General features: G+C 39.5%; 8 protein-coding genes across 10 annotated transcripts; 4 read left to right on the top strand and 4 right to left on the bottom strand.

Annotated features, from left to right (window-relative positions):
- Window positions 1-24,885: 24,885 nt before the first annotated feature.
- On the bottom strand, window positions 24,886-30,231 carry ier5 (immediate early response 5). Its single transcript, XM_083559435.1, has one exon. It carries the CDS (start codon window positions 26,235-26,237, stop codon window positions 25,521-25,523), a length of 717 nt encoding a protein of 238 aa, XP_083415561.1. The 5' UTR covers window positions 26,238-30,231; the 3' UTR covers window positions 24,886-25,520.
- A 1,129-nt stretch (window positions 30,232-31,360) lies between these two features.
- Window positions 31,361-44,008, top strand: stx6 (syntaxin 6). 2 transcript variants are annotated; one of them, XM_083559423.1, is made up of 9 exons: window positions 31,361-31,622; window positions 31,725-31,991; window positions 35,155-35,324; window positions 35,996-36,090; window positions 36,957-37,019; window positions 37,121-37,249; window positions 38,029-38,135; window positions 38,956-39,050; window positions 40,184-44,008. In XM_083559423.1, exons 2-9 carry the CDS (start codon window positions 31,957-31,959, stop codon window positions 40,258-40,260), a joined length of 771 nt encoding a protein of 256 aa, XP_083415549.1. In that variant the 5' UTR covers window positions 31,361-31,622; window positions 31,725-31,956; the 3' UTR covers window positions 40,261-44,008. The 2 variants fall into 2 exon arrangements, with proteins under 2 accessions (XP_083415549.1, XP_083415548.1); XM_083559422.1 differs by having other exon boundaries at window positions 31,361-31,991.
- Window positions 44,009-47,782: 3,774 nt separating this feature from the next.
- Window positions 47,783-83,001, bottom strand: kiaa1614 (KIAA1614 ortholog). The gene is made up of 10 exons (XM_083559069.1): window positions 82,480-83,001; window positions 79,362-80,261; window positions 75,388-75,451; window positions 74,577-74,714; window positions 61,623-62,737; window positions 58,362-58,479; window positions 57,273-57,495; window positions 56,316-56,440; window positions 52,352-52,524; window positions 47,783-50,986 (listed from the first exon to the last, which is right to left on the bottom strand). The coding sequence occupies exons 2-10, from the start codon at window positions 80,224-80,226 to the stop codon at window positions 50,793-50,795; spliced, it is 3,015 nt and encodes a 1,004-aa protein (XP_083415195.1). The 5' UTR covers window positions 80,227-80,261; window positions 82,480-83,001; the 3' UTR covers window positions 47,783-50,792.
- Window positions 83,002-89,001: 6,000 nt separating this feature from the next.
- On the top strand, window positions 89,002-97,564 carry LOC310735986 (poly(A) polymerase alpha-like). The gene is made up of 14 exons (XM_083559332.1): window positions 89,002-89,142; window positions 89,540-89,710; window positions 90,004-90,070; window positions 90,233-90,314; window positions 90,435-90,544; window positions 91,226-91,279; window positions 91,366-91,477; window positions 91,564-91,653; window positions 93,224-93,362; window positions 93,727-93,799; window positions 93,906-94,026; window positions 94,546-94,630; window positions 97,384-97,437; window positions 97,536-97,564. Coding segments are annotated over exons 1-14 (1,167 nt in total). The 5' UTR covers window positions 89,002-89,134; the 3' UTR covers window positions 97,537-97,564.
- Window positions 97,565-98,192: 628 nt separating this feature from the next.
- LOC310736025 (uncharacterized protein) lies at window positions 98,193-102,577 on the top strand. The gene is made up of 8 exons (XM_083559410.1): window positions 98,193-98,369; window positions 98,905-99,014; window positions 99,693-99,787; window positions 100,110-100,183; window positions 100,886-101,065; window positions 101,247-101,338; window positions 101,625-101,716; window positions 102,372-102,577. Exons 1-8 carry the CDS (start codon window positions 98,225-98,227, stop codon window positions 102,439-102,441), a joined length of 858 nt encoding a protein of 285 aa, XP_083415536.1. The 5' UTR covers window positions 98,193-98,224; the 3' UTR covers window positions 102,442-102,577.
- A 2,997-nt stretch (window positions 102,578-105,574) lies between these two features.
- Window positions 105,575-112,132, top strand: plekhb2 (pleckstrin homology domain containing, family B (evectins) member 2). Its single transcript, XM_083559448.1, has 8 exons — window positions 105,575-105,671; window positions 105,951-106,008; window positions 106,865-107,017; window positions 107,113-107,215; window positions 107,463-107,502; window positions 107,694-107,780; window positions 107,955-108,033; window positions 109,674-112,132. The coding sequence occupies exons 2-8, from the start codon at window positions 105,972-105,974 to the stop codon at window positions 109,808-109,810; spliced, it is 636 nt and encodes a 211-aa protein (XP_083415574.1). The 5' UTR covers window positions 105,575-105,671; window positions 105,951-105,971; the 3' UTR covers window positions 109,811-112,132.
- A 3,584-nt stretch (window positions 112,133-115,716) lies between these two features.
- LOC310735962 (vacuolar protein sorting-associated protein 4B-like) lies at window positions 115,717-128,518 on the bottom strand. The gene is made up of 11 exons (XM_083559287.1): window positions 128,272-128,518; window positions 126,468-126,579; window positions 125,054-125,198; window positions 124,903-124,961; window positions 124,656-124,775; window positions 122,919-123,075; window positions 122,616-122,764; window positions 122,440-122,521; window positions 120,259-120,478; window positions 117,458-117,595; window positions 115,717-116,284 (listed from the first exon to the last, which is right to left on the bottom strand). The coding sequence occupies exons 1-11, from the start codon at window positions 128,290-128,292 to the stop codon at window positions 116,183-116,185; spliced, it is 1,305 nt and encodes a 434-aa protein (XP_083415413.1). The 5' UTR covers window positions 128,293-128,518; the 3' UTR covers window positions 115,717-116,182.
- Window positions 128,519-133,477: 4,959 nt separating this feature from the next.
- ankrd29 (ankyrin repeat domain 29) lies at window positions 133,478-142,610 on the bottom strand. Of its 2 annotated transcripts, XM_083557864.1 has the most exons (10): window positions 142,326-142,610; window positions 140,705-140,815; window positions 140,478-140,576; window positions 139,349-139,447; window positions 138,490-138,588; window positions 137,363-137,461; window positions 137,153-137,251; window positions 135,283-135,378; window positions 134,698-134,796; window positions 133,478-134,100 (listed from the first exon to the last, which is right to left on the bottom strand). In XM_083557864.1, exons 1-10 carry the CDS (start codon window positions 142,335-142,337, stop codon window positions 134,017-134,019), a joined length of 897 nt encoding a protein of 298 aa, XP_083413990.1. In that variant the 5' UTR covers window positions 142,338-142,610; the 3' UTR covers window positions 133,478-134,016. The 2 variants fall into 2 exon arrangements, with proteins under 2 accessions (XP_083413990.1, XP_083413989.1); XM_083557863.1 differs by having other exon boundaries at window positions 137,153-137,461.
- Between the last annotated feature and the right edge of the window lie 1,569 nt (window positions 142,611-144,179).

Genomic DNA, 144,179 nt, shown 5'->3' with positions numbered 1-144,179 from the left:
AGGATGGAGATGGAAATGTGATGACTAGTGAGGAGAGTGTGTTGAGAAAATGAAGAGAGTATTTTGAGCAGCTGATGAACGAGGAAAATGAGAGAGAGAGAAGATTGGATGATGTGGAGATGGTAAGGCAGGAAGTGGATAGGATTAGTAAGGGGGAAGTGAGAGCAGCAATTAAGAGGATGAAGAGTGGAAAGTCGGTTGGACCAAATGGTATAAGCATTGAGATGTTTAGGAGAGATGCAGTGGAGTTTTTAACAAGATTGTTTAACAGGATTTTGGAAGGTAAGAGGATGCCTGTGGAATGAAGAAGGAGTGTGCTGGTATCGATCTTCAAGAACAAGGTTTCATCAGCTGGTTCATCATCTACACATCCTCGGTGCAGACCTGCAGTAACTACTCAGTCACACCATGAAGTTATGCGAAAGAGTAGTGGAAGCCAGGCTGAGAGAAGAGGTGATCATCTATGAGCAACAGTATGGTTTCATGCAGAGAAAGAGCACCACAGACGCAATATTTGCTTTGAAAATGTTGATGGAGAAGTATAGACAAAGTCAGAAGGAGTTGCATTGTGTATTTGTGGATTTAGAGAAAGCATACGACAGGGTGGAGAGAGGAGTTGTGGTATTGTATGAGGAAGTCTGGTGTGTAGGAGACGTATGTGAGGGTGGTGCAGGACATGTATGAGGACAATGTGACAGCAGTGAAGTGTGCAGTAAGAACGACAGACTGGTTCAAGGTGGAGGTTGGACTGCATCAAGGATCGGCCCTGAGCCCTTTCCTGTTTGCAGTGGTGATAGACAGGTTGCAGGACAAGGTCAGACAGGAGTCTTCATGGACCATGATGTTTGCAGATGATATTGTGATTTGTGGTGAGAGTAGTGAGCAGGTTGAGAAGATCCTGGAGAGGTGGAGGTATGCACTGAAGAGAAGGGGAATGAAAATCAGTAGAAGTAAGACAGAGTACATGTGTGTGAATGAGAGGGAGGGCAATGTGGGCCGGAGTGATTTGTAATAAAAGAGTATCTGTTAGAGTGAAAGGAAAAGTTTATAGGACTGTGGTGAGACCTGAGATGTTGTATGGTAAAGAGACAGTGGCATTGAGTAAAAGACAGGAGGTGAAGCTGGAGGTAGCAGAGCTGAAGTTGTTGAGGTTTTCACTGGGAGTGACGACGATGGACAGAATTGAGTTTATTAGAGGGACAGCGCATGTAGGATGTTTTGGAGACAAGGTGAGGACGGTGTGATTGAGATGGTTTGGACATGTGCAGAGGAGGGACATGGGGTATATCGGTAGGAGAATGCTGAGAATGGAGCCACCAGGAAGGAGGAAAAGAGGAAGGACAAGGAGGAGGTTTATGGATGTGGTTTGTGAGGGAGGTTTATGAGGGAAGACATGCCGGTATTTGGTTTAAAAGAGGCAGATGTAGAGGACAGGGGGGTATGGAGACAGATGATTCGCTGTGGCGACCCCTAAGAAGAGAAGAACAAAATGTATAATGTAGAGTGCAATTAAAAGGATTTCATTTAGCCAGTAGATGGCAGTAAAGCCTAATAATTAGACTTTTCCCTGAACGAGCTTTTAATCATTAATTCTACAAAGTAAACCATGGCTGATAACTCATAATAAATATATCAAATAATATTTGCCCATGTTCAGCCTGACGTGTAGCTAAAGTTGTAAAAGAAAATATAAACTAATTGGATATATAAAGTGCATGGAAATCTATCTATATCTATCTATCTATCTATCTATCTATCTATCTATCTATCTATCTATCTATCTATCTATCTATCTATCTATCTATCTATCTGTCTGTCTGTCTGTCTGTCTGTCTGTCTGTCTGTCTGTCTGTCTGTCTGTCTGCCTGCCTGCCTGCCTGCCTGTCTTTCTGTCTGTCTGCCTGCCTGCCTGTCTGTCTGTCTGTCTGTCTGTCTGTCTGTCTGTCTGTCTGTCTGTCTGTCTGTCTGTCTGTCTGTTTTCCTACTTACCTACTTACAGTATCTAGACTAGTTAGTTCGTTTTTTCCAGACAGATTTTTATAGCTCTTGTCCACTGGATGGCAGCATGCACATATCAGTTCTGCTCTGCCTGAGTTTACATTTACAAACGCATCAGTGCTTCTAAGAACAAAAATGTTTCCCAGTTTTGGGAATATGTTTGTCCTGATCCCAGTCACACTGTCAAATCAGAGCCAGGAACCATTTATAAGCTCTCAGAGATCCTGAGCATGACTCCTGGTATTCCCCACAATCTCTGTCCGTATAAGGTCATGCTGTTTGTCTTTATTGGGCTGTGGAAGAGAGGTGGGGGACTGTGGAGAGTTTCTGGAAGGTAATTTTTAAAGGGAAGAAATTCTTTCCACTCAAACCAGGTCAGCCAACCCCTCCGCTCACCCACCCACTCGCTCAGTGTTCATTACAGTCGCTCTCCAACCACTCGATCAAAAGCAACTAGGTCCATATGTCAGACTGCTCATTACACTCACGGTATGCTTCCCTGTGTATTGGGAGTGCAGAAGAATCAAAACCAGAACAAGCTTCAGAAGGGGGGAGTGTAGGAAAGCTTCACATTTGATCCGATCCTGTAACTGAGCTACTTCAACAAAACACTCATTGGAATAAATTTGTAGTGTTGTTTGTCCAGGTTGTGTTTTAATGCAATGTCAACAAACTGAGACATGTGGGCACAACACATACACTGTCCTTCATAAATACACGGTGTGTAGTACAGTAGCCACAGGGAGTGGGTTGGTTTTCAGCGTGGCTGTGAGAGGAGAAACAGAATGAGGTCATGTGTCCTAAATAAACAGCAGCAAATGGGGTCAATGTAAAGCTGTTCTTTTAAAAATTAGGCTTCTTACTATTAGAGGGCATCTAGTTGATGTGCTGTGACCAGTCGTTTACATTTACGGCATTTGTCAGCCTCATACAGAGCGACTTGCAGTTATCTCGTTTATACAGCTGAGCAGTTGAGGATTGGGGGCCTTTCTCAGGGGCCCAACCGTGGGAGCTAGGTGGTGCTTGGTTTTGAACTCACAACCTTCTGATCAGAAGTCCGATGTCTTAACCACTAAGCTACCCCTTCCCCCAGTGCAGTTCTGTCTGTCTGTCTGTTTGTTTGTTTGTTTGTTTGTTTGTTTGTTTGTTTCACACAACCTTCAGATTAGAAGTGCCATGTCTTAACCAATGATCTACCACATCCCCCAGTCCAGTTCTGGGTTCAAGGCCCACTCTTCAGCAGTGGATACTCATGTCGATTTAGAAGAAACAGGCCTCTGTGTTTTTCGTAAGTCAGTTTTTCCAACTCAGAACTCGTGAAACATGACGTCTGATCTAACACATTGCGGTGCTGTCGGTGGACATTAGGGTGGGTGTGAATGAAAAGGTCAACCGGCAAAACAGTTCATGTGTACTGAAGTGAGCGCTGGAACGAATGCCAGGTCGTGTATTGGGTTAGGTTGCCACCTTACAGGACTGCACTGTACCCAGGGTTGCTGTTTGTGTGGAGTTTTTAATGTTCAATCAGAGTTTTCTTGCAAAAACATACCAGGTGTGAACGTATGCCTGAATGTCCTCACTGTATGTTTGGTCAGTTTCAGATCTGAATACACCATAGCCAGCTACAAATGGATCCATTCTGCAGTTGCACGTGCACAAGCTAGTGGTTTTGTCTGAAAGAACAGGATGAACATTATTAATGCTCAGGTAAGGTGCAGGTTTTCTTTCCTTTTCACTTTGATTCAAGTCAAGTTTATTTCTATAGCGCGTTTCACAACAGACATTGTCTCAAAACAGCTTTACAGAAATCAACAGTTAAAGTGAACAATGTTTATTTATCCCTGATGAGCAGCCATGGCGACTGTGGTAAAGGAAAAACTCCCTAAGATGTTATGAGGAAGAAACCTTGAGAGGAACCAGACTCAGAAGGGGAACCCATCCTCATTTGGTGTGATCATAAATCTTTAAACAATACAGAACAAAACTAGGAGCTACTGAGCAACTCATAAAATAGCTCAACATTTGCGATCATCACAGATCCAACACCAGCTTCTCCATGCCAGAGCCTTTAAACACTCAAGGAGGTCCAGTGTCAAAACTCCACACATGAAGTGGGATCCAATTGGCACTGGTACGTCCCTAGATGCTTTGGGATGTTTGTGGGGTCGGCATTTACTTCTTTAAAGGTCCACAATCTTCACGAGGTGGGATGTGACTGGGGCTGGAGCAACCTCAGGATGCCTCGGGATGGGAAGAAAAAGAGAAGCAGTGGAGAGGAATTAGCGTAGCTGCTGTTCATGATATTAACAGCACAAGATGATAATGTGCATGTGATCAGATTTACTGGAGCACAAGTTAATGACATGTGTGATGTGTAGGCTTTACGCAAAAGTTTTTAATCTGCACTTAAACTGGAAGAGTGTGTCTGAGCCACAAACACTGTCAGGAAGATTATTCCAAAGTTTAAGAGCTAAATGTGAAAATGCTCAAACCGGAGGCATATAATTGTATAGGACGTCTTTGGATGCGGTGCAATAAAATATTGCGTTCACTTGTTCACCAAACCTGTTCCACCATTGCAATGCTCCAGTTCACAAAGCCAGCTCCATGAAGATTTAGCTTACATAGTTTGGAGAGGAAGATCTTAAGTGACCTGCTATAGAGCTCTGATCTCAACCCTACTGAACACCTTTGGAATAAACTGAAATGGTGACTGCACCCCAGGCTTCATCACCTCACCTACATCAATACCTGACTTTACTAACACCCTTGCAGCTGATGAACACAAATGTCCACAAGCACACTCCAAAATCTGGTGGGACATCTTCTATACATTTGCAATATAGTGTAGTTTAGTGGTTAATCCATTGGACTTTGTATGAGAAGATTGTGAGTTCAAATCCAAGCCCAAATAGGCTGTCACTCCTGAGCCCCTGAGCAAGGCCCTTAACCCCAGAGCGTCTCAGTTGTATGAATGGGATAAATGTAAATCACTCTGCATAAGGGTGTCTGCCAAACACCATAAATGTAAATATGCAATTGAACATTTTCAGCATTTGGTAGATGGATTAATCCACAGCTATTTTAATACAACAGAGTTAAGGGCCTTGCTCAAGGGCCCAGCAGTGGCTGCTCGACACTTCTCAAACCTTACAAAGCAGTTTGGTTTTATTCATTTATGTATCTTGATTTTCTAAATAGGCATGAACTGGGTAACTATGGTGGAACATGATGTACATTTATGATGGACAGTGATAATGTTCATGCCTGTCTGAATCATATGATTTGCTACACGTTTACAGCCGGCTGCATAAAAATGCTATTCTGGGACGTGTGAGCTGGTTCCAGTAGGTGGGAATGTCAATGAGTGTCTGCATGCTGACGCGTCGGCAAGTGCATTTGCCAGAACGAGGGATGAGATAAAAAGCCGTGGAGGAGTGTGTGGCAGACAGATGTGCTCTCTCTCTCTCTCTCTCTCTCTCTCTCTTTCTCATCTCATCTCTTCAGGTTAGAAGAGTGAGTCATCCTCGTGTTGGCAGGCTGCTCAGTCGCCTCTATAAATACTCAGCCCACGCTATATTTGGTGTAAAGGGGGCGCTGTAGCTCAGCTTTGCCTTTCTTGTCGTGGGCACGTACAAACCTCTCACCTCTGTGTGTTGCTGTCTGAATCATCGGCCTGGTCACAGGCGGCTTATTCACAGCCTCTGCTGTGCCTTGTGGGAAAAAGATCTCTCAAAGGAATGTGATGGATACAGAAAGAGCTGGACCGGCTCCATGCGCACGGGTGGAGTGTGTCTATCACATGGCTTCATATTCAGTTGTGTTTTTGTCTGTGTGTGTCTGTGTATCTGTGTAAATGTATACGGGTGTGCAAATGTGTTCTCATGCACCTCAGGTGTTGAACCTTGACCCCGTCGGCTCCAGGACGTGTCGAGACGAGTGCTGGGGCTGTGTAGGGGGGAGGGGCGACTTCATGTCAGACAAAACTGTCTGAGGTGAGACGGGTCTGAAGAAGTGCTGTTTTGACAAGCGTGTAGTCACCCCGCCGGAGGGCACGTTTCTGTACACGTACTCACTTTCACCCACCCCCAACATACATATTAAGGAGATGTGTTTTTACCTGCCACACATGCTAATGCAGACCACGTTAGATGCCATCATTAGAATGTGAGGAAACGGGAACAAAACCCAAAAAAAAGGCAATCAAGCAACAATAAATATGAATTAGTGTCATTTAAATGTTATTTCCCCCCCCAGTAATTGTAAACCATTAAATATCATTTGCATAAATAATACAATTTAAACAGGGATTATTAAGGAACATTAGAGAATTATTTTGGACTTCATTGAAAATTGGATTTTGGATTCCAGATTTTGGACTTCAGAAGATTTTTATTTTTTTTTATTTTTTATTTTTAAATTTTTTTTCTTTTTTTTTTGGACTTCATGGAAAATTTGGATTTTGGACTTCATTGAAAATATTGGAATCTATAAAATACATGATTATTCCAGTTAGAAAAGGTGTCATGTGGTCCTGCCAACTCACATAACTACTCTAACTATGTATTTAGTGGTTTTTGGTAAGTATATTGGTTTTGTGAATAATAATTAGATTTAGGGACAAATAAAATGTTCTATCTATCTATCTATCTATCTATCTATCTATCTATCTATCTATCTATCTATCTATCTATCTATCTATCTATGTCGTATTGGCATAACGAACATATCTGATTCAAAACGAAATTGGTTTACAACGAAAACATTTCATGAAACATCAGGAATACGATAAATTTGCTTTAAAACATACAACATGATTTACCCAATTTTATAAACATTATTACTAGGATTACGTGTGACAGTTTTGGGGTAATATTCTCTCAATAAGCTGTAAAAAAAAAAAAAAAAAAAAAAAAGAAGTGTCATCTCCAGTATGGAGGCAGTTGTCAGTGAGAGTGTGAGCCAGCCATAGGTGAAAACAGATTATGTACCGTATGTGTTTTATCCTGTTCTTTTAATCGCTGGCTGGCTTTGAACAATGGGGCAGCTTGCCGGCAGGAGGTCGGACCCCTTTGCCCCCGGGGTGTGAGTTGGAGAGGGGGGGTTAGCAGTTGGGGGCATTAAAAAGTGGGGGAGGTGTGGGAGGAGGGGAGGCCATGCTGTTTGTGTATTGTGATGGGGGGATGGGAGGTTGCCACAGCTCCTCAAGCAGGAATGTGTTTACCTCACACACACACACACACACACACACACACACACACATACATACACAAACCCTCCCCCATTTGCTGACCGCCCTCACAGTTCCCAGGATGGCTTCTGATGTAAGGTTAGCTTTTCTTAAATGGACCTCTTGTCTTGGGCCTTTTGTTGCTCTCTCATCAACACTTGACTCATCAAAAAGTTTCCCGCCGTAGAGTGTTAACGTTTAGTGGCCTATTTACATCTGCCATTCATCACTCCTGATCGTAAGCTTCTAAGAACATTCATGTGTGTTTGATCGGTCCTTGTTTTATGCCTTGACGCATATACCGATAAGTTTCTGTTTCCCCCTGCAACTTGTATGCGGCCTCCTGGGTGAAATTAACGCATTAAATCTTTCCTCTTTTCCCTCAGAGAGAAAACGAGGGCCTGATAGAGGGAGTTTAATGTGAGGGGGATAATATCCTATAAGCCTTAGGGGTGTGATGGGTCCTTTGAGGTCATTGAAACAATAATACACACACACATGCAGCCTGTAGCTCACAGTGTAATTACACTGTTTGGGTTGTTAATGCCACTTTCCTCACAAACAAATGCAAACAAACTTACAGCGATCATCTCGTTTGTCTTGTTCGTCACAGTTTACCCCATAGTGCTAACCTTCCCCTCAGGACAAAGCTGGTTTTTTACCTTCTCACCCAAAAAAATTACTTTTAATAACTAGTTTTCTCACTGTAGCGTTATTCTCTATAAATATTCTATGTTCTATAGATATTTATATTCTATAAACAAAAATTGTATCACTACAATGAAGTCTCAATGTCTATAACTGAGATATTCATTAAAATGATAAAAGGATTCCTCTGCTTTAATTTGTTATACACTTTTTAGATTTCAATACATTTCACATTTATTTGAAGAGCGCTTTTAACAACGGACATTGGCTCAAAGTAGCTTTACAGGTGAGCCATTTGACTTTCTGGAGAAACATCTAGTGTATCTCTTTGTGTACTTCATCCACCACTGGTTCAGTCACTTAAACGCAGAACTTTTCATAGCTCTTCTCAACTCTTCAAGGCTCTTCTCTGTTCTGGCACCAAGGTGGTGGAATGAGCTTCCCCTAGATGTCCGTACAGCGGAGTCCCTGATTATCTTCAAGCGATGACTGAAGACCTCCTCTTCCTGAAAACACTTAAATTAGCACTTTTTAAGTTTGTAGAATTGTAGGGTTATATTTATATTAAGTTTGTAATCTGGCGTACCAGTGTAGATTTATTCATTACTTGAGATTTAAAGCACTTTTGTACGTGGCTCTGGATAAGGGCGTCTGCTAAATGCCGCAAATGTAAATGTAAATGTAAACCTCAAGTAGTTTCGGAGAGAAGAAAGGGACAGGAACACTGATCACTGAAACCTCAGTAGCATTTGTAAAATTTCTTTCTTTCACTGGATTGTTGTTGATGGTTCAAAAGCCCCCCGGGGTCTTTCCACGGGTGAAAATATCTACAAAGGAAAAATATGGCACGAAGTGGCTAATCATAATTATCTAGCTAAATATAGCCTGGTGCTATTAAAAATAGGACTAAAAATAGGACTAAACAGGGTTTATTGTAAATTATGATCATTATCTTTCTAAATCCATATCACAAATGTACTATGTGAATACAAATAATCAGTTCGATAATGAAAAAAAAAAAAGTGAAGCGCTGGGGATTTTCTGTTTCTCCCTCATGACACGTAATGACCGCTAGTGTTTTTTTTTGTGCTTGTGCATTTACAGTGAAAGGGGAAGAGGGATAAAAATGGTTTCACTACGATTTGCTGAGAGAAACCAGTGTTGATTTAGACAACATCTAAATGTGAAGGTGTGAGATGTCATGCCGGGTGTGGGTTCTTACCGGACGAGTTGAACCGCATGAGTGAGATTTGTGGCTCTTCGCTCACCATGCGTCACTCCTGCCAAACCTGTTAAACGCCTGAATCTCCAGTGCGACACTGTTAGGATTTTTTTTTTTCTGCCTTGACAACAAACCCAATACTTCCTTATCAGAATGTTAAATGCAAACAAGCACTTCCTTATCACACTGCTTTGTCACTGTTACAGTGGCAAAAACTAACCTGTACAGAGAGTAAACAGAGAGTAAACAGACTTTGACCTATTACATAGCCGATTTATTGTCATCATTTTCATCTATCATCATGCTGTCTGTTGACTTTAGTGTAAATGAGAGGATTAATAAGATACTTCCATTGATTGAGTGATTCAATATAATTATGGAGGTGGTAGCTGTGGGTTATGGATTGAAAGGTTGGGGGTTCAAGCACTGATATTACTAAGCTGACATTCTTGGGGCCCTTGGGCGGCCCTTAACCCTCTATGCTCTCTTTGCTCTGACCATAGCTTCCTAGCATTGCTTGGATATGCAAAGAAATAACACCCCTGGATTGTTCTTTGGTAGTGTGTGAGTGTGTGTCCTGATTTGCTAGATAGCTTAGGAAGACATCATGGTTATGACCTGGCCAGGACATTTATTTGGTCTTTATTTCCAAATAATAAGATTTTTTTTTGCTTCTTGTTTTGAGTGTGTTAGATTTTAGTGAAGCGATTCAGCCCCCCTACACACATATATACATACACCGATCAGGCATCACATTATGAGCGGTGAAGTGAATAACACGGATTATCTTTTCATCATAGCAACTATATGTTTGTGGTATTTATTAGGCAGTAAGTGAACATTTTGTCCTCAAAATTTGTTGTGTTACCCAGTTGTGTTTTTTGTTTGTGTGTGTATTTGTTGTGTTGTGTGAACCAGTCGTCTAGCCGTTTTTCCTGCTTCTAACACAACATTTTGTCCTCAAAATTTGTTGTGTTAGAAGCAGGAAAAACGGCTAGACGACTGGGTCACCTAAGCGTCTCCTAAACTGCAGTTCTTGTGTGCTCCAAGGAAGGAACAGTGGGCAGCCGAGGCTCATTTATGCACGTAGGAGAGAAGGCTGGTCTGAGTAGTCCAATCCTGTAGCTCAAATTGCTGAAGGAGTTCATGCTGGTAATGCTCAACAGGTTCCGACTGTTTTAGCAGCAAAAGGGGGACCAACACAATATTAGGCAGGTGGTCGTAAAGTTATGCCTGATATATGTATATATTTATGAATTTATTTATATATATTTATACATATATAAATAAGCATACATGTGATGTACAATTTTGACTTTTCAAATGCCCCTGCTTTTTCTAATAATGCTTGGCTTTTTATTGCTATTGTGCTGCATACGTGAATAGTAACCGTCATACAAAACTTGCAGTGACACACATACACACACACACACACACACACACACACACACACACACACACACACACACACAAACACACACACACACAAACACGCACAGACAGATACGAGCATCAACATACTCAGCTGTTCATGACATTCAGAATTACAATACCTCTGACACACCTACCTACACACAAACAAACACACATACACACATATATTCTAGGTGTCTGGTTATATAATTCCAGCTGTAGTTAATACAGGACTCGGCGGCAACAGTTTGCTTTTGATCTCCACCAGTCAGATGGATACAGAGGCGGAAGGGCGAGTGACAGAATGAACACTAATTATAGAGAAAGGTTGAGTTAAAGCAGGAGGGCATTAAAGGAAGGGGAGAGAAGAGAGACGTCGGTGGAGGCTGAGACAGAGAAGGATAAAGAAGGGGGAAGAAGGGATCAAAAAACATGACAGTGTAATCAGGAAGAGAAAGAACAGAGTATGTGGGTTAAAAAGAAAAAAAAGGGGGAGAAAGGCTGTGTGGGTGTGTGGAGGGTGAACATGCCTGATGTGGAAAGGATCTGAGTTCTGTGTGTGTGTGTGTGTGTGTGTGTGTGTGTGTGTGTGTGTGTGTGTGTGTGTGTGTGTGTGTGTGTAATGTTCTCAGGAAGTGAGGGATTACTGTTATAGCAGCAACACAAAGGCAAAGAGAAGAAGAAGAAAAGTTCTGTTGTGTTGCTGTCTCCTTCTATCGTTCTATCTCTCTCTCTGTTTTTCCAAATGCTGACACAGAGTCATCCTTCTGTTATCACTCTGATGGTTACACAGAGTTTATATGGTATCACTACCATGTCTGTGTCAGAATGTCGTCAGACTGTGATTGATGGCTCAAAAGCTACGTGTCTTTCCATGGGTGAGGACGGCTAGAAAGAAAAAATGCAAAGTGGTTAAGCATAATTATCTAGCTAAATATAGCTTGGCACAGTTACAAACAATTGTTGACTAATAACAGATAAAATAGATTGAATAGGCGGTATTATGAGGGGTGTTGAAGTTGGAGTAAATCAGTTAGCAGTATTAATCTTTACAGACTTATAGCTTCATTAAAAATGCTTAAATTGTAACTAGCTGGCTAGCATCATATATAGAAGGGGTGTCCCTTGTAGCTTAACATACAGTGGGAAAATCGCTAAGCAGCTTGGTATAAGAGTATAAACATAAAAAACTGCAAAATAAGCTGGTGTTACCACAGAAAAGGCTATCAGTGCAGTAGCTAAACATTAGCTAAACAGCTAGATAACTACAAAGGTAACGTTTAGCTACTCAGTGTCCAGAGATTAGCTTGGAGGAAGGCTACCAAAACACTTTCACACTCGAATGGGGTATTGTTGGTGAAAAGAACTTCACTAATAATGTCTGTGCTTTGCATCCATCAATTAAAACAGTGTTCCAATGTTATGTACTTTTAAATCCCACATAACAGCAGCTAATGAAATCGATCGTATTTTGAAATTTGGAGACGGCGGTATGGATGGAGATTTATTTTTTCTCCACATTTTACATTTCTGAATCCAGCCATCTTCTTTTTCCTAAGTAATGCGTCTGCTTTTGTTCACATCATCACAAATACTGATATTTTTCTGGGAATTTGGAGATTGAGCCCTGAGTGCTGAATCAAAACGGCAGTCTAACAAATAGGCTGACCTTGTTAAATCTTCTTAGAAGTCTGATCTCATTACCTTGATCATATCACATTATCACACGTCTCCCTTTCATTAATGCCGAATTCCCCTGAAAAAGTCATCTTGTAAAAGGAAACTAGGCCCTCATGCACATCTGTGCTGTGTATCGGTATTCAACTTTCGCATTGGAGCTTTTTCTATGATGTTTGATTTATACCCCCCTTTACCATATGCCTTTGTGGGGGAAAAACATCTATATGAGAACCTAAAATCCCATCCATACACAGGCATTTAGAGGACACACAAGAGCAGGATCATTCCACCCTTACCTTTCCGCTATCTCACACACACATACACACACTATGACACAACCACAAACGAGCACACTTCAGCCACCCTCATTCCCGTCACCTCATCTGTCTACACGCGCACAAACGCCAACACAAACAATCCCATACGTGCGCTTCGGTGAGATTTGTTGCTGATGTCAAACAAGGCTGCACTCCCTCCCCCTCCCCCACAGATTCACTGAAGTCACGCTGGGAGAGCATCTGTTACCCTCCACCACCACATCCACCCCTCAGCAAGCTCCTGTGTCCCTCTGATCTCCCCCTCTCTTCTGCTCTGGCCTTTGTTTCCTCTCTTGGCTAAGCACCCCCCCAAACCACACACACTCGCACCTACACACACACACACACACACACACACACACACACACACACACACACACACACACACACACACACACACACAAGCTGCATAATTCACTGCTCAGTACCCTCCTTTGCCAATTTGTCACACATGTACAGTCTACTGTCTAGCCGGCTTCTGGATGCCGTCCATTTGCTGTGATGGCTCCATCAGACGCTGTTGAGAATTTCATGAGCCGTTGTATATTTTGGGTGAACATTGGTGCATTCTGAGATCAGTTTTCATGGACATCTTCTTTCCAAGACGCAGTGGGTGGTCCAGGGAGCTACTAATTGTGAGCAGGTTTATGGAGCGTCCACGTCGGATTCTTGCCTGGTAGATCTCTTTAACAGGATGATGCACAGGGGAGGTGGAAGCTTAGTGGTTAATGCATTAGACTTTAACTCCAAAGGTTGTGAGTTCAAATCCCGACCGCACCAAGCTGGGCCCCTGTGCGAGGTCCTTAATCGCAAAGCTGCTCTATTGCATGAACGAGATAAATGTAACAACCAGTCTAATCCTTATCTTTTCACACTGGAATATGCAGTTTGAGTGCTAAAATCGGATATTATTTGTCTTATTTGTGCTGCACTGCAAGCTCCTGCTAACAAACCAATAAATATACATACAGTTCATCAGATAGTGATGTCAACAGCATTCCAGGAAGGGTCTCCTTTAATGCAGTGTGTGGTTCTTCAAGCGTTGCTAAATAACGGAGAGGTGGTTTTAAGCATTAGAATCTGGATCGGAAGGTCACAAGTTTAAATCACAGCAACAACAAGCTGACACTTCTGGTCCTTTGTGCAAGGCCCCTCAACCCTCAACTGCTCGATTGTAAGTCGTTCTGGATAAGGGCATCTGCCAAATGACATAAATAACAGAGTGTCCTTAAATACTAATGATAAGTAGATAAGTTTACAAAACATGCAACCTCGACCCTGAGTTCTTTCCTTCTATCGGTCCATGCATCCAAATTAGCGTCCAAGTTAATTCAGTTTAAATCAATGCTAAAGAGGAGGCCTTGATCCTATCATTTGTACTAAATCCTTCACATCTTCTTAAATCGTCTGTTTTGCCTTGGAATATCATCTAATGAGTCAGAAGCCAAACCACCATCCATGGCCAGAATTCTAATAAACCATAATTGTAGCCAATTGTGAGCATCTGTTAACTTATACAGTACAGGGATTAGCATAATCCCTCTATTATGCTGCATTTGAATTTATGCATTGGTTAGCACTACATGTGCAAGAGGAAGCATGTGTTATTAGAAATCACCCTTTCTGATTGATATTTGTTGTGAGATACATTCAGCTAGCAGGTGGGAATGAACTCGGTCTATTTTGGAAAATAATTGCACCCCAAAGAATAAAGGCAGCTGGTGAATGGGCTAAATGAGTGGTATTACCCTCAGGAAGTTGGACAGAGATCATCACAATGACGTCTGACACATTGGGAAACCCAAACGTTTAAACGGTTAAACCAAGGCCCGTGTTAGCATTAGCATATGTTTTCTTACAAACAGTCCATAAAGTACAGACGAGCACAGATAGACGTGTGAACATTATGTAAGAGCCTCTGTATGTTTGTGTGTTGTTTAACGGAGGTTTGGTCTGGGCAGGTGGTGCAGTTTTGGGTTTATTCTGGCAATGAAGTAAAAAGTAGAAGTATGAGATTAGATTTTTTTGGCAAACAAAGAAAATGACAAAACAATGGCAATAAAGACAGACAGACAGACAGACAGACAGACAGACAGACAGACAGACAGACAGATAGATAGATAGATAGATAGATAGATAGATAGATAGATAGATAGATAGATAGATAGATAGATAGATAAATAGATGTGTATGTACAGCAAATAAATATAACGTCTACAGCAGTGAATTATATACAGACAATGGTTTGAAGTTCATTAGAATGTTTTATTAAACATTCATCTATTTTTACATTTATAGTACTTTTTAACCAAAAAAATTAACTATTATAAGCCTTACAGCCACTTATGTAGCACAAAAACACTTTAATGTCCCGTCACAATAAAATATCTGTGAATATACAGTATGTCCAGAATTTAAAATTCAGCACTGAAGAAGCTAAATATGATATTGTACGCACACTGTTAATATATTTTTTTGCTAATAATATAAAGCTGTGTTTCAAGTGAAGTGTGAGCTAGTGCTTTAGTGAGAATTGCTAATCATGCTTAGTGTTTTATAGATTTTTTGTTTTTTTCAGATGTTGCACAAACTCTTCGACTCAGCTTTTGTTGTATTTGTAGCTAAAGGAAAGTTACCCGAAAGGATTATTGTGGCAGTGAAAACTAGAAGTAAAAAAAGTAAGTTCAACCATATGTAGAGTTGTGAAATGCTAAATACACACCACACATGCTTTTTCCTAAAATACATGCAGGTTCCTTTTGGTTCTATGCAACAAACAAGGTAAAAATACAATAATTGGACAGTAAATGAGTGAAACAAACTCCTATGGATGAGTTTGGCATGTTTGTCTCTAACAGCATACTTGTGTAAGACAGAGAACAGGAAAAAAAGATGTTCAGACTGCCTCAACCGCACAGTCATACCTGAAGGGGGAAGCTTAAAGTTTTAGGGTTGTTTCGGAGCAGAGAAGGTTGGAGACTTATTCTGGAAAGTGAAAAGAATCCTGAACCAACATGGCAACCAATCTATACTTCACCATTACTCTATGCAATTCCGTCTAGACTGCGGCTCATTAGAACTGACCCCTGATTGTAATACTGCGTACAACCCCCTTTTGCCATCCAGAGTCCTTGGTCCTCTCTTATGCACTCTTGTCTTCAGCTCACTCCACAGGTTTTCAACTGGGTTGAGGTCTGGTGACTAAGATGGCCATGGGAGTGGCTTGATTTTGTGTCTGCTGAACCATTTTTGTGTAGATTTGGCCATGTTTTGGGTCATTATCCTGCTGAAAGACTCAATGATGATCCATCTTTAGCTTTCTGACAGAGGCCATTAGGTTTTGATTTTGATTGTCCTGGTAATTTAAAGAGTGCATGATGCCAGGCACCCTGACAAGGTTCCCAGGGCCTTTAAAGAGAAACAGGCCCACAGCATCACAGATCCTCCACCATACTTCACAGTGGGCATGAGGTGCTTTTTCGCATACTTGTCTTTTGTTTTATGCCGGACTCACTTAGAGTGTTTGTTGCCAAAAAGCTCTATCTCAGTCTCATCTGACCAAAGCACACTGTCCCAGTCGAAATCCCAGTGCCGCTTAGCAAACTTCAGACGTCTACGTTTGTAATTGTAGGTGAGAAAAGGCTTTTTCCTTGCATACCTTCCAAACAGCTTGTTGGCATGTAAATAGTGTCTGATGGTTGGTATGGAGACTTTGTGGCCCCAAGATGCCACTCTTTGTTGCAGTTCTTTTACAGTGAGCTTTGAAAATTTTTTTTTTTTACTTTGGTCCTCGTCCAGCTTTGTTTGTCACTGTTCCAGTTGTTTTAAACTTGTTAATGATTCCACTGACTGTAGATATGGGCAAGTTTAGATGAGTGACTATTTTCTTGTAGCCATTGCATGACTTATGAAGGTCAACACACATCTGCACAATGGGGTTTTCTCTGGTCTTTCCCATGTTGAAGAATGGATAAGAGAAATAGGCCTCTGTGTCACATCATATTGATACCACAGGGAAACAGGAAGTCATCAATTATTAATTAAATGTTCCTAGATACTCTGATCAACTTTAAAAACTACAGTGATAAAAAAAGGCTTTGATTACATTTATTTTATATTTTATAGTTAGGCATGCCAATAATTGTGGAACAGGTGATTTTTATAAAAACACACATTTTTAAGTCATGTATTTTTTTATTCACTTCAGTTAAAAGTTCGATTTGTCCACAATTTTCAGTGTGAGATTATGATTCTTCAATAAAAAGAATTATTTACTAGAAGCCTACAAACACATCTTAAACAGGGGTGCCAATAAATGTGTGTGTATGTGAATGAATTAAATAAACATTATGTAAACTGGTGAACTGTGATTTAAACTCAAATAAAATTCCCTCTCTCTCTTTTTTTGTTTTTTTTATAACTTATTACTTACTTTATATAACTACCTTAAATTCCCCTAATTCTATTTAATAAATGGTCATAAACATGTTTCATTTTCAAACATTTATTGTTGGTTTAATGCAGTACTTCATTTACATCAACTGTTTAAAACCTTAGTGCCAACAAGTAACAGAGATCAACAAGGAACCAAAATTAAACATTAAACATAATTTAACAAAATTGTAACATTGCAATATTAAACATTATTTTTAAAATTTTCACAGGTAATATTGTGAGATCATTGCATGGTACAGTAATCAATTTGCACTTTCTCCTGATCTGGAATCTGCATTTTAATAATTTTCCCAAACTGATGTAAAAAAGTGGGGAGTGGTGGCTCCAGCGGTTAAGGTGCTGGCTTGCCGATCGGAAGGTCTGGGGTTCAAGCCCCAGTATCGCCAAGCTGCCACTCTTGGGCCCTTGAGCAAGGCCCTTAACCCTCTATGCTCCGGGGGTCCCTTACGAGGGAAATTTCAAGGTCCGTGACGTGGGGCCGCCTTCCCGTGGGCTCACCACCTGCAGGAGGGACCGTAAGGGACGGTGCTGTGAGGATTGGGCAGCAGTCGAAGGCGGGGGCCCGATTAGACTGCTGCCCCCGCGACCCGAATTATGGATAAGCGGGAGAAAATGAATGAATGAATGAATGATGTAAAAAATGTTGAAATAATGTCACTTATAAAACATATCTAAAAGTGAAAAACAAGAGACATAAACCCTTTACAGAGAAATTACACAAGTAAAGTTGTTAAATAAAAATAAAAAAATTAAGGGAAAAAAAACATACCATAATTTAGTGATTGTTCCAAAGTCAAAAAGTCAAAAATGTGTAATGACGTAACATCGATTTAGTCTCTGAAATAGAAAAAAATAGATCATAGATGTTTTTTCAAATAAAGTTACAACTCTGAACATAAAAATGCATGTTTCACTTCATGTATACAATTTGTTTTAACATAAAATCAAACCTTTAATTGTAGATAACTTTCATATACAGTTGACCTTAAAAATGCTTAAAAAGGCGGTTGTATAGCTTACAATCATTCAAGATACAAATATTCGCTAACATTTGTTTCAATGAGGAATCCTATAAACTTTTACACGTTTACATTTAGCGAGCGTTCACATTCATGCTTGTTTAAGAGTTAGCATATTAGCAAAAGGAAAATGTAAATCGAGATGACAACGGCGTTTAAAAAACATAAACATGTAATCTGTAAAACAGGATGCATGTAGTGATCATCTTAAAATGATCAAAGTTACTCTGAATATTTATTTATTAAAATTTGTTCATATAGATGGCAGGAAATAGTTAATTAGCCCATAACTGCAGTCATGGCAAAACTAAGATATTTATTAAATGAAGAGCGATTAAATAATGAAAATAGTTGATGTTTAAGCGTAGATTACTTATAAATTAAAAAAATAACTTACCTTGTAAAATCTCCACATCTTTTTATCGAAACCTTCCTTGTCACGGAGTCACAATTGCAGGACGTATTATACCCTGACTTGCCACCATCTATTTTATTTTTTTGAATTATTATTATTTTTTTTTTTTGTGAACAGAAAATCAGGTATAGTGTATGTCATTTGATCAGGTTGGTTTCATTCCATTCAAGAGTAACTTGGACCATTTATAGTTCTAGCATTTTAACTACATCTTATTTGAATTGTTTGCTTTGATTCAAAGAAGAGCCTGAATAATTTCATTTCCCTGCATTTACCTTTATGCATTTGGTAGATCCACATCAACATCAGAGATTCAGAGATCAGCACAAGTCCGTGCTCTGAAAAAAGACTCTCTAGGAGTGTATCAATGTTGAATAGTCCTATGAGCAAATTCTACATTAACATCTATATGATACTATTTTCACATAGTAACTAATTCCATAAGTCAACATCAGGTTGTTTGTATCCTACATATGTATATAAACACAAGATAGTAAGTGAAAAAAGAAAAACGTTTTCCACATAGGTACATATACAGTACTTTATTACGTATGTCTCAAGCAACCAATAAAACTACAACTGCAACTACAAACTGGCTTGGTTTACTGAACGATTTGGCGTAATGACTAGCGTTCAATCATTAAACCTTGCCATGTGCGCTAACATACTACCCAAAGTTGACATTGCATCTCTATAGCAACACTTTTAGGTGAATTGTTCTAGGAAAAACTGAATCTTTTATGAATCTTTTTCCTAGAACAATTCACCTAAAAGTGTTGCTATAGTGATGCAATGTCAACTTTGGGTTGTAGGTTAGCGCACATGGCAAGGTTTAATGATTGAACGCTAGTCATTACGTCAAATCGTTCAGTAAACCAAGCCAAGACCTGTGGATTCCTTCTTCATGGAAAAATGAATGGAAAAGTATGGGGTTTCGTTTAGAAGAGTTTCGAATTCTCTTCTGTCGTGTTTATTGTTGTGGCAGCTGCTGTACGTTACTAGGCTATTTATGCAGTGCAGTGCAAGGCGTGTTATGTCTCCTAGTAACATGGCAGCGGCAAAACACTCGGCTCTCCTGTGTCAGACCTGCAATTTCTGACTGTATACAGCGCAGAGACAGAGGACAATAAAAAAACGTCTAAACAATAGTTACATTTTGGAGTGAATAGGTCCTGTTTCCTTAAATATATTGTATTACATAAATCCTCAGTGATTCCAAAGGCTCAGTGGCCGGAAATCCAGTCTCTTTGATAAACAGTGATGACAGCTCATGCTCCAAAGGTTGGCTGTGTCATCAGGGTGGATTTCTTTTTTTCTCGTTCGCGTGAGACAGCATGAGCGCATTCATAATAACAGTCAACATTATTCCGGCGCAAACATTCTGTCTAATGTTGTACTTTTAGACTCTGAAGTGGACTTTGAACCAGTTTGGAGAAGTTAAAGATCTGAGGAAAAGCAAAATTTTTGTCCGGTGTGATCATTGGTACTTCCTTTTTTTCCTTTTAAGTACAGTTTGGGGGTTTTCTAAGCTACTTTATATTTATTGCTTGAGGCATTAGGAGTGTTTTTATTTTGCAACACCATGCACTCTTACACTTTATGTACATTACTGATCTCATATGCTCTGTATATTGTAGTCTTTTTTTAATCAGTATTGTCTATATAGTCTCCTACAGTCTGTATTGTCTTGTATAGACTGTCTTTAAGCTAAATGTGTAGTGTTGTTATTTATGTCTGTGATTTTGAGAGTCACCAATAGCTGGAACCAAATTCCTTGTCAACACACTTGGCTAATAAACCCGATTCTGATTTTCTAGTAAGAAACTTTGTCTTTGTTTGTATTTGTCAGTTTGATTAAAAATTGAACAAGAACTTTTCTTCCATTTACGAAAACCTGAGAATTTATTGGAATATTGTGACCACCTGGATGGCATCAATGGCGTGTGTGTGTGTGTGTGTGTGTGTGTGTGTGTGTGTGTGTGTGTGTCTGAGGGAAAGCGGAAGACAGCGAGGTAGCAAACCGGCTGACCCCTCCTCTGGAATGTAATGCTACTTTTCCCAGCAGCTCAGCGTGTAGCCGCTTCCTTGTGGAGCGGCGTTTAGTTCTGTTTTAACAGAATATGAGAAAAGTGCAGCGGCTATTTGTTCCTCAAGGACCATCTGTCTCGTCCATTGGCTCTGAGCCAAACTCTCGCTAAGCATGTCTGGGCTTGAACGAGCGTACACGCACTTCCATTCTCGCTCGTCAGCTTTGAAACCATTGTAGTTGCTAATGGCAGGTTTTAATGGTGTGAATGCATGAGTCATGGGATCTGCTCCCACCTTTTAGCCTGAAGGAGATTTTTTTCTCACACGTCACACAGTTTGTAAAGTCTGTGCGTGAATATGTGTTGGATTCCGCCACAAGTTCTTCGAGCGATCCGCTGTCATGTGGCCTGTTCCCCTGTTCCACCACCACCCACCCATCCCTTCCCCCCCTATACATGCTCCTGTTTCAGGAACCCTGCTACTGATCCCACGCTGGCATTTTTCCCAGGATACCCCTCCACCCTGACACCCATCCCCTTTTCTGCTCCGGATCCCTCCACCTTCCTCTTTCCCTCTGCCCTCCCCCACCCATCTCTTCCTCCTGTCCTCTGCCAGTTCCCAAGACAAACAAAGAGTTCAGTTTGTCTGCGCTCCAGCGGAGGTCACATGGAATGAATGGAGGGGCCAAAGCAAGGGCTCGCTCTCCTTCTCTTTCTCTCAGCCTTACTCTTTTTCTTTAAAGAATCACTCTACTGTTGTCTTTGTTATTCTGTGTGTGTGTGTGTGTGTGTGTGTGTGTGTGTGTGTGTGTGTGTGTGTGTGTGTGTGTGTGTGTGTGTGTGTGTGTGTGTGTGTGTTGGGTGGAGGATGGGTGTGGTTAGGTATAGTGTGTATAGCTCCAGTGACTACCTGTAGGTTTTAGTATTTGTAGTATTCGTGCCCTCTATAGGTGAGGTTCTCCTGGCATCACGTCTTTCACTTCTCTTCAGATACATTTAACTGATCACATGTTGGATGCTGGTTTCCTGGTTTGACTTTATAGATTACACCTTGGCTGATGCGTGTTTCAAATCAGCTGGGGGAATTAGGACAGAGGAGGTCAGGAAAATCAGACAGAGGAGGTCAGGTTATGTACATGGTGTATCACCAATTAATAAAGCAATGAGTTTGAGTCAGGCAACAGAAAAGCATTTCCCTATCATTGTTAGATTGTAAGTTTGAATCTTGATCATTCAGTAGCCATTGGTGTTTTGGGAGTAGTGTGGTTGAGAGCAGAACTAACCATGCCCTATAGGTGGCAGGAGAATTGGGAGATGGCTAAATTAGGGAAAAAATTAACAAAAAAGGTTTTCACACACCACCCAGTTGCTACGTTCCCTCAACTCGTTTTCCAGAGCTGCCCATATCCTCCCACTTCTCTCTCAACCCAGCACTTACCCTAATACACACTGCACCATGTTTCCTCCATCCTCTACCAATGTTCAAATGATCCCTCCATCTTCTACCACTCTTCCACTGATCCTTCCATTCACTACCACTTCACCATGTTCCCCACATCCTCTATCATTGCACCATGTTTCATCCACTCACTACCACTGCACCATGTTCACTCCATCCTCTACCACTGTTTCATGCTCCTGTCATCTTTTACCACTGTTCCCTCCATTCTCTACCTCTCTTCCACTTATTCTTCCATCTTCTACCACTGCACTATGCTGACTTCATTCTCTACTATTGCAACACACTACCTTTACCTTCGATTATTGCTCCACTGACCCGTCTACAGTGCTCCATGCTCCTATCATCTACCACTTTTTCACTGATCCATCCATCCACTACCATTGTGCCATGCTCTCTCCATCCTCTACCACTGATGCCTACCTCCTTTTTCCACTGCTCCACTCATTAATATCTCCATCCTCTACCACTGCAATACTCCCTCATTCCCGACAATGCACCATGCTGACTACATGCTCTACCACTGTTCTGCTAAACCCCATATCCTCTACCACTGCACCACGCTTCCTCCATCCTCTACCACTGTTCCACTTATCCCTCCATTCCCTAACACTGCTCCATTTATCTCTTAGGATACATGAAAGGGTGGAACTTCCATTTGATGTCTACACCAGATCTTGACTCTCTATTGCTCTTCAAACAATGTCTAAAGACCTAACTTTTCCATCAATACTTTAATTAGCATGTTTCCTTCAGAATTGTAGACTGATGGGATTCTTACTCTGTGTCCAGAATCTATTTACTAATTAGGATTTTAAAACATTTTTAAGGAGATCTTCCATAAAGCTGATGTAAGCAGATACTGACCCCATTAAATAATGTTAACACTTTATTCATGTCTTTACATTAGTGTTCAGTCTGTTTATTAAAACCAAACATCTCACTGTTGACCGTTGGCCTAAAATACACTGTGTGTGTTTGTCTGATATGTGAACTCTAATTCTCTTCTCTGCTTCGTAGATAACTTCATTTAATTAAAGACGGGTAATTGATTGATGAGCCAAGTGATTCATTTACTCAATTCACGGAGCAGCTTGAAGATATCTATCTTGTTGAATAAGTAGAAACAAGTGGAGTTGTTTCTTTACTTCTCTTTTTTATTTCGCTGTCACAAAACAAAAGCTCTGTTAGAGCAGATCATGTCTCTACATGTTTACAGGCGGGTGTTTGCTTTGGACCACTCCCAGTTCCTCTTGCGGAAGGAGGGCGCAACTGGTGACCACATTAAATCACACACACACAAACACACACACACACACACACATGAGCTCCTGGTGAGTGTGTGATTAATCATTCATAGCACTGAAAATGAGCTTGATGCATCTGAAATGGTTTCATCTCCAAAACCGAGTGACTCATTATCTATCTATCTATCTATCTATCTATCTATCTATCTATCTATCTATCTATCTATCTATCTATCTATCTATCTATCTATCTATCTGTCTGACTCTTTATCGATAGACAGAGAGGCAGGCAGGCAGGCAGGCAGGCAGGCAGATAGATTAGATAGATAGATAGATAGATAGATAGATAGATAGATAGATAGATAGATAGATAGATAGATAGATAGATAGATAGATAGATAGATAGATAGATAGATAGATAGATAGATAGATAGATAGATAGATAGATAGATAGATAGATAGATAGATAGATAGATAGAATTTACTTATATTGTGAAATTTACTCCAACATTTCTCTACTTTCACCCAACATTCCAGACACACATGTGCTCCTGCTGTGGATATCGCCAGGAAACACTTTTGCAATCCCCCCTTTTTTTTTTCCCCCTCTCTTCCTTCCAGGAATGAGGAATGCAGGAGTAAAAAGAGAACGAGGAGGAGGGGAAGAATCTGGTGAAGGAGAAGGACAGCTGCATGTGTTTAGCTTGGCTCAGGCACGTACTCACAAGCATCTTCTTTCTAGTGTTCTAGAGTGGACATTAAGCAAATCACAGCAACTACATCACAAATAAACAATAACATCTTAAAAAGGACAACATGCCAGGGACATTTTGTTCAAACTGACATCATGGCTGCTTCAAGCTTAGCGGTCTTAGCGGTCTTAGTGCTAATAAATAAATTTAACAGTGTCTGATCAGTTTAGAAGTTCCCATGGAGGCATGACGCAGTCGTTCCTGCATGAGCTCAGCCTCGGAAAGTGCAGCGCTGATGGCTTGTGGTTAGCTGACATGGGGTTTGACTGACCCATATTTATTTTTTTCAGTCACAACAGCAGCAACTTTATCAAGCTTCTGGGTTTTTTCCTTTGAGGACACACCCATATGGGTCATTACAGTGGTTGTATTTCCTTGAGAAATTAATGTGCAATTCTAGTTATATATAAAATTATCTATATTTAGACTTGTATACATTTATCATTAAGCCATCAGTCACAGGCTATTGCAGGAGTAGCAGCTCGTAAATCTTACTAGTGTTGTATATAAATTCCTTGATCACACACACACACACACACAGAATTGCCTAGTGTTTTAGAGCACACTAAACAGACAGTTAAGATAAGCCTTGGAGCCAAGATGGATACTATATCCTGCATGCCGTGCATTCTTCAGCGAACAAACGGCTTACTTTCCGAGCGGTAGAAGAGGTTTCAGTTTCTGAACAGCAGAAGTCTGGATCTTATCTCACCACTGTCTTCCTCTTATGGTTATTTCTGCTCGTTTTAGAGGAAGTGGAGGAGTTCAAGTGCATTTAAGGTTGTCTTTATTGGCTGGAAGTTACACTTTACTACATTTCACCCTATGTAAGATCTGAGCTTCCTGAAGACACGAAGTGGAAGTTTAAAAAAAATAAAAAAAATAAAAAAGGCCAAATTAAAAACCTGGTCATTATTAATATCAGATCTAAAAATAAAAAAAAAGATCTTATGGGTTAATGAGTCAGATGTGCAAATAGAAATGAAAGAGAAAAAAAAGGAGATGGTTTCACTTTTTTTAATACGTGACCTTCACGTAAGTGTCAGAACAAGTAAATACCAAAAATACAGATTCATAATGCAACATTGCAAAACAATATTTACATGAACATTACAAAATTTACAAGTCTTCATAAAACAAAGACATCATGGGGAGGAGACAGAACATCTGGATATCATGTGATCAACATTCGACATTTTTTGTACAAATCGAATCAGCATAAAAACACATCACACATGATCAATACTCTCCTGATCGTTCTGATCTGATTGCTGGTTAAATTCAGCTGAGCCCACAAATGTCTGGTGGGGGGGGGGGGAGAAAATAAGTTCCGTTCACTGACGTCACATCCCTTGACGTCATTAATCTGTAGTAGCACCAACATGTTAAAGTTTATAGCACGCGCTTCGATCCAAACCGCTCCCCTTTAGAGGACATACTCCAGGTCCCATCAGAAACCAGGAAGTGGATTTGGAACTGGGCCGCGGTGGAAACGCTGCAGTTCGGCCTCGTAGCCGCGGTGCGGGAGGGGAAGTCCCGACCCCCCCAAGCACGTGTTTTCGAGCTTTTTTTTTCGAAAAAAAGCCCCACGTGCGAGTGAACACGTCGACCAGAAACCAAAAAAAAGAAAAGTCAGTCTCAAAACGCGACGATCGCTGTGCTCCATGGGTTGAGGTTCTTAAGCATTTGGTCGCAGCAGATTTGCCCCGAGTCCCCCGTGTCCTCCTCCTGAGTGTCCTCTTTCGGGTTCTCTTTACTTAATAGTCCGGAGAAACTCGAGCCGAAAATGTTGATGAGGTTCGACACGTTGCTCGTGTCCATCTCCTCGGTTTCCTCCGGATCTAAAGTCTTTTTAGTCCGTTTCTGAGGAGATTCCGTGGACGTCGTGGTGGTGGTGGTGGTGGAGGATTTCTCAGCGCTTCGTTTCCTGGTTGAACAAGCGGCTGGTTTTTGCTCTGAAATCCCTTCCGGTTCTGAAGCAGTGTCCGAGGACGCCAGTTGGGTCTTTTCAGAATCAGTGTCAGTAACCACACCGGGTTCGGACGAGTCTCCTGTGACGTTTGAGTCCTGCTGGGAATCGGTTCGCGTTTGACACTCGTTCGGTTCACCCTCAACGGCCGCCGTTAGCGTCTCCTTCCCCTCCACGACTTCCCACTCCCTGGCGTCTCCTCCATGCTGGGAACTGAGACACATTCCACTGTAATAGTCGCTAAGGTAAACCTGTCGGGCGCTTCGGAGGACCAGGGACACCAGGAGGTTCTTGTGTAGCTTGATGCCTCCACGCTGTACTCGGGAGTTGTAAATTTTCCCCAACGAGATGCTCATGATCCGGTGTGCCTCCACTTTGTACTCCATAATCGGTTCGAATCGGTTCGTGAGGGTTAAAAAAAATATTTCCACGATAAGTTCCGCTTTAATCTGAAGGGATTTTCCGATTTTTATTTGAACATGATCCAAAAAAAAATATATTGTTCTTCCTCTTTAAGGTGGTTTTCTGTTCACAATCGGGTTTTAAGATCGTATCGCTTTAAAAACAAACACATAAATAAAACCGTGTTGTTCTTTCAGGTTGTCATTTACCTCAGCGCGCTCCGTCTCCGAACACAACTGAACGGCAGCCTAAAGAGGAATGAGACCGCGTCTATTTTTAGGCGCCTTTTATACTCGGACGTGGCAGCGGCCCTCAGCCAATCACGTCACGACTTTTGCGAGCGCGAGCGTTCGGATTTCCGCCCCGCCGTCCGACAAAGGCCAATCGGAGCGCGATATGCAAATGAAATCGATTTGAATACGAGCGTCGGAAAGAAAAAAAAAAAAGATTAAAAGGGACAGTAATGTTTTTTTCCGCCTGTGTTATTTTTTATTAACATTTCATTATAGTACAATAGAAAAAAGCTAAAATTGTAGAATCAAGACGTACTTGATAGATTCATACTTGCCTAATGACTCGTCTAACGGCAAGTATTAAGCCGGAAGGGACCGGATCAGTTTCTAGGTTTTAAAAAATAATAACAAACAGAATTTAGAGACAGTGACGTCACAAGTCTTATAGTAGTTTTTTACTATGATGATTATTATGTTAGAAATGGCTGGAGGGTTGTTTTGGGTTGATCGAACAGAAAATAGTCTCTGGCCCTTTAAAATGTTCTAGACTGATGTAATGGTGAGTGCGTACGTGTGTGTGTGTGTGTGTGTGTGTGTGGTTTACAGCGCAGTCACGTGATCGCTATTGTGAATTGTGACCGTGGAAATGTGAATGGGGCCGTTAGTAGTATAGGGGGATGGGAGACATGCGGCCTTGTGTTTTTGAAAGACCGTTAGCTCAGTGTGACATTCCCCAAACAAATAAAGGCCAAAAACAAGACTCTGGGACTCTTTGCCTAAGTTGTGACGTATAAGGTTTATTTTCACTCGGGATCAGATATGAGTTGGAAGTGCATACGTCATGGCTTTCAAATCAGACCCCACAAGTATAAAGTTTCCTTTATGTCTCCACATGGCTGTGGATCAAAATGTCCCACATGTGGTGCACATATATAAATAGAGTCATTCGTCCATGTCTCTAAGTATGATCCAATGTCTCGAGAATGTGAATGCATACACCAGGCCATCACAGACACAATACAACCCAGACTCACACTCATTCACACTTATTTACACCTATGGGAATTTAGAGTCTCATTCCACCTACCACTATTTTTTGGGACGGTGGGAGAAAACCTGTAATAAACAGAGGCGGAACGAATAGATTTTATTACCATTTCAAACATACAGTTGGTAGACAGTGAAATAAAAATAAAAAATCAATGTTCCTCATATAACTTAATGGTGGGCCCCTAATAGACATTTTAATTCAGTTGAGTTTTATTTGTATATAAATCTCATAAAGAGGTTATAAAATGTATACTTTAGTGCCGATACATTTTTTCTAATGACTAAACCAGTGGCAATGATGGCAAGTAAAAACTTCCTGAGATGGTATGAGGAAGAAGCCTTGAGGGGAACCAGACTCAAAAGTGTCTGGGTGCCATCCTCATCTGGGTGGCACCTAATGTCCCTTCATTATAGTTCCATCATCTGGATGCCATTGTAGCAGACTGATTTTATGAATTACAGCCCATTTCAGATATTCGTAAATTGCTCTGGATTAGGGAGTCCGCCAAATTGCAGACATAAAACGTAAATATGAAAACAAACAAAAACAACAACAACATGGGATGTGATCTTTATATCAATATTAACATTTCTGTGCTGATATCTGTTTTCTTTTCCAGGATTACCTCTTGCCCAAATATAGGGCACGGTTTGATGAGGCTGAACTGGACGAATGCTGTTATCTTATGGTGGCACAACAGTGTCTTAACACTCAATGTTGTTTTCTTTCATTTCTCGTTTCTCTGTAGATACACAACTAGGAACGTAGGTTGTCAGCATTGCTGTAACTGCATTAGAAGCCTCTGAGCAGTACTAATTATAAACAGGCATTTTGGTGCGGTGTGAAGAAGACAACAATTTCTTTGTGCATTTATGCCAACGTTTTTTTTTTTTATGCCAAGCGAGTATTACATGATGTTGCATCATGCATTTGAAAATTATCCAGTCTAGAAGGTTCTTTGGGAATAACCTCTGTGTACTGCTTACCATCTGCATTCATTGTTAATGCCAACTGCCACAGCACAGACAGACAGACAGACAGACAGACAGACAGACAGACAGACAGACAGGCAGGCAGGCAGGCAAGCAGACAGATCAGCAGACGGACAGATAGGTAGACAGACAGACAGACAGACAGATAGGCAGACACAGACAGTTAGGCAGGCAGGCAGGCAGACAGACAGATCGGCGGACGGACAGATAGGTAGACAGACAGACAGACAGATATTCATCGTGTGTAAGAATGTGAAAATGGGCAGAAACTACTGGTGCAATGAGAATAAAGATCTAAATGTAAAATTTTAACTTTGGATTGTGTGCAAGATACGTGTAAGGAACGATAAATGTAGAAAAATATAACATATAGATGTGTACAATATGAAATATGTACATTGTATGTACAGATATACAGATAATTAAGGATATGTTGTGAATTAACCGTTATTTATGGCTATAATACACAACAGAGTTACATTTTTCTTCTGGATGAACGGATAGAGGTTTTGTCAGGCTGAATAGAAAGAGTCTTTTCCTTGGTACATATACATTACAGTACAATGAAATTCTTTCATCCCATATCCCAGCTTGTTAGGAAGCTTGGGTCAGAGTGCAGGATCAGCCATGGCACAGCATTCTAGGAGCAGAGAGGATTGAAATCCTTGCTCAGGAACCCAAACGTGGCAGTGCTGGAGCTTCAGTTCCTAACTTTCCAATCAGGAAGGGCCCAGATCCCTGACTACTGAGCTATGACTTAGACAAATAGATATTTAAGATAGGCAATAATATTCAAAACAGTAATCAGTAAAACGCTGCTAGCTAGTGGGGTAGGTATGGCAATTAATGAGCGAGCAATATAAATAATTGAATGATTTTAAGCCCTGCAGTTAATAATGCACTAGGCCCGACATGATGACAGCGACTGTTAGTAATGGACTTAGATGTCTCATTTCATGACCTGTTTCAAAAGATCTTTCTGAAGAAGCTGTTCAAGTGGTTTTCAAGCAAATTAGTAATAATACTATCATACTATTGATTCACTATTACTAGATACAGGCCAAATATACAAAAAAAGAGACAACCACCAATACAGTAACTTAAAAAAACGCAAGTGCAACATTGAAAACAATATGTGTAGGAAAAATACTACACATTTACAATATAATGAAATGTACAATGGCCTCTATCTTGCCACACTCACGGGTTCTAAGCAGTTCTTACACCAGTGTGACATAATTAACGAATTAAATAACACCTCATACTAATACTCATCGTCCATCATAAACTTGGAATTTACTGAGTAAACTCTTTTCAGCCCAGTAATGTTGCATGGAATGGAGGTGAAACTGTGATTCATTTCCTTTTTTTTTTTATACATGTCTTGATTTGTTTTAAATTCAGAAAACACTGATAGCACTTTATCCCTCTACAGACATGTCAGAACGTGTTCTAAACCCTTCCAGCACACTTTTTTTGTTCGATGTTCACTTTTCTTAAATAGCAATTACCTGTGTCAAGAAAACAAGAAGCAGGAAATATAATGTTGAACTGTGCTATTTAGGATGTTGGTGAATTCTGTCTTTCAAAATAAAAAAGGCACAAAATATGTATTTAGAAAGTGTTTCATTCCAACTTTCAGGTGTTCCAGACTCATGCAAATCTTCATCGAATGGGTTGGTGGAATATCATATTAATATAATATTAATAGTTAATTCCATTAAAAACACTCCCCCCCCAAAAAACAAACAAACAAACAAACAAACAACAACAAAAAAACAACATAGTAGCTAGGTAGGGACAGACCACTAGACATTGTATTCGATATGTTTATATTTTATTTTATTACAGTTTGATTTTTCAAATACTGGTTTATGGTCTTAGTCTGACAATAGAATATCCACTAGGTGTTTTCTCAAATGTCATTCAATTTTCCAGTTTTCAAAACCTCAGCAAAAACCCGTCAGACAGACAGACAGTTAGACAGATAGGAAGTCAAACAGTGAGACAGACAGTCAATTGGTCAGACAGACAAATTATGAGACAGACAGACAGAAAGACAGTCAATCAGAGAGTTAGACAAGCAAACTGTGATACAGACAAACTGTAAGACAGACAGACAGACAGACAGACAGACAGACAGACAAAAAGGCAAACAGTAAGACAGATAGACAGTAAGACAACCAGACAAACAGTAAGAAATTCAGACAAACTGTGAGACAGATGGACAGTGAGACAACCAGACAAACAGTGGGACAGATAGACAGTGAGACAACCAGACAAACAGTGAGACAACCAGACAAACTGTGAGACAGATAGACAGTGAGACAACCAGACAAACAGTGAGGCAATCAGACAAACTGTGAGACAGATAGACAGTGAGACAACCAGACAAACAGTAAGACAATCAGACAAACAGTAAGACAAATAGACAGTGAGACAATCAGACAAACAGTAAGACAGATAGACAGTGAGACAACCAGACAAACAGTGAGACAATCAGACAAACAGTAAGACAGATAGACAGTGAGACAACCAAACAGTGAGACAATCAGACAAACAGTAAGACAACCAGACAAACAGTGAGACAATTAGACAAACTGTGAGACAGATAGACAGTGAGACAACCAGACAAACAGTGAGACAATCAGACAGTGAGACAACCAGACAAACTGAGACAATCAGACAAACAGTAAGACAGATAGACAGTGAGACAACCAGACAAACAGTGAGCCAGACAAACAGTAAGACAGATAGACAGTGAGACAACCAGACAAACAGTGAGACAATAAGACAAACAGTGAGACAATCAGACAAACAGATAGACAGTGAGACAACCAGACAAAACAGTGAGACAATCAGACAAAAAGTAAGACAGATAGACAGTGAGACAACCAGACAAACAGTGAGACAATCAGACAAACAGTAAGACAGATAGACAGTGAGACAACCAGAGAAACAGTGAGGCAGATGGACAAACGGTCAATCAGTCAAACAAAGAGTCAGTCAGACAAACAGACGGGCAGATATTTTCTCACTAGAATGTATTATGTAAGACATGACACTACTTGTGAAAGCAGAAAAACAGACAAAGTAAGATTACATCGATTAATACATATATACATTGTATTTTTTTAATAAGTTTAAAAGCAGAATATTTTATTATCATTATGTGGATTTTTACTTTGACCACAGACCATCAACAAAACATTTTCCAAAGAAAGAAAGACCAAAGTATGACCTCTGACTCGGATGTAGATCGTGTGCGCGTAATGGCGTTGCAGTCGACTGGCTTCCTGTTTCTCATGTAAACAGCTCTCCCACATCCAAGCTCCTGTTGATGGTCCTGAGAGCACCCAGGAGCACCTCAGCCGGGTTCCAGGGCAGGTCTTTCTCCGCATGAAGGGCTTCTGATGTGATCAGCGCGATGTCGATGGAAGACCCGTTTTTTGTTGTGAAAGGGTGAGTGTTTCCTCCAGCCGAAAAACAACAACAATGGCGTTAGCGAGCTAGGAGCAGCATATAAGTACCGACCTAATCACCGAAACATGAACCTACCAAATTCTGAACTCACATCAGCTACATGTTCTGGTTTTATAGATCAATTTTCCGATTATTTCACCGTGTACTAAAGACAAGAAATCGAAACCATTGCAAAAACAAAACCCCGAAGCTAGGCGCTTAGCCACACAGACATGCAGCTGTCTGTCTGTCAGTCAGTCAGTCAGTCAGTCATGATCCATCTCTGTGGTTTTCGGGCATCAGACACAGGAGTCGATTCATCTCGAACCTCTGTTTTTGGTTCATTTAGTGGTTAGTGGCCGACTGTTCATCTTACACACCTTACTGATGAATTGATGTCACCATTCCACATTTTCAGTACTGATAGTGTATCCTGACCATCAGCAGAAATATGATACTCATGAGCCCAGAATGAAACATGACCGGATAATCAGGCAGGCAGGCAGGCAGACAGACAGGCTGTGAGACAGACAGACAGACAGGCAGGCAGACAGACGGACAGGCAGACAAACAAACAAACAGACAGACAGACAGACATTTTCAGTACTGATACTGTATCCTGATGCTGGTATATACTGTTAAAAGAAAATAATCTGACAAAGTCACACACAGATACTGATACAGAAAACCAAACAATAATATAAACAGGATTAAGACAGAAAAACAAAGACTTTTTGTGTTGATACAGTACTGATACTGTATTCCGATACCGGTGTTTGATGCTTATAAATGAAACATGACAGGGACATGCAATTATAGGAAAATAATAAATGATTGTGTGGTGTCCTTTGGGCCCGATGCATTTCTTAGAGTACGGTTACCAACCTAACGTTGGTTATTTTTCTACAGCATCATGCCTTGGCAGTAGGTTCACCTCTTATATGATTATCCAGAGCAGTGGGTTTCAGCTACCCTTCACCAGACCAGTCATTTATTTTGGGAGTGGGTTTACCGCTTATACCAGGGGTGGGCAATTAATGTTTACAAGGGGCCACATGAGAAACCTGAATTGTGTCAGAGGGCCACACCAACGATAATATTTTAGGGATGCACCGAAATGAAAATTCAATTCAAAAGGCTATGAAATCCATATTTTTTTTTGTGTTATGCCTTTTGCCTTGGCACCATCACTGGAAAACTTTCCTGCTTTTTTAAAAACGTCCTCTACAGACGGATTACGCATGCTCGGATTGACTTTACTTTTCTGCGCCGCGTTCTTCTCATATTTAGAATGGCAATAGGGATGTTTGGATTTCAGGTTATAAATTAAACACGACTTGGAGAAACTCTTTGCAGATACATCCCCTCTTAAAATTTTAGCATTGCATGTTGGATCTTATCCAGATAACCGTGTGCTGGCTGCGCTTTTTTATTGCGTCATTACAATTGTGTTTCTGCAGTGTTGTTTCGGTGATTTAGGTATTGCGGCCGAAATTTTTCGGTGCATCCCTGTAATTTATGATTGGCCTCACGCGGGCCCGAGAGGGACGTACAAAGGGCCAGATGTGGCCCGCGGGCCATAATTTGCCCAGGTCTGGCTTATACCCTTTTAGCATCTAGGGTAAAGGGGGGAATGACATGTTGTATTCGGGTTTAAACAGCAGGCTAGCGGTGTACACCACGTACACTGAGGAGAGGAAGATACAAAAGAGAAGTTCACTCATTACTTAAACTACCATTTCCATTTATCGCTTTCATTATAGCAGCTATAAACACTGTTGTTGCAGCTTGGTGGTGCTGGGAATTGAACCTATGACCTTTCGATCGAGAGTCCAATGCCTTAACCACTGTAAATACTGTAACAGTAATAAGACTAAAAATTGCATCGTACTTAGAAACAAGAAAACACAAACTCCTCCTCTTGACTCTGATTATGTAATGGAAAGCTTAGGGGTACATAATGCTAGAATTGGAGCCTCCTTAATTAAATGTTCAAATGAACACTTACTTATTTGAGACTTTTTTCTGGTTCAGTGGTACAAATATAATACATTTACTCATATGCCAAGAAAGAAATATGACCATGATGTTCAGGGAAATTAATCAGACAGAGAGACAGACATCCAGTCAGATTGCTGCTTAGGAAGCTCTTAAAATAAGAGTCACAGTTTGTAAAATCCTACCACCAGACCTCAAACCAATAATAATAAAAAAATAAAATGGCAGACAGACTGGGACCAGTGCACAGATAGTGAGTTATATCAAATCAACCCAACTATAAACCAAAGAATTTCACAAATTCCATTATGAATCCAGAAACAAACACATTACAAGATGTGTTATTGGACACTCCAGACTCACACACACACACACACACACACACACACACACACACACACACACACACACACACACACACACACCTCTCCTACCAGATGGAGAAGAACCTCAATATGTCATCACTTCAAAAGAAACATGATCATAAAAAGATTCAAGCTTTTACAATTTGCACTGAAACGACAAACACATTTAGATTAATGGACTGAAATACACCTAAAAACACAGAAAATATGTATGTATGAATCTTTTAAAACGAATCACCAAAGAAAATACTAAAACACTTACAGAACTCCATATAACTACTAATTTTCCATAGTGTAAAATGCCATAATGTCTCATTATACCCACCTTGATCCTGCCATGGAAACGGCCATCGATGCAGGCATGGCATTCAAAAACAAAAAACAGACAAACAGTCAGACAGGCAGATAGACAAACATTCAGAAAGTCCTTACATCCATATAGGAGCCAGTCCCTCCATTTAGACCTCTCTGACAACTCATTTTCCAAAGAACATCAGATCTTATGGTCCATATTTATATACAATATTTCCTATACAAGTTAAAGCTAGTCTATAGTATTGGATCAAAAGCTATATAAAAATAAATATATATATATATATATATATATATATATATATATATATATATATATATATACACACATACATACAATAATCCCTTGTTTATCGCGGTATTATATACTATATATCTATACCTATATATACCTATATATATTATATATATATATAAAATACATTATAAAAAACATATAAATACATTCCTTGTGTCCGTTGTACTGAATAATGTTCACTCTGCTTCAGGGAGGTGCAGAAGGCTGTAAACACCGCCCAGGGTCTGTATCAGAGATGGACCGAGCTGTTGCAGGATCCTGGCAGTGCCACTAAAGAGGAGATTGACTGGACCACCAATGAGTTGAGGAACAGCTTGCGGTCTATTGAGTGGGATCTGGAGGACTTGGATGAGACCATTAATATCCTTACATGTTTTTGTTTGTTTGTTTATGTTTGTGTATATTATTAACGCTGCATTTACACCGTATTTTTTATTTTATTTTTTTCCCCCCCAGAGACACGTTCATGTTTCGTTTTTTGTTTCTATACAGCAAACGTCTATTCTCATTCGAAAATCTTTCCTTGCCATGGGAAACGGCTTTACACGCTCTCGGCATGTGGACAGTTCGTTTCTCCAAACATTTAGCTGAAATACTTTGCGTTCCTTACGTTAAAAACTTGCCAAATGTGTACTTTATTGGTTGGAGATTTCTTTCTTGTGATCCAGTTCATCCCAGAGCAGATCAACATGATTTAGGTGCGGTGACTGGGCAGGCCGTTCAATGATAGGTATCTCTCCAGACGACTGTTTGCTCACTAAATAACGCAGTATTCAGAGGACGCTTTCGGCTCATCGCCCTGTTGTACGGTGAAGTCGGTTCCAATAAGCCGCAGTCCAGACAGAATCGCATGGTGTTGAAGTACGGAGTGGGAGTCGTGTCGGGTTAGGATTTCTTTTACCATTTAAACTGCATGTATAGAATAAGTTAAAGTAGTAACAGGACCTTGCATATGAACATTGGGAACATGCATGTGTCTGTCACAAACCTTTTTCCATCTTAACACATGACCTTAACAGTGAGTTTTTCACGTATCGTGGAAGCAAATCCACGGAAGTTCAATCTTGATTCCATGGAGCTGAACAAGCGGAAAGCTTTCATCACCAACACAAGGCAGAATGTCAAGGCAAGTGAACATAAAAATGGACAGTGTGATGTTCTTTAAAATGCATCATTATATATTCATGCAGTCCACACTGATGATACTCCATTAGAGGTTCAGTCTCAGTAGAGATTTTGCATTACTTTTTATGCAGTTCATACAATCTATTACCATTTATTATAGTGATGTTAATCCATATTTTTTTTACCTTGTGTAGTTTGTGATAAAAACAATTAGGTTTGCGCTCGAGCAAACTAACGTCACCATTCGAGTATCTGCTCGAAGAAATTTTTATGAAATACACAAATGGGACAGATGATTTTTTTTCCAGAATGAGGGACATGGAATCAGGTTTTTGGAATCAAAGTATATTTAAGTGCAAAGTTGTCATAACTGTCAATATCTTTTATGGAGAATAACGTCATCAGGAACGATGTCATCAAGAAAATGACGTCATAGCCATGTTAGACTCCTGACTTCCATTCATTCATTTTTATTTATATTTATTTATTTATTTATTTAATCTTTTAGTTAATGCAGAAGTGGTAGATTAGTGGTTAAGCCCGTGGAGTTCTAATCAGAACGTCATGAGTTCAAATTCTAGCACTACCTAGCATTCACTACACGCACACACACACACACACACACACACACACACACACACACACACACACACACACACACACACACACACATTAGTTAGCTATGTTCTCATTTTTTTTATCTTTCTGCAGTTTTATTCAATTGTGTAATTAAGATATTTAATTTAAATTAAATATTTACAATTATTCATATTTCTTCCTCTCCTAAAAGGTTTTTTGTTTCCACCCTGTTGGGTATAACGTGCCTGAATTTTCACCCTAGTAAATGTCATGATTGATATTTCTCAGGAGATGAAAGACCAAATGGCAAGTCCAATGGCCATGTCGCTCTCAGACAAGAAAAACCGACAGGTTTGTACTGTATTCTGTTCATCATGGTAAACATTATACGGCTTCTTTGCTCTTCATTATTACAACCGTATCGGTGTTGATGTCTGTTTTTTTTGTGTTAGACTCTAATGGGAGACGGGGGGTCTCGTGGACCAATCTGGCAACCAGGAGGAGATAAATACATTCGACTGGACCGAGAACTGCATTCTGCCAACTCTCAGTTTATTGAAGAGCAACAAACCCAACAACAGGTAATAATAAAGGCCACAGTCGGGTAAGACGTAGGTGCTCTGGGAAGCCATGCAGATTATAATTTGAATGCATGAGGATGTGAATTGGTGGACTGTAGTCCAGATGTTGACCCAGAATAGGATTTCATCTGACAGAATTTCATCTACAGTTTTGAAAATCAGCCTGTTTGAGACGAATCAAATGCAATTATGAGAAATACACTATACGGGCAAAAGTGTGTGGACACCTGGCCATGAGAAATCTTTTTGACCATTCCATTCCACATTTCGTTCCCCATTTGCTGTTATAATAACCTCTGCTCTTCTAGGAAGATGTTCCCTTAGATTAGATTTGAGGTCAGGACTCTAGAGCAGAAGATCTTCCAGTCCAACCCATTTAAAGTATATCTCCATAAAGCTGGCTTTGTGCACATCTGCATTGTCATGTTGAAACAGTTTAAATTAGGAGAAATTAATGCTGCTGCATCTAAAGACAACATAAAGTTGGAAAAGTCGGGTGTCCTAATACTTTTGCTCAATATAATGTATATCGCTAGATGCAGCTGTACAGAAAACTGGATACACAGCTGGATACTTTAGCACAGAAAAGGGGAACTGGTGACATGAAACTACTTCAGATTATACGATCATGAGTTTACGGAGACAGATCAAGATCACCAGTCAGACCTGCTACTTACATATCCGTGTCTGTATGTTTCTGAACGCACACAAATTTGATTTCAATACTACAATTCACTATTTGCTTTATTTCATCATGATTTTTTTGCCTGTTTGTGTAGTTGATGGCGGAGCAGCAGGACGAGCAGTTGGAGCTGGTGTCAGGGACCATTGGCGTATTGAAGAACATGTCTGAACGGATTGGACAGGAGCTGGACGAGCAGGCAGTGTAAGCCATACACCTCATCTCTGTTCACACTTAGTACAAAAATCAATCCTTTTACATTGTAGGATTTTTTGGGGGGCTTTGTGGTCACCATGCATTTGAGATAATTTGCATGATAAAGTCGTCTTTGGTTAAAATATCAACAGCATGTTATCAAGCAAAACTCAGGCCAAAAAAAAAAGGCAGAGGGACAAAAGTTTGTGGACACCTGACCATAAGATGATTGGGAGGCCTGGGGTACAGTGTGTTCATATTTATTGTTCAGTGAGGTCTAAGCTCTAGAGCAGGAGATCTTCCACTCCAACCCACTTAAAGTATATCTTCATGGAGCTGGCTTTGTGTGAAGGAGCATAGTCCTGCTGAAACAGGTTTGGGTCTCCTAGCACTTTAAGCACTTTGATTTACACTCGCATGCATTGATCATCTTCTACAGTAACACCACTCACGGATTATCTCATGGGCGTGGCTTGACATTTTCTAAAACATTTAATGAGACATCGTGCATTATATTATAGAACTTGTTAAAAAAAAAATTTTATATATAATGTGTAAATTATTATTATTATTTTTTTTACAGCGATATATATGTATATTTCACATTTTTAGTTTCTTTGGTGTTTTACTTGTCACTGGTGTTAAAATTACTGATCCGTGTTCCAGATTCATACAGGAAACGTAGCAGCTCGTGCGTTTTCGCAGATTTTAGTTTTTTTTACCAGGAATCTGAAACCGTTTAAACATTGTTGTATTGTGATTTCATCTTTGGAAAAAAAAAAACATTTCTACATGGAGTAAAAAATATCTCTCTGGCCAAATTTTGCAGAATGCTGGATGATTTTTCTCATGAGATGGACAGCACCCAGTCCAGGTTAGATAACGTGATGAAGAAGCTAGCGAAGGTTTCACACATGACTAGCGGTGAGTAAACCGAAAAAACCTTTCGGGCCTCTTCACAGCATGTTCACATGCTCGTAAAAAACAACAGCCGTAGCTGACCGTGATGCATGGGCGGGCCGACAGAAACTGGAGAGAATTCAGCCATGCGTTCACTTCCTGTTCAGAACCACCCCACACTTCCTGAGGTCAGTAAGGTTACAGACTTTAGCGGAAGGAAAGCCAGGGCTTGGTTTATGATAGCACCCCTTAAAAGGGTTTTACGTGAAGAGAACAGGAAGTGTGACCTTGAGGAGTCTCAAAGGAAGCTCAAGAACAAATGGGGAAATATTTCACTATTCGGGAGTCTCATGATGTCAGGAAAAAGTGGCCAAAAAAACAAATGTTGAAATTCTATATGAATATGCGCATATTCATATAGCAGTTTATTATTAACATTTGTGAACATCAGCAGTTTACATTTTTAAAACTTTTTTTTTAATAAAACGCCTGCTCGGTCAAATAATATATACACTAATCAATTTTTTTATTAAATAGAATAAATCCAGTGAATGTAATGCACTTTGTATTAGATTAATTAAATTGATTAATCAATTAAATAAATGGAATAATTAAAATAAATAATTAGAAGATAAATAGAAAGACTCTGCCAGTTATCGCAAATGCTTGATCGCAGTTGTTGCAGGTTTACACACACACACACACACACACACACACACACACACACACACACACACACACACACACACTATATGAACAAAAGTAGTTGGACACCTGGTTAAGTTTTGGTATGTACTTTCTAAACATCCCATTCCACATTAGTCCCCATTTGCTGTTATAATATCCTCCCATCTTCTGGGAAGACGTTCCACTCGATTCTGAAATGATTTATGGAGATTATGGTGTTCGTAAAGTAAGGAAATCTTCCTCTACAACCCATGTAAAGCACATCATCATGGATCTGGCTTGTGCACAGGAAAAACCCATGCTTGTGTGCGTCTAACTTTGTGCTACCAGTTTGGTGAAGGATCACATATGGATTAAAGGTTCAGGTGTCCAATAATAATACTTGTCACCGCAATTTTTAGGGTTAAATATTGAGAAATAACAGTCTGGATTGTTCTGACTGTTGTGTTAACTCTTTTCCTCCCTCCCAGACCGGCGACAGTGGTGCGCGATCGGCATTTTGTTGGCCGTCCTGTTCGTCGTGATCCTCCTCCTCATTCTTCTGTGAACAGCACTCCATTTCCCGACCACTACAACTTTCCTCATTCCAACCGAAAGGTCCGACTGAAAACCTACGCTGCTCCAAGGAAAGGAAATCGTTTTCTCCCGAACTCGTTCAGTCGTCCTCTTTACCCGCTGAGTATTGCGCTTGTCTTCTTCTACCACTCCATACCTGCAACCTGTGTGGTACTTTATCTCGATTCTCTGTATCTGTTTTTGTTTTTGTTTTTTGAAGCTCATGGGGCTTCCATTTGTATAGTCCCCATTGCTGAAATGGGGGGAGAAGTCAAAAAAGCTTCGATATTAGCATCCCGAGTCAGGGTAAACCTCATCCGTGCTAACTTTATGCCTCGTTTATGCTTCAAAATGATTTATTGAAGTAATAATAGGCTTCCTCAACCTGACAATTCTAGGGCTCCTATTAAATCTTTTGCTTCCTGTCTGGTTTATCATGTACACCTGCTGTATAGGTGCTGCGAATGTTCAACCACAAAAAAATACCATCAACACCGACCCCTTGCTATTGATAGACAGATGAAAATTCGGGCTGAAGAATCAAGTGTCCATGTCTACATTCAGCTAATGATGTACTACAGAGCGGATATGTCTGATAAAACGGCTAGCAAACGTAGGTACATGTACTGTAGATAGATACCTAGCAATTTTTTTTTTTTATTCCTAGTAATTATTGATAACTACTGAAGTTAAATACACTGGGGTTTCCTGATTTGAAACCGTTTTTTTTTGTTTTTTATTAATTTTTATTTTTTTTTCCCGAAGCGGGTATTTGATAGCACTAATAATACTAATCACTCAACTCTAGAACTTTCCAGATGCTCCCAATTTCTCAAGGTTACTAGTAGAGATTTAATTTCTAGCTCGATGACTGTTTCAACTGTAACCTATTCACGACATATTTAGTTTGCTTGTTGTTACTAGTACAGATCCTGACAGGTAGCAGTGGTCCTGCTAAAGACACAAAGAACAATCGGGGCGGCGGAGATGCCGTCATCTTGATCTAAAAACACACCTGCTACACGTCTGCCTCTGAAGACTTTTTAATGTTTCATGGATTGTGCTTCAACTGGGAGCTTCCTTGCAGGAAGGAGGAATGTCTCCCATCTTTAAAAGGGAACGATCGAGGCAATTTTAAGACGATTCAGGAGCTGTATTCAGACCTGAAGAACAAGTGTCAACACTACTTCATTTCCGTCACTTTGTACATCTCATGTCAAATGTCCAGGGAAGAAAAAAAAAAGTCTGTGGATAAAACCATATGAAATGTTACAGATTTGAAAAGCGAATTTCACTTCTAGACGCTGTACCGCGTACCCAGTCAATACAGGGAATTTCTAAGGAGACATACGTTGCTGTTCCTACTACATATTAATGACTATAATAAAATACACTGACATTTGTGCCCTTTTTTTCCCCCCGCTGCATCTACCAAACACTTGACACCAGAAGCAAGGGTTCCAGTTATCGAATGGGCGCACCCATCCTTTTTACCACTAGGATATCATTCCTAAAACCATCTTCACTGTGAGATTCCAGTTCTTTCTCCAGTACCCAGTAGAACGTAATTTCTCTCCAGCTTTCAAGTCGATCCTATAGTATGGTGTGGAATAGAATTTGAGGAGACAGGCATTTTTAAGGTATGTCCGTAGATATCAATCGTAACGCAATCAACGTAATCCTGATCGAGTTCTCGGTACCCGGCGTGGAGGATTTCACGACCTCCAGCCAATCAGGGAGAACGCTACGGACGAAGTACGGGATATTAGGTAGTGCTGATTTCAGATCAGGTTGATCTTTTGAGGTCAAGCGAATCTTTCAATCCTGTCGATTTCAGGTGGATGATCCCGATGAGAATACAAACAGTAAGATGTTTTGAAACATTTGACGATTCCTGATTTAAATTCGACTAATGGTGATTTGCATAAAACAATTTGAACGATTTAAACGCCTGTATACTGTTGATCCCTTGATTGCTTAGGGTATTAATGCCGATTAAGCGGTTCTGTAAAGTGATCACAGTCCACAAGAATAGTTGCTTAATTCAGATGGAGCACCTGCACGTCTATATGATGGTAGGTGTTAAGGCGTGCTACTTAGGCCCGTTTCTTTTTTTTTTTTTTTTGGCACAAGTGGCCATTTGCATTTTCAGCAGGTAACCATAGCGATTACATTGAACTCAATTACATTCAACTGGATACAGAACCCAATGTTCCACCAACTAATAGTTGGGCCAGGTCTCTTGGAAAAAACACCTATTGTTCTGTATTTTGAGGTTGATTGCATATGATCATTGCCGTGTCTAATGACCCCACTAAAAGGTTCTTAAGACTCCCTAATGAGGACATACACTGTATGGACAAAAGTGTTTCTAATGGTTCCAATAGATTTTAGTGTGTGCTTGTGGAGATTCATAAACCACAAAGGTGTTTGTAAAGTCAGGTACTGATGTAGATGAGGTGAGGAGGCCTGGGGTGCAGTCAGTATTCTAATTCAACATGTTCAATACGATATCCAACTTTATAGCAGGAGATCTTTCAGCCCAACCAATGAGAAGCGGATCTTCATGGACCGGTTTAAGTGGTGCCCCAATACTTTTTCCATATAGTGTATGTTTACACTGCTTTGTATGGCCTGAATAGATTGACTACTTTGCTAGATTTTATCAACCATATCAACCAAACTGCCTCTGTAAAGTGCAGAACACTACATGGCCAGTGCCTTAGTATCTCATACAGGATAGAGGATGGTTTTTTTTTTGCTTTTGCTGAGGATTATATCCCATTTCAGCAGGATAGTCTTACGTAAGATTCTTCTCTTTATTCTCATTTACTGAGAAATCTCAGCAAAAGTTATACGGTTCGGTTTTTGTTTCACACTGTACGTAAACAGAACAGAACCCCAGTTGAGAATGTACGCCTGAAAGTGAAATTTCTTTTTCCTAAAAATACAGAACGCTAAATTCGAGTAAAAATCCCACACCGAGAAGGAGGACACACACACACACCAGGGTTTCATTCAAACAGACTGCATTTTTTTAAATGATAAGAAGTCTAAAACCTTGAATTCTAAGGAGGTTTGGTTCGCTCATTAAGTTTTCTTCACCATAATGTTTACCTGTCACAAAGGATTTCTAACGGAACCCATTTAGGACGCTTCAAACGCTAATCCGTAAATTTTTTAACTTAGTATATTATAGAGAAATCGCTGCTGCTGCGTCAGCATACAAGAATTCAGTATTGTCAAGAAAAAAAAATCTCTGCAGTCCATTTTCATATTGGTTTTCCCATCGGTGTTAACAGTTTATGCACATTTATTTGATCGTTTTTTTTTGTTGCTTTTTTTTAATTGTTGACATTTCTTTTTTTTTTTTTTTTTTCTTGGTCGGAAAATCGTGACGCAATTTATTCCCGTAGCCCCAAACTGAAAATGCCTGATGACTTTGTATCCATTAAGAGCGATTATACTGCTGTTGTACAGTTGTATCACTAAAACAAATCCACCCCACTGTAAAGTAAATGTTGCACAATCGCGTCACCGTGGACTGGTGGCATCGATGGCGAGAATACGGTAGCGAATGGGCTTTTAATGATTCTGATCGTATGATGTTTGTTTGCTGTGTGAGAATGAATTTTGTTGTTTTCCTTTCACCATCCACTTCCCCTAGAAATATTTGTCCCACAATTCCTGTGTGCATCTGAGTCCCCTTATGAATTTAATAAATGCAGAACGCTGCTGAACATCAATGGCTTTGACTGGTTTGTTACTGTTGATAATAATCCGGCTAATGTCTTACATATTTCATTGCATTAATTTTTTTGACCATTTTTTTGGAAAGTGCTTTCACAAAGCTCTGTTTACAAGAAAGTACTTTAAATATCTACATTTACACACTTCAAAATAGTCCCCTTGCACAGCAATACAGCGCTCCCAGTGTTCCTGCCACTTCTGGAACGTGTCCTGGAACAAGCTGGATCTCCGCATCTTCATTCTTCATCTTCGGAAACAGGACAAAGTCTGCAGAAGCCAAATCTGGAAAGTCGGGTGGTTGCGGAAGTGAGCTCGTGCGCAAATTGCCGAACGGTATCGACATTTTCTGAGGTTGAGCTCGTTGAAGGTCTTCCTGATCTCTCGCCGTCTGCCAGTGATGTTCTTCCGTTTAAAACACCTCAAATTTCACGTTTGCTCTTTGTTCTAACATGGTCAGAATAGAACTAGTTAGCACTATTAGTCTAGAAACTTTTTGACACCACCTCATATATCAGTTAGAAAGAATCCAGTTCAAGTAAACAGTCAAACTTTTGAGTATGAAAACAAATGAACGTACCCAAGAGTCCATCAGGGAACAGTTTATTATAAATATTCTACGCACCCAAATGAGGTAGAAATCCGGTTCCTCTCAATGTTTCTTTTTTTATCTCACCAACATCACCTCTGGCTTCTTCATTTGGTTTAAACTTAGGAACAAATTTCTGATAATAAAATTTGTATTCATTTACATTGAACCCTTATCCATAGCGAATTACACTTCAATTCAATTCTCATTCATACAACTGAGCAGTTGAGGGTTAAGGGACTTATTCAAGGGCCCAGTGTAGGATTTGAACTCACACCCTTCTGATCGCATCCTTTTTACGGTAGACATTAGCATCCATTATGCGTTTACTATCTAGCATATTATTGTGGATTTAAGTAGCTTGTCTGGATGTTGATTATCTTTGAGGTAAATCTGTGACTTTGGCAAGATGCCAGAAATTATTATAAAGGACGATCATAAGATTCACGCATGCAGTCTTGTCTTCAGACAGGTGGCTCGGTCCCACCCCCACTTCGGATGCTCTGGCTGGGAACGGGGTCGTCGTTCCCACCTGAGCCTTCGACAACTGGAATATTTTACATGAAGTAATTATTTTATTTGTTACACTTTATATTTAGTGTTAATATATTACATGATTTTGAAATGATTTCTATTTGCTCCATAATGTTGGTCCTGCAGGCCTGTCCTGCATTCAGTCCAATTTTGCTAGCATTTGCAATCAGATGAGGACAAGTCATCATATGTAGCTGGAGGGGTGTTAATTATGGTGTGTGTACGTGCGTGTACGTACGTGCGTATGTTTGTGTGTGTGTGTGTGTGTGTGTGTGTGTGTGTGTGTGTGTTTGTTGGGGGGCAGCAGGTGCAGGATGCAGGTCCTCCATTCAGCTCCTTTATCCGGGGGTAAGTGGAGGGGACAGCTGAGCCCCAACTGCCCCATGGGGAGGTGGGGGATGGGGTGTGGGAGACAGTCCTCAGACAGCTTGGCTCATTAGCATTGCAATACAGACTCTGAGAACACAAACACACACACGTGCACACAGCATCAAAGCGTTTCTTTGAGAATAGATCCAGATAACTGTGCGCCATAGTGTTAGACTGAATTGGTCCATAATTTCCAGAAACATATCGTCTGCTTTATTGTAAATGGATTCCGTGATCTACAGTCACTGGGGATGTGATGCACGTGATTGGAGAAATGTGGGACATTAAAATCCACAAAGCAGTAGATCATCAGAACATGTTCAAACTGCTGGGCCAGATGTTTTTGTGACCCACACCACAGTTTGATTGTGTTTAATCAGGTGTTTGTGACATCCTGATCTTTCCTGATCAAAATGATCGGTTCATACGTGTGAGCACTTCATCCTGGTGTATCCAAGGGAACGCGGGGTTCGAGGTGGGAACCTAACCTGCGTCCTGGATGGGATGCCAAATAGAAGAATTCAGAAAACCCAAAGAAACCCGGGTGAACAATCTCAGGATGAAAACGTTTTTTCCTAATGATATTGCATTTTAAATAATTTTGCAACTACATAGACCAGTCATCTAATGATCGGATGAGCAGAAGAACTTGACAAGCCTCACGCATCATTCAAATCGCATGTATTAAAGCATTTCATTACTTTTCTTGCAATTAATAAGAAGATTAGATTTGTCTCCTCCCCTTTTGATCTGATCCGTGAATAAAAAACCGTCATCCGAACTGCAAATTTTGTGATCCGTTGCACCACTACCAATTACAGATTCTTTTCATTTGAAGGTTCTTTTCATTTTTTACATAACATTTATGGCATTTGGTAGACACGCCTATCCAGAGCAACTTACAGCTGATTAATTGAGGGTTAATGGCTTTGCTCAAGGACCCAGCAGTTCTAGCTTGGTGGTGCTGGGATTTGAACTCATGACCTTCCAATCCAACCTTAACCACTAATCAACCTCCTTTTGCTCCTTTGTTGGGAGGCTGGCCATGATACAGCACCCCTGGAGGTTAAGGGCCTTGCTTAAGGGCCCAAGAGCGGCAGCTTGGCAACACTTGGGCTTGAACCCTCGACCTTCTGATCAGTAGCCCAGAGCCTTAATCGTTAAGCTACCACTTCCCCACTTATCTGACTTGAGCAATACAGGAAATGTTTTTGATGAAGTTTTTATATTAGTGAAGCAAACTACCAAGAAGTTCTTCCCTACAGCGAGCTTTTATCTCTGAAAGATTTACAGATTAATGCCACAGCACTGTTTCATTTATCCAGTCCTGACATTTTTGTGGGTTAATGTTCTATAGCATCAGCTCTGAGAGTAATCATAAACACAATATGAACAACAGTTATTTTGTGAATATCTCATTCCACATTTAGTCCCCGTTTGCTGTTATCATAACCTCTACTCTTGTAGATGTTCCACTAGATTCTGCAATGTGCTTGAGGAGATTTGTGGAGATTCGTTCAGCCATGAAGGTGTTAGCAAAGTCAGGCAGTGATGTAGGTGAGGCGAGGAGGCCTGGGGTGCAGTCAGCGTTCACATTTGTTCATGTTCAGGAGGGTTGAGGTCAAAGCTCTAAAGCAGGAGATCTTCCACTCCAAACCATGTAAAGTATATCTTCATGGAGCTGGTTTTGTGCACATCGTCATGCTGGAACAGGTTTCAGTCTCCTAGTTTAAGAGAACAATTTCTAAGAACAGTCATATGGCTGGAAATGTCTCAGTGTTTTTGTTCATGTAGTGTATGTATTCTGTCATGGCTTTAGTCTCAATTGTTTCTTTTCTGATTGAAACTGAGGATGATGCCACATCATGATCACGTTTTGTAGCAAAAATCACAAAATCCCGTGTTTTCGCAGCGCTCTCGGTTAGCAAACCCATTCACCAAATTCCTGACTTGGATTTAGTAGCGTGGACTGCGGAAGCAAGGCGTCCTGGGATAAAAAAGGAATTTATATGCGACGCCTTTGTGCGCAGCTGTATCGATGAGCCCCATCATTACTTAACCTCTCGGGAGAGGCGGGAATATTGATTTCTCAGCCCTCCCCCATACCTGCTGTCCAAATCGGGACACAGTCGACGGATTTGACCATTTTGCAATTTAAGAACGCTTCCTGTGGATTATACGCCACACGACGAATATTAACATTTCCTGCTGTTAAAACCTGTAACGGAGCATAACCCGAAAGATGCCGAGTCCGCAAATGACTTTAAACACGTCAATTTCGCAGTTCATTTTAATTTTGTAAAACGGTAAATATAAATACAGACAAGAAAACACAATGAAATGAAAGGCAGCCACTGATTTCTGGTGCATGTTTAATAATACTGTTGCCACAATGCAAAATGGAGCCTGGAGCAAAAATTACAGCACTGTTTCAGCTACCAGTTTTTATATTGCGTTCAAAACCTTTCAAAAAACCACAGATACAATACTTTTTTGGTATTTAATTACGCATTACTGTAAGCCTTATGTGTATTGTGTATATTAGGAACGAAGGAAAAAATGAACAACTAGCAACCGCATACTTAAGGTACATTGTTTTCTTTGTATTTTGCGAAACCTTGTGTATATTAGTCGCCTGATTTTTACTAGGCAGAATCAAAATAAACTTTCCAGGATCTATTCAATGAAATCTACAGTGTCTGAGGGTCCATGCTGAAATTTTGAGTCCGGATCAGTCTCAGTGAGCTAGCAAGTACATGCTAAGTGGAATCAGATAGTGCTTGGATAGTGATGTTCAACCCCTTGGCTTCAAAAGCGTTTTTTTTTTTTTTTTTCACAGCGAATTCGCTCTGTTTGAGTGCAAGAACTTTATTTGGCTTTAAGGTACAACAAAATTAACTGCAGAAAATATTTCGAGTAGGAACAAATAGGAATGGGATAAAAAATTAGCCAAGTGCACACCTCTTAACTACATGCAAACTGAACTCAGCGGGTGTTTGGACCCATTAAAGCAAACAAAATAGAAAAAAAACTTCCAAGACTCACTGTTTATTGCCCAAATTATTATTTTTCCACCACCTACAGCAGCAAACAGTGAAATGTAGATGACTAGTGCATGCATTATGGTGAGTTCAGTATGATCTCGGGGGTTTTTTTTGGTCTGAAAATTATTATAGAAAATATCATAGCAAATACCCTGTATAGACTGAAAGAATATACACTATATCCACGTAGTGTTCTCCACTCTTCTGGGAAGATGTTTCACTAGATTTTTGAGTGTGGTTGTAAAGCTTCATGTTCATTCAGCCACCCATACGAGGTGGTATTCAAAGGTTCTGAGACTAGCTTTGTTTGCAAGAAAGTAGTCCCCTTGCCAGAGACGGGAAGTAATGGAGTACAAATACTTAAATACTGTACATTTTTCTGGCATCAGTAATTCAAATTTTTAAACCAGACTCGTTACTTTAGTTTTAATCTATTTGGTGACATGATCGATATTTTTTCAGTCCCTCAACCTATTTCTGTTAATTGCTCAACTTTTTGAATCTAATACTGGTGTATTTTATGGCCATCACACACCACAGACGTAAGCTAGCCTACGAAGCTAAATTTGAGGCAACAAGAATTATAGAATTATATATATAAGGTGGATGAGACAGAGGGAGTCAGTGATGTAAACATGACAGAGAACAGAGACATTCCTGATCACCTGATCATCATCATCTTTTCTCTGCTTGGGTTCTATATGGTGGATGTTTAGCCTGGATACATTCATTAGTGAACAACATTTGAAGATTTTTTAGTTAGAACTTCAAGAGTATTTTAAAACATGAGTATCTGTACTTCTACTTGAGTAAAGGATGTTGAAGCTTGTCATGACATGAGTGGGTGCAAATATGAGATCATGTTTCTGGCAAAAAAACTCCCGTGTGAGGAAAGCTCGGTAAGAGAGTGGGCATGTAATCAGGCTAGCAGACTTGGTAACGCATGTGGTAAGAATTAATCCCGTTGCACACCTCCCTTTAGGACGATATCTTTTGGCACACTGACTTATTGAGGTCAGTGCTCCCCGTGATTGTGCGTGCAAAACTAGTCTCGAAAGTTTTTGATACCACCTCCTATTTCGGCCTTTGTTGAATTTTCAAAAGTTAGAAGCACACACTTGTACACAAGAGCTTCATTGTGCTTAATGGTGTGGAGTGAAAGAACTCAAGGGTCCGGCACAGAGCTCTGACCTCCTCAATCCTACAAAACTCCTTTTGGATGAACTGGAACATTGATTGAACCCAAAAACCTCCTCACCAACATCAGTACCTAATTTAACACCGTTGTGGCTGAATGAATCTCCACAAATCTCCACACAATCTAGAGGAACATCTTCCCAGAAGAGTGGATGTTATTATAACAGCAAATAGGAATGAAATGTGGAATGTTGTGGTAAAAAGTTTAAGAAAGGGTGGATGAATAATCATAATGTTCTGCAACCACACTCCAAATTCTAGTGGAACATCTTCCCAGAAGAGTTGAGGCTTCTATAAGAGCAATGTAGCTGAATTGAGGAGGCCTGGGGTGCAGACATTGTTCCAGTTAATTCCAAAGGTGTTTATTAGGGTTGAGGTCAGAGCTCTATATCAGGAGATCTTCCACTCCTCCCACTCCATGTAAAGCATTTCTTCATGGTGCACAGAGGCATTGCCATGCCGGAATAGGTTTAGGTTTCCTAGTTCAAGTGTAGGGATCAAAGACCCCCTATTATGAACCTTCAACTTGGTTTTTGAGGAAGAACCAAACCTGGCTAGAAAGGATAAGTGTCCCAAAACCTCAAAAATTCATTTCAGTTGGTAGAGCCATATAAAAAAAATCAGATTTGAGCAGTGTAAACTTTGCTGAAATGGTTTGTTTTTGAGAGGAAGATTGGGAACAGTTGAATTTTATGTTAAAGTGCCTCCACAAATCCAAAATCTGTGTGAAATCCACTAAGATAAAAAAAAAAAAAAGGCAGTCTTTGAGCTGTGCACTAATATTTTAGGCAACTGTTTTGTGCACTTTTTTTAGAATGCAGTCAGAAAAGAGGAACATGGCTTTAGATGTGTTTTAGTACTGCGGGGAAAAAAAACCCTTTTTCTCATTTCTCATAAGACCGCAAGCCACGATCTGGTCCTGGAATTCACTCGAGTGTGACGTCAGCGATAAAACTCTGCCTACTAATAAAAGAACAGGCAAAACCTCAGTGTTTATGATCAGAAAATCAGAACCCACACCACATCCTGCCTTCCTCCGCAGTGTTAGCGTTTAGGCGATCGGTGTCGCAGCAAACGGATGGACGCTGTATCGTTCTGGATCATCAGTTGGGTGACCAAGTCCAAACTCAACCCTGCTACCTTCTCCCCATTCACTTCCAGGATCTCATCACCCACTCCCAGAAGTCCAGCATACAGCTTCTGAGTACTGGTGTCTCCCATGGCCTCTACATAAACACCTATAGCAACACACACACACACAAAACATTTCAAAGGAAAGTATACAACAGTTGATATGGTACAAATTCATCCTAATACAGTCCTCTGAGAAGTTCCAGAGAGCTGGTATAGTCCTAAGAAGCAACTGAGGTGGTGTGGAAATCTTATGGCGCTGAGGACGAGAGTTCAATAAAAAGGGTTTTGGTAGAAGGTTGTGGACACCTCACCATAAGATTGGTGTTTCTTGGGCATTCTATTTTATATTGAGTTTCCATTTGATCTTTTGGAAAGATGTTCCACTAGATTTTGGAGATTTGCAGAGATTCATTCAGCCTCAAAGCTCTTAGTAAGTCAGCGTTCCAGTTCATCCCAAAGGTGCTCAAAAGGTTGAGATCAGAACTCTATATCAGGCCACTCAAGATTTTCCACTCTAACCCTTTCTGATTTAACTGTTTTTTAAATTCAATCAGTTCTTTTTATTTAACTGATTTTCTTAGTCTAATTATAGTCTGATTTCTCCTGATTGTTCTCACTTTTCTAAAAACTTTCTTTCGGCTTCTCCCATTAGGGGTCGCCACAGCGGATCATCCGCATGTTTGATTTGGCACATGTTTTTACGCTGGATGCCCTTCCTAATGCAACCCTCCCCATTTATCCGGGCTTGGGACCGGCACTAAGAGTGGCTGGGGTTGTTTCCCTGACCAGAGATCGAACCCGGGCCGCAGTGGTGAGAGCGCTGCATCCTAACCACTAGACCACCAGGGAACCACATTGTTCTCACTTTTCTGATTAGACTCATTTTGTTCCCTGATTAGATGGATGTTCATATATGTTTGGATATATGTAGGTGGAGATTTGTTTGGGAGGTAGTAGCTTAGTGGTTAAGGCATTTTACTTTGTATTCGAAGGGTGTGAGTTCACACCCTCTCCTGAGCCCCTGAGCAAGGCCCTCAACCCAATAGCTGCTCAGTTTTATGACTAAAAGCTCTGGATAAGGCCTTCTGCCAAATGTCATAAATGTAAATAGATTAAAAGGTTTAACAGACTTTAATAAGTTCCCCTTATCCTCTTGATTCACTAATCTGGTACTCCATACATCTGATTTGACTAATTCTCATGATTAAACTATTTCTCCTATAGCAGGACACTCAGGATCTTCCACTCCAAGCCATGTAAACCATATATTCATGGAGCTTGGCTTGCTAATAATGACATTATCATGTTTGAACAGATTTGGAGCTCCTAGTTCAAGTAAAAGGAAAATGTTATGCTACCACATCCAAAAACAGGTTCTTTTGTCCACATAGTGTATGACCAGATAATCAGATAATCAGGCAGCATAAGCTGTTTTTCCCAAGATATTATTTGAGACCTTTAGGTGTTACCTGAGTCTGGTCTTCCTTTCCCACGGGAGATTAGGAAGCCGAAGGGTCTGTCTGGAGGTCGGTTCAGCTCTAACAGTATTGTCCCATCAGGAAACGCCTGAGCGACTCTACCCACTGAACGCATAGAACTGGGGCTGCCTACGTCCTCTACGCTCAGTGCACGCTGCAAACCCCTACACACACGTACACACACAAACACACACACAATTCAATATGTGACCTACATGGATGAGACGTTGTGTTATAAATCACATCTAAAAAAAGAGCACATTGCTGTATCTGGACGATCTGGAATGTGGCCTTTGTGCCTGTCAGGTTTAAAAATAGAATGCAGGAAGCTCGTAACAGAATTAAATCAGGTAGAACTGGGAGACTAAACACGGAGCCTGAATCTGTAACGGAATAACCCACACCTCCTCAGATTTCTGTCTGTTTATTTTCACCCGCCTCCTCTCTCCAGGCTTCTGTCCACCCATCCATCCATTCCTCTTCCTCTTGAGTCTGAGCTGTTTATAGCGTCCACCTCTCTGAATGACTCAGGGAAAGTGATGTAACCCACAGCCCCACTCCTGTAACTCTTTACAGGGATTTTTGTTCTGTCCTCCTTTACTGACCATCACACTTTCACCAATTGTGAGTTCTTTTCTGAAACCTGAAGACAAAAGGCTGTAACACGGACACCCATGTTTGGTGAGAGCAACCTGGCAAAGACCACATCTGCATCACCAGTTTCCGTCTGTTGCACCTTCTGCCAGCCTTGGCAGGTCACGTTCCATCCGTCTTCTCTCCTCAACCGTCTGTCACGGCTCTTCAATATTATAATCACATTCATAGAGAAAAACCTAATCAGTTTGCCATTGCTTTCAAAAACACGGCTTTATTTTATTTTGGAAAAACTGAGGTTGCTAATGAAGATCATAACCTCCTGGAAAGTGGATGGAAACCTGCTTTACCAACATGTAGCACTACTACATGGCTGTAGCAAAACCGAGCTGTTCAGCATCTAAATAAGTGCAGAGCAGCTCGGTTTTGCTACAGTCGGTTTTGCTTGACTAGCAACTTAGCTACTCTATTATGGTGCGACTCCTCGATGTAACGCTAGCGAGCTCATTCCAACAATTCTTCAAATTTCCCTAAAATAAACCTGGGGTTATTAATATTATTCTATTATTATATTTATTACTGAGTTTGAACTGCTTGACTTTTTAGATCACTTTAGCAAAAAAAGATCCTCGTGACAATTCCAGATGTTAGCGACTGCCCTGAACTTAATACGGCTCTTGAACTCACACCACAGCTGATACTTTTAATAAATGTATAAGAAACGCAGGTTTTCTCAACTCAACATGTTGTAATAAGTCTGATTGAGTATCTCTTGTTGTTTCAAATGACCGATCAATGATCACGAATGATAAATAGCCAATCAGCATTGTTCCCTGAAACTAATGACTTCTCAATAACCAATCACAGCTCACCTTGTGGTATCGATGGTGCGTAATATAAAAGCAAGCTATTTTGTCTGTAACCGTTTATTCTATTATTATTTTTATGAAAGCTTTCAGCTTTACACACAAACGTTCTGCTAAAATACTTTAAACTTGCCAAAGATTTTCTTCACTAGTTGGCGATTTCTTTCTTTCTTTCTTTCTTTCTTTCTTTCTTTCTTTCTTTCTTTCTTTCTTTCTTTCTTTCTTTCTTTTCTAAATTCTATCCTCTTTTGTTTCATTCTTCACTTCATTCTTAATTACATTTGTTCTTTCTTTCTTTCTTTCTTTCTTTCTTTCTTTCTTTCTTTCTTTCTTTCTTTCTTTCTTTCTTTCTTATTTGTATTTAATTTATTATTATTTTTTTCTTTCTTTTCTTGCTGTTTTTATTCTGTTTATTTTATGTATTCTTTCTTTCTTTCTTTCTTTCTTTCTTTCTTTCTTTCTTTCTTTCTTTCTTTCTTTCTCTCTTTCTTTCTTTCTTTCTTTCTTTCTTTCTTTCTTTCTTTTTTCTTTCTTTCTGTCATTCTTTTCTAAATTCTATCCTCTTTTGTTTCATTCTTCACTTCATTCTTCATTACATTTGTTCGTTTGTTCGTTCGTTCCTTCGTTCCTTCCTTCTTTTCTTTCTTTCTTTCTTTCTTTCTTTCTTTCTTTCTTTCTTTCTTTCTTTCTTTCTTTCTTTCTTTCTTTCTTTCTTTCTTTCTTTCGATGCAGTTCATCCCAGAGCAGTTTAATAGAATATCGGTGTGGTGACTGGGGAGACCATTTCATGATTGATATCACTCCAGACGTCTGTTTGCTCTCTACATAACGCTCACAGAGTTTGGGCGTACGCTTCGGCTCATCGTCTCGTTGTATGGTAAAATCAAGTTTCAAGTCAAAGCAGCTTTACAGAATTAAACAGTGAAGGTGAACGATGTGTATTTATCCCTGTGTATTTATCCCTGTGTATGTATCCCTGTGGCAAGGAAAAACTCCCTTAGATGTTATGAGGAAGAAACCTTGAGAGGAACCGGACTCAAAAGGGGAACCCATCCTCATTTGGGTGACATCAAGAGTGTGATTATAGTCTTTAAACAATAAAGAACACTGGAGAGTAAAAACATGAGCACTGGAGTATAAGATTATAATTAATGATCTTTCTACAGACTTATACAGTCATTTGTGGTAAAACCAGGAGCTACTGAGCAACTCATAAAATAGCTCAACATTTGTGATCATCACAGATCCAACACCAGCTTCTCCATGCCAGAGCCTTTAAACACTCGAAAAGGTCCAATGTCCAAACTCCAAATGGTGCTGGTACGTCTCTAGATGGTTCGGGATGTTTGTGGGGTTAGCATCTACTTCTGTAAAAGTCCACAATCTTCATAAGGTGGGACGTGACAGTATGGTAAAGTCAGTTCTAATGAGCCGCAGTTCTACTGAGCCGCAGTCCAGACGGAACTGCATAGTGTAATGGTGAAGTATGGATTGGTTGCCATGTTGGTTCAGGATTCCTTTCACTTTCTGGAATAAGTCTCCAACCTTCTCTGCTTCAAAACAACCCTAAAACCTTGGGCTTCCACCTCTATGTTTGACTGTAGGGGTGAAGTTGTCTGCTAACATCTTCTCTCCTGTTCTCCATCTTACACAAGTTTCTTCTAGAGCCAAAAATGTCTCAATGTCTCACATTCATCCGAATTCTTGTGTGTTGCATAGAAATTGCATGCATGTGTCTCAAAATCCACCTTTTGATTGGGACTAAATTATAATTTAACATTTGCTATTTCGATCAAGCAATTTTCTTCTCACATTTTGAAACAATGAATATCCTAAACAGACTATGACGTCACGGGTCTATTTATACACGAGTGTTTAGACTGTAGTTATGGCTGCTCCCTGTGTTTGTGTGTGTGTGTGTGTGTGTGTGTGTGTGTGTGTGTGTGGGAGTGTGTGTGTGTTTCGAGTAGTAGTAGACTATATACTTGGAAGATCTGAGACACAGCCAGGGTGTTAAATTTCACTCCCTGCTCAGTTTATCTGGCAGCCTCAGACACTTCTATATTTAACTCTGTGTGTGTAACACACACACACACACACACACACACACACACACACACACACACACACACACACTGATGCAACCACTCCTGGTGTCTCAGTCAGTCAGATAAAAGTATGCACACACACCAGCTGCTCGGCAGGATACACACACTGCCAACATGCCATGCTTCACACTCACTTCATTCACAACATTGCAGCATTATAAACAGAGCCACTGGCTGATAGCAGGCGGAGCTTTCACACCTTTACTGCATGGACATGGACATGGTCTGAGGAGGACCAGCATGTGTGGAATGCTTTTAACACTCCGGAGTGAGCCAGAGAAATAACGTCATGGGCGTGAACTAGATATGCACTACACTCATCAGACTCTGTGTGTGTGTGTGTGTGTGTGTGTGTGTGTGTGTGTGTGTGTGTGTTCAAGTGTGCACCTGGAGAGGGCGGGGCTACAGAGCAGTTCCCCTGGTGCATATACAGTGGAGCGCTCCAGCTTCTTCTTAGAAGAATGGAGATTCTGGACTGAGGAGGATTTCCTCAGATGAGAGAAGGGAGACCCCTGGTGGCCAAAAACGGAACAGGTATTATTATTATTATTATTATTATTATTATTATTATTATTATTATTATTATTATTATTATTATTATTATTATTATAGTGTATATTTTTTTCACATTGTTTTACATTATCACAAAATGTTTGTTATTAACCATATATAATACAGTGGAATACCTTAAGGAATAATAATAATAATAATAATAATAATAATAATAATAATAATAATGATAATAATAATAATAATAATAATAATAATAATAATAATAATAATAATGATAATAATAGAAATACATTATATTAAATGGTGGCCAAACTTTTGAACAGTTATTATTATTTTTATAATTATCATTATCATTATTATTATTATTATTATTATTATTATTATTATTATTATTATTATTATTACAACAAAGTTTACTTTATAAAACATATTAGATATTAATATGATATACTATTATGTATAATATGAACATAAAAACACTATTACATTATATTACACAAAAAGTTTATTCATCTTCATATTATTATTACTATTATTATTAATAGTATTAGACATTTTAAAAACTATATGATATGATCATAAAATGTTTATTGTATAAATCCTATTATCTAATACAATACAATACACTACCACTGCTGTATATGAACAGAATACATTATATTATATAAATAGTTTTTTATCTTTGTATTATTATTAGCTGTCAATTCATTTAAAGGCCTTTCTCACTCTATTATCCATAAAAAAATAAAATAAAAAAAAATGAATCACAGCCCCCTTGGACTGTTTGCATGTAAATAATGTGTTGAGAAGAGTTGTGTAAAGAGGACAAACCAAACGTAGGTTCTGGAGCGAAGGTGCTTTCTTTAGTGCCTGCGAGGATCCTGGGGTATCTGAGGATTTCGTTCTGGGTTTGAGTGGTGGGCCGAGATGTTCCATGCTGCTGGAGTGACTCTTACCAAGCCGTCCTGCTGAACTCAGACCCACGGCTGAAAAGAAGCGGCGCAGGGCGTGCTGAGCTTTACTCTCCCTTTGCCCAGCTTCTGGGGTCATGGTTCTGAGACAAATCACAAACAATCAGTCTGAATGGTCAGAGGTCTTTTTAAAAAAAAGATATTTCGATTTAGATATCCAAATAAAGCAGTAAAAGCAGAATGAATCTACAACCAGAACTACAATAAATGTTCACCAACATCTCAAATCTATGTAATAAGCATATTTAATAATCGTTGTTTCTCTCTCCCTGTCGTTCTCTTCTTTTGTCTCACCTCATTCGAACCCTGATGCCCTGCCTCTCGATGGAGTTCTCATTAACTGGAGACCACTTCATTTAAAGAGCATCTGAGGGTGATTCCACATGAACATCCTAAATATCCATGACCTTACTGAGCAACTCAAGAACTTCGAGAATGGATTTGAACTATACTTAATATAAACAGCCTGCTACAATGGATAAGATCCACCATTTGCATGAACAGTTCAATGAATAGAAACATCCACAATACTATAGAAAGGAAACTTGGATATATTTTAGGGTAGTTAATATACAGCTTGTAAAGCAGTACAGATTTACTGTGCTCTGGAAATAACTCGTCATGTCGCCATTATTGTGCATTTTTTGTTTTCTCGTTATCACGGGATATTCACAGGAAAATCGTCGCGATAACGAGAAACAAAGTTTGTTGTCAAGATCAGAAGAAAATGGAAGAAAAATATAATAATGCATGGCCTCTTTGGTTGATCCTGCTAACTTTCTTGGTGAACTTTTATCTCCTTCTAATAAATGATAACGCTTGTATAATTCTGCTTTTAACACCAGGGGGCAGTAAAGTTACGATCAGAATCATAATAAGCACTGTGCTCATTCTGACCTCTTTTATTTTGACCTACTTTTCTGCCCAGTATATTTTTTTAATGACTCACTGTAAAGGGTTTGGACTGTCCTCCTTTTCTTGCTTTCCAGTTATAGGTGGTTGAAGATGTCCATTATTCTGAGGGCTTCTGGCAGAGCAGGATGCTACCTCCACGTCCTGAGTCAAACCTGGAGACATGTCCAACGAATAGATTGCAAAAGTACTGATTATATCAAATATCAATAGTATATATGCTGGAAATGAATATAAGCAATATAAAGAGTGTGTGTGTGTGTGTGTGTGTGTGTGTGTGTGTGTGTGTGTGTGTGTGTGTGTGTGTGTGTGTGTGTGTGTGAAAAATAAATAAAGATGGGAGTCAGACAAACTCAATGAGAGAGGGCCCAAAAAATAAAAAAAGATTGTGATGGAGGGAGCAAGAGAAAAGAAAGAGAGAGAAAAAAGAGGTGAACAGAGCTGAATAAATGCCATGCTGAGAGTCCTGCTGTGCTTAGAGCTCAGAGAGATTAGAGGCCAGTGGCTCCACCAATCTGCTGACAACAAAAACCATGCTCTGTCTGGAGCTTGACACACACACACACACACACACACACACACATCCACCACGCTGCCTCCACATTCCGTATGTTCAGCATGACAAACTTCACCTCGGGAGGTCCTTAGACGAAAGTTTTACCACAGTTTACCACATTTTTTGAGATTGTATTTCAGTATTTCAAGGGAAAAATATGCAACACAGACAAACGTCTAGTGCCCAGTCACGGCATGGATTTGGTTCTGCACTAATCTACCCCACAGATAAAGTCATTCATACAGTCTTCTTCATAAATGTCAGCCATCAATCCACTTCAGTAAGGAATGTAATATGCAGAATTTCTACTGTAGCTAAGTACACAATATAACTCAAGATAATCTATTAAACCGAACAAAACGTCACAGCAGATCTCTCGTCCTCAGCACAGTTATATCCTGCTGTTGTAGCTGGTCTTCCTGGAGTCCCACCTTTAATTCAATTCAATTCAATTTTCGATTTAATCTGTATAGCAATTTTAACAATAGCAGAAGTGGAAAGTAAAAATTTGCATGTACTCACGTTACTGTAATTGAGTAGTTTTTTTGTGTACTTCTATTTCTCAAAGTATATTTAAAAAATCAGCAATTTGACTTTTACTTAAGTATGTTTTGTTTGAAGTATTGTATTTAACTACATTTTAAATCCGTTTACTGAGTAAAAATCGCACCCCGGAAACTACTGCCATTGATTGATTGATGGGTGGAGAACAAACGCACTAAACCAGTCCTTTACAAATAGTGTTGCACGCCACCCTGGGGGGGCTCGGGGCGATGCCAGGGGGGCGCGTGTGACCCCGGGGAACATGCTTTTTTTTGCCGCAGGTAGTAGGGTTTTTTGCACTGAACAAGAGCACACAGCACAGAGCAGGAGGTCTGAAGTACAGATAACCAACCCTTAAGAAACACCATGGGAAAATATTTCACAGGGATGAAAAGAAAGGCGGAGAGAGGCGGAGATGAGACAAACGTAAGTCTCTCGAAAGCTAAGACGAGGAAATAAGACGAAGCTTATGTAGTGCTTGGCCTCACTGTGACTACGGTGGGAGACGAGGAAAGACCGGGTGTGTTTTCTGTGTCTAAAAATGTTGGAAGCGGACAGCATGAAGCCAAATAAATAAAGGTGTCACTTAAAGACATAACACCCTGATCACGCCGATATGCCGCTTGAGGTTTTTTAGCGAAAACGTGCCGAATATTGCCAACAAATATCCCACTTTGTGAACGCTACTTCAGTAAACCTGCGAGCTCTGTTAGCATCATAAAAGGTGGCGTACCAAATTGCTCAGTGCAAAAAACCCCACTCCATAGCAGAGGACCTTAATTTATAGACAAATTATACTATTTACAGTCAGTTTTTTAACATTTGATTTATTGTTATTGCATTTTGATTTGTAAAGGTTTGAGATTTATATCTCCTTGTCCATTTTGAACTACACTAGAATAGCAAACACCCCCCCCCCCCCATTGTTAAAAAAAAAAGTACCTCAGAAAATTTTACTCTGAGGAAATTTGAGTAGATTTCAGACCCATAACTTCACTTGTACTTAAGTAAAAATTCATTGAGGTAACAGTAACTTTTACTTGAGTTAAATATTTGATCACTCTTTTCACCTCTGAACAATGGACTAGGTTGAAAAATATAGAAGTTAAATGCCTAGAATGGAAAGTTTATACCTAATGAGTGGGAACTGTGGCTTAGAAAAACCTCCCTGAGATGGCACTAGGAACAAACCTTGAGAGACTCAAAAAGGAACCCATCCTCATCTCATCTGGGTGGCACCAAATGTCCCTTCATTACAGTTCCGTCATTGTTGAGGTGGACTGTTCAGTGATAGGTGCTTAAATGCAAAACTGTTTGTGCAAACTGTGGTCCTGAGCGCATTGTAGCAGACTGTTGACAATTACAGCCCTTATTCATCCTTAAAGTGCTTGAGCCTCTCAGTAACTTTTTAGTTCTTTAGGCTGTTCATGTGAAACCATTTCCAGCTGCACAGAGTGGCCTCCAGATGAAGAGAACACCATCCAGAGAGAGGGTGTGTGGTTAAATCGGAAAAAAGAGAAGTACTTGCACTCAGATCTTACCAGCATCTTAACTATTGTGTAACAATGAAGGAACATTATAATCCACATGCTTCGGAAGTATCAGAGATCTTGCCCGGACTAGCCTGATCCATCCTGACCCTCTTCACCTGGAGACCACTCTGAGTTGAGCTGAGTGCAGCTAAAGATCCATGAGGTTATTGTAAAGGGTTAAACTCCAAAACCATGAAGATGAATTTGGGCTGTAATTTATATAAACAGTTTGCCACAGCATCTTATGGCTACAACTGCCATGATCAGCTGTTTATGTTCTTGATGTACCAGTAATCAGTGCTTCCCTCATTTTCTCCTCTTCGGATCTGCCCGATTCATCCTGACGCCCTAACTCTTCAAATGGAGAAGACCACTCTGTGCAGCTGGAGATGGTTGCACTTGAACAGCCTAAAGATCCATGAAGTTACTGAAGACCGAAGAACTGAAGAACTTTGATGATGGATTTGGGCTGTAATTAATATCCACAGTATGTTCTACATACTGTGTATCCCTACAGTATTAGGGACAAACTTATAGGAACTAATTCAGACGCTAAAATCTTTTATCCATAATCTATTTATTTCCCTGAAGCTACTTTGGGAAAAAACATTGTTAAAATTCCAATTAAACAAGAGTGTACTTGTATACTGCTTTATAATGGACCGACCTGCTTGGTGGGAAGTGTGTTGGCCTGTTGTTATGGGTCCCATCATTGTGTTTTTCGGAGGATCAGGGCTTCTACGACGAAGAACCTCCAAATCTGACTGCTCCCCACCGCCCTGTACAGTGTCATTGTGCATGAGATGATGGTTTTTTGAAGGCATGATTTGCTGGCCATTAGGACTCTCCAGATTGAGAGCAGACTCTTTGGAATGGAGAGGTGGTGGAACAGGCTGAGGGAGCCTAAGGGGAAATGATTGAGCTCCAGGAGCTTCTCCGGTGGAGGCCACTGAAGGCACACGGGCTTTACACTTAGCAAAACCCTCCACCTTAAGCTCTAATGACTCTTTGCAATATGGGTTTGGAGGAAGAGCTATAGATCCATTAGACACAGAAAAATTGGACTTGGAAATGCTTGGCGATCCGCTTGTTCCGAGCCCATTGGGAATCGTTTCTGGACTGCCATCGCGCTTCTGACTTTTTTTCTTCTGCTTCTGTAGAGTTTCTTTATTACTAACCAGACTGCCTGCGGCTCTACAGTGTATGCCGTCGCTCTCCACAATGATTGGGCTCATGGCACCTATGTAAGTCTCTTTAATCTGCTCTATTCGCACCAGGCGGTTAGGCAGTGTGGGTGCAACCCAGCACGGCACCGTCCTTCCCTCAGTTTCTCCATTAGCAGGTGATAATTGCTTCTGAAAATCTCCATTTAGTATTGTTCCACAGGAGTTGCACTGTTGACCCATAATCTCCGATTCATAGTAACTATTAGAACTATTAGCCCCAGGTAAATTCTCCTGACTCCTCCTGCTTTTGTGTTTGTCCTCAAGTCTCTGTCTGTTGATGTACGTTGCCAAACTGGGCTTGGCTCCCAGCAGTCCCTGTGCTCTTTCTCCGCCTCGTCTGCGCTGCCTCTCCAGGTAACGCACTTCGGCATCTTTTTCTGACTCATCTTGAAAACGCACACGCGATGGAGACTGCCCATGTGTGCGACGGCGTCGAGAGCCTCCGGTCGAGTCACTGCTGGATGAGTCACTGAGGTTTCCCGAGCCGACCACCACCCGTTCCGTACCAGCAAGAGGAGGCTGCTGCACTGGTGCTCCGACCCAGGAAAGCAGCTCCCTGCAGAAAAACACTGTCAGACACCGAAACGTGCAAATGTGGTGTTCTATTATTTCAATACTCAGTATGGATCAGTGGTGGACAGTCAAGAAGTGAATGTCATTCGTTACTGTACTCAAGTAGCTTTTTTTTCGTGTATCTGTACTTTACTGAAGTATTTCTATTTGGGGAGACTTTAACTTCACTACATTTCAAAGTCAAATATCTTTGTCAAATGTAATGTTTGTCAAATGTATTCTGAAGTAGTTGAAAAGAAGGTTCATGATCATATTGATAGATATCAGTCTTTTCACATAAACTGAGTTGATTAAGCAAATATTATAGCCATAATAAATCACAGTACATTGGATACTTCAGTACATTTGAAGGCATATAATGTTGTACTTTCACTCGAAGTTTCAAGGAAGCACTTTTACTGTAATATTTTACACAGTGAATCTCTACTTTAACTCAACTACACTGTTTGTGTATGTCGTCCACCACTGGTATGGAATAATATTGGGTTGAGGGAGCAACATTTTTCAGGCTTTTAGACTGCAGATCAACTAAAGGTTGGTGTAAGCTCGCCCGAGTCCAAAGTGGTCCAATAGCAATAGCAATTTACATTTATTAAAATAATAAATATTTATCCATTTATAGTTTTTAAAGATGTTAAACACTGATTACAAGCACTACCTCGTTACATATGATACGGCGATTATACACTTATATTCCCACACCAGCCTCTCTGTTTTTCCACTCCTGACATTAATACAACGGTCTCTGTCCTGAAGACATTGAAACTGGAGACTCCTTTAAATGCTAAATAAAGGTCTCCTCACAAAGGATATACCATTGTATTTTCAGTAGGAATGCACCTGAATAGTAGAAGATTTGATGCTTCGATAGGAGGAGCTTTAATCACCTACCAGTCTCACAGTGAAATGTTTGCACAGGTGTTATGAAACGAGGATCATACCATTTTGGTGATATGTGGGTGCTCAATGAATGAGTTTACGTAGAACTACTGGTTTTCTCCCAATAAGTTAATATACAGCCCATTATTATAATGTTGTAAATAAAAATGTCAAAAGAAAGAAGCTTTTAATAAATATTTTCAACGTGCATCTCCATCACTGCAGACCTCAACATAATTTAGCTGTTATAAATGGACATTTTGGTGACACCCAGATGGTTGGGTTTTCTCTTGAGTCTGGTAAATGTTAAAGGTTTGGTAAAGGTTTATTGTTACTAAATATGTTTTTCTTCTATACCTTTGTGTGATGTTCTGTGCATCATGGCTTTCAAATTTAATGAATTGTTTTACGACTACCTGGTGTCTTCGTCCACGGTGATGTGAATGGAGCTATGACTTTAGATTTGTATAATTACACAGCATTCAGTATATATCAGTGGCAACCTAAATTCTAATATTTCTTCTTCTTCTTTTTCTTTCGGCTGCTCCCATTAGGGGTCGCCACAGCGGATCATCCGTCTCCATACCACCCTGTCCTCTATATCTGCCTCTTTTACACCAACTACCTGCATGTCTTCCCTCACCACATCCATGAACCTCCTCCTTGGCCTTCCTCTTTTCCTCCTACCTGGTGGCTCCATCTTCAGCATTTTTCTACCAATATAATTCATGTCCCTTCTCTGCACATGTCCAAACCATCTCAATCTCGCCTCCCTCACCTTGTCACCACAACATCCTACATGTGCTGTCCCTCTAATAAACTCATTTCTAATCTTGTCCATCCTCGTCACTCCCAACGAAAACCTCAACATCTTCAGCTCTGCTACCTCCAGCTCCACCTCCTGTCTTTTACTCAATGCCACTGTCTCTAATCCATACAACATCGCAGGTCTCACCACAGTCCTATAAACTTTCCCTTTCATTCTTGCAGATACTCTTCTATCACAAATCACTCCTGTCACTCTTCTCCACCCACTCCACCCTGCCTGCACTCTTTTCTTTACTTCCCTAACACACTCTCCATTACTTTGCACTGTTGACCCCAGGTACCTGAACTCCTCCACCTTCTTCACCTCTTCACCCTGCAACCGCATCACTCCACTGCCCTCCCTCTCATTCACACACATGTACTCTGTCTTACTCCTACTGACTTTCATTCCCCTTCTCTCCAGCGCATATCTCCACCTCTCCAGGCTCTTCTCAACCTGCTCTCTACTCTCACCACAAATCACAATATCATCTGCAAACATCATAGTCCAGGGAGACTCCTGTCTGACCTCGTCCGTCAACCTGTCCATCACCACTGCAAACAGGAAAGGGCTCAGGGCCGATCCTTGATGTAGTCCAACCTTCACCCTGAACCAGTCTGTCGTACCTACTGCACACTTTACTGCCGTCACACTGTCCTCATACATGTCCTGCACCACCCTCAAATACTTCTCTGACACACCTGACTTTCTCATACAATACCACAACTCCTCTCTCGGCACCCTGTCGTACGCTTTCTCTAAATCCACAAATACACAATGCAGCTCCTTCTGTCCTTCTCTATACTTCTCCATCAACATCCTCAAAGCAAATAAGGCATCTGTGGTGCTCTTCCTCGGCATGAAACCATACTGTTGCTCACAGATGGTCACCTCTTCTCTCAGCCTGGCTTCCACTACTCTTTCCCATAACTTCATGGTGTGACTGATCAACTTAATTCCCCTGTAGTTACTGCAGGTTTGCACATCTCCCTTATGCTTAAAGATCGGTACCAGCACACTCCTTCTCCATTCCTCAGGCATCCTCTCCCCTTCCAGAATCCTGTTAAACAATCTGGTTAAAAACTCCACTGCCATCTCTCCTAAACATCTCCACGCTTCTACCGGTATGTCATCTGGTCCAACCGACTTTCCATTCTTCATCCTCTTAATCGCTGCTCTCACTTCCTCCTTACTAATCCTATCTACATCCTGCTTCACCAACTCCACATCCTCCAACCTTCTCTCTCTCTGATTTTCCTCATTCATCAGCTGCTCAAAATACTCCCTCCATCTTCTCAACACACTCTCCTCACTAGTCAACACATTTCCCTCTCCATCCTTTATTGCTCTAACTTGCAGTACATCCTTCCCAGCTCGGTCCCTCTGCTTGGCCAATCGGTATAAATCCTTTTCTCCTTCCTTAGTGTCCAACCTCTTATACAGTTCCTCATATGCCTTTTCCTTGGCTTTCGCCACATCCCTTTTAACCTGCTGCCGCATCTCCTTGTACTCCTGCCTACTTTTCTCATCACTCTGTCGATCCCACTTCTGTTTTGCCAATCTCTTTCCCCTAATGCTCTCCTGCACTTCCTCATTCCACCACCACGTCTCCTTGTCTTGCTTTCTATTTCCAGATGTCACACCAAGTACTTTTCTAGCTGCCTCCCTCATCACTCCTGCGGTAGTTTCCCAATCATCCGGCACCTCTTCACCACCACCAAGCCCCTGTCTGACCTCTTCCCTGAACCTTACACTACACTCTTCCTCCTTCAGTTTCCACCATCTTATTCTTCTTTCAAACCTTACTTTCCTCCTCTTCTTCTTCGCCTCCAAAACCATCCTACAGACCACCATTCGATGCTGTCTAGCTACACTGTCCCCCGCCAACACCTTACAGTCTCCAATCTCCTTCAGGTTGCATCTCCTACACAGAAGATAATCCACCTGTGTGCACCTTCCTCCACTCTTATATGTCACCCTATGATCCTCCTTCTTCTTAAAATACGTGTTCACCACTGCCATTTCCATCCTTTTCTACCACCATCTGCCCTTCTACATTCCTCTCCTTAAAACCATACCTACCCATCACCTCCTCATCACCTCTGTTCCTTTCACCTACATGCCCATTAAAGTCTGCCCCAATCACCAATCGTTCTTTCCTAGGTACACCATCTACCACTTCATCTAATTCACTCCAGAATCTTTCCTTCTCCTCCATCTCACAGCCAACTTGTGGAGCATAGGCACTGATGACATTTATCATCATCCCTTCAACTTCCACCTTCACGATCATCACCCTATCAGAAACTCTCTTCACCTCCACTACACTCTTACTGTACTCTTCCTTCAGAATCACCCCTACACCATTTCTCTTCCCATCCACACCATGATAAAACAGTTTAAACCCACCTCCAATGTTCCTGGCCTTACTCCCTTTCCACTTGGTCTCCTGAACACACAACACATCTACCTTTCTCCTCTCCATCATATCAGCTATCTCTCTCCCTTTACCCGTCATAGTACCAACTAAATTCTAATATTTGTTCCATGAAATTGTATTAATTTATTCCCAACAGTTTATTCTCTTCATTTCGTAGCGTTGCTCTTGGCTGCACTGCTTCCAGTATGTGTATGTGGATGTTAGTTTTTTTTGTCCAATCAGATTTCAGCCTCTATGTGCTGCCATGTCAATCTAATCTGCCCAGGGCCTTCACAATCAGTAGTGCTTGCCTTTTTACCACAGTCTTCTTAAGAATTAGCTCTGTTTCTTTAACCAATCAGATTTCAGATTCACCTCACAGTGCTAACTAGCTGGCCCGGAATAGCGTCAGCATTTTCCCGTCCTCTGATTGGTTGGACAGAGGGAGACTGTTACAGTCAAGTTCGACTGGCAAAACACGTGTGTAGCTCTGCACACATTAATACATCTGAGTTAGACTTTTTTATGCCTACGGAGGAAGAGAAATTTATTTGGTCTCGGACATATTTAAAAATACATTTTCCAGAAAGCTAGACATCGTGAGGAGGTCGGCCAACCCCGAAGCTAGCTAGCGTGTCTCAGCCCGGGAAAGGGTTTGTTCACCACATCCAGACCAGTGGTACAAGCGGTACCACTGGATTACAGCCTCTGAGGAGCGGTGCAAATTATGAGTCTGCATCTCTGGTGAGTAGGTTGTATTTTATTTACATTTTTATGTTATTGTCATGTTATTGGACAAATATTGATTTTGAACTGCTCCAGATGTTGTAGGTGCACAGTTGCGGTTGTAGTGTAGAGGTTTGTAGTCTTCACTGGGTTTCTTGCTTTAGTAAAATGGTATTCACCCTCGATATGTGAAATGCCTCTCTCTCTGTAATGCCACGCCTTGTTATATTGTGTTTTTGTATAGTATTGATGTTTCAATAATTGTGACATGATAGTGGTGGTATTAACAGGTGGATTAAGACGGGTAAATCCCCACTGAAGGTCCAGGTAACAAATGCACGGCCTGCCACTGGTATATTAGTACCAATCTGCTGATCTCCCTAACACATAGACAGAGACAGAGGCAGAAAACACAGGCCACAATACAAAGTGGCTAAAGATTTCTAAACCTAAGAAACTGATTCAAGGCCAGATTCCTCTAGAATTCTTTAGTCTGGCTGAGATAATGGCTGCAGCATTCCCTTCATACTTCATATTAATACATCATAATAATGGGCCCTTTGTTGAGTAAAAACGTTTTGAGTCACGATTACTGCAATGTGTGTTCACTACTGTCATTAGCACAGTCCAATAATTTGTATATATATATATATATATATATATATATATATATATATATATATATATATATATATATATATATATATATATATACAGAAAAGACAAAAAGTTTGGACACACATTCTCATTCAAAGAGTTTTCTTTATTTTCATGACTATGAAAATTGTAGAGTCACACTGAAGGCATTAAGGGCTATTTGACCAAGAAGGACAGTGATGGGGTTCTGCACCAGATGATCTGGCCTCCACAGTCACCGGACCTGAACCCAATCGAGATGGTTTGGGGTGAGCTGGACCGCAGAGTGAAGGCAAAAGGGCCAACAAGTGCCAAGCATATCTGGCAGTCGCCAGTCGCCACCGGCTTGCTCATTAGGGACAAACTTACTCATAAAGAACATATTCATTTTTAATCACCGCATTATCTGTGTAAAGCTGCTTTGAGACAATGTTCATTGTTAAAAGCGCTATACAAATAAAAATGAATTGAATTGAATTGAATATCTCGGGGAACTCCTTCAAGACTGTTGGAAGACCATTTCAGGTGACTACCTCTTGAAGCTCATCAAGAGAATGCCAAGAGTGTGCAAAGCAGTAATCAAAGCAGAAGGTGGCTACTTTGAAGAACCTAGAATATGACATTTTTCAGTTGTTTCACACTTTTTTGTTATGTATATAATTCCACGTGTTAATTCATAGTTTTGATGCCTTCAGTGTGAATCTACAATTTCCATAGTCATGAAAATAAAGAAAACTCTTTGAATGAGAAGGTGTGTCCAAACTTTTGGTCTGTACTTTATATATACATATATATATATATATATATATATATATATATATATATATATATATATATATATATATATATATATATATATATATATATACAGTGAGGAAAATAAGTATTTGAACACGCTGCTATTTTGCATGTTCTCCCACTTAGAAATCATGGAGGGGTCTGAAATTGTCATCGTAGGTGCATGTCCACTGTGAGAGACATAATCTACAAAAAAAATAATCCAGAAATCACAATATATGATTTTTAAACTATTTATTTGTATGATACAGCTGCAAATAAGTATTTGAACACCTCGCTATCAGCTAGAATTCTGACCCTCAAAGACCTGTTAGTCTGCCTTTAAAATGTCCACCTCCACTACATTTATTATCCTAAATTAGATGCACCTGTTTAAGGTCGTTAGCTGCATAAAGACACCTGTCCACCCCATACAATCAGTAAGAATCCAACTACTAACATGGCCAAGACCAAAAAGCTGTCCAAAGACACTAGAGACAAAATTGTACACCGCCACAAGGCTGGAAAGGGCTACGGGGAAATTGCCAAGCAGCTTGGTGAAAAAAGGTCCACTGTTGGAGCAATCATTAGAAAATGGAAGAAGCTAAACATGACAGTCAATCTCCCTCGGACTGGGGCTCCATGGAAGATCTCACCTCGTGGGGTCTCAATGATCCTAAGGAAGGTGAGAAATCAGCCCAGAACTACACGGGAGGAGCTGGTCAATGACCTGAAAAGAGCTGGGACCACCGTTTCCAAGGTTACTGTTGGTAATACACTAAGACGTCATGGTTTGAAATCATGCATGGCACGGAAGGTTCCCCTGCTTAAACCAGCACATGTCCAGGCACGTCTTAAGTTTGCCAATGACCATTTGGATGATCCAGAGGAGTCATGGGAGAAGGTCATGTGGTCAGATGAGACCAAAATAGAACTTTTGGGTCATAATTCCAATAAACGTGTTTGGAGGAAGAAGAATGATGAGTACCATCCCAAGAACACCATCCCTACTGTGAAGCATGGGGGTGATAGCATCATGCTTTGGGGGTGTTTTTCTGCACATGGGACAGGGCGACTGCACTGTATTAAGGAGAGGATGACCGGGGCCATGTATTGCGAGATTTTGGGGAACAACCTCCTTCCCTCAGTTAGAGCATTGACGATGGGTCGAGGCTGGGTCTTCCAACATGACAATGACCCGAAGCACACAGCCAGGATAACCAAGGAGTGGCTCTGTAAGAAGCATATCAAGGTTCTGGCGTGGCTGAGCCAGTCTCCAGACCTAAACCCAATAAAGAAATTTTGGAGGGAGCTCAAACTCCGTGTTTCTCAGCGACAGGCCAGAAACCCTACTGATCTAGAGAAGATCTGTGTGGAGGAGTGGGCCAAAATCCCTCCTGCAGTGTGTGCAAACCTGGTGAAAAACTACAGGAAACGTTTGACCTCTGTAATTGCAAACAAAGGCTACTGTACCAAATATTAACATTGACTTTCTCAGGTGTTCAAATACTTATTTGCAGCTGTATCATAAAATAAATAGTTAAAAAATCATATATTGTGTTTTCTGGATTTTTTTTTATAGATTATGTCTCTCACAGTGGACATGCACCTACGATGACAATTTCAGACCCCTCCATGATTTCTAAGTGGGAGAACTTGCAAAAAAGCAGGGTGTTCAAATACTTATTTTCCTCACTGTATATGTCCCCTTCTGTTCTCCGGCCTGCCACGATCTGTTCCTGATACCCTGAAGAACTTCTTATCTCTTGAAAACCACTCTGCTGCTGGGCTCCAACTTGACAGCCTAAAGATACACAATATGGTACTATGGATAGCACTACTTAGAAACCATGAAGATGGCTTTGGATTTCATTATGAACCGATAATGAATGAATATTTAGTGTCACCCATATGAGGATGATGAGCTTCTCATTTGAGTCTGGTTCCTCTCAAGGTTTCTTCCTAATAAAAATCACCTCTACCAATTTAAAATTGAATTGAATGCAGAATCATTGAGCACTGATTGAGCACTAAGGAACTAAATACGCTACTTAAGGATAAGAGATGGGGATCAGAGCCTTGAGTAATTGTTGTATAATTCAAAATGCCTTATGTAACTCAGCGATCATAAACAGAAGTGAGGGTGCATCTCTGAGAAGGATGATGCATTGTCTACTCTGCTTTCATTTACATTTATAACTACCAGGCTCCTGTCTTTTATATCTAATGTATTACCAGCTATACACAAAAATATACTGTGAGACTAATATATGGATTAATATTTGATAAAGAACATATATACTACACAATGGATTTATGCAGAATGTAACAGAAGACAATGGTTCAGGATTGTTTGGACATAACAAGGATAGCCACCTAACCCATAATCCTACTGACCAATAAAAGGTACATGTGGTGCGTGAGTGCCAGTATATGATACGGCAGTGGTATGATGATGGTGGCAGTGGTAGATTGAAAAAGCTGCGCAATAACAAGAAATAGATTAAGGGGCTGAAAACGGTGCGTGGAAAAAATATTGATCATGTCATTAAATAGATTAAAACTAAAGTAACAAGTAAAATCATTACTTCACTATTTATTTATTTTTAAATAGTGAAGTAATGATACCAGAAAAATCTACTTAAGTTCACTAACGAAGAATTTGTACTTCCTTACTTCCCATCTCTGATATAAAACTAAGCAATAGAGGGTTAAGGGCCTTGCTCAAGGGCCCAGAAATGGCAGCTTGGTGGAGGTGGTATTTGAACCCATGACCTCCCGATCAGAAGCCTTATCCCCTGATACAGCACTTCCCAGTTATAATAAAATGTCTGTCAAATGCCATCAGTGCAAATGTAATGTTACCATTGTACCAACAGTATTGACAGAACATGTGGGTGGGGCTAAAGAAAGGACCAATAAGAATTGGTCAAATGTCAATGTAGTCAAATGTAGTGTGTCTGGTAACCTCTGGAAAGTTCTAATTGGACATTTCCTTTGTTTCTCATCATTTGTGACCAAAATGCAGAGGACACAAGCTGAATGGAGGTTAAATCAGATGTTGATAGTCTTAAATTCATTAGTTTACCTGTATTATGAACAGTTCTGGGTGAAGTTAGAGTATTTGCAAGAACAAGCAACGCTCAAAATATCTCCAAATTTGCCTGACAATGAGCCTTTTGTGAGAAGATCCAGAATTCCTGTCACATATTGTTACTATTAACATCAGGCTTGTTTGGGAAATGATGTCACCACATCACATATAATCTCCTACATCACAGCCAGGATGCAGAATGCTGTTAGAACCTACAGTCCTTTACTGTTACCTTCTGCACCTTCTGTACATTAATCACTCTCACCCCTGTACATATGGAACCTATTTACCATATTTCTATTAATTGTAAATAAGTCACTTCTGTACTTCTGGTTAGATGTTTACTGCATTTCATTGGCTCTGTACATGCACTTTGCACAAGGACAATAAAGCAGCGAGTTTAAGTAATTGAGTTAAAAGTAGAGATACACTCTGTAAAATATGACTCCAGTAAAACTTACTTAACTATACCAAGTACTGTAATTTATTATGGCTATAAGGTTCATATTGTTATTTTTGTCACAAGATTCTTGCTTAGTTTATGTGAAAAGACTCTACTGTTACTCTTAACACGTTAATCTATTAATGGAATATTATTAACGAGTTCAGGGAATGATGTTGCTTTCAGGGAAACACTTCCACTCTCTGAAAGCAAACACAGAGAATAAGAGAATAAGGAGCTTCTTTCCACAGGCCATTCGGAGTTTGAACCAGGAAACACCCAGGATCTAAAAACTGGTCCACTCTCTCCATCATCACACTTTTTCTCTGCACAAATTTTTTTTTTCGCACTACGACACTTTAAACTCTGGACTGTCACTTTAGCCCTGGACTCGTACACAGCCCTGCACAGTGCACTTTATACTTTATACCACACCATATCGCACACGGACACTTTAAGGACAATCACATAAACCACAATTTGACTGATTTGATGAGTCAAACACTGATTGATATCCATTAGAATGATCATGAGCCCAGAACCTTCTTCCATCTTTTATTCCTCTCAAAATGTTCTATGTTCATGATAAGTAGATACCACCAAACAAGAAAAGTTCAAAACAGAGCACACGCTCTACCCTGATTGGTGGCTTACTGTGTGTTTGACCAGATTTTATCACTAATAAATAAAAAGGCACGACTGATTTCACAGTGTAGTCGAGTTAAAAGTAAGATATTTGACTTTGAAATGTAGTGAAGTTAAAGTCAAAGTCTTCCCAAATGGAAATACTCCAGTAAAGTACAGATACGAGACAAAGTTGCTCGTACAGTAACGGATTACATTTACATCGTTACCGTCCACCACTGCAATAACTTTAAATCTAATATAATCTTAATAGACTTTTTCCACAATCAGTTTCCACGTTGTACAAAATGCCTGCCATAAATCACAAGCTTTGTATTAAAAGTTCCACTATCGGGCTTGGACCAGAGATGGATAGTTCCTCACTAGAGTCATCAATATGCAATTTGAAGGTGTTTTTTTCCTCTTTGTTCTTGCTTGGGAACTGCTTAATAGAGGTACGAACACCTCTATTGTCATTTTACAAGATGCGGTGCAGTTTCCAATTAGAAAAAAATATAAAGAAATACAATGTGAATGAGTGACTTGTGCTATTAAATACATTTTAACTAAGCGGTCCCCAACCTTTTTTGTGCCACGGACCTGTTTAATGTCAGACAATATTTTTACAGACCGGCCTTTAAGGTGTGGCGGATAAATACAACAAAATAAAATGATACAACCGCCATAAAAAAATGGAATTTTCTAAAATTAATAATAAATGTTAATCCACTGCGTTTTTTTTGTTCATTTTCCTGGCTTGGGGGTTTGAATTTAGAGGTAATGTATTATGTGTTAGCGGCCGGAGCCCCTTTAAGAAGGTAGTGGATGTTGGTAAGACATGTGACCGAGGCATCATGACCTGCATCAAGAGTGAGTCATAGACAGATGTGGCAGAGAGAATCCAGTCATTTTCCAAAATTAAACATTGGTCAGAATCACATAATAAATAAAACAGAAATAATCTAAGTTATATATTCTTTCTGTGCGTCCCGGTAACAATTGACCCACGGACCGGTGCCGGTCAGCGGCCCAGGGGTTTGGGGACCACTGTTCTAACTTAACTGAATTTCGAAAAAGAGAGACCTGTTGCTGCTGGGAAATCCTACACCTCTTCAATAGAGCACATCCCCCTTTACATTAACAACATCCTCCACAGCAAAACACACACACACACACACACACACATACACACACACACACACACACACACACACCTACACACACACACACACACTTTTACACCCCCCTTAGAATTTAGACACCATAAAATCTACAATACTGTTGTGATCTGTGTTATAAACCATGTGAATAACGCCTCCCTGTCTTTCAGCACTTAAGCTTGTCTTGGTCACATCCCCCAACCACTTCAGACCACAATATTTTGCAGAAGGAAGAGAATAAGAGATCATGTACTCACGGCTTGTCCCTCTGGACGGGTACGATGGTGTGGTCGGCTTTCAGAGGGTTCGAGCGGGCCTTCATGCGCGCTCGCTCCAACAGTTTGGCCTGTTTATGACGAGGACTAAACGGCAACTCGGAGCCAGAGACAAAAGGCCTGTTGCTCAATCAGATACACACACAAGCACACACACACACACACACACACACACACACACACACACACACACACACACACACACACACAGAGGCAGATGTCAGCTACTGTGAAGCAGGCACACTCATACAGCACAGGATTAAGTGGAGCAGCCCGTCACTACTAATTAGACTGATGGGACTGAATGCGCATGAGCGTGTGTGTGTGTGCATAAATGAAGTATCTGCCAGTATAAATAGGATTATGATTATAATTATACATATATTACATAAACTTGACATCACGTTTTTGTTTCATGAAGCAAAACAGTGAAACAAGTCGACTCGTAATGAAAACGACGTCTAATTCTCTGATCCGAATGTCAATTTTTTTTCTACTTTTGTGATCGATTGTGCATTTTTTTACTATTTTAAAGTACTAGAACAGAAAGACACTGAGAATAGTATCGGCTTTAGACTGAATCTCCATTGTCAGCACTTTAAACTAACTCTTTGTTGTGTAACTATACTGTAAAGTTGTGTAACTATAAATGTATAAAGGTTTGTAGTGTCATCCTTTAATTAATTGGTATTACAGTATAACTGTTAGCTAGATACATACAGCTATAGACAAATAATCAGTTTTTGTGTACCTTTTATACAGTATATGTGTATGTGCATGTGTATATATATACCTCTGACATGGTTCACTATCTTGAAGAGAAATCCCAGAGTCCCAGTCACTGTCATTCAGCCCACCTGTAAATGTGATCATAACTGAGTAAATATACATCACTTGTCATAAAGGTGGAGTCTTTTGTGGTTTTTCAGACACATGTATTGTTTCTATGTGAATGAGTGAAAGAAAGAGTGTCCAAATGTGATATTTTTTCTCTAACAAAAAAATGTGTGTAAGACAAAGAACAGGAGTTAAGATGTAATCAGATTTCCTCACCCCCACAGTCAAACATTGAGGTGGAAGCGTATTGATTTGGAGTTGTTTTGGAGCAGGGAATTTTGGAAAATTATTCCAGAAAGTTAAAGGTATCCTGACCCAACATTGCTCCCAATCCGTACTTCAACACAATCTGCAGCTATGGCGGTTATTTAGAGAGCAAACAGTCGTCTGGAGTGATATCTATCATGGAATGACCTGCCCAGCCACTGCACCTGAATCCTATTGAACTGCTCTGGGATGAACTGCATCACAAGGGGGGCCAAGGAGGAGGTTCATGGATGTGGTGAGGGAAGACATGCAGGTAGTTGGTGTGAAAGAGGCAGATGTAGAAGACAGGGTGGTATGAAGACCGATGATCCGCTGTGGCGACCCCTAATGGGAGCAGCCGAGAGAAGAAGAAGAAGAAGAAGAAAGTGGAACATCTGGACATTTATATATTTGCTTGGTCAAAGTAAAAGTTGTTGCATAGAAACAAAAGCAACATGTATGTGCCTCTCAAAAAGGATAAAACTGTGTTCAAACTGTTCTCAGACTTTATAATTAATCTGTTTTTGCTATTTCCATGCAGAATAACTAACCACCTCACCACCAGGAAAGAAGAGGGGTGTGTTATTATTAGGTTTTGATGAAGAAGGTTTCAAGAAGGTGTGATAGAAGAGTATCTGTGAGAGTGAAAGGGAAAGTTTATAGGACTGTGGTGAGACCTGTGATGTTGTATGGTTTAGAGACAGTGGCATTGAGTAAAAGACAGGAGGTGGAGCTGGAGGTAGCAGAGCTGAAGATGTTGAGGTTTTCGTTGGGAATGACGACGATGAACAGGATTAGAAATGAGTTTATTAGAGGGACAGCGCATGTAGGACGTTTTGAAGACAAGGTGAGGGAGGTGAGATTGAGATGGTTTGGACATGTGCAGAGGAGGGACATGGGGTATATCAGTAGGAGAATGCTGAGGATGGAGAAACCAGGAAAGAGGAAAAGAGGAAGACCAAGGAGGAGGTTTATGGATGTGGTAAGGGGAAGACATGCAGGTAGTCGGGTTGGAAGAGGCAGATGTAGAGGACAGGGGGGTATGGAGACGACCCTTAATGGGAGAAGCCGAAAGAAGATGAAGAAGGTATTGTAATATTTACACCAATAATAAACCACTCAACAAAATTCTCAATTCTGATTGGACAGATATTCTATTACAGCAGTTTTGATAGTCAAAGCTGTACTGTAAATCAGATGATATGGATTTATTTAAAATCTCTTGTACATTATTATTGATTATTATATTCTTACACATTATTGCTTTTTAAGCAACAACTAAACCTAATAATAAATAAATGAATAAAAGTGCTGTTATCTACAGTTATTCTCAGTTGCTTAGAAGCGTTTCTCGAATCATCCTTAATATTTGCAAACCAGTGCATTCTCCAAACAATTTATAAAAACAGCACCACACATTTCTTCATCTTTAAATTTGAATAAATTATTGTTTTTTTTTTAATTGATTTGTATATTGATTGCAAGATACCAGACTCATTGTATTACTGTTCGTTCGTTTCCTGGTTGTTCATCCATTTTTAGAAATTGTAAGGTCGCCAATTGAAGGTTCACAAGATTCACCTCTGACCTCTTTTAGAGAACTAGTTGATCAGTGGTTGATCTGATGCCATACACTGACTATCATTAGTGACATTCAAGATTCATCTGCACAATTCACCAATTTACAAAGAAAGGATTTTACAGTTCTTCTCAGTTGCTTTGGAGCGTTTCTCGAATCATTTTTAATATTCGCAAGTGCATTTCTCAAAACAGTTTGTAAAAACAGCACAATACATTTGGGATTTCTTGCAAAAGAATATACTTTTCAAAATCCTTAGTTCTCAAAAGTAAGTATTTGTGGCAGTGAACATCTTATTCCCATTAGAATGAAAAATCCCTTTTTTATTGTTCACGAACAAAATCGTCAAAATGTTTGGTCGTGTTGGCAGTATGACGGTGCACAGTTTCAGGATTTCTTGATATGAACTATGGTTTGGATCACAGCGACTGAAAATGCAAAATATTTGTCTTCTTTCTGTTTGGCATCTGTGAATTTCAGCAGCACAAATGTATTTATTTGATTGTATATTTGATTTATATTGATTGTAAGAGACCGGACAGGATTCAGACTTTTACTGTACTTTACAAGTGTTTGTTCATTTTTAGTTCTTCATCTATTTTTTTAGAAATTGTAATTCTGTGTTTTGCTCCGTCTGTATTCACTCTCCAATTTAAGGTTCACGAGATTCACCTTTGACCTGTTTTGGAGAACTAGTTGATTATTGGTTGATCTGATGCTGTTCTGCACAATTCATCAATTCAAGTAACATTTACAAAAAAAAGTTCAAAAGATATTTTAGATGACAGATGATGAACTGGTTGAACCATTTTGCATTCAATGTCTTATGCAATGAACTGATGCCCAGATGTTTTGGGGGTTAAGACCAAGACCAGGTGAGAACCAGTATAATATATTTTAAATCTGATTCCTCTCAAGGTTTCTTCCTCATACTGTCTCAGCGAGTTGAGATGTTTTAATGGTAATGAGATGTTCATTGACACAAATACCTACATTTAGATTAGATAAGATTAGATTAGATTCAACTTTATTGTCATTACATATGTACAAGTACAAGACAACGAAATGCAGTTTAGGTCTAACCAGAAGTGCAATAGCAGCAGTGCAGGATCTACAGTGTTTACATCTTCTTCTTCTTCTTCTTCTTCTTTCGGCTTCTTCCACCACAGCGGATCATCCGTCTCCATACCCCCCTGTCCTCTACATCTGCCTCTTTCACACCAACTACCTGCATGTCGTCCCTCACCACATTCATAAACCTCCTCCTTGGTCTTCCTCTTTTCCTCCTTCCTGGTTGCTCCATCCTCAGCATTCTCCTACTGATATACCCCATGTCCCTCCTCTGCACATGTCCAAACCATCTCAATCTCACCTCCCTCACCTTGTCACCAAAACAGTAGTGTAAATTTATTAATTATAGACAGAAGCTATCTAGGAACAGTGCAATGGAAAACGTTTATGTAAACAGTTACTGTAAACTGTTACTGTTCTGTAAATAATTGAATGATTTTGAGATTTTTGAAGGATTTTGAGAAAAGTACAGGCTTTTTCAAGAAACCCATTGCGTCGTGCTGTTTGTACAAATTGCTTTGAGAAACGCACTTAATTAAGAAGGATTCGAGAAATGCTCTAAAGCAAATGAGAACTGAGAACCTACATAGTAACCTCATGGATCTTTAGGCTCGTCATTTGGCACCATAAACTCTTAAATTTACTCTGTAGGCATTTGATCAATCTGACATATTGGAGCTACGGGGCTAATATAGATAACAAACAATGAAATCCTATTTATAATATTTTACATAAACACAAAAGCCTACTCACTTCAAACATTGCCATGATAATTTTCTTTTAAATACACATTTTCTTTTTTTTATTTTTATCATCATTCAGTCCTCTCTTAAAGAAGGTCTAGTTGTAGTTCGAGAAAAAATTTGACATAAATTCAGTTTGCTAGCATTGTATCTTTTCCTCATGACCTGAAAGAAAACGATTGTCAGATAACGAACATATCTTGCCTAATTGCTTATGTTTTCAGAACCATTCTTTTGGGATGACCTTCAATTTCTGAGATTCTTAATATTATTTCAGTGAAGACAGTCTACCTCTGCTTTGTGTATTCTCCATCTTCTGATCAGGGACTGTAGTTTGTTGCCCCTCGCCGCTCTTCCTTTGGGATATCTGAAGCATCCGTCTGAGGATGGTTCGGTTTATCTCCACTCTTTCTGCTAGTGAGAGAGAGCTTCCACTGCTGCAGATGCTTTCTAGACTCTCGGCACGACATAATTCACTTCCTGTTGCTTCTGCCAGGCCTGAGTCACTCGACCTACAACTCTTAGGATGCCTCTCTGCTTTGTCTGACCTATTAATCTCTCCCTGAATGCTGGGAACTGTCCTCAGAGCCATGTACTTGGGCAAGACCCCATTTGTCGATTTCTCTCTTCCTGAAACCTCATCTCCGTTTGATAACACAGGCTCTTCTCTGGCCATCCTCCAAACGCCCTTGGGTGAAGAACACGGTTTGTTGATGCACAAAGAGATATTATGTTTGCCGATGTTTTGTGGAACGTTCCCCAGAAATACTTTTCCCTGTTCTGTGGATGTAATGATCCCTTTATTTTCAACCCTGTGGTTGGCCAAATCTTCAGCACATGCTTCCATGTCTTCATCACTGCTACTGAATCCCCAGACCCTTGTGTGAGAGCAGGCTGATGTGTAGAACCCAGGTATTGTTCTTCTCCCTGCTTTCTTTTTAGAAGCTTGTTTCGAGATTACCCTGCGCTCTGAGCAAGTCTTCAGCATTGACTGCAGTGCTTCATTTTGCTGCATTGAGCTTAAAGAAGAGGAAATGTCAGATCCGAGTGCACTGGTGGGACTCGATGAAGGTTGAGATTCAGATTCCTGGTCTGATCTGTCCATCGAGTGGGTGTCATTGGCCATAGCATTGCCCTGTTCAGGCACATTCTCCATGGCCCTTTCAGAGAGTCAGGTGAACGTCATGGAACCTATGTAAACAATAGGAAACAAGAGTCAATCAGTAGTCACCAATTTCCAGACAAACAGCTACTATTGTGTAGGAGTAAGCAAAGGGAATTTTTAATTTTTTTTCTGTAAAGGATTTAAGTGGATTTTTTACCTGGAATATACTTAATGTCTACTGTATTGTCAGAATCCATAGGAAGTTCAACTGTAAATGCAAATTTGTGACATGTCATGAAGAGCAAAAGGCCCAGTTATTTGGTGGCAGAGGTGGCAAAAGTACACACATCCATTACTTAAGTAGAAGTACAGTTACTCATGTTTTAAGATACTCGGGTAAAAGTTGAAGTACTGATAATACCTTTTTACTTAAGTGAAAGTAAAGAAGTCTTGGCTCTGACATGTACTTAAGTAAAAAGTAGTTATTACTTCTACCTGTTTAGCTGTTAACTGGACCTCACATCATATTAATATTAGATAGATAGATAGATAGATAGATAGATAGATAGATAGATAGATAGATAGATAGATAGATAGATAGATAGATAGATAGATAGATAGATAGATAGATAGATAGATAGATAGAACTTTATTGTCATAGCATAGTACAGGTACGCAGCAACAAAATGCAGTTTGGCATCAAGTAGTGCAAAAAGTAGCAATCGTGCAAATAGTGCAGATAAACATGTATCATATGTACAGCATGTGATATGTATGTAAGCATATGTACAGTGATTAAATATAAAGGCTATAACAGTGCAGAGATGTGTGGACATCATTAAGAGGCTTTGCTATGTTTCCACACGGACAGCTAATGAGGTGATACCGAAGAAACTGCACCTCTTCAAGTCAAGAAGCTTATATATATATATATATATATATATATATATATATATATATATATATATATATATATATATATATATATAAAATCATAGACATTTTACAGATTTGAATGATGTATTGTTTTTATCTGTACGAAAAATAAAGACAGTAATTTAAGTTTGTTTCGCCATTATGGGGGAAAAACCCACAAAACGTCACCTGGAGGTCTGGGGTGCAGTCAGCATTCACATTCATCCTAAAGGTGTTTCTTAGGGTTGAGGTTGGAGCGCTATAGTCAGAGATCTTTAACATCTTATAACCAATGTATCTTCATGGAGCTTGCTGTGTGAAATGTCATGCTATTACATTTAAAGGCATCCTATATAATTGTGTGCCTCCAAGTTTCTGGAAACAGTTTCGGAAAGAACCACAGATAGCTGAAAAGTTCAGGTGCCTCAGTACTTTTGATGCATATAGCTGGCAGTCCAGACCTGGAAATATGCTGGTGTAATAAGTGAAAAATAAACAATACCCATAAATCTGTGTTCCTTTTTAGCCCTAGTTGCTTCTATCATTAAAGTAGTTCAGAAGAAAACGAAACTCCCACATGCAAATATACACTGGGAAAAGAGGAAGTTTATGCATGGCTGTGTTCTTCTCAAGACTAATTTGATTGAAGTATTCCCTTCCTAATTAGAGCTCCCAGCATTTGCCCTAGCTTATCTCTTCCGGGACCTTTTACAGCATCCCGTGCTGAGATACAGGCACCGTACCCATGGGGGCCAGGTCATCAGAGTAAAATCAGTCTACCATGTTGGAGATATACCGTATTATTCTGTTTGAATAAAGTGAGCAAAGAATCCTGTGTGGACATGTAGCTTTTAAAGCTGATCTCACATAGTGGATGGAATTAAGACCAAAAAAAAAAAAACGCAAGAGGTTTGTGTGGGGGTGCAGATTACTCATGTCGTCCACTCAGATTCAAGTACAAAACTCTAAGTATCCTGGAATCCATATCTCTGTAACTAATGAAGCAAATTAACGTGTTTCTTTTTTTCCCCCTCGTCCTTCTGCAAATGTCTTTTTCTTAGATTTTGGCGTTCTGGTTAAAGGAGGGAATCTTATGAAAAGAAATGTGTTGAGAATGTTGACCATTTGTTACATCGGATGGTGTATATGATGTGCATTCATTATATTTTACTTAAAGTCAAATAATAGGTCAAACAATATTTGTTTAATTTGTGATAAACCTTTTTAAACACTAAGAGATATGATAAGCTTTTATGTGTAATGAAATTCCCCAAACGATTCAGCTTAATTGAAAGCAGTAACCAATTATATACTAATAAGCCATGACTGGGATCTGTGTTTATGCTCCATAATGTGATGAATAGTGCAAACATTCAAACAGCATCTTACCTCCTTCTCTAGATAGTCTCTAGAAGTCCATTTTATCCTGACCTCCATCTGAAAGTCAGCCGACAAACATGCCACATATTCACATTTCAACAGCGCTGAAAAGTCAGTGCGGGTCCATTTTCTGTTTTTTTAATTTCTTTCATAAGTAGCTCTTTCCTTCTTGCTCTTTCTGTTTTTCTTGTTCCGCCCAATTCCAGCTGTTCACAAGTAGAACGCATGAAGAAAGTGAGTTTTCTCCGAAAACTCCCACTCCTTAAGAACATGACCTTATCCTCATGACTGTTCTCCTTTACAAACCTTGTCTACTTCCCTCCTCCATGAGCAATGCTGTGTGGGACTGAGTCTGACTGCTGAAGGTCCACACATGTGTTAGGATTCCTGTGTTGCTCAGGAGACAGGCATGACCAGCACTGGAAAGGAATAGGCTGGACAGTGGGTTTAATGGGAACAAAGCTAAAAAGCTATTGGTGAAGCAGCCACTGAGGTCAACCCCTCAAAGGAGGAGCGTAATTCAACCCGTCTGAAAAAAAAAAAAAGAGAGAGAGGACGGAATCTTAAGCAGCGAGTGAAGAGGAAGTGCAGGAATCTCCAGGCACATACTCCTTCAGCCAAAGAATTTCCTTTGTTGATTATGATTTCAAACTGGACTGCTTCGGCGCTCACAATCTGCTCTAATGATTTATAGCCACATCTCAATGGATTGTCTGTAAAATCATCTCAGAGTTACAAAAAGAAATCCAAGAACCTGTTCAAACCCTTCTAATGATTTAAGTCAGTGCTAATTCTTGGTAGAAACTATACAGATCCTTCAGCCCAGGCCTAAAGTGAAGCAACACCAAATGGCTGGGTTTCGAACTTCACATGCAGTCAGTGCCAAGGATGCAAAATCTGAGACACCCTCGGCTGAAACCTGAGGCTCTACCGAGAGGCCTCACGCAAAAATCACATTTGTTCTCTCCGCTTGGTTTTGAAACAGACTCAACATTCCACCAACTTTGCTCCACTTAATGTGTCAAATGCCTATTTGGAACAAGAACCAGTTGTGTTCATTCTTCTGTGAAACGGTCATGTGAACAAGCGTAGACTGGACTTTTAGTTTTTTTTGTAATGTAAAAGTGATCTGAAGTCTTCAAAAAACCTTCTTCCAGACATAAGAGTGCTTTTATTGTAGCAAACAGAAGAATAATTCTGTCATGTTGACAAAAAAGACTTTAATGTCTTTAATGTTTTATGAAACATAAAACAACGTCGGCATAAAAGTTCATGTGCTGCATCGCTTTAAAAAGTGTGCATTGGTAAAAAATTATTAGTAGATGCGCTACACTTGAATTTTTAAAAAAGTGATCACTACTTTGTGACCAAAATTTCCGATTTCCGATTTCTCCTCGTTAAACTGTTTCTCGAGCGCGGTTTCTCAGCACTGCTGCTGTTACGTGAATGACGCATCACAACACTGCGGAGACCGAGGCGTGTCCTGAGAGTCACGTAGAATACAGATTAATATGGCAGAGGTAGAGCTGTGTCTATCTGGAGACTGAACAGCAAAAAAAAAGATTGCCTGGTTTCATTTAATCTTTTTTCTTTCTTCTTTGTTGCGTTACAAAGGAGTGTATGTGAAAGAGCCATGTGTTAGAAGTCAGAAGGCACTAAAGTAAATTGATGATTCGCTGGTTGTCTGAACCAAAGGAATAAAAATAAACTATGTACCCAATTGAATTGCAGAGCCTTGCATTCTTTTTTCTATTGCATTGTGTTGCATAGAATTGCATTGTGTTGAATCAAATTAAAATCGGATCGCACTGCATCGTAATAGCCGGGAATTGTTGACATATATGGGTGGGGGGTGGGGGGGTGACAGAGAAAGAGAGAGAGAGAGAGAGGAGAGAGAGAGAGAGAGAGAACGAGCAGGAGAGTAGGGGGGGGGGAAAGAGAGAGAAAGTGAGAGAGAGAGAGAGGGAGACAGAGTGGAGAAAGAGAGTGAGGGAGGAGAGAGAGAGAGCAGGAGAGAGGGGGGGGATAGAGAGAGAGAGAGAGAGAGGGGGGAGAGAGAGAGAGAGAGAGAGAGAGCAGGAGAGAGATATGGGGGGGATAGAGAGAGAGAGAGGGAGAGAGAGAGAGAGAGAGAGAGAGAGAGAGAGAGAGAGAGAGAGGAGAGAGAGAGAGAGAGAGAGAGAGAGAGAGAGAGAGAGAGAGAGAGAGAGAGAGAGAGAGAGAGAGCAGGAGAGAGATATGGGGGGGATAGAGAGAGAGAGAGGGAGAGAGAGAGAGAGAGAGAGAGAGAGAGAGAGAGAGAGAGCAGGAGAGAGATATGGGGGGGGATAGAGAGAGAGAGAGGGAGAGAGAGAGAGAGAGAGAGAGAGAGAGAGAGAGAGAGAGAGAGAGAGCAGGAGAGAGATATGGGGGGGATAGAGAGAGAGAGAGAGGGAGAGAGAGAGAGAGAGAGAGAGAGAGAGAGAGAGAGAGAGAGAGAGAGAGAGAGAGAGAGAGAACTTTATCCACTTCATGCTTCTTCTGTGTGAAAAATCAAAAACGGAAAGCTAAAATTCAATCCGTCAACCAATGGCTTGATGTGGGTCCATAAACTACTTCAATCAGGAGCTCATTGTTTTGAAACGAAGTCAGATGATATCTGTCAGCACTAACATGAATTTCTGCTGAGAACTTGAAGACTGAAAACTCGCTTCTGTAGAAATAATGGCACCCCGTAAAGCACCTTAAATGCTTCTGGGATTTATTTTCTTAGAGTGTATACACATTAAATAAGTTCCTTATGGGTTTGTTTGAATAGTTAGAGGTTTTTTTTTTTAGAAGTTCTTCGTGAAGTCCTAATAAAAGGGAAAGTTTTAGTGTCAGAAATATTAGTTTAACAAATTAAAACCACTTTAAGGGTTTTAGATTGAACTTTTTTTTTTACACTGGTCTGCAGTGGACATTAAGACCTGCTATTGTAAAATATAGCTACATTATCCACCCCAGAACCCACCTGTTGGGGGAGTGCAAATTTTTGCTCCCGTTTGTACTTGCAAATATTGCACATAATGTTTTAACCTAATATGCAGCTTTGTATGTGCACTACATATGTCCCAGCTCTGTAAGCGTTATTTAGAGAGTCTGGAGTGATATCTATCGTTGAATGGCCTGCCCAGTCAGCGCACCCAAATCCTGTTGAACTTCTCTGGGATGAACTGGATCACTTGCAAGAGAACATCTTTGGAAAGTTTAACAAGAGGCACGGCAACGTATTTCAGCTGAATGTTTGGAGAAACGAACTGTCCAGATGCTGAGAGGGTGTACAGCTGTTCTTCATGCTAATGGAGGATTTTTCACTCAAAATAAAGTCGAACATCTGGACATTTATATATTTGTTTGGTCAAAGTTATTCTTCAAACCGTTACATGCCCTAGCTTGTTGCATAGAATCTAAAGTAAGATGCATGGGTCTCTAAAAAAAAAAAAAAAAAAAAAAAAAAAGAAAAAAACTAGAGCTTGGCATTAGTCATGTGGATTACAAGACAAATAATGAATCATCTTGAAGAAACCAGACTTTTGACTGCTCAGCTTTATGCTTGTGCTGGATTCGGTCTCATGTTTAGGTTTCTCTGGCTCCGCTAAATGAATAAACTCCAGCCTTCTGCCATTTTTTTTTTACTAGGGGTAGACATCACATCTATTTTAGGAACAATGAATAATCAGAACGAAAGTAAACGTGTTCCTTTGTCTCGTCTTTGCATTTTTTTATTATTGCATTGTATTTATCAGCTAATGGAACGCTTTCTCAGACAAGATCTTTTCCACAAATTGCCATATGAATCTTCATACACAGGCTTCACAGGACAATTCATCTGAATCGATTGTGTAAACAGCAAGTATAAAATCTGTAAAATTTAGACTGTATAGTCTGCATGAATTAAGTACTGAGTGGAATTTTATTTTCATATATGAAGGCTGAAGCATTGATTTGTGTTGAAAAACACAGTTTTCCAAGTTTAGAAGATTAAAGCACTAAGCTACAATGCAAATCTGTGTTTATGCTTATTCCCTTATTCGACTTGTGTTTTTATTTCGCAATGCTGCGTCCTAACTGAAGAACCGGATCCAGTTTGAGGTGGATATTTAAAAAAAAAAAAACTATTTGGATGAGTTACTCTTTCACTTTTTCTCAGTGTTATAGCGCACAACATAAGACGCCCTTGCAGAACAGCGAACATGTTGTTGTTTTCTAATGTTGGATGGGCGAGTGGAAAAATTCAGCTGAATATTTTAAACTTTTTTTTGTCCATGTCCATGCACGTGCCCTGAATAATAACACGGTTTATTTTATTTCGATCCGAGTGATGACACAGAAAAGGAGGAGACACGGCCCAAATTTGTCCATTATAGTTTTTAATATTGTAATAATAAACATATTGAGATATAAAGTTATTAAACACACAGCTGATTTTTGATGTGATTTTATTTTGTTGTCAGTAATGTGAAGCAGGCCAGCCTAAAAAATAGATTAGAGGTAAAACAGCACCACCTAGAGGAATAAAGCACTTACGGCAAAAGAATCGCCATATACAGGTTAAACAACATATTCTACATGGACAAAAGTTTGTGGACACCTGAGTAAGACAGACTATAAAAAACATCCTATTCTACATCGAGTCCTCATTTGCTGGTTACAATAACCTCCACTCTTCTGGGAAGATTTTGCTTGAATAATAACACACTGCTCTGAATGCATCTATCAGAAGTAAAGGTAAAAATAAATAAATAAATAAATAAATAAATAAATAAATAAATAAATAAATAAATAAATAAATAAATAAATAAATGTTTGGTTAAACAGTCAGTCCTTGGACTTTTTTAAATTTAATCTAGGAACATGTTCATGCTCTCTCAGAACAGAGACTAGTTTGCGGTCAGAAATAAGAAAAACGAAACACAATTTGACGCTCGGATTGTAGCAGTGGAGGCTGGATACTGATCGACAACTATCCATTGTTAAATCCAAAACCATCAACACAATTATTGAATTAGAAATGAATCTAAATTAGACGCATTAGACGACATGCTTTTTACGACAGTCCGGCATAAAGGAATAAGACGGGGAGAAAAATAAACCAAGAAAAAAGAAGGCTGATAATAAAGAGTATATACAAGGAAAAAAGTGTATATACAAGGATGTTCTGATCAGTTCGGACCATGACAAGGAGCTCTGGAGATCAACAACACTTGGTTTTGATCTTCTCCATACTCGGATCGATTTACTGAGCGATTCAGAGGGATTTGAATCTGTAAACGGATTCGGATTTCTCATCTCTAGAGGCGAGTGGTGAAAAACTATTCTGTGCTGCTGGATCATCGCTTTCATTAGGACTGTTATAGACTGATTATTGTTCATTAGCTGCATGCAGATGTGACGGTCTTGCCCGGGCAGTCCTTTCTGCTGACCTGCACGATGGGGAACAGGAAATAAGGGAACCCGCATGGAGAATTAAAAGAAAACTTCCACCGCATAGTCTCATTATCTCTGCTTTTTTTATTTAAAACAATTCTTTCTTTTTTTTAAATCTTTTTGAATCAATGAAATCTTTATGCGTTGTGATCGTATAGTGTATAAAATGTTGCAATTTGACAGCTTCAAATAGACATTTTCGATGAATTGATCACAAATCAGTGAAAAACTTAATTCAATTCAATTCAATTGGATTGGAGGGTAAACAGCCCCACCTAGCGGCGAACACCGTTCAATTTGAACAATTAGTTCAAACACAATAATACAACACATCTTACAAACATACCTGCACGATGGGGAACAGGAAATAAGGGAACCCGCATGGAGAATTAAAAGAAAACTTCTACATAAAACAAAGACAATGCACAATCTATTATGATTAGGCCTCGTAACACAAACTAAAAATAACTCAATATAAAACACCACATTCAACGCCAAACACATAACAGTTCCACAATTAGTTAATTGCAGAATAAAGCAGTTAGTTATGTGTTTGTAATCAATTTAACATTTAATTATCCAGCTGCTGAAAACGTGTGACTTACCCACAGCATAGTTTTATTATCTCTGTTGTGGGCGGTCCCTATTTCACGTGCTAAATGCCATCACACAGCAGACAGATGGCGCTGTCCCCATTTAATGCATTCATTTAACTATTTTACACACCGTTACACTGACACCCAAATCAAAAGTATAGAAATCATGCTGGTATTTTCTGTGTGCATTTTCCCTTTGGCTAAAATCATAAATTCAAACTTTGATTTCGGTGAGCAAAACGTACATTTGAAAAAACTAATTAAAAAAATAAAGTACTCAAAAAAAAAAAAAAAAAAAGACCCCAAACACGGCAAACGCACCATTGACGCAAACAGGGTACATGCAGTCAGAAGCAAAACAATCAGTTCTCGAAATTTCATTGGACCGTCAGATTCTGACGCGCAGCCAATCAGAGCGCAGGTAGAGGGGACGTAAGGAAAAAAGAGGGCGTGGTTTGTATTTAAGGCGTTGCCTAGCAGCGTTCGTGTAAACAAAACAATTTCAAGGCACCGAGCGTCAAGCTGAGTGGTATTTAGTTTAGCAAATTTAGTAGTAGTAGTTTAGCAATTTTTTTAAAACGTGTAGATTTTGTTGAATATTCCGTGAAGGAGCTTTCATAATGCCTTTGTGAGTATTTCTTTCACTTTTTTTTTTACCATATTAAAGATGATCGCTAGTTGAAGTAGATTGATAGTTGAACTAGCTTAGCTTAGCTGTTCGGCGCGATAAAGGTTTTTCTTTTACATCTTTCAAATCTTTATTTAATTAATTTGAGTTAAGGATATTATAATTTATATTTAAAAAATCTCTAGAAATCTGCAAATATTAACAATACAATTATGAATATTATAATATACATGTTTTTTCTTTTACTGCCAGTGTAAATGTAATTTTAAATGTGTTGAATTATTTAGAAAGTCTTCCAGACTGGACCGCAGCTTCTTATACAATCTTCTGCAAAATGCCTTTAAGCTTGTTCAGGAAACAATTGTTTAATTGTTTAATACCTTTTTCATATTTACAGTCTGATTACAAATATGACACAACCGACCAAAGCCAACCCGAAGCATTATGGGATCACGTCCCCCATCAGCCTGAATCTTCCTGAAGAGTCGGAACTGGAGCAGGCGCAGAAACTGGTGCAGGCGCTGAAGCCTTTCGGAGTGTTTGAGGAGGAGCTGGAGCTGCACCGGAGGTGACTGTTCCTGTCATTCAGTCTGTAAACTTGGCTTGTTCTAACTAGGAGGTCCTCAAATGATTCAAAAAGATCTGTGATGATTTCTTAGTGTGCTTGTAGTTTCACGTGTCTGTCGTCTGGTTCTTTTCATTTTTCTAGTTGATTCAGCATATGTATGATTTTGTTCATCTGCTAGCTGTGAAAATCTTAGAGTTATATTTTTTAGCATGTGTGTGTGTGTGTGTGTGTATATATATGTTTGTATAAAATGTATATACATTTGCAAACACTTTGTGTTTTTGTTTGCACAGATTCTTAGTTTTGGCAAAACTGAACACACTTGTCAAAGAGTGGATCCAGGAGATCAGCAGATCCAAGGTATGGTGTAAGCTAGTGAAACGATATGAGGATGTAAATCTATTTCTATTCTAAGAGAGCAATGTGTATCTTAGCTACCAAATAAAAGGCACACACACCGTACTTTCTTGGTTTATATTTATGGAAAGCAGTAACATTATTGTCTTGTCTTTTTCTGGACAGAATATACCCACGTCACTGATAGACAACATTGGTGGAAAAATATGTACGTTCGGATCCTATAGGTTAGGAGTCCACACAAAAGGTGAGTTTGTGAACGTTATTACGCGCTAGTAGTCACGGTTTTGTCTTTCATGTACTTGTATTACTTAATAAAGCCAGTGTGGATTGTTGATTGCACTTTGTCATATCTTTCTGCCCGTAGGTGCCGATATTGACGCTCTCTGTGTCGCCCCTTGCCACGTCAATAGGACCGACTTCTTCACTTCTTTTTACGAGAAGTTAAAAGAGCAAGAGGAGGTCAAGGATTTAAGGGTATGCTCTGAAAATATATATATAAAATAGCCTAGTGCTGATATACAGCTATGATGGATACTTTGGTATGATGGGATTTTATCACTTAAAAGTAAAATAAAAACAATAATAAAAAAAAGAAAGTTCTTTTTTTGTTTCCTCATCGTGTTTTTTGTTGTTGTTGTTGTTTTTGTCCATTTATTTAGAAAATGTTACAAAAAAATACTGAACTGTTACTGTAGAAAGAACACATTTTTAATATCAATGCTTCAATTATTGATTATTTATCAAAATTTTTTTGACCAATCAATAAAAAGGACAAAAAGCAGTGGCTTGGTATGAATATTGTAGAGTTCGATTAGACAAGAGAAATTATATTGAGCGTAACATCACGACGGTTAAAAAAAAACAATAAGCAAAATTGTTTCTTTGGGAACAAAAACAAAAAAAAAATAGATACTTTAGGAACTATTTCCACTGATGGTGCAAAAAAAACAAAGGTTGTATTTATAAGGTGTGTTCGACGGTATCATTTCTGGTATATACGACTGTTTTGTAAAAACACTATCGCACATGCAGCAGTGCTGTACCTGTGATAAAGTCTTATTACCTCGGGTGAACTCTCATGACCTGAGATCATATCCACTCTGCATGAGATCTACCTTTGAACCGCTTTGATCTTTTTTTTGTGTTATCCTTTAGGCTGTCGTGGAGGCGTTCGTCCCTGCGATTAAACTCTGCTTTGATGGCATTGAGGTATTTCGGTTTAATGAATCCTAAGGATACTCAGACAGTAAGACCATCGGTCATCTAACCTTGTTTGTTTGTAATACTTGTGATAGATCGATATCCTGTTTGCTCGATTAGCGCTGCAGATCATCCCTGAGAACCTCGACCTGCAGAAAGATATTTTGCTGAGGAATATGGATATCCAATGTATAAGGAGTCTGAACGGTAGGTGTTTTTTTTTTCTTTGTGTATGTTTTTATGCAATGATCGATTAACCAACGAATGCTCTTCGTGTTCATATTTGTGTTCAGGCTGCAGGGTGACCGACGAGATTCTCCACCTGGTGCCCAACATCAAGAATTTCAGACTCGTTCTTAGCGCCATCAAACTGTGGGCTAAACGTGAGTCAGGTCTTTTTTTTATTACATTGTTATGAAATTTAAATGATTTGTGCTCAAAGTGTGTGCCACAAGGCTACTAGTACCATCAGGCACTGATGTAGGTGAGGTGAGGAGGTCTGGGTTGTAAGTCAGCATTCTGATTTATCCCAAAGGTCTTCAGTAGGGACGAGGTCAAAGCTCAAGACATCCTATAAGATTGTGGGTTCGATCCAAGCTGCCACTCTTGGGCCCCTCAGCAAGGCCCTTAAACCCCTGTGCTCCAGGGGCGCCATATCATTGCCGCCCCTGCGCTCTGACCCCAGCTTCTAAGCAAGCTGGGATATGCAAAGAACAAACTTCACTGTGTTGAAATGTATATGTGACGAATAAAGGCTTTTCTATTCTATATTGCTGGAAAAGACCCGTGTCCCAATACGTTTGTCTGAATAACACAGCATTTATGTCCAGATGCTGATATTCCTGTCTAAACAGTTGCATTTTTCTAATTTTCTAATTCCCAAAGCTTTATTCCAGGATTTAATGTTTAAACTTATTATATCAACAGTCCTTCAAGGCTTTTCTGTGATACACAGTACATACAACAGTAGTTTTCGCCAGATTAAAAATGAAAGTGCATTTTCTAAAATAGATCAATAGAATAGATATTCTCAATATACAGTGGTACCTCGACATACGAGTGCCCTTACATACGAGTTTTTTGAGATACGAGCGGTCACTCGGTCGATTTTTTTGTTTTGATACATGAGCAAAAACTTGAGGTACGAGCTCGAGACGCCGCTGCTAGATGTCGAATCGAAGCCAGAAAGCGAAGATTGTGACAAAAATTAAGATAAGCAAAAAAGTGAAATTGTAAAGTTTAGGGTGTGCAGGAGTTATAGTAAAAAAAAAAACGAGTTTTCCCTCCGCCTCCGCTTATCGCCTCTACCCAATCACAAAAATCCAAATTTTTCTTCTGCTTATGAAGGACACTTCTCATTTTTGTGTATATGCATGTACACGTTACTGTTCTAGGAATATAGTTGTGGCGTAACCGAGTACTGCAAAATCTCGTTGTTTCGATGTATCGCTTGTAGCTCGTAGTTTTTTGGTAAAAACTACATTAGTACGGTAGATTTTTGGCCTTTAGTATAAATCTTAAGTGTTCTATATTTAGCACTCTGCATCTTCCCTTTACTCCGTAGGCTGCCCTTTGGGTCAGCATTTGCAATTTTGTAATAATGGCTCACCTTAAGGCAAATGCAAACTACAAGAGTTTCTAAATCTCAGGATCGCTGGCGAACTCACATTAAAAGACCAGTCAGACGCACTACTCTCTTCCCCTCTTCCCCCCTGCCTTTACATCAAAGCTGTCTGTCATGTGACTGTCATTATTTTGTATGGATGTCTAAACTTGAGTGCCAACAGGAATCATGTAGTCCCTGAGAACAGAAATTCTTTCAACATTGCAGGGATCAGTATAAAATTACTGAATGGTCACCATGGTGGTATTCCACGATAACATGGAACAATCTATTCGACTGTCTGCTTTTCATTTTATCCACTGTATTCAACATGTACATTTCCATTCCAGGTCGCAACATATATTCAAACGTCCTGGGTTTCTTGGGCGGCGTGTCGTGGGCGATGCTGGTGGCGAGGACGTGTCAGCTTTATCCCAATGCTGCGGCTTCGACTCTTGTGCATAAGTTCTTCCTGGTGTTTTCGATGTGGTGCGTCCTTTTCTTGTAAACATTCTGAAACGGTCTCGAAAAAAGCATTTATACATTTCGCATTTCGTATTTAAAAATATATATAAATATATAATAAACCATTTTTTTTTTTCTTTTTGGATGTATGTCTTTGTGAGAAAGTGTTGTATTTTTATTAGAATTAAAGAGATGCGTAATATTAAAAGATGTAATCGTTGTTTCCGAGAGACTGATGATATTTTAATTGTATATATCCAAAAATGTAGATTCTCAGAGAGAATTATTTGTTAAATTGAGACTCTGGGTTCAGTATCAAATTTTGTACTTCCATCTCAATGTCCCCACCCCCAATCTCTCTCTTTTTTATATGTTGTGTTTAATCTAGGAAGTGGCCTGTTCCAGTCTTTTTAAAACAACCAGTGGACTGCAACCTCAACCTACCAGTGTGGGACCCAAGGGTATGGCTTTTCTTTTGAAAGTTCAGTGTAAAAAAAAAAAAAGTGTATCCTTCCGTCTCCAACTATAGGAAAGATCACCAGTAAATGTCATTTTTAATTCTCGCAGGTGACCCCAAGTGACCGGAACCACCTCATGCCCATTATCACACCATCTTATCCTCAGCAAAACTCCACCTACAACGTGTCCGTGTCCACCCGCAACGTCATGGTCGAAGAGTTCAAACAGGGTCAGTCACACTTCTCTTTGGATTTCGGTTTTATCATTGGATTAAACAGTTATTGCACATGGAACAGCTGCTTTTTTTTTATTAGTACAGAATTATGCAACATAAACCTTTTCATTGAAGGAAGATATATATTTTTTTTTACTTCAGCCAGGTTTTTATTCATAGAAGATCACTAGTTTTACCTGTTGGACCATAGTTTCTTGTAGACCAGGAGACTACTGTTCTTGAGCTGGACATAATGAACCCAGCTGATTGTTCATAGGCTTCACTGAACGATCTTTCTTCTACCCAGCGTTTAGCTAATGAGAAAAAAATAAGTGTGTTTATTAAGATGTAGGGATGCAATATGTAATTATTTTCTTCCACAATGTTTATAATGAAGTCCTTTTATATAACAGAGGCTTCACTTAACGTTATTTCTTATTAAAAGGCTCCTGCAGGGCAAAATAAACACAGTATTTTATCAACCTTTAAAATTCTGAAGAGTAGTTGGTTTGTCTCTCTGGTTCTTGTCTCCAGGTCTGGTCATCATGGATGAAATAGTGCAGAACAAAGAAGACTGGTCGAAATTATTTGAAGCACCAAACTTCTTTCAGAAATACAAGTATGTATTTAGGTGTCTATCCTGTTGAACGCACATGACACGGTTCCACTATTGAAATAAAGGTTTCTTTTTTCAATATAGCACACACACACACACACACACACACACACACACACACACACACACACACACACACACACACACACACACACACCACCCCCTTTACACACCTCCCACTCACATCGTCTTTTGTGTGTATTTCTGTAGTTCATGCTAACAGGTTTCAACAGTACTGGTCTGTTCTAACACTAGATCATTTTGTTCCATTGAATGATTGTAAACAAGCATTTATTTTTCATATGACTGTATATACGGCCTCAGGTAGGTATTTAAGAAGCAAATTTTTTGTACATTTTTATGCCGTTTCCTGTCTTAAAACTTGTCTGCAATAAAAAAACTTTAGTCGGTTTCACGCTTGTTTTTATTCCCTGGATAATGAAACTGAGTTTTGGTATGTTTGAACTGGGAATGTTGGTTTGGAGTCGAGAAGCGGTCCATTCAACCGAGGTGTTGAAGACGAGGTCGAGCGACACCTTCGGCGTTTGATGCTACTTCCTGTTTCTTCTCTCACGCACGATGCTGGGGAGAAGGTTTTTGTTTGTTATTGATATAAAAAACCCATTTTTTTAGGGTTGAAGCACTGCAGTCACTGCAATAAATGCATAACTTAAACATATGGGAATGCTCCTCATGTATCATGTATCCTATGATGTCATGCTTTCAAGGGTTTATTTTTTTTCCCTTTTCTTTTTTTTTTGACTTGGTTTTGTTAAATTTTTTAAAAGGTAATAATAATATTAAATGCCAATCTGATAACACTAATGCCTCACATTTTGTCTACCATTTGATGCATGAAAGTGATTGCAACATTTAATTAATCGTTTGGAAGAAAGTCTGCAATAAGTGGGTTGTTCAGGCTTCTCCATAAAGGGACAGTGGAAATACGGGTTTTAATATCAAACAGGCTTCTCTTAGGCTGACGCTGACCCTTTGTGGAGAACATCTGACACCTTTGTTCTAATTTTAATGCAAACCCTGCCACCAACCGAGCCCAGACTCAGCCCTGAGTCCAGGCTCGGGTATTCGGACCAAGTGTGAAAACGTTCCATGTTCTTGTTTTGTACATGGTAGTTTTTTTTTTTTTTTCTTTCTGTAAATGTTGAGCTTGCATGACTAGATTTCATGATATGTGAGATCAGTATTTGCCCGTTAGAACAGTCTGAAGCTGATGTTTTAGTGAAGCAAAGTCCATTAATCATAGCTGAAGCCATAAATTTGCTTTTTTCCCATGTTTGTTTGGTACTTTCTGATCTTTGTATTGTGTTATTCAAGTCTTGTAATAAAAAAGAACTCTTAGGCCTTGTTTTTATTATATATTTCTGCCAAAAAATGCCGACCATGCTGTTTTGTAATTCCAGCGCAATATAAAAAATGCTTATATAAATGAATATTTAATGTATATGTCACGTGTATGTGTATATAAATGTATATTTGTTAAGGTACATTATAAATATTAAAGCACGATGAAATGGTCACTCTGGTGAAAGGTCATTTGAAAATACTATATTTCATAATAATATACTAATTTTCCAATAACAGAGTCTGTACATTTGGGGGGGAAATTGTGTCATTTTATTGTGTTAATGTATTTACTATAAAACCTAAGAACAGCATTTCTAATTGTTAGTAAAATACAGTAATTAAACTGACATTAAATTTATTTGATCAACTTGTTACTTGGGTTTGCAGCCTGTAGATGGTGCTATTGTGCTGCGAATGCACTCATTTCTGACAAAAAAGCTATAAAGAACTCCAGGTCTTGTACTGATGCTGTGATTCAGACAAAATCAATGCATTGATTAGGATTGTGTTCATTACTATAGAAATTTTTTTTTAAGAACAGTTGGATGAATGTAGGTAATAAAGTGCAGCTTCGGTGGAGCTCTAATAAGATTTTCAATAAGATAAGAGCAATAAGACTTTTTTTTTCTTTTTGTGTACTGTTGCATTTTTCCAAATACACTGCATTTATGATTTTAGTTGATCATGAATGACTGAGAATAGAAAAACTAGAGTCTGGTTAAAGTAGTAATTCTTCACCTTTTTTTTCTTTCTTTTTTTCTTTCTTTCTTTCTTTTGTATTTTTTTTGTTTTTAATGGACAACAGACACTTTTTTTGTTCACTTTATACCAGTGCTCTATCATTGATTCTTGATTTAATCTTTTTGTGGTAGAAGTGTTGAGAATTAGCTGTACCCTTGTGCAGAAACAGATATTTTTGGGACACAAGCGGAGAGGACTGAAAAATGTCAACTTAATAAAAAAAATAATAATAATAATAATTATTATTATTATTATTTATTTATTTTTTATTTTAGTTGACATTTTCCAGTCCTCTCCACTTGTCCCAAAAATATCTGTTTCTGCACAAGGGTACAGCTAATTCTATATAATATATAATCTAATTCTATAACATATATATATATATATATATATATATATATATATATATATATATATATATATATATATATATATATATATATATATATATATATATATATATATATATATATATAGTGGGTATTAGTAGTAATGTTCTCCGGCCGGCACTGCACTGTTTTTTTTCCTCACCTAAGGTGTATATTTTGCTGCATCAGAGCATGTGATTTAACATGGGACACCTGTTGCCTTCCAAGTGTTTCATGAATTGAACCCCTGACTAAAAGTGTTCTTGTTTTTTATGTTCTAAGGCATTATATTGTGCTGCTTGCAAGTGCCCCTACTGAGAAACAGCACCTTGAGTGGTAAGTACACTGTGTCAAGTCACACAAATAGTATGATGAGCTTTGAGAATAAAACTTTGCACACAGCATCCAAAAAAAACAGAAACAGACTTTCAAAGATCTGATATGTGACAGGGTCGGTCTCGTCGAGTCCAAGATCCGAGTTCTGGTGGGAAACCTGGAGAGAAATGAGTTCATCACTTTGGCACATGTGAATACACAGTCATTCCCAGGGCCCAAGGAAGACAATAAAACGTGAGTGTAGTAGATTAGCTTTATCGCAAATAAATATCTGAGCAATTTGGAACGTTGATTATTTATTTCTTTTTTGTCATGTTTGTGCACAGGCCAGAGTTCAGCACGATGTGGGTCATTGGGGTCGAGTTTAGGAATATGGAGGGGTCTGAACTTCTTAAAGTTGACCTAACCAATGACATCCAGTCATTCACAGACACAGGTAGGCGAATAAAATGAACTACTTTTTGTTGTGAAACCTTTCCTGCAGCCTGGTTGTGAGATCGTCGGTAACCTGTTCACTTTTTGCATTATAAACGCAGTGTACCGTCAGGCCGCCAGCAGCAAGATGATTGAGTCCGACATGAAAATAACGGTGATGCACGTGACGAGGAAGCGGCTTCAACAGCTCCTGCCGGATCTTGTCATCCGAAAAAGAAAGAAGGCAAGCAAAGAAATCTGCTTAAACCTCCACCATATGGTTTTGTTTGTTTTATAAGTCAGTGTTTAATCATTGCTGTCCTTCTCTGCACTGTAGAATCTGACTAAAGGCCTGCATGCCGTGAAAGAAAGCATGGTGGACTTGTCTCTGGACAGTGATAACACTATATCCATGCCCTCATGTTCATCTCTACACAAGAACAGCTCCACAGGGACCAGTTCCAGCTCAGATTCTCAGGGTGAGACGGACACCTCAGGAAGCACACATTCTGCTGCAGGTACGTGTCCATGTTCCAGTGTTTTCTCTCCTTCCTGCTTCTTTTCTGTCTCATTTCAATGTCTGTTTAGTCAGATACACTACAAGGACAAAAGTTTGTGGACACCTGACCATAATATTCGCATGCTACTTGGGAACATCCCATTCCACATTTAGTTTCCTTTTGCTGTTATTATAACCTTCACTCTTCTGGGAAGATGTTCCACCAGATTTTAGAGTGTGCTTGTGGAGATTTGTGTTCATTCAGCCAATAGGGTTTTAGTCAAGTCAGCTACTGATGTAGGTCCCAAAGGTTCATCCCAGAGATGTTTATTAGTGTTCTTGCCAGAGCTCTATAGAAGCTCACTCAAGATCTTCCATTTCAAGCCAATATTTTTTGTCTATATAGTGAAGATGCAGTGTTTTGAGTTCAGGTAGTGTGTGAGAGAGAAGGAACTTTACACAGTGTTGGTATAGACTGATCATTTTTAGGCATTTCTCATTGCTCGATTCAGTCTCTGTAATTGCAGCATGTCAATGTACCGCTTTTGTTACAGAATGTCTATCAGATTCAACGAACCCAAGTACGAGCAGTCCTCCTTGTGCTCGCAAGAGACCGGGCTCACCAATCCATGATGAGAACACCAAGAAGCACAAATATCAGGAGGTATATTCAGAGCACTCCTGCTAAAATACTTAATATATATTCAATTCTACATTTAGATTATTCTGTCAGAGACACGATGCAGGGACAGGGCCATATTATACTGTTAGAGACGCGGGCAGGGACACGATGCAGGGCCAGATTATACTGTCAGGAGTGTGACTGGAAGGAAGACCCAAATGCAGGATGCGACAGGGGAATAGGGAACACAGTTTTTAATGAAAAAAGAGGCAGGGAGAAAAACTGTTCAAATGCAGACCAAAATTCAGGCACTGTAATTGAGGAATAGAGGGCAGAAACCGGCAGGACATGGATCAGGTACAAGAATCTCAGGTACATGAAAAGCCGGTGAGATAATCTGACCCCAAATAAATGTACAAATTGGCCTAAATAATGGGTGGTGCGGCAAGATGGCCGCCGACTCGGACCCGCAAACCAAGAGGACAGTGCCCTAAAACCGAAGTCAGTGCAGAGAGCTCAGAAGACCCTGATCTTCACTATACTTTCTATACTTTGATTTGTTCAAAGTTTGTCAACCTATAAGAGCCCAAACAGACTACAAACATGTATTTATATAGAGTTCATATATCTTTCATTCGGCCTCAGCAGACACGTTTAAATAGACATTTTCGTATGAGTTTACATGTTTAAGTGTTGCTGTTTTAATCCTGTCTCCTGTAGCACTCGACTGCGAATGATGACAGTGTGGACGTGTCCATGGACAAGGAGACGAACACACCTGTCCTCTCATCCACCTGCAGTGCCAGTTCTCACCGGTGAGCTCGTTACACACTCGCCAAATATTCGAACGCCTAAATGCGAGGATGCAAGATTTCATTCAATAGTATTTTAAAGTATTTAATAGTATAATGTAATATCTAAACATATTTCCTTTAATTATACATCATTTTCTAAAATGATCTGCAAATACTTTAGCTTCTGTAACTCACCTTCCAACACTGATAAAATGTTGTTTCATAATACCTTTATAGCAGTTTGTGTACACTTTTGCTGTCAGGTTTATTCCATTGTCTTTTTAAATTAAAGACATTTTTTACTAAGCTTTATGGTTCTCTGGTTATCTCCACACATGAACAGCTCCACAGGGACCAGTTCCAGCTCAGATTCTCAGGTTGAGACGGACACCTCAGGAAGCACACATTCTGCTGCAGGTACGTGTCCATGTTTCAGTGTTTTCTCTCATTTCTTATGCCAGCTGTATACCTCAAATTAAAATATGTTTCGATATACTAATGTTTTTTTTTTAGTCAGATACACTACATGGACGAAAGTTTCTGGACACCTGATAATAAGATTTGGATGTCAATTGTGAACATCCCATTCTCTATTTAATCCCCATTTGCCTCAAATTTGCTGTTATAATAAGCTCTACTCTTCTGGGAAGTTGCCTCACTAGATTTTGTGCAGATTTGTGCTCTTTCAGCCACAAGAGCGTTAGTAAATTCAGGTACTGATGTAGGTGAGGTGAGGAGGCCTGAGGTGTAGTCAGCGTTCACATTCATCACAAAGGTGTTCAGTGGAGTTGAGGTCAGAGCTCTATAGCAGCTCGCTCAAGATCTTCCACTTTCCATGTAAACCATATGTTCATGTAGCCCGCTTTGTGCACGGGGGATATGCCATCCAGGAACGGGTTTAGGTCTACTAGTTTAAGTGAAGGAAAGTTTTTAATTGTGCTGCCTCCAAAATACATCCTGTACAATTGTGTGCCAACAACTTTGTAGGAGCAATTTGGAGAAGAGCCATTTGTGGTTCATTAAACACAATGTCATGTTAAGCACACCAGTCTTATCAATGCTTGATTTGAGTCTCTGTAATGGCAGAATGTCAGTGTACCAATTTGTCTTTTGTTACAGCGTGTCAATCAGAGTCAAAGAGCTCAAGTCCTCCTCGTGCTCGCAAAAGATCAGGCTCACCCCTCCATGAAGAGAACGCCAAGAAACACAAATATCAGGAGGTATATTCAGAGAACTCCACTGCCAACGTAGGTTCTCAGGAAAGGATGGATACAGCAGTAGACACGTGTGCTGCTGCAGGTAAGCGTTCACACACCTGCCTCATATTATTTAATACAGCGTGTGTGTGTGTGTGTGTGTGTGTGTGTGTGTGTGTGTGTGTGTGTGTGTGTGTGTGTGTATATATAACTTGGCTGTGGTCATGTCTTAGAAAGACAGACTGCAGTTAGACCATATTTTAATGCCAAGTTCTCTGTATCAGTGTGTCCATCAGAGATGAAAACCCTCAATCAAGGAACGAGTCCTGGCTCTCCACTTCATGTTAAACAACCCATGGAGCTCATGTTAGAGGAGGTAAATCATATTCAGTTACATACATATTCATGAGTTATTAATAAGCTTTTATCGCTTTTGTGTTTTCTATTTACACAATATAATCGAGTTATGCAGCTCAGGCTTTTTCAGATTCTGAAAGGAGACAGGTGTTTAACTTTAAAGAAACAGCTGAATAATTAAGATCTACTGTACTTTTACTAACTAGAGTATAAGCTATATTGAGATGTTTTAGCACAATGAAACAGGACCCAGTGCTCCGTTGCTTGTATTATTTATTTATTCATTTATTTATTTATTTATTTAGAAACTGTCCAGCACTGATCTCTCTGAAGTTCCTCTTCCTTCACCTAACCACACCCGAGTGGTGAAACATTCCATAAAGCTCAGACTACTTAGGTAGGATCAGTCAGGCCTTAAACCAGGTTAAGCTTTTTTCTCAATGGGGTTATAAGAGAAAAATGCTAAACACGTAATTGAACACATTCGTATTCTGGACTTATCTGCTTGTCTGTACATAGGATGCTTTATTATTAATGTGTTTACTGAGTTAGTCTTTTAAAAACAGTCTTATTAGCCACGTTAAGCTTTTTTCACGTTAAGCGTTTTAGAACGTCGAACGATTTTTTTTAATCTGAATCTGATTTGCGTGAAAACAAAGACTGTAGTAAATGAGCATCAGACGGCAATGGGATTTAGCACTGAATAATATCGCACCTTGTTAACATAAGATGTCCTAAAACTAGCGGAAAAACTATTTTATTTTTATTTATTTATATATTTAATATAAATATAATATATATTAGTATAATATAAATATAAAAAACAACTAACAAATGATGGGTAAAACAACACTCACACTGCTGAGTGTCATAATAGACATCATTTTTTATTCTTTTTATTTTTTTATTTTGATATCCAAGATAATAATATTTTTAATATCATCTGCAACTAACATTTAACTTCTACTGTTTCAGTAAACACTGCCTATTCGCTGCTTTTCATTTCACTGCATTGTGGTCCTTTATTAATGCCTATTATGCTTTGTTCTTAGGACAAACTGCACACTGCTACAAACACGTGGAATAACCACCGAATCAGACGTAGCATCAGTCGTGACATAGAAAGTGGGAAACCATTCCTTGTGAACAACTTAGAAAAGGATCGATCAATCAAAAGACTATTTATATGCAATAAATGCTGAAAATTGTTTTTGTAAATATATATTTATATCTTGCAAGTTGTATGTGTATAATTGTTTTGTGGAACTAGGTGTTTATTTAAACATTAAAAAAAAAAGGTTCATTTTGTCAGTTGATGCAAATAAAATAATTTAAACGAAACTGTATTGCTTTAATTGTTGAATGTGTAAATGGAAAAAAGCATAAACATGCAACAAAAACATGACAGAAGGACAAACAACTTCACCATGGTGGATCCAGATTTTTAGTTCAGAGAATTGCACTTAAACTTCACACAAAAGTGCAGTCTGTGTTGAATGTTCTGTTTAAAAAACCCATATATAAGCCGCACCCACTGAATTTTACAAATATTTTTATTTTTAACATAAATAAGCCGCACCTGTCTATAAGCCGCAGGTGTCTACACTAATGTACTTTACACAGGCTTTAACGGAAGACACGTTACACACGGTGTAACGGGTGAAATATGTTGCGCTTCCTTTAGGAGCATAGCGGTATTTTGGGAATAGCCTGGCACAGCATTTTTCCGCTATTACTGCATGTGTGTAAGACTGAGGAATATGTCCTTATTATTTTCTGATGCTCATTTCTAAGTTTCTTTGACTAACCCGTAACGCTGTTGCCAAGAAAAATAAAAAAAGCACGAGTTTTGGAAACCTGTCTGTGCTTATATGATTTCTGTTGCAACTGGAGTTAGCGAGCTCTCCCTTCACCCAGACTCAACGCGTTACAACGGCTTGTATCTAAACAGTAGCCTACCAAGAAAGTCATTGATTACTGTCTTCCTCCTTCCTTTCACAACTATTTCTCTCAGGAGTTTATCTTTTGGCATCGTTGTGCGTTTAAAAATGATCCGATGGAAGTTTTTTCTCCCGATGGCGTGCAGTTTGGAACACAGGTGAGGTGCGTTTTTTCGTTTCCGTTCGGAAATTTCATTGGTCTAATGTTATGGGGTTCAGTTTTTTGCCTTGAAGTTTGTGAAACCGGGAAAAACCCAGGAAAAATCCATAAATTAGCCGCTTCATTGTTTAAGCCGCGGGGTTCAAAACTTGGGGAAAAAAGTAGCGGCTTATAGTCCGAAAAATACGGTAATTGGGATATTTGAGGTTGATCTTGGAGGTTGCTTTGTTTTGTAAGAGATATAGTTGAAATAGTTAATACAGTGCAGTCAAGAATTTTCGAAGGAAAAATTATACCAGTCGTTAGTTACCGATATCCATTGGTTTCTTGAGGATGGGAATAATCCTTGCTTTCTTGCACATAGTAGGAACATACAGGAACAGATGTAATTGTAGAAATTGATACTAGTAGGAACATAACCAGATGTTATGTAGAAGTTCTAATCTATCTCTTCAGTTGATAGATTTGAAAAATGTGGTAGTGAAAGAAGACAAGAAACCTGAGTGTGTCATTTGGGAACTTGGGTTGTAGGTAATTGTACATTTACAGTGTATTTATTTCCATTTATTCCTGGATCAGTAGTAGCTCACAAACTATTTAAGACCCAAACCAATATACTACATCAGACAAACTGATATACTAAATCAAAGTTTGCATCTGCGGTATTAAATCAGTTCTTGTTTGATGCAGTATGTCAGTTTGTCTGAAGATATTGGTAAATTTTAGGGACCAGTTTAGAGAATTCGACCACTGAATGATTAGAAATCCAAAGGTGTTTCCAGCTTAATGCCAAGAAACATTTCAATTTCACTTCGTGCAGTGGAGTTTAGAATTCAAATATTATGAGTGTGTTTACCTCTGGGTATAGAGAGTAAGCCAGCAAGAGGCGATTTTTTTGTAATTCAAGTTTGTTGCCACGAAACTCACTGGCGCGTTTGTCGACCCCAGGAGGTTATTTGTGTTCATCATGGCAGATTTCGGTGATTGGTTTGAGACTTGGTGCATCAATAAAAGAATTTCATTTGAATAAAAATTTATATAAAAATAAAATGTATATAATAATAAAAACAAATTTCTAATTTTGTTATCTAATGAATGTATCCAGGCTGAACATCCACCATATAGAACACAAGCAGAGAAAAGATGATGATGAGGTGATCAGGAATGTCTCTGTTATCTTGCTACTAACAACAACATATAAACATACAAATTGTAAATGACACCATTTAGTTGTTCTAAGTTGTTGTTAGCAAGAAACTGTTGCAACAAGTAGCTGACTGAGTTGTTCAGAAAACTTCCCGTATAGTCAGAAACACGAGAGACTTAAAATCACGGATCCTGAATGTGTCCTCGCTGATACACCTGAACCTTCGGGATTCAGCGGATCCATCGGAAATGTAGTGAGGAGCGAATCAGTCGAATCCGAGGAAATTGGATAAATCGGCAGGATTGCATTAGGAATGGCATCCAGCGTAAAACGTGCCAAATCCAACATGCGGATCATAAACCAGAATTTCACCCCGGATTGGTCGAGGCCCGCAACAGGTATTGTTACCCAACAGGGTACCGGTGGAAATTGGGCTACTGTTGGCCGAAGGAGGGAAAGGAAAGGAGGAAGACGTCTACAGAGACAGCTGAAAAAGGAGAGGTGTAGGAGAGTGGAGGTTCGGGTTGGTACTTTAAATGTTGGTATTATGACTGGTAAAGGGAAAGAGGTAGCTGATATGATGGAGAGAAAAAAGGTAGACATGTTGTGTGTTCAGGAGACCAAGTGGAAGGCCAGGAACATTGGAGGTGGGTTTAAACTGTTCTATCATTGTGTGCATTGATGGTGAAGAGAGTTTCTGATAGGGTGATGAACGTGAAGCTGGAAGTTGAAGGGGTAATAAACAATGTCATCAGTGCTTATTTCTTGAATGAGTTAGTGGGCTCGATGTAAAACAAATGTTTAATAAATGACTAAATTATATGTAAATTTCTTCTTATATATATATATATATATATATATATATATATATATATATATATATATATATATATATATATATAGTCCCATCAAAACAAACAAATGTATATGTTGTACTTTACATTCCACATTTTTATTCTCTGTATAAAAAAACAACATAAAATACAAATTCCTGTCAAACGCCTCCCCTCCCCTCCCCCCCGAAAAATCAGCTGACGCTGATGACGTCACTTGTGTCCACGGCTGGAGTCCATTGCTAGGTAGCTCTACGCTCTCAGACGCGACGGTAAAGTCATTTATTTTTATTTTACATATTTATATATCTATATATATATATATATATATATATATATATATATATATATATATATATATATATATATATAATAAAAAAAAAACATGCAAAAATATTCATTAAGATTTCATTTTTCGCCTTATAGCTTCAACAAACAAACAAACCCGGTCCTTCAGCTTAGCAAAAACAACATCGGGATTTTCACGGTCAACCCGCGTTTAAATAAAATAAAATTAAATACATGTATTGTTTATTTGGTTTTTTTGACAGATTATCCCTTTCTTCAAGAATATGGCGTTTGTTAAAAGCGGATGGCTTCACCGCCAGAGTAAGTATATTTTCCCCATATTTACTCAAGGTCCAATTCCATTTCTCTCACTAATGCCTATGTAGGGGCCCTACCTAGGGCTCCAGTTTATTAATTCTATAAGCCCTACCTAGGGCACTAGAGAGCTTTTTAGGATGCAGCCTCGAGTCCTAGGCTTTTTGCTAGACTTGTTTGTACAGTTTGTTTATGTATATTTATACAGTTATTGGCAATCATTTTAGTGCATTAATAATAATAATAATAATAATAATAGTTACATGTGCAATAGCTAGTCTGACTTTTTCTGCCATCTGTTTCACTATTGCTTTTCACTATTTTATTTCACTTAATATGTAAATAATTATGTATATTTATCAATCATTTTCTCATATTTTTTTTATTCCATTTTATTCTTACTTTAATTTTACTGTGAGCAACTGCGATCCAACAATTACCCTATGGGATCAATAAAGTGTTCTGATATATGGACAAAGGTTTGTGGACGCCTGATCATAAGATTACGATGTGCTTTTTAAACTTCACATTTAGTCCCCGTTTGCTCTTTCAATAATCTCCACTCTTCTGGGAAGATGTTTCACTCCATCTCTCTCTCTCTCTTTCTCTCTGTGAGATATAGTTCAGTGCTCCATTCTTCTGCACAAGCAGTGAGAGACGCCAAAACTCTTTCGGTTGTATCTGTACTTTCATGGTTATAATGGTAAAAAAGGGCTCAGTGGTTAAAGCTCTCGGTTACTGATTGGAAGGTTGGGGGTTTGAGCCCTCAGCCCTTGGGCAGTGCCCTTAACCTGTCTCTGTTCTTTTTAATAATACCACACCCCACATTTGGTTCAGGTTCAGGCTTTTTTTTTTTACCTAGGTACCATTTTGCGTCGCTGGAAGAAAAACTGGTTTGACCTTTGGTCCGACGGCCGTCTCGTTTTCTACGATGACCAGCAACGGCGCGACATGGAGGACGAGATCCATATGAGGGTGGACTGCATTAACATCCGCAATGCCAACGCGTGTCAAGGTCAATCTTTACGGCTGCTATTATTGTTTATGCTCATGAGTACAGGTAATCCTTTTGTTTCAACGAGAGGTTTATTTATTTTTATTCCCCTACAGATCTAAAACCCCCCGAAGGAAAAGGCAGGGAAGCGCTTCTTCAGATCGTGTGCCGTGACGGACGTGTCATCAGCCTCTGCGCAGACAGTGCGGACGATGCCCTGTAACTCAGCAGTTTATTTCATACTTGGATAGACCAAAGCACAATAAATTATGAAAAAGATGTAATATAAAAAAAATAAAAAAAAATCACGTTTCCTGGTTTACACGGTCAGTTCTCTTGTTAGCGTTTTCAGAATGAAAATTTGTGCAGTTCTGCCTTTATAAGCGAAAGACAAACCGTGCAGTGTCTTGCAGTGTCAAAATCGTCAATGTTTACTCAATGCTGTTGTTTTTTCTTCCCTCCCCAGGGCCTGGACCATGGCCCTTCAGGATGCCAGAATCAACACAGTGAGTCATTGCTTACTTAAGGAAGCACATCATGGGTGGAGGAGTTTATTCTTTGGGCTTGGGTCACAACAGCTCTGTTACGTCTTAGATCAATCGCTTAAATATCGAGGATTTTCTCTCATTTTACTGTGCCATATTTTTTAGTCGTTCTCAGCATGTGAAATTCTTTTGCGTGCCATTTCTTTTTGCAGATTGTGGCCCCTCCTCAGTTCGGTTTCACCCAGGAAGTTATCGCCTCTGCTCCACCTTCTTATGCGGAATTAAACCCGACTCCTCAGGTTACGACCCACGTATTAACCGTTATTTATTTGTCGTGGTTGAATCTTAGGTCCCAGTATTATTTCAGACATTTCTGCATATAGATTGGTGATTAAGGTTCTCTGTCAAGAATTGTGTGCTTGTATTTTGGATTAAAGCATCTGATCAGTAACAGAATGGAGATTTTGTTCCAGGTGTACTACCCGGACCAATACGGTGGCTATGTCCCTTATCCTCCTCCACCGTACGCCCCTAATGCTGTATACACTGCAGGTAGGCACTCGTATTCATTTATTTATATATATATATATATATACATTTCTAAAGTATTGAAACATTTGTCCAACCATGAGACCTCGTGAGACCTGGCCATTCATTTTTGTCCACACACTTTAAAAGAGATCACGTGTGAAAGAGGCTGAGAAGATTCTGTATAAAATCATTAAGGGAGATTCAGGGAGGAAGTGTGGAGATGATAATACAGGTGGAAGTGATCGTTCGGAGGAGGAGGAGCCAAATGACGAAGAGCCTTCTTTTTCCGTCGTCCTCTATGAGCCCAAACCAGCACTTTTAGGTTCTAACGAACTAAAAATTAGATTTTCACTGTTAATTTAATTATCTGGATGTGTCAGAAAATGAAAGGAAGAATTATCTGCTTTTTGGAGAGGGAGGCCATTTATGAAGAGGAGGTTGTCTTTCCAGGTCAGCAAAGGTCTGCATAGATGAACAAATGATCCCCCATGTATTGTATTTTGAGACTTACCAGCGAAAGAACACCTTCACTCAAGACCAGGCAATGGAAATAGGTGAAAATACAGTCTTCAGTTTGCCTGAGACATTTCCCAGAGGAACACTGATGTACTGATGTTCTGTGACCGAATGCTCAGCGTCTACAAAATGTCCAGCTGCACAAGACATTGGACTTTACCAGGATTTATTTGAATGATTTGGCAATAACCAACTCATGGATTGAGAAGACAACAAGACAGCCAGACTTTACAACGACCTTCAAAGAAAACCTCACAATACGGAAATATGGTGCAAACCATTCGCCTCAAATGATGGACATTCCAAATGGTAAAAGTCACCAGGTTTCTTCAGGTGCCATGATTTTGGGTCAAATGTCTAATGCAGAAATCTTGTCCTCTAAAGTAAATGTGCAAAAATATCAAATAAAATATTAGAAACACTAAATGATAAATGGATGTAAAAACCGTGTCCAATTCAGAACATCAAAGTCCTGTTGTCCACTCCATGCTAGAACATTTGAATTATTTATTTATTTATTTTACTTTGCAATGTGTTTATTACCAATCAAACAATTTATAGAGCAGAATTGGAAATTCTAGAACTTTTTCCCATGGGTCTCAATAGAATATGTTGTTCATTCCTCAAAATTGGAGACGTACAACCGTATAGGACGTCTCTGGATGCAGACATATTGCTTGACATATTTCCTTCGAACTAGAAGACCCAAACATGCTCCAGCATGACCGTATCCCCATGAACATGTAAATCTCCACAAAATCTTGTGGAACATCTTCCCAGAAGAGTGGACGTTATTATAACATCAAGTGGGGATTTTCAATAAAACACACCAATCTTATGGTCAGGATTCCACAAACTTTTGTCCGTATATTGTATTCTCTCAATTGCCCGCTAATTATGTAACCAACTTGTAGCTATATTCTGAAATTTGATCGGAACCATCCATCTTGTCTTATTTTATTGCTTTTTTATTTGATTAATCTTTTATATAAAACAAAACTCCTTGTAAGTGAAAACATATGCGGCAATAAAGCTCTTTCCGATTCTAATGTAGGACCCCCATGCATGTTTCTCAAAAGGATACTATACAAGTGTTAAGTATACAAAATGGTCAAAACTGATGGTTCCCCCTCATGTCCCCCCAGGAGTGTACCCCGCACACGAAGTCAACCACGTGATCATCGAGGAACGTCGGCGTGACGACGCGGGAGATATCGCCCTCGGCATGCTCACCGGCGCCGCGACGGGATTGGCTATCGGTTCCCTGTTTTCCGTCTTTTAATATGCGTCGTCGTGTCCCTCCGAGTCCCACCGTGGGACGGACTAGATCTGCGCTACCGCTCTTCACTTTGCTGCAATGTAATACTTAGATCTAATAGATGTTAACTGATCACAAGTGCTCCCCCACACCCCCACACCCAAACACAGCTAATTAGTCCGGATGAACCAAAGCCTCATGGTAGCATTTCTAACTTAGAGAAACGAAGCGGAGACGGTACGGAACAGGCGCGGTGGGCCGTGAAAACAGTCACCGGTTTAGACCGCGTTTGTAAATTAAACACGCAGAATGTAATTGGTGTTGTATTATATTTATTTCTCTCCCTGCGTCCCTGAGTTTATAGGCAGACCTTTGGGTAGTAGTTCGAGGGATAAAAAAACCCCATTCCATTTGCCTAAAATTTCAATCTACCAGTAGGTTTTGCCGAAGATCTATAACACGGAGGAAACCCGTAATATGAAGAGTGCAACGATTGATGCATTTCTGATCGTGATTTCGTCACAGGTCAATGATGGCCATATTTCGGGGCGCTTTAAAAAATACTCTCATTGTGGCCTTACAAGGAGACCTGGATAAATAACAGACAGCGAATCAGATGCTAAATGCATATTATAATAATATATGTTGAGATGATTTTTCCAGTGTTAACAAACCAGTTGTAGCCATGAATTACAGTTCATAAACTGGCCACGACTCGGTATTATGATAAAATTAGACCGGCAGAAAAAATGAAAATTTATATAGGAGCAGAGCTGCAAAGGGGTGGAAAATTTCCAGTAAATTTCCCGAAACCTTTCAAAAACTTTAAATGGGAATTTTTTTTTGTGTGGAAATTTTCCAAGTTGGAAACCTACCAGAAATCTTTGTGGGAATTTATGGAAATAAATTTGAATTTTGGGGACATTTATATAAACTGCATCATATACAAACGTAAATCTAAAAAATTTTTAGTTCGGTCTTAAGCGGCCATGCATGCAAACTAATACAGATTTTTTACATTTTTTTAATGGACATTTTTGACTTCGCTTTAATTGTTAGTATAATTTTGTTGCACGCACACACACACAGCACGAGCAAGTTAACAAAAAAAATTTGCCATTATTTTGTGTGTGCAGGATTCAAGAAGTGATGGAGGAATGCGCAGTGCATGCAGGGGGCGTGGCCTCAGTGGGCCTGCATTTAGTGTGCAGTGTTAAATCTGGTTGTTTTAACTAAATTTATTGGAATTATTGGCTAACCTGTTATCTGCTAATTTTGTAAATTCCCAGTTTATTCCCTTTAATTCCCATGGAAAGTTTCCAGTCTTGAAAATTCCCACAATTTTAGCAACCCTATATAGGAGTTCATCATTTAATGCATCCATCCATTCATTGTAACTTGCCTTAGTGCAAATCATTTCTGTACCAAAATGTAAACACTGCCAGAACAGTCCGAATATACACCCATCGCCGACCGGAACCAGAGCTCAGATTCCAAAAACCAATATCTGCTCAGTTAAAGTTAATTCCAAAGCAGCAGCAGCAATGATGTTTAATGTATATTAGGATAATTGAGAAGTCCTCCAGGTCTGCAAGAGCTTGTTCTCCTCCTGACTCTGGCTTTTCCTCTCTTTCCAGACGTCCTTTACTTCTCACCAAGGGTTCATTCTGAAGAACTTGAAAAACCTCTTTAATAATATGATATTTATTTCTTATTTGGGAAGTAATTTTTAAAAAAAAGCTTCCGTTTCAGTGTTATTTATTCGTTTGGGTTTGTGTAAAATGTCTTTATTGCCTTGTTGTGATTCTTTTTCTATATTATGGTTTTTTTTGTTTGTTTAATGAAGCAGCACATTTGAACCCATTAACACAAAACTGAGCGAATGAAAGCTCTCTGAGGAACATCCGAAGGGAATTTGACCTCCCGTGGGAATACACCGGGCATTTTCACCTTTTTGCTTCTAGTTGGTTTTCTCCTCTAGATATTCCCTAACATTAATTCTGGTCTATGTTAGACCATCTTCGTTACTGACTACGTTTACTGTACGTTTACCCTAGCATTATGTTTACAGGATGTTCAGTTATGTTGAAACTGATAATCATTCATGCTTTAATAAAATCCCCTCAACATGTGATCATTTTATGTCTTACAGATTTATTTTTTTTTTTTTTTTGGGAACCGAAACATGTCGATCAACTAAAGATATAAGTTGAAGATAATTACTTTTATGTTGTATTTTTTTTTCCGTCCTATTCTTGGACCTATAAACCTGCTCACGATCTGTTGCTTAACCAGCTTGCATTTCCGTTATACTTTCACGATTCTAATTAAAGTGACTAAACCAAATGGCAGTGCACGTGTTCAGTGTTCTTCCAGAAATATAAAAAGATTCGTATTTGCTTCTTTTTGAACATCCCATTCCACATTTAGTCCCATAATAAGCTCCACTTTTCTGTGAAGATGTTCCTCTAGATGTTCAAGTGTGCTTGTGAAGATTTGCAGAGATTCATTCAGCTACAAGTCAGATACTGATGTAGGTGAGGTGAGGAGGCCTGGGGTGCAGTCAGTGTTGAGGTCAGAGCTCTATACCAGTAGACCATCCACTTAAACCTATGTAAAGCATGTCTTCATAGAGTTGGCTTTGTGCACAGGGGCATCGTCATGTTGGAACAGGTTTGGGTCTCCTAGTTCAAAGAAATATTTAATGATAATGCATCCATAGACATTTTAAACAATTGTGTGCCTCCAAGTTTGAGGTAATAATTTGGGGTTGAACCACATATGGCTGGAAAAGTCAGGAGTTATTTGTTCATATAGTGTATATGACCAGCACATTTGTCTGGACGAATACACTGCACTGTGAGGGGAAAAAAAGCTGTTGATGACTGGTGAGGTCCATGTCCTGCTCAGACAGAGGGATGCTAACGGACCGGTCATCAAGAGAGCGAAACACCAGTATATATATATATATATATATATATATATATATATATATATATATATATATATATATATATATATATATATATATATACATATATACATATATATATTCCATGTTGTACATATACTTACATTTTATTTGCACATGTTAGTTTGCACAATTGCTACTATTTGCACTTCTGATAGATGCTAAACTGCATTTTGTTGCCATCTGTCTGTTTGTCTGTCCACGCCCCCACCCCTGAGCAGCAGGTGCTCTGCCTGGCTACAGCTAACGTGAGGAGGACACTATTTGGAGTCAGCCCATGGAAAGCTGCAGGCCTGGATAACATACCAGGGATAACATACTAGAAGTGCTTTGAGCTTCTAGTCAAGAGGCACATTCACTCGGCTCTGCCCACCTCACTGGACCCACTCCAATTTGCATACCGTTCCAACTGCTCCATAGATGACGCTATCTCCTACACCCTGCACTCTCCCATCTGGACACAAAGGATAGATATGTCAGAATGCTGTTTGTTAACTTTAGTTTAGAATTTAATACTATCATCTTCTGGCAACTGGTGAGGAAAAACTCTCTACTGGGTCTCCATACGGGATTCTAGAATTCCTGATGAGAGACCAGTCTACCAGCACTTCGGCAGCAGAACATCAGGCACCATCACACAGAACACAGGTGCCCAATGCTGTGTGCTCAGCCCACTGCGTTTCACACTGCTCACCCATGACTGCATCGGAATCCATCATTATCAAGTTTGCTGATGACAAAGTGGTGGCAACAACAACCTGTCTCTTCATGTAGAAAAAGCAAAGAAGATTGTTGAAGGCTTCCCTTAATCATAATCAGTGGCACAGTAGTGGAGAGTCAGTAGTACTACATTTCTTAGCGTGCACATCTCTGATGACCTTACCTGGACTACCAACACCAATTCCATTGTGAAGACAACACTTTTACTTTCTGCAGAGCCTGAAGAGAGCCAGCCTCCCACCAGTAATCTTTACCACCTTCTACAGAGGAACTGTGGTGAGCATCCTGTAAAGCATCACTGTGTGGTTTTAAACTGCAAAGCCTTAGAACACAAGACTCTACAGTGCATAGTGAGGACCGCTGAGAGGTTCATAGGGGTCTTCGTCCTCTCTATCCAGGACATCTTCCATACACGCAGAGTACGTAAAGCCTCTACCTCTTGTGAAGGACCCATCTCACCCCTACCCCCGTCTCTTCAAGCCCCAGCCATCAGGCAGCAGGTTCAAAGTTCTGAAACTGCTTCTACCCAAGCTGTCAGAGCCCAAACACCCTGGTGCCACCCGTGACCTTGCTTTCATCTCCCTAAGTGTTCACTGTGCACATTAATGGTCACTCAATAGACATTAACACACTCAGCCACTTTACTGTGCACTAAAAATGCACATTAGACATTGTAGCACATCTGCAAACATCTGCACTCAGGGACTTTAACTGATTATTACAGATGAATTAGAACACTGACGGCACCCCAGGGCTCCTCACCTCACCTCCATCAGCACCTGACTTTACTAACACCCTTGTGGCTGATGAACACAAATGTCCACAAGCACACTCATAAAATGTGGTGGAACATCGTCCCAGAAGAGTGAAGGGAATTATAAGAGTGAATTGGGACTGAATGTGGAATGCGGTGCTCAAAAAGCACATACCATACTTATGAACAGGTGTCCTTAAACTTTTGGCAATATCTTCTTTTTCTTTCGGCTGCTCCCATTAGGGGGTGCCACAGCGGATCATCAGTCTCCATACCACCCTGTCTTCTACATCTGCCTCTTTCAAACCAAAGTACCCGCATGTCTTCCCTTATCACATCAATAAACCTCCTCCTTGGTCTTCCTCTTTTCTTCCTTCCTGGTGGCTCCATCCTCAGCATTCTCCTACCGATATACCCCATGTCCCTCCTCTGCACATGTCCAAACCATAAAATTTTGGCAATATAGTGTACATATATACAGAATGCAATGATTGATTATATACCCAATCTTTTTGTCTAAATCTTGACTTTACTACTACAATAATGTCAAGATTCGGACCAGAAAGCTTGATCTGTTGCATTGTGTAGCACAGGGGTCACCTACCTTTTTGACACCGAGAGCTACTTCTTGGGTACCGATTAATGTGAAGAGCTACCAGTTTGATACACACTTCTGAAATAACAAATTTGCTCAATTTACTTTAATATGTTATTATTAATAATTAATTATATTCATCTATATCTTGTCATCTATATTTTAATATTGTAATTTTTAAATTCACAGCAATGCAAGTGTGATTTTGTCAGGGAACCACCAGCCACACCTCCCTCCAAGACTCTAAGTGTCACTTAGCCTCTCCCTGCTCTAATCACCTACACCTGTTCCCCATTACCTTTCCCCTTTAGAAGGTCCCGATTCCACCTTACTCGTTGCCATGAGAGATCTACCAGACTGCCTACCACTAGTATTCAACATACTTCCATGCTCCTGGCTTTACTTCGGAGGTAGCGCTCAAGATAGGTTTGCCTTTAACGGTTCACATTGGCGATCATCCCTAGACTACCTGCATTATGGGTTCTACCCGTTTTCCGGTTCTCCTCAAGCCTCTGCCTTGTATATGTTTAGACTAAATAAAGACAAGGTTTTTAACCATACTCCGGTTTCTGACTTGTCCGTGACAGATTTAAAAAAGAATAGCAACATAAAAAAATTTATTCAGCTCTCTGGTAAGTGGTGCTATGGTAAGCTATTTTTAGAATAGGCCCATGGGCGACTCATTTGGTCTATGTTGGTGACCCCTGGTGTAGCGTTCATGGGAGTCATGTGGGGAAAAAAAAAAAAAAAAACGAATGCTACCGACAAGAAGACATAAGCGGTGAAGCTACTCATTCTGTTTATCATAAATTGTCTTATTGCATTGTCATATTTGAATTATTGGAACATGTAGTCAAAGTGGTTGTATGTAGAAGTGTTGGAGAATCTGCTTATTGAAAATGTAACATTTGATTTTATTTCGTAGAAATTAACTGAATGACTCAAAAGAAGATTCATTTTGATTAACAACATTTAAAGAACCAAGTCACTAGAATAATCTTTCCATCACTAATGTCCTGTACTGTACACATACAACATCTGGGGAGTGGAGTTTTAGTAGTTAAGGCATTGGTCTTTGGATCGTGAGGTCATGAGTTCAAATCCCAGTGAATCGTTCTGGATGAGGGTGTCTGCCGTAAATGTAAATATGCAGCTAGAGAAGAAAAATGACAGCAAGTGCCCACATACAGCTTATTATTCCCACCATTATAACATCCACATACAATAAATAAGTGATCTCGTTTCCCTGTTTACAGCGTATCGAGTAGGCAGATAGGTTCGCCATGCTTCATGCAAACTGAGTAGAAAAATAAAAGCGAATATAAAAAAGCATAAAACAAAAGGTTCTTGGTGTAGTTAGCCTTCTTGGCCAAAATCCTCAGTAAACTTCACCAGCTTCTTCAGGTCTTCTTCATTCACAGTAGGCTTGTTTTTTTCCAGCGACCTCAGCATGTCATCCTGGAGAACAGGGACACACAACAAATAAACGACTGAGAGAATGAGTACTGCCATTTAATAGCTATTGCTGTGTTTTTTCTGAATTATTTAGTTCCAAAATGTTTGGGACACTGTGTAAAATGTTTAGTCTGAAGGATGTGGTATCCATGGTTTCCCCCAAAAAATTTAAATTGTCATTTGTCTGAGCAGTTTTCCACTTTGCCTCAGTACATTTGAAACGAGCTTCAGCCCAGCGAGGATGGTGGCGTTTCTGGATCATGTTCACGTGCGCCTTATTCTTCGCACGATACAAACCTGCGTTTGTGGATGACATTGCAAACTGTGTTCACAGACAATGATTTCTAGAGGTGTTAATGAGCCCATGCAATGATTTTTTTAATGAGGGCCCAAAGATGATCATCCAATTAATTAATTAATCCAATTAACATCCAATATTGATTTTGGTGATTGTCCCTTGTGCTCAGAAATTTCTCCAAATTCTTTGAAACTTTTGATGATATTATGTGCTGTAAATGTTGAGATATTCAACTGTTTTGCAATTGTACATTATTCTGAAATTGTTCTTACTGACCTGTTTGATTAGTTGTTGCTTTTACTGTTACATTTTTACTCTTAATACTTTTGTTGCCTCGTCCCAACTTTTTTTTGAAACGTGTTGCATTTGGTAAATTATTATTTTTTTAATGTTCTACTGTAAATAAAATATGGGTTTACCAGATTTTGAAATCAAAAAATGTTTTTTATTTAAATTTTACACAGTTTTTCAGTTTTTTTTTTTTTTTAATTGGGGTTGGTTCTAATTATTAATTAATTACTTTCACACTAGTGTGTAGTTTGGATTGTGCTTTGCCTGCTATGTGGTGCAAATGCTTCTAATACAATGTACAAACGTGGTAACTTATGCCCACTATATGGACAAACAACCGTAGACACCTGAGCATAAGATTATTACATGCTTTTTGAAAGTCCCATTAAACATTGAGTCCCTATTTGCTTTTATAATAACCTCCACTCTTTTGGGAAGATATTCCAGTGGATTCTCCACAGAATCCACTGGAATATCTTCCCAAAAGAGTGGAGGTCATGAGTTCTTTCACACTCACTTGTAGCTGAATGAGTGTGTGTGTGTAATAATCCCCCCAAATATCACGATATTTCGCATTTTGTGCTCACCATGCTGACGATGGGCTCCAGCAGTTTATCAGATTCCACATCTACCCAAGTCATCTGTATCGCGTTTGGGTCAGATGGAGAGCAAGGGGTCAACAGGTCATCCACTATTACATCGTTGTTCTGAGGTTTTCCGCGGACCTACACATAAAAACAAGAAAAGCATCACAGTAATACAGAAATCCGCACACACTCTCCCGAGGCTTTGGAGAGGAAGCATTGTTTAACCTCCACGCCCTCAGGGAAGGCCCCAGGGCCAAACGGATTAAACTGTGAGTTTGGTAATACCTTTAAAGACATTCTTCTAGATCCTTTGTTGGCTATGTTTAACCATTCTTTTGATATCAGTATTCTGCCTTAATCGCTTAGAGAAGCAAATATTTCCTTCATTCTTAAAAAAGGGAAATATCCTGAATACTGCGCCCCCTATAGGCGAATAGCCCTATTAAACTCTGACCAAAAGTCGTTTTCTAAAACATTGGCCATGCGTTTAGAAAAGGTGCTCCCTTGCATTGTTGGAGACAATGTAAAAGGTTTTGTAAAAGTCCAGAACTCCTCTGATAATTTGAGAAGACGACTTAATATTAATCAGCTTTCTTGGAACGCTAATGAAACCTGCACTCATGCTTTCTCTGGATGCCGAGAAGGCATTGTAATCGGGTGGAGCGGTCGTATCTATTCTATACATTCGAAAAATTTGACCTATGCAATAACTTTGTCAATTGGGTAAGAGTACATTTATAATACTTCAACACGCAGTGGCTCGCACTAATGGTATGAGATCTAGCAACTTTTCTCTTCACCGTGGGAAAAGGCAAGGTGACCCTCTCAGCCCACTGCTTTTCGATATCGCAATTGAACCATTAGCTCAGGCATTAAGAATTCTCTAATATCTGGTGTTTCTGTTGGTAAAAAAAGAAACATAAAACGACTCTCCATGCAGACGATGTGCTTATTTTTCTGTCTAAACCACAGTCTTCTATTCCTTACCTGACTAATGCCATTTCGTTATTCGGTTCTTTCTAGGGTTACAAAATAAATTTAGCAAAGTCTGAGGCTATGCCGCTGGGATATCCAGCATCTATGCTAGCTCTGACAAAACCCTTTTTTAAATTCAATGGTCTCCCTCTGGTTTTGTCTATTTGGGGATACGCATAACTCCTGAATATAATCAAATGTTTAGTGCTAACTTCCCTCCTCTTCTGGATACCATCAAAGCAGACCTAGGACGCTGGTTTCCTGGTTGGGGAGGATCGCCCTTATTAAAATGAACATTACACCCAGGCTACTTTATCCTTTACAAATGATCCCTATTCTGCTATCTAAGAAGGTTATCAAAGTGCTTGAAGGCTGGTCGAGTTCCTTCATTTGGAGTAAAAGGAAACCCTGTTTAAAAATGCCAAAACTGCAGCTGACCGGTTCTGATGAGGGCTTGGATTTTCCAAACATTAGACTGTATCAATTGGCTGTTCATCTTCGGGTGATGGCAGATTGGTTTAGATCAACTGAAAAATTCCCAGTCCCTTCTGCACTAACCCTATTACAATAAATACAATCAGAGCATGGCGATCCATCCGAACCTTCATCTCACATCTCCTCTTACACTCGTTCGAGGTAATCCAGACTTTCTGACGGGATTCAGAAATGGTGGTTTTAAAGCATGGTATACACAGGGGTTAGCTAGGCCAGGAGGTCTATTTAATAGGCAGACCTTTCAGATGGTACAGAAACACTAGATAGCCTACTAAAAGGTGAATTTTTTAGATATCTCCAACATTTTATTGCTACTTATACAATATTATTAACTAAATGCCACCTCTGATGTAGAAAGAGCATCTTCATCTCCATAAGAATCCAAGACGTGCTAATCGCTAATTTCTAACAGCTCTCTTACATCCCATGCTACTAAGCAAGCTTGGGAAAAAGACCTTCAATTCACTAGTGTGTGGCAGGAATGATTCTACATCATACACACATAACACATGGTCTTAAAAATAAAATAGATCCCCATGTATCCCCCAAACTGTTGCAAATACAAATCTGAGAATGGTTCCACTGTTTTTGGTCATGTGTCAAATTACAGAGTTATTGGTCTGGTATTGTGGATAATCTGTGTGTTATATTTGATGTTCCAATTGAATTAGATGTGCCTTCTTCTTGGCCTCCCAGATACTCCTATTTCCAATATCAGGCATGGAAGGCTTTCAATTTACCGACCTTTGCAGCTAGGAAAAATGTCTTCTTGATCTGGATTAAGGACACGGCTCCAACAAAAAAAGGTTTTGCCACAATATTATTATGGATGTCATTCCTAATTAATATTTTTTTTTTTACATGTCACACTGTTCTACTAAAACCTTCTTCAAGATTTGGGACCCTTACAGGGGTTTCCCAACCCAGTGTAAGAATACTATTTTTGTTTCCGTGCTGAGCTAAAGGGTTTTTTTTGTTTCGTATAATTAGTTCAAAGAAATGTATGTACAAAAATAATATTATATAAAAAAATAAAAATAAAAAAAAGGAAATCTGCACACACAGTATGTCATATGTCTTCTCAGATCACCTCAAACTAAACTCGGATCGTGCCCCAAATTCAGGAACTGTGTCTGTAGGAGGAAAACATCAGCAAAAAGTTCCTCACCGACTCAAATACCTGGTGAAATTGAAATTTCTGGGGAAACTGAACAATGGGAATTATCACCAATAATTTATACAATAATCCAAATTCGAATCATTGTTGTATTTGGTGAAAGGAAAAAAATCAGACTAATGCTTTAAAACTTCATAAACTTCTCCTCGCTCACCTTTTTAAAGTGAGTGGCTGACTGCACTTTGCGGATGGGCTGCATGAGGGCGTCCCTGACGATGATGCTGATGTCCGCGCCTGAATAGTGGTCTGTCTTTTGCCCCAGCGCAATGAAGTCGTCTTCAGAGAGGCTGTTCGGAGTCGTACCGAGGTTTAGCTTGAACATGAACGATCGTGCATGCTGCTCAGGAAGGGGGATGTAAATACGCTTCTCAAACCTGAGCCAGAAGAAACACAGCAGAGAAGCACAAAGACTGAGATTAGTGTCTGTCTGTCTGTCCATTCATCCCTTTCTCAGAGTTTCTTCCTCACCAATGTCACCTCCCACACACCCGAATTAGTCCCGTCCCTTTAGGAAAGAACTCCTAATTATGTGAAAAAAGACACTAATCACAGAATCAACCTCCACCTTCCATTTAAACCTCTCCACCATCATGGGTAAGACCAAAGAGCTGCCAAAGGATGTCAGAGACAAGATTGTAGACCTGCACAAGGCTAGAATGGGCTACAAGACCATCAGATTGTTGCTTTGGCTGTAGATTTTGGTCACTGTCATGCTGGAAGACCCCTGTCCACCACCCATCTTTAGTGTTCTGGCTGAGGCCAAAAGGTTCTCATCCAAGACTCTACAGCATGGGCCCTGTTCATGTGGTGAAATCTTCCTGTACTCTCAGCAGAGAAACAGCCCTAAAGCAGAATGTTTCCTCCTTCATGTTTGGTCATATTCAGCAATTCTCTGCCTCCAAACACCGCAAGTCGAGGCGATGGCAAAGAGCTAAATTTTGGTCTCATCTGACCACATCACATTCACCCATGTCTTCTCGGAATCATTTAAGTGTTCATTGGCAAACTTCAGATGGGTCTGTTCATGTGCATTCTTGAGCAGATGGATTTTGGTGTGTTACCAATGGTTTTCTTGGTGACTGTGGTCCCAGCTCCCTTGAGATAATTACCAAGCTCCTTCCGTGTAATTCTGGGCTGATCCCTCAACTTTCTCATCCTTAACCCATTAGATGAGATTTTGCATGGCGCTTCAGAGCGAGGGCGATTGACTTATCTTGTATTTCTTCCATTTTCGAATTATCGCACCAACAATGGTCATCCTCACCAAGCTTGTTGCTGATGGTCTTGTAGCCCATTCCAGCCTTGTGCAGGTCTACAATCTTGTTCGTACCTGACATCTTTTGGCAGCTCTTTAGTCTTACCCATGATTATGGAGAGGTTTGAATGGAAGAGGTTGATGCTGTGATTGGTGTCTTTTATACATATAATGAGTTGATATTAGGATTTCTTTCCTTAAGGTACAGGAATAGCTTGTGTGAGTCAGAATTCTTGCTGGTTGGTACGGGATCACTCAGGTACTTATTTCACTCGATCAAATACAAATTCATTTATATGTAATATAATAGTATTTTCTGGATTATTTTTCTTTCTGTCTCTTTGTTAAAATAAAACTACTATAAAAAATTTGAGACTGTTTATTTCTTTGTAATGGGGCCCCTGGTGGTCTAGTGGTTAAGATACAGCGCTCTCACCGCTGCGACCCGGGTTCGATCCCCGGTCAGGGAACCATCCCCAGCCACTCTCAGTGCCGGTCCCAAGCCCGGATAAATTGGGGAGGGTTGCGTTAGGAAGGGCATCCAGCGTAAAACATGTGCCAAATCAAACGTGCGGAGGATCTGCTGTGGCGACCCCTAACGGGAGAAGCCGAAAGAAAGTTTATTTCTTTGTAATGGGGGTCGCCAACTGTCGTCATGGCACACTCATTAGGGATGAACTTATAGGCACTAAAGTATAAATTTTACATTTATATTTCTAACCTGTTATATTTCTGTAAAGCTGCTTTGGGGCATTCAAACATTGAATTGGATTGAATCGAATCAAATAAAATTGAATCGAATCGAATTTAATCGAATCAAATCGAATTGAACCTCTGTTCCTTAGGGATCTAAATCTTTATCAAGATTTCCTTCAAGTTGTCTACACTTACTTGTTCTGGTTAACTAGCAGTTTTTATTATTTTAGAACTTAGATAAAAAAAAAACAACAACATTTAATTAGACCAACTTCCTGATAATCCTGTAATTTTGGAAATGGAAAAATCAAAGCCAAAATTAATGAAAGTCATTTTATAAATGAATAAATATCATTTCAATGTCAATAAATATTTATTTCTTGCCTTCTTCTGATGGCAGAATCTAAAGTCCAAGGTATATTTGTTGCTCCAAGCACCAGAATTCCTTCGTTATCGTTTCCAACACCTATAGATACAAAAAAAAAGAAAAGAAAAGAAGTACAGAATGATATATGCTCATGAATGTAAAACACCAGTCCTGTTTCCACCCCTTGACTAACCCTGCATCTGAACCAGGAACTCTGTCTTTATTCTGCGAGCTGCTTCGCTCTCGTTATCACTCCTGGAGCCACACAGAGAGTCGATCTCGTCGATGAAGATGATGGAGGGTTTGTGTTGCCGAGCCAAACTGAACAGGTTCTTTACCAATCTGCAGAAGGAACATGCAGGGATTATTAAGTGTAGAGATTATTAGCCTCATCCCTTAAGGTTCATACATAATAAAAAGACATTGAATTTATGATTAGGTTGCAGAGTCTGTATCATGATCATGCTTCTCAAACAAGTTCAAGACCAGGACTTACTTCTCACTCTCCCCAAGCCATTTGGACACAAGATCAGAGGAGGAGATGGAGAAGAAGGTTGAATTGTTGGCTTCGGTGGCCACTGCTTTAGCCAGGTATGATTTTCCTGTACCTGGTGGACCAAACAGCAAGATCCCTCTCCATGGAGTTCTCTTTCCTGGGAGTGAGAGATTGCACAGTTGGTAAAAATTAAACAGAAGATCAAACAATGACTTCAATGATTCTGTATATTCCTCCTGATTACTGACAAATGCCTCAAAGTCCAAGCTTTGTATTTGGTTCATATGAAGATCCACCTCAATGCTGTATTGCAGAAACTGTGCATTTCTCTTCGTGTGCTTTGTTGACTTTTGCTGAATTTACATTCTCGTCATTCTAATAGACTTTATTACAGAGGGTTCTCTAGACACTATTTGACACAGTGCAAGTGAGCAATTATATAGTAGTGGCATAGAAATGCTTTTTCTGGCAACTCTTCCCCGCTGGAAAGTCAGAAACAGCTACCAATGGTGTTCCAAATTAGCATGTATTTGACTAGAAATTGCTTAAAGAGGATTTTTTTAGTATCCTGTGGAATTTTCTTAGCTGAAATCTTTCATGATACGGTGCCATGACTTTACAGAACCACCGGTTCCACTCCTTTATTTTGAGTATTGCTTATCTACGATGGCATTTTAGTGCCATATAAAACAAAACAACAAAAACTCTACGATCATGAGAATAAAGTCTTAGCAATACAAAAATAAAGTTGCAATATTTCGAGAATTGTGAAAAAACTTTTGCGGTTTTGCATAAAATACATATGGAGGATTTGGTTAAGCAATAAGGGAAAAAGTCTTTTGCCACATCGGCATGGAGTAAGGATTATAAACAAACACTGCGGTGGTTATGTAGGAAGCTTAATTTATTCAGGAGAAAATATTTAGACAGACATTGATAAAACTGCCACTTTTGTATAGTCTGAAATGGCTGTGGTCGACTCTAAGGATATCGATGGTTGCATCAGCGTGTTATTCGAAGAGGAGATGATGTTTCTTAAGAGACTATGAGGATGGTCTTCAAAGAAACCACCCCAGTACCTCACTCGGGGTCTCAGCGAATTGTGGAGTATAGGATTCATATGACAAGCTTGTAATTTTGACTTTATTCTCAAAATATTTCGACTTCATACTCGAAAGTTAGACTTTTTTTCTTTAAAATATTATGACTATTCTCGTATTGCTCTGACTTTTTTTTTAACAAAAATGGAACATGGCACTAAAACAGTCATACTTATAAACATATTTTAATCTGTAGATGTCTTTTTTTTATCACTCGACATTTTCAACACTCTGATCACAATCAAACATAACCGTTACATATTCATGAGCGAGTAATAAAAAGCCATGTTGATAAGGTGACACTCTTGTCACTCTTGACTTGTGTTCAACCTGCATAAGTTCTAACACACCACCCCACAGCTGCTCCCTCTACTGGCTTTTAGCATTCAAAACAGTGATGCTTGCCTACAAAGCCATAAAATGAACCTGTACATCAAAACTCGCATCTCTCCTCATACTGCACCACTCTTTCTCAGATCTTCTAGAACTGCTTATTTTGTACAGATAAATGAAGACCTTCCTCTTCCAGAAAAACTTGAACTCGCATTTAAGAACTGATGGTATCTCAAGTCTGTAACCTAGTAAACCAGTGTCGAATCAGAATCTTACTATTTTTTTTTTTTGTTTTCTTATTTACCTGTGAAAAGGTGTGGAAATTTAATAGGTAGAATGACGGCCTCTTTCAGCGCCTCTTTGGCTCCTTCTAATCCAGCAACATCATTCCATTTAATGTTAGGCTTCTCCATGATGATGGCACCTGCAAAAGGTAACAGTTCCTAATATCTTTACACGCAGCAGTTTTTTTATTAATAGAATAATATTTTATAACAATGTAAAAAACAATTAAAAAAATGTTGCGTTCGTTGAAACTAGATGTCACACACCTTGAAGCTGATTCTGCAATTTCTTCTTCTCTGAATTATCACCATCATCGCTGTCATTCCTGTGAGAAATTGCATTCATGGTTAATGAAGAGCACGACTGATCCTATTGGTAGTACATTCACATCAGCTGCTTTGTGTGGCGAGAACTCACCCTTTGTCGTTGGACACTTTGACAGGCTTGGCAGGTGGTTGCGTTTCAGCCTTTTTCAGATATTCCTTGAGCTGCTCAGCTCTATCCAGATAATCTTTACACTTTGTCCTGATGCTTTGCTTGGCCTTTTCGCCCTGAGCCTCGTCTGGAAGACAGCAGCAGAGTCGCATTTTATTTAGAATGTAACATTCCACAGATGACAGATAGATGACTCCATTCAGGTCGAGTTATCAGTAATCTAGCACCTGATTCACACTCATCTGTTTCCTGCTTGTTTAGCTTGGTTCACGTTTGTGTAAAGATCGGATCCCTGAGTCACGAAGAATACACAAATCAGCTCATAACCGTTGACAATTTACTCGAAAACGCCGACATAATCGATTATGGTATGAGGCAATGTTTTAAACAGAGATCAGTTGCTTTGGAGCGTTTCTCACATCGGAAATGGAAAAAACTGCTTGTTCAACCTCCACATCACGTCACTTGTGCGCATTGTAAACACTATTTCTCATTGCTTGAACGAACCGTGAATGCTTTGGTACGTCCGTTTAATTGATGGTGTACAATTGTTTGCCGTTTTCCAACATTATTTGCTACATTGCTAAATTGTGCAGATGAACGGCACTAACGAAGGAGAGCGAACGGCTTCGAACCAACCAATGATCAAATCGTTTTCTAAAGCAGGTCCAAAGTGAATCTTGTGAACCTTCATGTGAACCTTCAATTTTCTAAAAAAAACACAGGAAAAAAAGAACGAACACTAGTACAGTAAAAGTGTGAATCCTGTCTGGTCTCTTGCAATCAATATTCCCACATACAGTAATGTGCTCATTTGTGCTGTAGATCCCAGACAGAAGAAATGTATCCTTTTCAATCGTTGTGATCCAAACCGTATTTTACATCAGGAAATAACATTTTTATCATCTTGCTTGTGAACAATGACAAAAAAGGACTCGTCATTATTTTGAGAGATGAACTAAGGATTTGAGAGAAGTACAGGCTTTTGTAAGTAATCCATTGTGTTTTGCTTTTTTTTTAGTAATTCACTTACTGGTTTGCAAATATTCAGAAAAAAGCAAATGAGGAAAACTAAACTTGTGTAAAATCTGTAAGATCTGACAAACAAACATGTTTTACACTTATCTGGTGCTCAACAAACCAAAAACTCCTGTCATTAAATTAATTTTATGATGGTTATAAAAGTCTAGATGGAACCAAAATGTGAGACTCGTGAGGTTCGGTAACCAGAGCCCAGATAAATCAGGACAATAATCGCATAGGAAGTATTCCAACCTGGAGAAATTCACATGACGCTGATTTATATTACAAAATGAAAGCGACCCGAGATTAGACGTGAAGGTAAATACGGTCGAGATGCTTTTAATCCACAGGATTTATACAAAGTTTCACTTACATTTCACCACATGCAGAAAGTACTGAATGGATTGCTCGTAAAGGCGCAAAGCTTCCTTGTAGTTTTTGGCTTTGTCCTCCTCTGAAGCCTTGGTGGCCAAGTCAATGGCTTTCTATCACACAAAAAAAGGAGAAGAACTTCAGTGTTTTTTTTTTTTTTTTTTTTTTTAGAAAGTTCACTCTTGGGTTTGACAGTCATTGGAGAAAAATGTCGAGTAAAAAAAAAAAACACAAGTCTCCTGCCACCACCATGAAGCGCTAAACACACATTTATACTAATGTGACTTTGTGAGAACTCAGTGGTTAAGATCGTCATCTTAACCATTTATTATGGTTCTGATCAGAACATTTTTTGTTTGTGAGCGCATTTAGGAATGATCATTGTCCTACAGACTTAAAATGTGAATTTATATGTTAGTGCCTATAAGTTTCCCCCTGATAAGAGTGAGCCAGTGGCAAGTGTGGCAAGAAAAAACTCCCTGAGATGGAATGAGGAAGAAACCTGTAGAGAAGCCAGACTCGTCACCCGAATACCCACTGATTAGAGTTTTATCATTTTTGAGGTGCACAGTGATCCTAAGCCATTGGAGCAGACTGTTTATACAGTCAAATCCCAGTATTGCTAAGCTGCCACTGCTGGGCCCCTGAGCAAGGCCCTTAACTCTAAACTGCTGAGTTGTAAAATAATGAGTTAAATGTAAGCAACATCGTATATCTGCAATAAATGGACATTCGGTGCAACCCAGATGAGGCTGGGTTTCCCTCTTGAGTCTGGTTCCTCTCAAGGTTTCTTCCTTATGCCATCTCGGGGAGTTTTTCCTTCACCACGGTCGCCACCGCCTCGCTCATCAGGGACAAACTTACACTTATAAAGAACATATTCATTTTTTTATCACCACATTATCTGTGTAAAGCTGCTTTGTGTTTTAACAATGTTCATTGTTAAAAGCGCTATACAATTGAATTTACACTGGATGAGGCTTCTGCCAAAATGTCATAAATGCAATCAATCAGTGTCTTGCTTATAACAATGGGTAATTGGACTGACTTGAAAAATGTGGGTATAAATGTATTCAGTGTCGTCTCACTTCACATCAAGTCACACCGGCCCCCTGGTGCCACCCTCTGCACCATACCCCACCCCCAGGCCACATCACAGACCTGCCTATGACCGCTAAGCAAATCGATTATGATCAATGCATAACTTTACAAGCCTGAAAAGAAACATTATTTAGAAACATATTTGGATTCAAAGAAATCCTCCTGTATCGTGTTGAACCCTGACACCCCTAAGCTCATAGTCTGGCTCCAGGGTCATGGTGGAATTATGATAAACCACAAGATCTTTACATTACATTTATGACATTTGGCAGATGCTCTCATACAATCATGTCATCTATACAAGTGAGCTTTCAGGGATCCGAGCCTTGTAGAAGGCCCAGTAAAGGCATCTCGGTGGTGCTGGGATTTGAACTCATAACCTTCTGATCAGAAATTAAACATTTTCACTACAGAATCACAAATTGTAAGCCCGTTTTTTGTAGTGAAAAAAGAACAAGAAACTGTAAGAGAACTGGTTAGACAGGTTTGGATACATGGCACATACCAGAACACAATAATAATACAGAGTCAGGCTGAAGTTCATGTGAAATGTTTCTCATGAAATATATAAAAGTTATTATATAATCGATTATAGACTCAAATATGAACAATGTGACCCTATATATATATAATGATCTGTTCCATGTCTTTTACTCTCATTTCACCCCATGTATCCTTCCGCCTTCCCCGGACAGGTGACTTACCTGTAAATTATTATTTGCCATCCCAGTCGTGATGTTACAGCCAAACTTTTCTTTCTTAAAATAATAAAAAAAAACGATTAGAAGATTTTATAAATTGTCCTGCTGCTTACACCATTGTTCCACAAACACTAAATACACTGGCGAAAACATTTCATTATATTTTCAGCGTCTTTTTACTCTCAACTTATTTTCCCTGATCTGTTCGGCGTCTCCACTTCCGCATTGATGAGGGCCGGGTGGTGCTTTATGACGTCACATACTCCGAGCCAATCGGAGTGAAAGCACCTTACCTGACTGCTTCTTCAAAAAGTAATCACCTGTAATTCACACAGAATGCGTTAGGGGCTTATAAATACTGGACATTAATTTTCCTGTAAAATAAAATAAAATAAAATAAATAAATAAATAACCCAGCCATTATGGATGCACAAGCCAGTGCACTCGTAGTGCCGGTCCCGACCCCGGGTAAATGGGGAGGGTTGCGTTAGGAAGGGCATCCAGCGTAAAACATGTGCCAAATCAAATATGCGGATCACAAATAAGAATTTCATACCGGATCGGTTGAGGCCCGGGTTAACAACGACCGCCACAGGTATCGTTAGCTGACAGGGTACCGGTGGAAATTGGGCTACTGTTGGCCGAAGAAGGAGAAGGAGAGGAGGAAGACATCTACAGAGACGACAGGGAAAGGAGCAGTGCAGGAGATTGAAGGTTAGGGTTGGTACTTTAAATGTTGGCACTATGACTGGTGAAGGGAGAGAGATAGCTGATATGATGGAGAGCAGAAAGGTAGATATGTTGTGTGTTCAGGAGACCAAGTGGAAAGGGAGTAAGGCCAGGAACATTGGAGGTGGGTTTAAACTGTTTTATTATGGTGTGGATGGAAAGAGAAATGGTGTAGGGGTGATTCTGAAGGAAGAGTACAGTAAGAGTGTAGTGGAGGTGAAGAGAGTTTCTGATAGGGTGATGATCGTGAAGGTGGAAGTTGAAGGGATGATGATAAATGTCATCAGTGCCTATGCTCCACAAGTTGGCTGTGAGATGGAGGAGAAAGAAAGATTCTGGAGTGAATTAGATGAAGTGGTGGATGGTGTACCTAGGAAAGAACGATTGGTGATTGGGGCAGACTTTAATGGGCATGTAGGTGAAGAGAACAGAGGTGATGAGGAGGTGATGGTAGGTATGGTTTTAAGGAGAAGAATGTGGAAGGGCAGATGGTGGTAGATTTTGCTAAAAGGATGGAAATGGCAGTGGTGAACACGTATTTTAAGAAGAAGGAGGATCATAGGGTGACGTATAAGAGTGGGGGAAGGTGCACACAGGTGGACTATGTGCTATTCAGGAGATGCAACCTGAAGGAGATTGGAGACTGTAAGGTGTTGGCAGGGGACAGTGTAGCTAGACAGCATCGGATAGTGGTCTGTAGGATGGTTGTGGAGGCGAAGAAGAAGAGGAGAAGAGTAAGGACTGAAAGAAGAATAAGATGGTGGAAACTGAAGGAGGAAGAGTGTAGTGTGAGGTTCAGGGAAGAGGTCAGACAGAGGCTCGGTGGTGTTGAAGAGGTGTTGGGTGATTGGGCAACTACTGCAGGAGTGATGAGGGAGGCAGCTAGAAAAATACTTGGTGTGACATCTGGAAATAGAAAGCAAGACAAGGAGACGTGGTGGTGGAATGAGGAAGTGCAGGAGAGCATAAGGAGAAAGAGGTTGGCAAAACAGAAGTGGGACAGACAAAGTAATGAGAAAAGTAGGCAGGAGTACAAGGAGATGCGGCAGCAGGTAAAGAGGGATGTGGCGAAAGCCAAGGAAAAGGCATATGAGGAGCTGTATGAGAGGTTGGACACTAAGGAAGGAGAAAAGGATTTATACCGATTGGCCAGGCAGAGGGACCGAGCAGGGAAGGATGTGCTGCAAGTTAGAGCAATAAAGGATGGAAATAAAAATGTGTTGACTAGTGAGGAGAGTGTGTTAAGAAGGTGAAGGGAGTATTTTGAGCAGCTGATGAATGAGGAAAATCAGAGAGAGAGAAGGTTGGATGGTGTGGAGCTGGTGAAGCAGGATGTACAGTGAGGAAAATAAGTATTTGAACACCCTGCTATTTTGCAAGTTCTCCCACTTAGAAATCATGGAGGGGTCTGAAATTGTCATCGTAGGTGCATGTCCACTGTGAGAGACATAATCTAAAAAAAAAAAAAACCAGAAATCACAATTATTAAACTATTTATTTGTATGATACAGCTGCAAATAAGTATTTGAACACCTGTGTATCAGCTAGAATTCTGTCCCTCAAAGACCTGTTAGTCTGCCTTTAAAATGTCCACCTCCACTACATTTATTATCCTAAATTAGATGCACCTGTTTGAGGTTGTTAGCTGCATAAAGACACCTGTCCACCCCATACAATCAGTAAGAATCCAACTACTAACATGGCCAAGACCAAAGAGCTGTCCAAAGACATTAGAGACAAAATTGTACACCTCCACAAGGCTGGAAAGGGCTACGGGGAAATTGCCAAGCAGCTTAGTGAAAAAATGTCCACTGTTGAAGCAATCATTAGAAAATGGAAGAAGCTAAACATGACTGTCAATCTCCCTCAGACTGGGGCTCCATGCAAGATCTCACTTCGTGGGGTCTCAATGATCCTAAGGAAGGTGAGAAATCAGCCCAGAACTACACAGGAGGAGCTGGTCAACGGCCTGAAAAGAGCTGGGACCACCGTTTTCAAAGTTACTGTTGGTAATACACTAAGACGTCATGGTTTGAAATCATGCATGGCGCGGAAGGTTCCCCTGCTTAAACCAGCACATGTCCAGGCACGTCTTAAGTTTGCCAATGACCATTTGGATGATCCAGAGGAGTCATGGGAGAAAGTCATGTGGTCATATGAGACCAAAATAGAACTTTTGGGTCATAATTCCACTAAACATGTTTGAAGGAAGAAGAATGATGAGTAACATCCCAAGAACACCATCCCTACAGTGAAGCATGGAGGTGGTAGCATTATGCTTTGGGGGTGTTTTTCTGCACATGGGACAGGGCGACTGCACTGTATTAAGGAGAGGATGACAGGGGCCATGTATTGCGAGATTTTGGGGAACAACCTTCCCTCAGTTAGAGCATTGAAGATCGGTCGAGGCTGGGTCTTCCAACATGACAATGACCTGAAGCACACAGCCAGGATAACCAAGGAGTGGCTCTGTAAGAAGCATATCAAGGTTCTGGCGTGGCCTAGCCAGTCTCCAGACCTAAACCCAATAGAGAATCTTTGGAGGGAGCTCAAACTCTTTGTTTCTCAGCGACAGGCCAGAAACCTGACTGATCTAGAGAAGATCTGTGTGGAGGAGTGGGCCAAAATCCCTCCTGCAGTGTGTGCAAACCTGGTGAAAAACTACAGGAAAAGTTTGACCTCTGTAATTGCAAACAAAGGCTACTGTACCAAATATTAACATTGACTTTCTCAGGTGTTCAAATACTTATTTGCAGCTGTATCATACAAATAAATAGTTAAAAAATCATACATTGTGATTTCTGGATTTTTTTTTTAGATTATGTCTCTCACAGTGGACATGCACCTACGATGACAATTTCAGACCCCTCCATGATTTCTAAGTGGGAGAACTTGCAAAATAGCAGGGTGTTCAAATACTTATTTTCCTCACTGTAGATAGCATTAGTAAGGAGGAGCGATTAAAAGGATGAAGAGTGGAAAGTCGGTTGGACCAGATGACATACCGGTAGAAGAGTGGAGATGTTTAGGAGAGATGGCAGTGGAGTTTTTAACCAGATTGTTTAACAGGATTTTGGAAGGTGAGAAGATGCCTGAGGAATGGAGAAGTGTGCTGGTACCGATCTTTAAGCATAAGGGAGATGTGCAGACCTGCAGTAACTACAGGGGAATTAAGTTGATCAGTCACACCATGAGTTTGAGTTTCACACCAGTTATGGGAAAGAGTAGTGGAAGCCAGGCTGAGAGAAGAGGTGACCATCCAGGTGGAGGAGTTCAGGTACCTGGGGTCAACAGTGCAAAGTAATGGAAAGTGTGTTAGAGAAGTAAAGAAAAGAGTGCAGGCAGGGTGGAGTGGGTGGAGAAGAGTGATAGCAGGAGTGATTTGTGATAGTAGGGTATCTGCAAGAATGAAAGGGAAAGTTTATAGGACTGTGGTGAGACCTGCGATGTTGTATGGATTAGAGACAGTGGCATTGAGTAAAAGGCAGGAAGCAGAGCTGGAGGTAGCAGAGCTGAAGATGTTGAGGTTTTCGTTGGGAGTGACGAGGATGGACAAGATTAGAAATGAGATTATTAGAGGGACAGCGCATGTAGGATGTTTTGGTGACAAGGTGAGGGAGGCGAGATTGAGATGGTTTGGACATGTGCAGAGAAGGGACATGAATTATATTGGTAGAAAAATGCTGAAGATGGAGCCACCAGGTAGGAGGAAAAGAGGAAGGCCAAGGAGGAGGTTCATGGATGTGGTGAGGGAAGACATGCAGGTAGTTGGTGTAAAAGAGGCAGATGTAGAGGACAGGGTGGTATGGAGACGGATGATCCGCTGTGGCGCCCCCTAATGGGAGCAGCCGAAAGAAGAAGAAGAAATAAATAAATAAATAAATAAATAAATAAATAAATAAATAATATAAGATCCTTCATGAGCATTATCTAAAAGTCTCATTTATTTTCTATAAGTCACACAGAATTCAGGGGATTCATAAATATTTTACAGCCAAATACTTATTATTCTGTAAAATAATAATAATAATAATAATAATATCAATAATAATAATAATATCAATAATAATAATAATAATAATAATAATAATAATAATAATAATAAAAGGGTTCCTGGTGATTACTTTACAATCCTGTAGGGGGCAGTGTTATGATCTGAGGTTGTTTCAGTTGTTCACGTCTAAAATTAGTTGACTAACCTGAATATACTAAAGGACCAGTTTTTTTTTTTTATCATAGATTTTTCTTACCAGGATTAATCGCGCTCAAATCACAAAGGCACGGTTCATTCGACATCTGATTCACATTGGCCACCACGGATTCTCCATTGAGAATCCTTAGGATGTCCTTGTGAAGACTTTACAACATGGCCTAACTTCCAACGTCCAACTCTGGATGGAAATAAATGTTGTGACATCTCCTACGTTTATCGAGAAAAATGTCATGATGAATGCGGTCCCACAAAATAATAGTGTTTGACTTTTTTGGATTTCATTGCAGTATTTATTTCACAAATATACACACTTTTCACAGATACATTTTGCAAAATACTTTACAATATTTAAGCACCAGTAGTTAAACAAATTCAAATACCAAACGCAATAACTGTAGTTCAGAAAAACACTGCATAAAGCTTCAAGCTTAAACAGCTATATGATTGTGGGTGAGTTATAATGGATAGACCGGGTTTGATTTTTCTTTGCTATGGTTTTCTTTGCTATAAAAAATCTATGGTTGCACCATTTTTGTAAGATATAACAGGGATCTTAACTGCACCATCTTCAACAGTAGTGTGGCATGCCAAATTAAAATGAATTTACAGTTTTTCCACAAAGATGCTGTTTGTTTGCAATCATGAATTTCTTGTCGACGTTTTTTAAAGCTGAAAATATAATCAGGCACCATTTAAAAAGAACTTTGGTTGCAGTTCCTCTTTTGGCTTGGTTTTTAGTGCATTTTTAAGTCAGGCAAAAGAAAAACCAAAGGCTATAAAACTCTAAAGGCCAAGAGGAACAGTCATCAACTTTCTCCATTTAAGAACTGCAGCCGCAGAATCCTCAGGATGCGCTCGTTCTTTGTGAGATCCTCTGGTAGCTCATGATTCTGTGGAAACATGAAAACTTATTATTAGAAACATTAATATTATATACTCAAGACATGATTTATGTAACATTTCTAGAGTTATTACCAATTTTCTGTTACACTATACACACTGTGGATTGCTCCTGGGTGGCACTAACAGCTTTTTCAGAAAGGAAGAATTTCAGGACTGGGAAAATAAAGGTGTTATTTGAAGATTGTCCACTAGATGCCGCTAGAGTAACACTATCTATGAATCCCAAACTTGTATTGTACATACTGCTGTTCATTGTTTTGAGTCATTTGATTTGACTCAGTTCTTCTGCTTATAATAGTAAATACAAGTTAAAATAAATATCTTTTGAGTATCTATCTATCTATCTATCTATCTATCTATCTATCTATCTATCTATCTATCTATCTATCTATCTATCTATCTATCTATCTATCTATCTATCTATCTATCTATCATAAGCAATCTTTTGGCCACACCTCCTTAACTGTGTCTGATATGTACAGTGGCCACGCCTCCTTCACTGTGTTTGATTTGTGCGATGAACACACCTCCTTTACTGTCTGATTGTATTTACCAACTTCTGCTTCATACACGCCATCACACACCTGATTGCGTAAAGTAGGATCGGCATTTGCATTCAGCAGAAGCTTCACAGTTTTCAGATCTCCGCCCATGACAGCAGCATGAAGCACCGTAGAACCATTCTAAACACACAAACCAGTATTTAATGTACAATGGAAAAATTATGCCTCCACAATTCAGATCTGCAAGAACAGTAGGACACATACAGTGGTCCTGATTTCTGAATATTTTGCATGTTTGTCACACTTTAATATTCAGATCAAACACTTTTTCACACAGGGCCATGTAGTTTTGGATTTTGTTTTCCCTCAATAATAAAAACCTCTATTTAAAAACTGCATGTTGTGTTACTTTGTGTTATCTTCTACTAATATTGAAATTAGTTTGATGATCTGAAACATTAAAGTGTGACAAACATGTAAAAAATTAAGAAATCAGGGAAGGGGGCAAACACTTTTTCACACCACTGTACCTTGTATACTGCTTTCAGGTAATTAGGTATTGATGGAAAGTGCGCTATGTAGTAGCTGTAGATCATCTCCCATGCAGGAACAATTTCAAACGTTAACACGCTCCACATTTTGTACATGAACAGCATGGAGTCCTACCTTCAGAAGACCAAGAGACGGGCTGAACTTTAGAAGCTCCTCTATGACGTTGTAGTGTCCGTTGTGTGCAGCTTTGAACAGTGCAGTGGAGCCGTCCTTTCGACAGATAATTACAAAAATATAATAATTATGATTAAAACTTGTTTTTTTCCAGACAGGGAAAAAAAAACAGGGGGGGGGGGGGACAAGGGACAAGGGGGAGGTGAGTGTGTGAAGAGAGGTGTCTTTACACAACTCTCTCATCTTATCTTCAGCCCAATCAACTGTCCTTTTCCTCACATGTTGCTAATGTGACACGCTCTTGTTGGTTTCTTCTCTACAACGTCAGAAGGATTCAAACATTTTTATCCAAACTGGATGCTCAGACGCTTTTTCAGTCTCTTGTCATTTTAAGACTGCAACTCAATGATCCAACTCAATTATCAACCTGCCCGAGTTCTCCCACACCGCCACACTGCTGGGCATTTCTCCACTGGCTTCCCGTAGCTGCACGTATCAGATTCCAACAAGATCTTCCTCTCCAAAGCATGTAAACCAGATCTTCAAGGAGCTCACTTTGTGCAAAGGAGCATTGCAATGATGGAACAGATTTAGGTTTTCAGGTCAAGTTCAAGTTCAAGAGAATACAAAATTGTATTATAGCGCCATCTAAAGATCTCCTGTACAATTGAATGCCTCCAGATTTGTGGTTACAGTTTGGAAAAGAACTATATATAGTAGGAAAGGTCGGGTGACCCAATACTTTTGAGATATAGTGTAGATGGCTTTATTTACTTCACTCTTAAGAAGCTGCTCATTTCGAACAAAGTCAAGTCAAGAATTGTCATTTTAACCATGTATAGCTGACGCAGTGAAACGAGACAATGTTTCTTCAGAACCCTGGTGCTACACAAAACAACACGAGTAGTGTGGGAATCTTTGCCATTCATCAAATAGAGCCTTTTGTTTTAGATCAGGCACTGTAGTTAGATGAGAAAGCTTGGCTTTCTAAGGCTGTCCGATGGGGTTAAGGTCATCCAACCATGTCTTCATGAACCCTGATTTGTGCAGAATAGCAAAGCACCTTCTCTAAACCTTTCCAAAACCATTGAATACAGAATTTTCTTGACTTGGTTTGCTGTAGAATTAAGATTGCTCTTTAACAGAAGTAAGGGGCCGAGCCTGACCACCAAAAAAAACAGCCTATACCATTATCCCTGCTCCACCGAAGTTTACATCTGGAACAATGCATTCAGTTAGCGTTCATCTAACATCCGCCAAAACCTGCTCTCACCCATCAGACCCAATGATTGGTCACACCCCAAAACACATTCCCACAGCACCATCTGACACTTGGCAATGTACCTGGTGACGCAAGGCTTAAATGCAGCTACACAGCCTTTGAACACCAATTCCATTAAGCTCCTGCCACACAGTTTGCGTGCTGATATCAATGGCAGTGGAAGTTCAGAACTCTTCAGCTATAGATTCGGCAAAACGTCTGCGACTTTTACGAACCATGAACTCAGCACTCGGTGCCCCTGATCCGTGAGTTGTTGCTGTCCCTAAACACTTTCACTTTCCAATAATAGCGCTTAGAGTTACAGGCTTAGGAATATCTAGCAGGGATGAAATTTCATGAACTGCAAAGGAGGAACCCCATCACAGTACCACAGTTGAATGCACTAAGCCGTCTCACAAATGTTTGTAATAGCAGACTACATGGTTAGCTGCTTGAATTTATACAACTGAATTCAAGAGGTGTGTCCCAATACTTTTACCCTGCTGGTGTGTATCTTATGTGCATGGCTGCATTAGAAAGGGAAAACGTCACATAAATTGTTGGCCGTGGTATTATTATTTTGCTTCAATAATAAAATAAGTGCCATACGTTTCTGAAAGCATCTCGTTCAGCGCCACGCAGTAGCAGAACTTTCACAACTTCGCTGTGTCCCATCTGGGCTGCTATCCACAGGGGTGTGGTGCCATCCTGAGACAAATAGCACATAAACCAGACATCAAGAAAAGAACTTACAGTGTACAAGAACTCTTGCTGTAGACACGATGCATTATTAAGAGGATGGGGAAAGGATCCTCTTACCTCACGAGGCTGGTTTACTTTGGCTCCGGATGACAACAGCTGACGGACGATGGTCACATGACCTTCCTGAGAGGCTAGAAACAGGGGAGTGGCACCGTCCTGAAATGTGAGAGAGAACACAGTGAGTGTCTGCTGAACAGTGAGTAAACATCTATAAACTATAGTGAAATCTATATTATATTAAGCTCTACATTTTGGAACAATGCACCAACTAAGCCAATGTAAAATGTTATACATTTTATTAAAATATTATCTGATTATACAATAGCTCATTGCATGCTTTCGCTTCCCAAGTGGCATTCGAATGCATCTAATGGGCTTATCAGGTGTCAGCCCAAAATAAATTCCCAGCAGTGTTATGACAGCAGTCTGAGACTCAACTCGCTGAGATGCAACTTAATTCGTTACTGTACTTAAGTTGCTTTTTCACGTACCTGCACTTCATTGAAGTATTTTGTTTTGGGGAGACTTTTACTTCAATTTCACTACATTTCAAAGTCAAATATCTGACTTTTTATTCAACTACATTTTGCGAAATCATTCGTTCCTTTTTATTTATGAGAATAAAAACTGGTCAAACACGCAGCAAATCACCAATCAGGGTCGGTTGGGGTGGTGGTATCTACTTATCACCAACATACGGTACAGTTCAGTGTCAATTCAACAGCAAGCAAAACATTCTAAGAAGAATATATGGTTGAAGGAACTCCTGACTCGGATTCGCCACAACATCTTTGGCCTTATTTGTGTGATTTTCTAGTTGATGTAGTTGAAAAGAAGGTTTTGGGTTCATGATCATTGTAATAGAAATCAATCAGTGTTGGAGTCATTAATATCATTCTATTAATAGATCAGTGTGCTGAGAGTCACATTCGAGTCTTTACACATAAACTGAGTTGATTAAGCAAATAGTCTTGTGAAATAAATGATAATAGGAACATTATAGTCATAATAAATCATAGCACTTTGGATACTTAAGTACAAGTGAAAGTTTAAAGGGAGCACTTTTACTTTCACTGGAGGAATTTATCTCTACTTTAACTCAAGTACATGGTTTGTGTAGTTCGTCCACCACTGCACCCTACAGGCTGGTATGAAAAAGTTCAAATTGAAGAGAAGACACTAACACTAAGCTGGTCATGGATGTTGGCTCCATTCTTGAGCAGCGTCTCCACTACTTTGGAGTGACCACTCTGGCAGGCAGAACATAGGGCCGTACCACCGTCCTGCAGAAAGTAACACAGCATAAACACACCACTTTTATGAATATAATTCAAAAAATCTGTATTGTGTTCTGTTGCAATAAAATAGGATGTTAGGAAGAATTCACTTATCCATAGACAGAGATCATGCTAACCTTCTCAGTATCATTTCAACACTTCAACAACAATATGACTTGCTGTATGAGCCTGTAATCTGCAAGTCAAGCCTATGTCTGGTAATCAAGCCCTGTTTTTTTTTTTAAGAATTCAAACGACAGATGGGCGAACAAAGCAAATAAATAGAATTGTAAAATGTTTATATGGTAGATGGACCATGGTATAAAGGATATCTTTTGCTGGCAGTAAATCTTAGCCACTATTGGAGCTTATTGGTTAAAACAAGTATAGAAGTTTTACGCTGTTTCATTCGCAAAAAAAACTTGGCGACTTTATCTATAATAGAGGATGTAATCTGTGTAATTAATGCAGATCCATGCTGTCTGGAGCTGTGCAGCCGGAGCAAGTATAAACTCACAGGTAACACTGGTCAGCAGATTTCCTGCCTCCTAATTACTAAGGGTTGACTCTCTGACTCACTTTTTTCCAAACTCTTTGTCTCATAAAAAGCAGACTATACGTTCGTGCAAAGGTTTTATTAAACATTCTGTGAACGTTTGTGTGTATCTCATCCCCAGAGTGATGCATGCTGACTGATGAAGATCCATACACAGCTATGAGTTTGTAATCGAGCTGCATAATTACACACACTTCATCTCCTGAGTACCTTCGTCTGGAATTCTGTGGAAGCTCCGAACTCAAACAGGAGCTTGACGATGTCATCGTGCCCCTGCTGTGCTGCGAAGAACAGGGCTGTTGAACCTGTCTGAAGAAACAATCACACACACACACACACACACACACACACACACACACACACACACACACACACACAGACACACACACACAGACACACACACACACACACACACACACACACACACACACACACACACACACACACACACACACACACACACACAGTTTGTCTTACTGACATAATTACTGCCCCAATTTTCCACCACTTGTTTTTCACCAGATAACCTCCACAATAACCTCAGCAGAATAAAATGGTTCTTTAATTTTTTTGTTCGTCTGTTTGTCTACTGCTCTTCTTGTTTGTTTGGTTATTTGCTACATGCACTGTTTGTTTGTTGCATAATTATTTTTGCATTTCACTTGTTGTTTTTGTTTGTTTGCTGCAATTATTTCATTCGCTGCATTTATTTACTTAGTCTTTTTGTCTTTCTGCTGCACTTTTTGTTTGTTTGGTTGTTGCATTTCTTGTTAGCTGCATTCATCCTTTGCTTCATTTTGGTTTGTTTGCTGCAACTCTGCGCTTGCTTATTTCTTTTGCTTGTTGGCTGCACTTTTTGTTTGTATAAATTTTGCACTTTATGTTTGCTTGCTTTGCTTAATGTTTTTGTTTGTTACACTTTTTTGATTGTTTGCTGCATTTATTCTTTGCTTGTTTTTTTTCTCGTTTGCTGCACATTTGCTTTATTGTAAGTTTTGTTTGTTTGCTACACTTTTTTGTTTGTGTTCTGCATTTATTCTTAGATTATTTATTAGTATTTTGTTTCTATTCTGCACTTTTTGTTTGCTTGCAACACTTATTCGTCTACAGTTTTTGCTACAATTATTGTTTGTTTGTTTGTGGCACTTTTGCCATTTTTTAGAGGGTATGTGTTTGTATAAAAAACATACAAACCATTTTTGTACATTAATTATGCAGGTGTTATCGACCCTTTCAGGCACTTAAAGTACTCATCCTAATCGTCATAAAAAAATCCCACAATCAGTCAGATCAGCAAACCTTTCAAACAGGCCATACATCATCAACCCAGCTGCCTTACCTCCCTCTGCAGGTTGATGTCAGCTCCTTGCATGATGAGCTCCCTCACACAGTCATAATAGCCACTGTAGGAAGCCACCATCAGAGCTGAGGTACCATACTGGTCAGAAAAGCATAAGGAATAAAATAGGCTATATTTTAAAGAAAGTATGGTGTTAGTCTGTCTTTAATAAAGTGTATGTCCTGAATGAATAATTGTAATAATGAATGTAGATGAAGCTCTCCTACAGTGTCTTTGCAGTCGATGTCCACACGGCCACTGTTTAGCAACAGCTGAAGAAGAGCCAGATTCCCCTTCCTGGCTGCCCAAAACGCAGCGTTCGCCAAGGGTGTTTCCTTCTGCAAGGGATAACATTTGTGCTATTAAAACATTATATGAATAAATGTTTCTGGACGTTTGACCATAAGATTGGTATGTGCTTTTTGAACATCCGATTCCACATTTAGTTCCCATTTTCTGTTATCATGACCTCCACTCTTCTGGTAAGAAGTCCAAGTGGATTTTAAAGTGTTCTGGTGGAGATTCTTGTAGATTTATTCAGCCACAAGGGTGTTAGTAAAGTCAGGTACTGATGGAGGTAAGTTAAGGAGGCCTGGGTTGCAGGCAGCATTCACATTCATCTCAAAGCTCTATAGGAGGAGATCTTCCACTCCAGCCCATGTAAACCATATCTTCATGGAGCTGGCTTTGTGCACAGGGGCATTGTCATGCTGAAACAACACAACCACATACACAGGCGTCCTATACAATTGTTTGCATCCAAGTTTGTGGTAACAGTTTTTTTTTTATATATAGAAGTCAGATGTTTTAATACTTTTGACATTTAGTGTATATCTTGTGTTTTCCTTTGCAGACAGATGAGTTTGAAATGTTTTGTCTAGCAGAAGAACTTGATGGAAAATGGGAGAGACAATTTTAGCAGACTGTGTCACCCCACAGTCAAGCATGGTCGTTGAAGCTTAATGGTTTGAGGTTGTTTTTGGAGCAGGGAAGGTTGGAGATTCATTCCGAGTGAAATGAAATCCTGAACCAACATGGCAACCATACACCATACTCCACCATAAACCATGCAATTCCCGGCTCATTGAAAACGACTTCACCATACAACAAGACAATGAGCAGAAACATCTGTCTAAGTCATGTAAGTGTTTTTAGAGAGCAAACAGTCGACCTGCCCAGTTACCACAACTAAATCCTAAATTCTATTGAACTGTGTGTGTGTGTGTGTGTGTGTGTGTGTGTGTGTGTGTGTGTGTATATATATATATATATATATATATATATATATATATATATATATATATATCCACCCTGAACCTCCACTAGTAACGTTTAAACTCTTTGACGCACATTCAAACACGTGTGCCTCCTGCGCCTGCGCACAAACCTGGCCGCGTCTCAAACCACAATGTCAAAACAAGCCGTGACCGCGCAAAAATCTCACGTCATTACGAGTCGCTATATTTTACATGGCGGCGTATAAAACATTGCCATCTCCCAGATGCGAGCATTCATCTCTACAATACGTCGTAGTATTTTTTTTTGCCAATAAATAAATATAGTATGCGGTTCGGGACGCAGCCTAAATAAGCATTATTGCATGTGCGAGAATATAAATATCCAGAAAACAAAAGATTTTAGATGAATAGTCCTGGTGCACAGAGCAGAGTATGAGGCAGCAGGAAGGCGGTTCTCCAGCTCCTGTAGCCTGATCACTGCAAAGGGCGCATCTGAGATCAGGTTTCTATCGGCGCCTGAGAAGAACATGCTACATGAGCACATTCCCCTGTAGTCCAAACCTCGTTATAAATAATAATAATTAAAAAAAACACCTAAAAAAGCCATTACCTTGAAAGACATGCTGAGCTCAGTGAGGTCTCATTCCGCCTGTGTGGGTTCCTTGAGGAGCTCAGAGATTTCAGGGATTTGGAATGACTTGCTGAGGCACAGACTCCCACTGCAGAACATGAGGTTCAGCTTCCAGCTCTCTCTCTCTCTCTCTCTCTCTCTCTCTCTCTCTCTCTCCACACCACCTACATTACATTGACTAAAACATAATGGTACCAATAAATTCATATGATGATACACTCATTCCTACTGTACATGATGTACTCATGGATTCCACCATGAGATGGTTATGGTGTAAAGCTGGGCACAACAAGTTTCTCTGGGAAACAGATAGGACATAATGGATAATGTAAAAGGTTGATATATTTCACATTGTATTTAATTTCTTACCTTTTATAGCTTTTTTTACATTCGAAAAATTCTTATTTACGGTTTGTAATTTTAGAAAAAAAACAAAAAAAACGATTTTATGTATTTCAATGTGCTCAGAATTGTGGGCCATATTGTATTTACTGTGTATGTGTTGTAAATGTTATATATGCAACTCTACACGAAGGGTCTAAAATCCTTAGGGTCCATACTATTTATATTCTGTGTAGAAAAGGGTACAATTGGAAAAGTCAAAAGAACTGTAAACGACAAGTAGCATCAAGTCAACCAGGACTTTTCGTTTTACATGGTTGCTAAACAAAGACATAAAACTCGTGGATATCTGCAATTTGAATGGCGTAAACTTTTCAAAGATGGACGTATTTCCTTCAGTGACAATCCCCATCGTGGTGGTTCCCAGCTCACAGCATGCATTCCTGTAAACATTCAGCATGTGGAACACCTGATCCTGGATAATCGACGAGTTTCTCGGAGGTCAGTATTTCAGCACTGTTGACAGCACAAGCGAGGCAGGTTGTCCTAGGATGGATTAGGCATATTGACAATATATGTATAAATGTAGCAGAGGCTTATGTTGAAAAAAATAAATGCTGTTTCCACTCTTTGAAATTAGTTTTTTAATTTTTAAAGTCCCAGTTTTACTTGAACACCCCTCATATATGAAGAACCTTCTTTCTAATCTCACATGATTTGCCAGATATTCAAAGTTAAAGTCAAAGTGAACTTCATTGTCATACAGCCAGGCATCAAGTTGCAAAGCAAAGCGAAATTTTGTTTCTCCAGAGGCTCCATTGTGCAGATAAAATTATAACAGTCAATAGGCAAGACAGGTAACAAATAGACAACACAAATAACAGTAGACAATACAAATAAATAACACAATAGACAACACAAAAAAAGAATATTTACTGTAAACTGCATGTCAGTACACACACACATTGATAACACAATAGACACAAAAAAGGCTATATATATATATATATATATATATGTGTGTGTGTGTGGTGTGTGTGTGTGTGTGTGTGTGTGTGTGTGTGTGTGTGTGTGTGTGTGTGTATATATATATATATATATATATATATATATATATATATATATATATATATATATATATAGTGTACGCTGTATGAATGTAAATACAATTTGAATTTGAAATTTTATTAATGCATGACAATTGTTCACATTGTAGGGATTAATTCACAAGTGGCAAGAATGTAAAACGTTCTGTGATTAATATGATATTATATATTATATCTATTTTTCAACCATTCATGAATTACAGCACATAAAGTCACCAATGTTTCAGAAAGAAAAATAATAATAATGGGGACCAAATGTCCCCACAAGGTCAAAACTGTCAAAGATACTTTGGTCCCCACCAAGATTTCAAAACATGTCCTATATATATATATATATATATATATATATATATATATATATATATATATATATATATATATATAT

Source organism: Silurus aristotelis (assembly GCF_946808225.1).
Source record: "Silurus aristotelis genome assembly, chromosome: 13".
Lineage (NCBI taxonomy): Eukaryota > Metazoa > Chordata > Actinopteri > Siluriformes > Siluridae > Silurus > Silurus aristotelis.
Note: the sequence above shows the minus strand (reverse complement) of the source record. Positions and strands in the feature narration are given on the sequence as shown.

Excerpts from the sequence above, each read along its gene's own strand:
- ier5 (XM_083559435.1), bottom strand. The coding sequence starts at position 26,237 with ATGGAGTACAAAGTGGAGGCACACCGGATCATGAGCATCTCGTTGGGG.
- stx6 (XM_083559423.1), top strand. The coding sequence starts at position 31,957 with ATGTCGATGGAAGACCCGTTTTTTGTTGTGAAAGG. Across the intron at positions 35,325-35,995 it reads GGACTTGGATGAGACCATTA|GTATCGTGGAAGCAAATCCA; the intron begins ATATCCTTACAT and ends TGAGTTTTTCAC. Across the intron at positions 37,250-38,028 it reads AGCAACAAACCCAACAACAG|TTGATGGCGGAGCAGCAGGA; the intron begins GTAATAATAAAG and ends CTGTTTGTGTAG.
- kiaa1614 (XM_083559069.1), bottom strand. The coding sequence starts at position 80,226 with ATGGAGAATGTGCCTGAACAGGGCAATGCTATGGCCAATGACACCCAC. Across the intron at positions 74,715-75,387 it reads GATAGTGAACCATGTCAGAG|GCCTTTTGTCTCTGGCTCCG; the intron begins GTATATATATAC and ends ATTGAGCAACAG. Across the intron at positions 50,987-52,351 it reads GAAAGGAAGACCAGACTCAG|GTGTTTATGTAGAGGCCATG; the intron begins GTAACACCTAAA and ends GTGTTGCTATAG.
- LOC310735986 (XM_083559332.1), top strand. Across the intron at positions 90,315-90,434 it reads GTTAGGAGTCCACACAAAAG|GTGCCGATATTGACGCTCTC; the intron begins GTGAGTTTGTGA and ends TTCTGCCCGTAG. Across the intron at positions 91,654-93,223 it reads CATCAAACTGTGGGCTAAAC|GTCGCAACATATATTCAAAC; the intron begins GTGAGTCAGGTC and ends TTTCCATTCCAG.
- LOC310736025 (XM_083559410.1), top strand. The coding sequence starts at position 98,225 with ATGGTGGACTTGTCTCTGGACAGTGATAACACTATATCCATGCCCTCA. Across the intron at positions 99,015-99,692 it reads AGAAGCACAAATATCAGGAG|CACTCGACTGCGAATGATGA; the intron begins GTATATTCAGAG and ends TGTCTCCTGTAG. Across the intron at positions 100,184-100,885 it reads AAGCACACATTCTGCTGCAG|CGTGTCAATCAGAGTCAAAG; the intron begins GTACGTGTCCAT and ends CTTTTGTTACAG.
- plekhb2 (XM_083559448.1), top strand. The coding sequence starts at position 105,972 with ATGGCGTTTGTTAAAAGCGGATGGCTTCACCGCCAGA. Across the intron at positions 107,018-107,112 it reads CAATGCCAACGCGTGTCAAG|ATCTAAAACCCCCCGAAGGA; the intron begins GTCAATCTTTAC and ends ATTCCCCTACAG. Across the intron at positions 107,503-107,693 it reads AGGATGCCAGAATCAACACA|ATTGTGGCCCCTCCTCAGTT; the intron begins GTGAGTCATTGC and ends TTCTTTTTGCAG.
- LOC310735962 (XM_083559287.1), bottom strand. The coding sequence starts at position 128,292 with ATGGCAAATAATAATTTACAG. Across the intron at positions 124,962-125,053 it reads AAAGTGTCCAACGACAAAGG|GAATGACAGCGATGATGGTG; the intron begins GTGAGTTCTCGC and ends AATTTCTCACAG. Across the intron at positions 120,479-122,439 it reads GATTCTGCCATCAGAAGAAG|GTTTGAGAAGCGTATTTACA; the intron begins GCAAGAAATAAA and ends CTTCTGGCTCAG.
- ankrd29 (XM_083557863.1), bottom strand. Across the intron at positions 137,462-138,489 it reads ACATCCATGACCAGCTTAGT|GACGGTGCCACTCCCCTGTT; the intron begins GTTAGTGTCTTC and ends CTCACATTTCAG. Across the intron at positions 135,379-137,152 it reads AACGAGATGCTTTCAGAAAC|GACGGCTCCACTGCACTGTT; the intron begins GTATGGCACTTA and ends ATCTGTCGAAAG.